This window comes from Cherax quadricarinatus, chromosome 11 (assembly GCF_038502225.1).
Source record: "Cherax quadricarinatus isolate ZL_2023a chromosome 11, ASM3850222v1, whole genome shotgun sequence".
Lineage (NCBI taxonomy): Eukaryota > Metazoa > Arthropoda > Malacostraca > Decapoda > Parastacidae > Cherax > Cherax quadricarinatus.
Window position 1 is genome coordinate 2,343,920 of NC_091302.1, and position 144,179 is coordinate 2,488,098.

At 41.9% G+C, this 144,179-nt stretch overlaps 2 protein-coding genes across 5 annotated transcripts in view; both read left to right on the top strand.

Moving 5' to 3' along the window:
- Window positions 1-7,440, top strand: part of LOC128687674 (T-cell activation inhibitor, mitochondrial) — an 82,993-nt gene extending 75,553 nt beyond the window's left edge. For 2 of the 3 annotated variants that reach the window (XM_053775260.2, XM_053775265.2), the window contains exons 10-11: window positions 5,289-5,362; window positions 7,255-7,440. In XM_053775260.2, the coding sequence (XP_053631235.2) occupies window positions 5,289-5,362; window positions 7,255-7,312 (132 nt within the window). In that variant the 3' untranslated portion in view covers window positions 7,313-7,440. The remainder of the gene's footprint in view (window positions 1-5,288; window positions 5,363-7,254) is intronic. The other variant, XM_053775263.2, reaches the window with a different exon arrangement.
- A 36,223-nt stretch (window positions 7,441-43,663) lies between these two features.
- On the top strand, window positions 43,664-89,328 carry LOC128687673 (NADH:(hydroxy)cinnamate reductase subunit CrdA). Of its 2 annotated transcripts, XM_053775258.2 has the most exons (5): window positions 43,664-43,754; window positions 43,898-44,044; window positions 68,475-68,714; window positions 81,012-81,106; window positions 88,964-89,328. In XM_053775258.2, exons 2-5 carry the CDS (start codon window positions 43,924-43,926, stop codon window positions 89,099-89,101), a joined length of 594 nt encoding a protein of 197 aa, XP_053631233.1. In that variant the 5' UTR covers window positions 43,664-43,754; window positions 43,898-43,923; the 3' UTR covers window positions 89,102-89,328. The 2 variants fall into 2 exon arrangements, with proteins under 2 accessions (XP_053631233.1, XP_053631234.1); XM_053775259.2 differs by lacking the exon at window positions 43,898-44,044 and having other exon boundaries at window positions 43,706-43,754.
- Window positions 89,329-144,179: the final 54,851 nt, after the last annotated feature.

A 144,179-nucleotide genomic window follows, 5' to 3' on the forward strand; every position in this document is an offset into this window, starting at 1 on the left:
GGAGAGAGAGAGATTTTGGGAGATGTTAAGTGAATGTATAGGAGCCTTTGAACCAAGTGAGAGAGTAATTGTGGTAGGGGACTTGAATGCTAAAGTAGGAGAAACTTGTAGAGAGGGTGTGGTAGGTAAGTTTGGGGTGCCAGGTGTAAATGATAATGGGAGCCCTTTGATTGAACTTTGTATAGAAAGGGGTTTAGTTATAGGTAATACATATTTTAAGAAAAAGAGGATAAATAAGTATACACGATATGATGTAGGGCGAAATGACAGTAGTTTGTTGGATTATGTATTGGTAGATAAAAGACTGTTGAGTAGACTTCAGGATGTACATGTTTATAGAGGGGCCACAGATATATCAGATCACTTTCTAGTTGTAGCTACACTGAGAGTAAAAGGTAGATGGGATACAAGGAGAATAGAAGCATCAGGGAAGAGAGAGGTGAAGGTTTATAAACTAAAAGAGGAGGCAGTTAGGGTAAGATATAAACAGCTATTGGAGGATAGATGGGCTAATGAGAGCATAGGCAATGGGGTCGAAGAGGTATGGGGTAGGTTTAAAAATGTAGTGTTAGAGTGTTCAGCAGAAGTTTGTGGTTACAGGAAAGTGGGTGCAGGAGGGAAGAGGAGCGATTGGTGGAATGATGATGTAAAGAGAGTAGTAAGGGAGAAAAAGTTAGCATATGAGAAGTTTTTACAAAGTAGAAGTGATGCAAGGAGGGAAGAGTATATGGAGAAAAAGAGAGAGGTTAAGAGAGTGGTGAAGCAATGTAAAAAGAGAGCAAATGAGAGAGTGGGTGAGATGTTATCAACAAATTTTGTTGAAAATAAGAAAAAGTTTTGGAGTGAGATTAACAAGTTAAGAAAGCCTAGAGAACAAATGGATTTGTCAGTTAAAAATAGGAGAGGAGAGTTATTAAATGGAGAGTTAGAGGTATTGGGAAGATGGAAGGAATATTTTGAGGAATTGTTAAATGTTGATGAAGATAGGGAAGCTGTGATTTCGTGTATAGGGCAAGGAGGAATAACATCTTGTAGGAGTGAGGAAGAGCCAGTTGTGAGTGTGGGGGAAGTTCGTGAGGCAGTAGGTAAAATGAAAGGGGGTAAGGCAGCTGGGATTGATGGGATAAAGATAGAAATGTTAAAAGCAGGTGGGGATATAGTTTTGGAGTGGTTGGTGCAATTGTTTAATAAATGTATGGAAGAGGGTAAGGTACCTAGGGATTGGCAGAGAGCAGGCATAGTTCCTTTGTATAAAGGCAAAGGGGATAAAAGAGAGTGCAAAAATTATAGGGGGATAAGTCTGTTGAGTGTACCTGGTAAAGTGTATGGTAGAGTTATAATTGAAAGAATTAAGAGTAAGACGGAGAATAGGATAGCAGATGAACAAGGAGGCTTTAGGAAAGGTAGGGGGTGTGTGGACCAGGTGTTTACAGTGAAACATATAAGTGAACAGTATTTAGATAAGGCTAAAGAGGTCTTTGTGGCATTTATGGATTTGGAAAAGGCGTATGACAGGGTGGATAGGGGGGCAATGTGGCAGATGTTGCAAGTGTATGGTGTAGGAGGTAGGTTACTGAAAGCAGTGAAGAGTTTTTACGAGGATAGTGAGGCTCAAGTTAGAGTATGTAGGAAAGAGGGAAATTTTTTCCCAGTAAAAGTAGGCCTTAGACAAGGATGTGTGATGTCACCGTGGTTGTTTAATATATTTATAGATGGGGTTGTAAGAGAAGTAAATGCGAGGGTCTTGGCAAAAGGCGTGGAGTTAAAAGATAAAGAATCACACACAAAGTGGGAGTTGTCACAGCTGCTCTTTGCTGATGACACTGTGCTCTTGGGAGATTCTGAAGAGAAGTTGCAGAGATTGGTGGATGAATTTGGTAGGGTGTGCAAAAGAAGAAAATTAAAGGTGAATACAGGAAAGAGTAAGGTTATGAGGATAACAAAAAGATTAGGTGATGAAAGATTGAATATCAGATTGGAGGGAGAGAGTATGGAGGAGGTGAACGTATTCAGATATTTGGGAGTGGACGTGTCAGCGGATGGGTCTATGAAAGATGAGGTGAATCATAGAATTGATGAGGGAAAAAGAGTGAGTGGTGCACTTAGGAGTCTGTGGAGACAAAGAACTTTGTCCTTGGAGGCAAAGAGGGGAATGTATGAGAGTATAGTTTTACCAACGCTCTTATATGGGTGTGAAGCGTGGGTGATGAATGTTGCAGCGAGGAGAAGGCTGGAGGCAGTGGAGATGTCATGTCTGAGGGCAATGTGTGGTGTGAATATAATGCAGAGAATTCGTAGTTTGGAAGTTAGGAGGAGGTGCGGGATTACCAAAACTGTTGTCCAGAGGGCTGAGGAAGGGTTGTTGAGGTGGTTCGGACATGTAGAGAGAATGGAGCGAAACAGAATGACTTCAAGAGTGTATCAGTCTGTAGTGGAAGGAAGGCGGGGTAGGGGTCGGCCTAGGAAGGGTTGGAGGGAGGGGGTAAAGGAGGTTTTGTGTGCGAGGGGCTTGGACTTCCAGCAGGCATGCTTGAGCGTGTTTGATAGGAGTGAATGGAGACAAATGGTTTTTAATACTTGACGTGCTGTTGGAGTGTGAGCAAAGTAACATTTATGAAGGGATTCAGGGAAACCGGCAGGCCGGACTTGAGTCCTGGAGATGGGAAGTACAGTGCCTGCACTCTGAAGGAGGGGTGTTAATGTTGCAGTTTAAAAACTGTAGTGTAAAGCACCCTTCTGGCAAGACAGTGATGGAGTGAATGATGGTGAAAGTTTTTCTTTTTCGGGCCACCCTGCCTTGGTGGGAATCGGCCGGTGTGATAATAAAAAATAATAAGTTGAGCAATATATTGTACTATAAAAAGTAAAAAAAATAATATGAGGTAGTTGGTACTAGTTATCAAAAGATAGTTAAGGGCCTTGAACAATGATATAATTGAAATATACACTAATTGCACACACAATATAGTCACTAAGATATGAAAATTATCCTAGAATAGGATTTGCCTTATAGCATAAAGTTTGAGCAGTTAATATCACTATAGGAATATTTTTTGAGGTAGTTGGTACTAGCTAGTGAGGGATGGTAAAGGAATTGCACTGTAGTGTAGTAGGAACATACACTAGTTAGTTATTTGTAGCTAGGGAGAAAAGGGGAAAATTTGGTAAGATTATTAGAGAAATTAAACAGAGCTTAAGTAGGAAAGAAAAAGGTAATACAGATATTAATAAAGAGTAGGTATCCTATTAACAAATAATAATTTGTGGATAGGGAATCTGGGAAAATAACACAAAAGGGGTCACACAAAGAACTGTGTGGGACACATAGGATAATGAGGTAGTAAAATACTATCTTGGAGGTGATAGTACAGGGATTAGTTCAATAATTACATAGTAACATACACTAACGTAGTAAGAAGTTGGTCACTAATATCAGTCAGACTCTGTAATGTTTGCATCATGAAGGAAGTTTGCTAGTTCATTTTCATTTGTAATGTAGTAAACACGGCCTACATTTGTTTTTCTTACTAGAATTTGTCCATCACTTACAAAGCACTGGTGAATTTTATCATTATTCTCACGTTTCATAAAGCAAAACACCGTAAAACAGGGCCCTACTGTGTTGTTAAGGACAAAAGAAAGCCACTAGCATGTGGTGTATTTCTGGCAGACTAACCTAATGCTTATAGACTACTGAAGAACTGGACATAGGTTATTGAGGGGGATTTTTTTTAATGTACAAAAAATGAGAATAAAAGCAAAGGGAGGCAGCTGAAGAAAAATTGTACAGTTTTAAGTATGTGTTAATACTTTAAATTGATTCAATGATCTTAAATTAATTGGGATTTCTTAAGCAGTTTCAGTCTGGCCCTGTCTCTCTGTGCTATGGAATGATTATAAAAAATGAAGAAACAAGAAGTCTATTAGGTTACATATATCATCTTACTTTCCTTGTGAAGGAGTTAGGGCTAACTGATTGATTACTTTAGGATGACAGTGAGCTCCCCTATGGTTAGAGGAAATTTTAGCTGTCCAGTGTGGGCTCTGGCACCTTGCCAGATGTGGGCCCCAAATGGGAGCCTCTATACCTAGTTCTGGTTGTGTAAATTATATTCATGGGGAATTGGGTAGCCTTGAAGGAGTATCTCTAAGTGATTGCCTAATTTTCTATTATATACAAAAGGGCCCCACTTATACAGCAGGTTAGGTTTCAGGCTACTGTAGGGCCCCACTTATACAGCAGGTTAGGTTCCAGGTTACTGTAGGGCCCCACTTATACAGCAGGTTAGGTTCCAGGCTACTGTAGGGCCCCACTTATACAGCAGGTTAGGTTCCAGGTTACTGAAGGGCCCCACTTATACAGCAGGTTAGGTTCCTGGCTACTGTAGGGCCCTGCTTATATAGGTTAGGTTCTGGGCTACTGCTGTAAAATGAAACATAGCCAGCCAGCCAGGAACCCCCCTCCCCCTTTTTTTTTTTTCTCTCTCAGATGCATATAAAAGCTGATGACATCTTTACACTATCATTTAGTAAGTGAGCAATAGAGCTAGGCCTAAAAAATGCATACATAGTACACACATTACTTACCTTAAATTATTTTCATCCTTTGCTATTTTCACTCTTGGAACTCTCTCCAGGTAAACTCCAGGTTTGCTATTAGTGAGTGGTGAATAAATTTATTGTAGGAAGTCTGAATAAATGAATAATGGGTGCATTAGCAAAATGCCATAAAGTGAAACACTGTAAAGCAGGGCCCTTCTGTCAATGATACCCTCCCCCTCCCCAAACTCCAATTGTCCCACCTATCCTTCAAGTAAGTTAAGAGATAAGATTTTATTTGAATTTTTAACCCCGGAGGGTTAGACACCCAGGATAACTCAAGAAAGGCAGTGTATCATCGAGGGACTGTCCATCTTATTTCCATTGGGGGTCCTCAATCTTGTCACCTAGGACGCAACCCACACCAGTTGACTAACACCCAGGTACCTACATGCACTGTACTTGCAAGGTGAACAGGAACAACAGGTGTAAGGAAACACGCCCAATGTTTCTACCCTTGCCGGGGATTGAACCATAGACACCCAGTGTGGGATGTGAGAACTTTGCCTACCAGGCCACAGGCCTGATACATATGTACACTACTCAGGCTATGACAAATAGAGGTGTACATAGTATCCTCTTATATTTTTGAGAGTGCTGTAAGTACATAGTGTGTTGTATCAAAGATTCATATGTGAAATATAAAGATTTTATAGAAAGCCTCATTTATGTTCCTTGGCTCATTTCAGAAATGCATTTTGCAGCTTATATACTATAGCATTCAAAGGTCCATCACTCGTCTTAAGGAATGGGAGCAAAACATGTAAGTTGAATCTACATAATTTGACATTATTGTAAGCCTGTAGCAATTACTGTAGTTAAGAAACAAGATCACTGTGAGATAATGATAACATGATAATATAAGTTGTAGTTTAAGAAGCATTACCATTGAGAATAATACAATAATAACAAATATTAAACTAAAAAAAGTAGGTTTTATATTTCAAGTACAATATTACTGCAGTTTGAAGCAACATGTAACAATTGGAAAAAAAAAGAGATTATTTTGTAGAACTTAATTTGAACATAAATAATAAACATGTATGTAAATTATTGTGAACTTGGTGATGCACTTCTTTGCTAAATTATTCCAAATTTTTGGCATTATATTAACAAAATTAAAAAAGTTAATAAGTTTTATAGTATTTCAAGTACAATATAATTGTAATTTGAAGCAGCATGTAAAAATTAAAAAAAAAAATAAAAAGACTGATACAGTATTTTGTAGAACTTAAGTTGAGCATTATTATTATTATTATTACATGTATTATTATTATTATTATCAGAACTAAACACTAAATTCACCAGGGTCATTTAGCACTGCTTAAGTTGAGCAGAGATAATAAACATGGAATTATTTATCAGAAGAAATGAACACATTTGCATTTCTTCTGCTGAATTATTCCAAAATTTTGGCTTTTATTTTTTTTTTCAGTTTTTTTTATAGAGATGAATAAAATGCCTCTTTTGTTCATAGTATAAGTAAGTTTATTCAGGTATAGGTACACACAAATAGTTACATAAATTATCATACAAAGCAGCATATATGTAGATTACCCACCAGGATAACTTAAAAAAGTCAAAGTGACTTATTTCCATTGGGTGTGATGTCTGTGCTCTGCTGGAGCTCTCAAGACAGTCGTATGTGTGTGTCAGTATGATGTCAGTGTCCTCCACTAGAGCTCTCAAGGCATTCATGTGTGTGTGCCAATATGATGTCTGTGTGCTCTGCTAGAGCTCTCAAGACAGTCATATGTGTGTGCCAGTATGATGTCTGTGTGCTCTGCTAAAGCTCTCAAGGTAGTCATATGAGTGTACCAGTATATCTTTGTTCACCACAGAAATTAGTTCTCTGGGTCTGTGTTCTGTTAAAACCCTCAGCAGGTCAGCAGTTCAGTTCAGGTTAAAGATAGAGTAAACAGTAGAATGTGTGAATTAATTAAGTTTACATTTATTAAAGCTTAAATTTAAGTAAGGGTGTTGTGATATGTCTGTAGCATGTATATAAAATTGTTGTCATAGGAATTGATTTAAGGTAGTTTTCTAATGTACTGTTGTACATCCATAGGCACAATGTCTCTTATGTGAGATTGTGAGATATATAGTTAGATGAGTGAAATATAGAGTGAACACTGGATTATGGTGCACAGAGTAATGAGTAATAATAATAATAATCTTTATTTCTACAAGTACATGATATGTGTACGAATGGTATATAATACCGACAAGATGAGAGTAAGACACATGTGCAACATCTGCATGATGTTGCACATGTGTCTTACTCTCAAGTACATGATATGACATATACAGACCTAGCTGACATCAGTAACGTACTATATAGGAAGACCCTGATTATGCAGAGCATTTCGGGCAACCTAAGTTAATTTTATCCCTGGGATGTGACCCACACCAGTCGGCTAACACATGGGTACTCACTAACTGCTAGGTGTCTTAAGGAAACACGCCCATTGTTTCCATCCATACCAGGGATCAAACCATGGACACTGTGTGTGAGCTGAGTGTGCTACCAGCTTAGCTACAGGACACACATTGTCTTTGAGGCCTTCTTTGATTTGTGCTGGATGTGGGTATTGTATTAAATTGCAAACTACTGTCCAAGTGTAGGTCTAGAATTTGTTTATCTTTCTGTTTCAGTCCCAGATGGTATGTGCTCAGCCACGTTCCAGGACCCCACCTCTTCCTTACTATGTGAGGAATTCACATTCTCCCTCTCCTACCTTGAAGCCACATTTCCCTTCTTCCCAGAGGGTAAGGTCTCAGTCTTGCTCTCTGAAACCACGTTCTTCCCCATGTTGGTGGAGGGTACAATCTCCATCTCGAATTCAGAAGGTACATTCTTCCTGGAGGGCACGATCTCCTTCCTGGATTACACGATCTCCTTCCTGGATTACACGATCTCCTTCCTGGAGGGAATGATCTCCTTCCTGGAGAGAGCGTTCTTCCTGGAGGGAGCATTCTCCTTCCAGGAGGGAGCATGGTGCCAGATAAGTGGAAAATGGCAAATGTGATACCTATTTTCAAAACAGGTGACAGGTCCTTAGCTTCGAACTATAGACCAATAAGCCTAACCTCCATAGTGGGAAAATTTATGGAATCAATAATTGCCGAGGCAGTTCGTAGCCATCTTGAAAAGCATAAATTAATCAACGAATCTCAGCATGGTTTTACAAAGGGGCGTTCCTGCCTTACGAATTTATTAACTTTTTTCACTAAGGTATTTGAGGAGGTAGATCATGGTAATGAATATGATATTGTGTATATGGACTTCAGTAAGGCTTTTGACAGGGTCCCACATCAGAGACTATTGAGGAAAATTAAAGCACATGGAATAGGAGGAGAAATTTTTTCCTGGATAGAGGCATGGTTGACAAATAGGCAGCAGAGAGTTTGCATAAATGGGGAGAAATCAGAGAGGGGAAGCGTCACGAGCGGTGTTCCACAGGGGTCAGTGTTGGGCCCCCTGCTGTTCACAATCTACATAAACGACATAGATGAGGGCATAAAGAGCGACATCGGCAAGTTTGCCGATGACACCAAAATAGGCCGTCGAATTCATTCTGACGAGGACATTCGAGCACTCCAGGAAGATTTGAATAGACTGATGCAGTGGTCGGAGAAGTGACAGATGCAGTTTAATATAGACAAATGCAAAGTTCTAAATGTTGGACAGGACAATAACCATGCCACATATAAACTAAATAATGTAGATCTTAATATTACGGATTGCGAAAAAGATTTAGGAGTTCTGGTTAGCAGTAATCTGAAACCAAGACAACAGTGCATAAGTGTTCGCAATAAAGCTAATAGAATCCTTGGCTTCATATCAAGAAGCATAAATAATAGGAGTCCTCAGGTTGTTCTTCAACTCTATACATCCTTGGTTAGGCCTCATTTAGATTATGCTGCACAGTTTTGGTCACCGTATTACAGAATGGATATAAATTCTCTGGAAAATGTACAAAGGAGGATGACAAAGATGATCCCATGTATCAGAAACCTTCCCTATGAGGATAGACTAAGGGCCCTGAAACTGCACTCTCTAGAAAGACGTAGAATTAGGGGGGATATGATTGAGGTGTATAAATGGAAGACAGGAATAAATAAAGGGGATGTAAATAGTGTGCTGAAAATATCTAGCCTAGACAGGACTCGCAGCAATGGTTTTAAGTTGGAAAAATTCAGATTCAGGAAGGATATAGGAAAGTACTGGTTTGGTAATAGAGTTGTGGATGAGTGGAACAAACTCCCAAGTACCGTTATAGAGGCCAGAACGTTGTGTAGCTTTAAAAATAGGTTGGATAAATACATGAGTAGATGTGGGTGGGTGTGAGTTAGACCTGATAGCTTGTGCTAACAGGTCGGTTGCCGTGTTCCTCCCTTAAGTCAATGTGACCTGACCTGACTAGGTTGGGTGCATTGGCTTAAGCCGGTAGGAGACTTGGACCTGCCTCGCATGGGCCAGTAGGCCTTCTGCAGTGTTCCTTCGTTCTTATGTTCTTATGTTCTTCCCGGAGGGAGCGTTCTCCTTCATGGAGGGAGTGTTCTCCTTCCCGGAGAGAGCGTTCTCCTTCCCGGAGAGAGCGTTCTCCTTCCTGGAGGGAGCGTTCTCCTTCCTGGAGGGAGCGTTCTCCTTCCTGGAGGGAGCGTTCTCCTTCCTGGAGGGAGCGTTCTCCTTCCCAGAGGGAGCGTTCTCCTTCCCGGAGGGAGTGTTCTCCTTCCCGGAGGGAGCGTTCTCCTTCCCAGAGGGCACATTTGCCTCACCAGAGGGCATATTCTTCTCCCTCAAGGGTACTTTCTCCAAACTGTAGGGTACACTGTTCATGCTCTCCAAGAGTGACTGTTTCTAATTCTTCCACCAGAAAACTTCATCCCAGAACTGCTTCAACTAGCAAGTCAGGATGGCTCTCGAAGAGTAATTTTACCAAGAGTGAAAGATATCAGCATGTTGAGAGCCATCCCAGATCTCAGTCCAGTGCAGAATGCAGACCTCAAACAGCTGGTAAAGCAGGACACTTGTATGACTGCAAACCAAGCTCAAATTCCAGTTCAGAGTTGCGTTATAGGAAAAAGAGGTTAATGAGATATACAGTGGACCCCCGCATAGCGACTTTAATCCGTGCAAGAGGGCTCATTGTTATGCGAAATGATCGGTATGCGAATGAATTTTCCCCATAAGAAATAATGGAAATCAAATTAATCCGTGCAAGACACCCAAAAGTATGAAAAAAAAAATTTTACCACATGAAATATACATTTTCCTACACACAAAGAGAAGGATACATGCACAATAGTAGAGTAGTACATGCACAATATATATTGTGCATGTACTACTCTACTAAATGAAGAATAAATGACACTTACCTTTATTGAAGATGCAGCAATGACTGATGAGACACTGTGTCCTGGGAGTGCCTTTTCCTCCTGAGTACTGTAGGTCCTGTTTGGCATTTTCTTCCAGAACAGGCCTTATCACACTGTGTATGCCACTACGATTCTTAAATCTCTCAAACCAACCTTTGCTGGCTTTAAATTCACCAATATGAGCACTAGTTCCAGGCATTTTTCCCTGTTCACCTGGGTGTTAGTCGACTGGTGTGGGTTGCATCCTGGGAGACAAGATTAAGGACCCCAATGGAAATAAGTTAGACAGTCTTCGATGACACTGACTTTTTTGGGTTATCCTGGGTGGCAAATCCTCTGGGGTTAATTGTTTCTTGGTATTCTCAATAAGCCACACCAACAACGGTGCTACAGCAGCAGCAGCAGCAGCTGACAGTGCTACAGCAGCAGCAGCAGCTGACAGTGCTACAGCAGCAGCAGACGATGCTACAGCAGCAGCAGACGGTACTACAGCAGCAGCTGACGGTGGTACAGCAGCAGCAGCAGCTGACAGTGCTACAGCAGCAGCAGACGATGCTACAGCAGCAGCAGACGGTACTACAGCAGCAGCAGACGGTACTACAGCAGCAGCAGCAGCAGCTGACGGTGGTACAACAGCAGCAGCAGCTGACGGTGCTACAGCAGCAGCAGCAGCTGACAGTGCAGCAGCAGCAGCAGCAGCTGACGGTGGTACAGCAGCAGCAGCAGCTGTACCACCAATAGTAGCGATGGTTGATTGGGGTTTATTATACAACCTGGCCAGCTCGGAGACACGCACTCCACTTTCATACTTATCAATGATCTTTTTCTTCATCTCTATAGTAATTCTCACCATTATTGCTGTAGGGTTGGCACTAGAAGCTTTCTTGGGGCCCATGGTCACTTATTTTGCAGATAAAATCACCAAAAACACTGTAATAATACGAAATGTTCCGATTGTATGCTTGGATGTTACCGCGGCGGCTGGCTGGTAAACAATGCCACCGGCGGCACATGTGAGGCTGGCTAAGGGCGCACATTGGACGCATCTCGGACGAACAGCGGTGAGCGGGTTTTTGAGCGGTATGCGAGGCAAAATTTTTGCGATAAAAGCGAGCGGTATGCGGATTAAACGTTATGTGATGCCGACGGTATGCGGGGGTCCACTGTATGTCAGGGAGTGGCAGTGATCAAAGTCAACCAGCACTAAATATTTGTGATGAAGAATATGTAGCAGAGAAAAGACACAAAGGTTGGAAACGCAAAAGTGAACATATAACGATGGAACTTGAGGAAATGTGGGTGCCAGTAAGCAGTACCTCAGCAGCAGCAAATACACCAGGAAGGCCCAAGCAAAATGGCCGAAAAGGGCATCGGCACAAACACCACCAGAAACACAGTTCTAGAGCCACAAGAAATAATCATTCATTACCAGGACACACAAGTGAATCTGTGAGTAAAATGATGCACAGAGAGCAAACAAGCCATGCCTCTCCAAGTACTCACGTAGAGCGAGAATCATCACCAGACTCTGCAGACCTCTACACTTGTGCAATTCCACCCATTAATGAAAGAAAAGAGAAAAATGAAAACTCAGAACAAAATCCCATGCTTAAATCTGTTGCCTCGGTCATAGAAACTGATAGTGAAACTGAGAGTTTTGGTAATCCATCTGTTTCTGGAGGACAGAAGGTTGACCCCATTTCTGCTAGCATTACTTCTCAAAAATTTAGCAATCTGTCACTTTCATCTCATATAGAGAATAACTTTAAGTCCAGTAACGTTTCTGCCACTTCACATGATAAACCTAGTTTGGCTAATTCACAAAATTCACTGAATTTGGAAATAGGAAATCCTACAGTGCAGAATTATAGTTCAGAAGAAAATGAAGACATAAATTCTGATAGATTTTATAAAAAGAAAGAATTTGCCATTATTATGTTACATAAGGTAAATAAAGTTCCAACTGATCACTCAAACAGAAATTATACCACCACAAAAACTTCTTGTAGCAAAGACAATATTGAAAAATCTGCTGGTGAAGTTGGTCCCCAAAACCCTCTCTAGGTATCTACATGAAGAACTTATCTATTGATAAACTAGAAAATAGTGAAGAATCTGTTGACAAGGTCGTAAATCCATCTACTAGCGAGCTAGTAAATAATAAGGAACCTGAGAGTGCAATATCAGACAGCACCCAAGAAACAGAGGCTGAGAAATATAATATAATTAATATAAATAATAAGAAAGTAAATATGAATATAAATAATAACATTAGTTATCACGGTGATGTGCATTCTACTCATGAAAGCTCTTCCTCTACACACAGTTACACAGGGAATTCCCAGAGTTTGTGCGAATCAAATTCAAAATACAGGAGTCCCCAAAACCCTCTCTAGGTATCCATGAAGAAAATCTGTTAGACTGAATATAAATAATAACATTAGTTATCACGGTGATGTGCATTCTACTCATGAAAGCTCTTCCTCTACACACAGTTACACAGGGAATTCCCAGAGTTTGTTAATACAGGAAAATCTGTTAGACTCTTCCACACTCTTTGAAATAGCCGAAATATCAACAGATGGGCAAAATGCTAACCATGGCCAAAATTTATCCCATTCATCAAGTACTGTTCCTGAACCACAGCCTAGTGAGTCAGTCATTGCATCCTCAGGATCCAAAAATATAACACCTTGTAACATTCCACACAGTCTTTCCCATTTCCATCAAACTGACTTTCCCACAAGCTCTGCTTCACATTTGGAGCATAAATCTGCTCTGCAGTCATCAATAGAGAAAAGAAATCTTGCATACAAGCCCTTGCCAAAATCATGTAAGCCAGCACCAGAAGCATCTCCAACACTGCAACTAACAGAGAGTTTAGGTATAACCACCATAAATTATACAACAAATACATGTCTCAAGTGCAACAAGTATCTTGTACTAGACCAGTTCACAACCATCAATCTTTCTACAGGAACACTGAGAATGAAATGTAGACATTGCTCTCAGTATGTGATTATGTTCGATGTATTATATATTGGATTCCAAAAATGAGATAAAATGCTTCTAGTTTTCACATATACCATCAATAATTGTTGATACTTAAAAAGGTGAGACTATTTGAGAATATACCAGTTTTATAAATTAAGCACTGTATAACTTTTTTTTTTTCAACAAGTCGGCCGTCTCCCACTGAGGCAGGGTGACCCAAAAAAGAAAGAAAATCCCCAAAAAGAAAATACTTTAATCATTATTCAACACTTTCACCACACTCACACATAATCACTGTCTCTGCAGAGGCATCCAGATACAACAGTTTACAAGCACATATGAAGATATACATATAACATACCCCTCCAAACTGCCAATATTCCAAACCCCTCCTTTAAAGTGCAGGCATTCTACTTCCCATTTCCAGTACTCAAGTCCAGCTATATAAAAATAACCAGTTTCCCTGAATCCCTTCACTAAATATTACCCTGCTCACACTCCAACAGCTCGTCAGGTCCCGAAAACCATTCGTCTCCATACACTCCTATCTAACTTGCTCACTCATGCTTGCTAGACGTCCAAGCCCCTTACCCACAAAACCTCCTTAACCCCCTCCCTCCAACCTTTTCTAGAATGACCCCTACCCCACCTTCCTTCCCCTACAGATTTATACGCTCTCCAAATCATTTGACTTTGATCCATTCTCTCTAAATGACCAAGCCACCTAAACAACCCCTCTTCAGCCCTCTGACTAAATACTTTTAGCAACTCCACATCTCCTAATTTACACAATCCGAATTCTCTGCATAATATTTACACCACACATTGCCCTTAGACAGGACATCTCCACTGCCTCTAGCCACCTCCTTGCTGCAGCATTTGCAACCCAGGCTTCACACCCATGTAAGAGTGTTGGTACCATTATACTTTCGTACATTCCATTCTTTGCCTTCATGGATAACATTTTTTTGTCTCCATAGATACCTCAATGCACCACTCACCTTTTTTCCTTTATGAATTCTGTGGTTAACCTCATCCTTCATAAACCCATCTGCTGACAGGTCAACTCCCAAATATCTGAAAACATTCCCTTCTTCCATATACCCACTTTCCAAGGTGATATCCAATTTTTTGTTATCTAAATCATTTGATACCCTCACCACCTTACTCTTATCTATGTTCACTTTCAACTTTCTACCTTTACACACCCTCCCAAACTCGTCCACTAACCATTGCAATTTTTCTTTAGAATCTCCCATAAGCACAGTATCATCAGCAAAAAGTAACTATATCAACTCCTATTTTGTATTTGATTCCCCATGATTTAATCCCACCCCTCTCCCCAACACCCTAGCATTTACTTCTTTTACAACCCCATCTGTGAATATATTAAACAACCATGGTGACATTACACATCCCTGTCTAAGATGTGTAATGTCACCATGGTTGTTTAATATATTCATAGGAAGTAGTCTCCCTCTCTTCTACACACCCTAACCTGAGCCTCAATCTCCTCATAAAAACTCTTTACAGCATTTATTAACTACTACCTATTCCATATACTTGCAACATCTGCCACATTGCTCCCCTATCCACTGTATCATATGCCTTTTCTAAATCTATAAATGCAATGAAAACTTCCCTACCTTTTTTAAATGCTGTTCACATATATGCTTCAATGTAAACACTCGATCTACACATCCCCTACCCACTCTAAAGCCTCCTTGCTCATCTGCAAACTTACTCTCTCTCTAAAGCCCCCTTGCTCATCTGCAATCTTACTCTCTGTCTTTAAAAAAAAAATAGTATTTAGCAGAAAAACCCGTAGTATGTATAGCATACCTAGACTAAGTGTAATGCTGATTAACTCTGAAGTCTACTTGGATGAAATGCTTTGAAACAGTACTTAAAACTGCATAGCTAGTAAAATTGATATTGTGTAGTTGATATTGCAAAGTTTAATTTAATGTGTGATAAGGATAGTAACCTTCACAATTTTGGTGATAATAATTATTGAGTCCTGGAGATAAGTGCAGTACCTGCACTCTGAAGGACAGGTAGGAATGTTATAGTTTGGAGGGTCAACTCAACTGTAATGTCAGTAATCTTCTGTCAAGACAGTGATTGAATGAGCCACAGTGAAGGTGTTTTCTTCTTTGTCGGGTCACCCTACTTCAGCAAGAGGCTGCCAAAGTGTTAAAAAAATTACTGGGCATTCGAATGAAGTTACAATGCTGTACTGTATGACCAGAAATGTTGATTGACTTTGGTAAGACACATTACAGTTGTTATGTTAAATATATACAGATAATCTAATAATAATTGGTCATTTCATAACCAATCTTTGTTCTGACACTTATACTATTAGGTACTGAAATTGTACTCAAATTGTCACAAACACACTGACAGGTGGACATTTACACCTGCCTTGGTCATTTACTATTGTCTAGGAATATTATTATTAATTATTATTTTTTATTAACACACTGGCTGATTCCCACCAAGTCAGGGTGGCCCGAAAAAGAAAAACTTTCACCATCATTCACTCCATTACTGTCTTGCCAGAAGGGTGCTTTACACTACAGTTTTTAAACTGCAACGTTAACACCCCTCCTTCAGAGAGCAGACACAGTACTTCCCATCTCCAGGACTCAAGTCCGGCCTGCCGGTTCCCCTGAATCCCTTCATAAATGTTACTTTGCTCGCACCCCAACAGCACGTCAAGTATTAAAAACCATTTGTCTCCATTCACTCCTATCAAACACGCTCACGCATGCCCGCTGGAAGTCCAAGCCCCTTGCACACAAAACCTCCTCTACCCCATCCCTCCAACCTTTCCTAGGCCGACCCCTACCCCGCCTTCCTTCCACTACAGAGTGATACACTCTTGAAGTCATTCTGTTTCGCTCCATTCTCTCTACATGTCCGAACCACCTCAACAACCCTTCCTCAGCCCTCTGGACAACAGTTTTGGCAATCCCGCACCTCCTCCTAACTTCCAAACTACGAATTCTCTGCATTATATTCACACCACACATTGCCCTCAGACATGACATCTCCACTGCCTCCAGCCTTCTCTTCACTGCAACATTCATCACCCATGCTTCACACCCATACAGGAGCATTGGTAAAACTATACTCTCATACATTCCTCTCTTTGCTTCCAAGGACAAAGTTCTTTGTCTCCACAGACTCCTAAGTGCACCACTCACCCTTTTCCCCTCATCAATTCTATGATTCACCTCATCTTTCATAGACCCATCCGCTGACACATCCACTCCCAAATATCTGAATACATTCACCTCCTCCATACTCTCTCCCTCCAATCTGATATCCAATCTTTCATCACCTAATCTCTTTGTTATCCTCATAACCTTACTCTTTCCTGTATTCACTTTCAATTTTCTTCTTTTACATACCCTACTAAATTCATCCACCAACCTCTGCAACTTCTCTTCAGAATCTCCCAAGAGCACAGTGTCATCAGCAAAGAACAACTGTGACAACTCCCACTTTATGTGTGATTCTTTATCTTTTAACTCCACACCTCTTGCCAAGACCCTCGCATTTACTTCTCTTACAACCCCGTCTATAAATTTATTGAATAACCACGGTGACATCACACATCCTTGTCTAAGGCCTACTTTTACTGGGAAATAATCTCCCTCTTCCCCACATATTCTAACTTGAGCCTCACTATCCTTATAAAAACTCTTCACTGCTTTCAGTAACCTACCTCCTATACCATACATCTGCCACATTGCCCCCCTATCCACCCTGTCATATGCCTTTTCCAAATCCATAAATGCCACAAAAACCTCTTTAGCCTTATCTAAATACTGTTCACTTGTATGTTTCACTGTAAACACCTGGTCCACACACCCCCTACCTTTCCTCAAGCCTCCTTGTTCATCTGCTATCCTATTCTCCGTCTTACTCTTAATTCTTTCAATAATAACTCTACCATACACTTTACCAGGTATACTCAACAGACTTATCCCCCTATAATTTTTGCACTCTCTTTTGTCCCCTTTGCCTTTATACAAAGGAACTATGCATGCTCTCTGCCAATCCCTAGGTACCTTACCCTCTTCCATACATTTATTAATAATAGCACCAACCACTCCAAAACTATATCCCCACCTGCTTTTAACATTTCTATCTTTATCCCATCAGTCCCAGCTGCCTTACCCCCTTTCATTTTACCTACTGCCTCACAAACTTCCCCCACATTCACAACTGGCTCTTCCTCACTCCTACAAGATGTTATTCCTCCTTGCCCTATACACGAAATCACAGCTTCCCTATCTTCATCAACATTTAACAATTCCTCAAAATATTCCCTCCATTTTCCCAATACCTCTAACTCTCCATTTAATAACTCTCCTCTCCTATTTTTAACTGACAAATCCATTTGTTCTCTAGGTTTCCTTAAATTGTTAATCTCACTCCAAAACTTTTTCTTATTTTCAACAAAATTTGTTGATAACATCTCACCCACTCTCTCATTTGCTCTCTTTTTACATTACTTCACCACTCTCTTAGCCTCTCTCTTTTTCTCCATATACTCTTCCCTCCTTGCATCACTTCTACTTTGTAAAAACTTCTCATATGTTAACTTTTTCTCCCTTACTACTCTCTTTACATCATCATTCCACCAATCGCTCCTCTTCCCTCCTGCACCCACTTTCGTGTAACTACAAACTTCTGCTGAACACTCTAACACTACATTTTTAAACATACCCCATACCTCTTCGACCCCATTGCCTATGCTCTCATTAGCCCATCTATCTTCCAGTAGTTATTTATATCTTACCCTAACTGCCTCCTCTTTTAGTTTATAAACGTTCACCTCTCTCTTACCTGATGCTTCTATTCTCCTTGTATCCCATCTACCTTTTACTCTCAGTGTAGCTACAACTAAAAAGTGATCTGATATATTTGTGGCCCCTCTATAAACATGTACATTCTGAAGTCTAGTATAGAAATATATACAAAGTATTTATAGGCCCCAGCAATGTTTTGGATACACGGGAGTATAGAAGAAGAAGAAGGAAGAAGTTCCCTTGAAGCAATGTGTAAGACAAGTGTTGGTGACAAGCATCCGGGAGGGCAGTGATAAGATGAGATAAGTGATGACATTTGATAAGCGCCAGCGAGGGTGCAGAGATAAGATGAGATAGTGCAGAGATAAGATGAGCTAAAGGATGACATTTGGTGGATGCCAGCAAGGATGCATAGATAAGGAGTGACATTTGATGAGCTGGTATCTCTGTCTCTGATTATCTGTCTCTGTCTTGTCTCTTTCTGTCTCTCTGCTTTTCTCTTTCTGTCTCTCTGCTTTTCTCTTTCTGTCTCTCTGCTTTTCTCTTTCTGTCTCTCTGCTTTTCTCTTTCTGTCTCTCTGCTTTTCTCTTTCTGTCTCTCTGCTTTTCTCTTTCTGTCTCTCTGCTTTTCTCTTTCTGTCTCTCTGCTTTTCTCTTTCTGTCTCTCTTCTTTTCTCTTTCTGTCTCTCTGCTTTTCTCTTTCTGTCTCTCTGCTTTTCTCTCTCTCTCTGCTTTTCTCTCTCTCTCTGCTTTTCTCTCTCTCTCTGCTTTTCTCTCTCTCTCTCTCTGCTTTTCTCTCTCTCTCTCTCTGCTTTTCTCTCTCTCTCTCTCTGCTTTTCTCTCTCTCTCTCTCTGTTTTTCTCTCTCTCTCTCTCTCTGCTTTTCTCTCTCTCTCTCTGCTTTTTCTCTCTCTCTCTCTCTGCTTTTCTCTCTCTCTCTCTCTGCTTTTCTCTCTCTCTCTCTCTGCTTTTCTCTCTCTCTCTCTCTGCTTTTCTCTCTCTCTCTCTGCTCTCTCTCTCTTCTCTGCTTTTCTCTCTCTCTCTCTGCTTTTCTCTCTCTCTCTCTCTGCTTTTCTCTCTCTCTCTCTCTGCTTTTTCTCTCTCTCTCTCTCTGCTTTCTCTTCTCTCTCTGCTTTTCTCTCTCTCTCTCTCTGCTTTTCTCTCTCTCTCTCTCTGCTTTTCTCTCTCTCTCTCTCTCTGCTTTTCTCTCTCTCTCTCTCTCTGCTTTTCTCTCTCTCTCTCTCTGCTTTTCTCTCTCTCTCTCTCTGCTTTTCTCTCTCTCTCTCTCTGCTTTTCTCTCTCTCTCTCTCTGCTTTTCTCTCTCTCTCTCTCTGCTTTTCTCTCTCTCTCTCTCTCTGCTTCTCTCTCTCTCTCTCTCTCTCTCTCTCTCTCTCTCTCTCTCTCTCTCTTTCTCTCTCTCTCTCTCTCTCTCTCTCTCTCTCTCTCTCTCTCTCTCTCTCTCTCTATCTCTCTCTATGTTTTTGTGTTTTTTTTTTTTTTTTTTTTTTTTTTTTTTTTACACATGGTTTGACAAGGTTAAGGATCCCTAGCTTTATTGACAAGCTATTTACAGGTTAAGGATTCCTAACTTTATTGACAAGCTAAGAGCTGTTACCTACATCAGCTCATTTGAAAGCATTTTTATTGTTATGAGACATACAAGTAGGGAACAGGATGAAGTTGGAGCCATCTGTGGGCCAGCATTTTCATTTGATCAACTGACGTTATCTCGTTGACATCATTATGCTGTACGAATGTGTTCCATACTCGAGTCATCCTGGGTATGTATGATCTCAGATGGAGTGATGTTCTGGAGAAGGGTACAGCCAGAGTGAAGTTGCTGCTTTCTGCCCGTCTTGTGGCATAAAAGCTTGTTTCGCGCTGTCCTCGAAGTGGATCCAAGTGTGGTATTTTGACAATATTGGCCTTGTACATAACAGTAAGGCCACCCACATCCCTCCTATGTTGAAGGCTCTGCTGAAATGACAGATCCATCCAGGATGGGTCCAGGCGAGAGATGAGACGTCTTGCTCTGTTCTCTACTCTGTCAAGCAGTCGCAGATGAGAGGGGGGACAGGCAAACCAAGAAAGTGGAGCATACTCAAGGTGTGAGCGTACTTGTGCCTCGTACAGGATCTTGCAACCCCTACTGTCAAGCAGATGCGAGATACGGCGAAGTGCTGTAAGCTTCCTGGCTGCCTTGTTTGCAAGATTTACAACATGGTTCTTCATGGTTAGTTTGGAGTCAAATTTCACCCCAAGGATATCAACTTCTTCTCCAGGTGCCAACATCCTCCCATTCATCCTTACTACTGCACCAGCATTACCATCATGGTGCCTAGAGACGATCATCATTTGCGTTTTCTCAGGTGCAAATGTTACTTGCCATCTATTTCCCCAAGCTGATATAGCTCTCAGCTGGTGATTGATGTAGCTTAGAGCAGCTGGCATTTCTTCTCTTGGATAAGTGAATGTCAGTGTACAGTTTACCTGGAGTTTACCTGGAGAGAGTTTCGGGGGTCAACGCCCCCGCGGCCCGGTCTGTGACCAGGCCTCCTGGTGGATCAGCGCCTGATCAACCAGGCTGTTGCTGCTGGCTGCACGCAAACCAACGTACGAGCCACAGCCCGGCTGATCAGGAACTGACTTTAGGTGCTTGTCCAGTGCCAGCTTGAAGACTGCCAGGGGTCTGTTGGTAATCCCCCTTATGTGTGCTGGGAGGCAGTTGAACAGTCTCGGTCCCCTGACACTTATTGTATGGTCTCTTAACGTGCTAGTGACACCCCTGCTTTTCATTGGGGGGATGGTGCATCGTCTGCCAAGTCTTTTGCTTTCGTAGTGAGTGATTTTCGTGTGCAAGTTCGGTACTAGTCCCTCTAGGATTTTCCAGGTGTATATAATCATGTATCTCTCCCTCCTGCGTTCCAGGAATACAGGTTTAGAAACCTCAAGCGCTCCCAGTAATTGAGGTGTTTTATCTCCGTTATGCGCGCCGTGAAAGTTCTCTGTACATTTTCTAGGTCGGCAATTTCACCTGCCTTGAAAGGTGCTGTTAGAGTGCAGCAATATTCCAGCCTAGATAGAACAAGTGACCTGAAGAGTGTCATCATGGGCTTGGCCTCCCTAGTTTTGAAGGTTCTCATTATCCATCCTGTCATTTTTCTAGCAGATGCGATTGATACAATGTTATGGTCCTTGAAGGTGAGATCCTCCGACATAATCACTCCCAGGTCTTTGACGTTGGTGTTTCGCTCTATTTTGTGGCCAGAATTTGTTTTGTACTCTGATGAAGATTTAATTTCCTCATGTTTACCATATCTGAGTAATTGAAATTTCTCATCGTTGAACTTCATATTGTTTTCTGCAGCCCACTGAAAGATTTGGTTGATGTCCGCCTGGAGCCTTGCAGTGTCTGCAATGGAAGACACTGTCATGCAGATTCGGGTGTCATCTGCAAAGGAAGACACGGTGCTGTGGCTGACATCCTTGTCTATGTCGGATATGAGGATGAGGAACAAGATGGGAGCTAGTACTGTGCCTTGTGGAACAGAGCTTTTCACCGTAGCTGCCTCGGACTTTACTCTGTTGACGACTACTCTCTGTGTTCTGTTAGTGAGGAAATTATAGATCCATCGACCGACTTTTCCTGTTATTCCTTTAGCGCGCATTTTGTGCGCTATTACGCCATGGTCACACTTGTCGAAGGCTTTTGCAAAGTCTGTATATATTACATCTGCATTCTTTTTGTCTTCTAGTGCATTTAGGACCTTGTCGTAGTGATCCAGTAGTTGAGACAGACAGGAGCGACCTGTTCTAAACCCATGTTGCCCTGGGTTGTGTAACTGATGGGTTTCTAGATGGGTGGTGATCTTGCTTCTTAGGACCCTTTCAAAGATTTTTATGATATGGGATGTTAGTGCTATTGGTCTGTAGTTCTTTGCTGTTGCTTTACTGCCCCCTTTGTGGAGTGGGGCTATGTCTGTTGTTTTTAGTAACTGAGGGACGACCCCCGTGTCCATGCTCCCTCTCCATAGGATGGAAAAGGCTCGTGATAGGGGCTTCTTGCAGTTCTTGATGAACACAGAGTTCCATGAGTCTGGCCCTGGGGCAGAGTGCATGGGCATGTCATTTATCGCCTGTTCGAAGTCATTTGGCGTCAGGATAACATCGGATAGGCTTGTGTTAATCAAATTTTGTGGCTCTCTCATAAAAAATTCATTTTGATCTTCGACTCTCAGTCTGGTTAGCGGCTTGCTAAAAACTGAGTCATATTGGGACTTGAGTAGCTCACTCATTTCCTTGCTGTCATCTGTGTAGGACCCATCTTGTTTAAGTAGGGGCCCAATACTGGACGTTGTTCTCGATTTTGATTTGGCATAGGAGAAGAAATACTTTGGGTTTCTTTCGATTTCATTTATGGCTTTTAGTTCTTCCCGCGATTCCTGACTCCTAAAGGATTCTTTTAGCTTAAGTTCGATGCTTGCTATTTCTCTGACCAGTGTCTCCCTGCGCATTTCAGATATATTGACCTCTTTTAGCCGCTCTGTTATTCTTTTCCGTCGCCTGTAAAGGGAGCGCCTGTCTCTTTCTATTTTACATCTACTCCTCCTTTTTCTTAGAGGAATAAGCCTTGTGCATACATCGAGTGCCACCGAGTTAATCTGTTCTAGGCATAAGTTGGGGTCTGTGTTGCTTAGTATATCTTCCCAGCTTATATCGGTTAGGACTTGGTTTACTTGGTCCCACTTTATGTTTTTGTTATTGAAGTTGAATTTGGTGAATGCTCCCTCGTGACTAGTCTCATTTTGTCGGTCTGGGGCTCCACGCATACATGTCTGAACCTCAATTATGTTGTGATCTGAGTATATTGTTTTTGATATGGTGACATTTCTTATCAGATCATCATTGTTAGTGAAGATGAGGTCTAGTGTATTCTCCAGTCTAGTAGGCTCTATTATTTGCTGGTTTAAATTGAATTTTGTGCAGAGATTTAAAAGCTCGTGTGAGTGTGAGTTTTCATCAGAGCTGCCTCCTGGTGTTATTACTGCAACAATATTATTTGCTATATTCCTCCATTTTAGGTGCCTTAAGTTGAAATCCCCCAGGAGCAAGATGTTGGGTGCAGGAGCTGGAAGATTTTCCAGACAGTGGTCAATTTTTAACAGCTGTTCCTGGAATTGCTGGGATGTTGCATCCGGAGGCTTGTAGACTACCACAATGACTAGGTTTTGGTTCTCGACCTTTACTGCTAAAACTTCCACTACGTCATTTGAGGCATTAAGCAGTTCTGTGCAAACAAGTGACTCTGCAATGTACAGGCCAACCCCCCTTTGCCTGTTCACTCTGTCACATCTGTATAGGTTGTAACCTGGGATCCATATTTCGTTGTCCAAGTGATCCTTTATGTGGGTCTCAGTGAAAGCCGCGAACATTGCCTTTGCCTGCATATGCATGTGATTCTGGGATGAGATGAAGAAGGTCGTTGAAGTAGACATTCCATAACAGTGGACCCAGCTTTTACTTCCTTGTGGGCGCTTAGCCCCCCAATAGGATGTCTTGCTGATTCCGTTCCATTGAGGACTACACTTAGAGATCTACCATGAAGGTAATCACTGAGGAGACATAAGCGTAGAGCCTGCAATTCCCAGTGCTTGAAGTTTTGCTAAGAGGCCCTGGTGCCACACACCGGTCGAAAGCGCCAGCAATGTCCAGTGCTACCACACAGCTGACTTTGGATTCATCCAGTGACTGGTGCCACTTAGTGGAGAGGTTTAACAACAGATCAGCAGCAGAGTAACCTTTCCTGAAGCCATATTGACGATCACAAAGTAGTGAGTGGTAGTCAAAAAAATCTGTCATTTGTCTTGAGATTATTGTCTCAAGGATTTTACCAGTGATTGACAGGAGGGTGACACTGGTCTGTAGTTGCTGATTTCTGCTCTGCTCTTCTTTTTGTGAACAGGGACTACATTTGCCTCTTTCCATGGAGAGGGCCATTTGCACTGTACTAGGCAGTGCTGAAAGATGCGAGTTAGAGGTGCTGCTAGCTGGTCTGCACATCTTCTCCAACAATCTTGGGCTCAACTTGTCTGGGCCCTACAGCCTTTTCTTGGTCAAGTGATTTAAGAAGGAAATGCACCTCCTCCTGCCTTATTGTCACCCCCTGACAGTTTTGACACAGTTCTTGCAGCTAGCCAAGGAGGGTCCCTTGCTGGATCAGGAACTTGCATTTTGGTAGCAAAGTGTTCAGCAAAGAGGTCCGCTTTCTCTTGACTACTAGTAGAGGTGGTCCCATCCTGTCGATTTAGAGGTGGAATAAGTTCATCAGGCAGATAACCTTGTCTGTCCTTGACCAGGGACCACCAGGTTTTGGAGCCTACCCTACCTGATGCTAACTTTCTTTTAGTGTCCAACTCCCATTTAGCAAGTGGCCCACTTTTGAACATCACCATATGCCTCAACAGGCTTGCATGTGCAAGTTCCTGTTATAGGTGGTAGGATGTCTCTTATACCTTCGCCATGCTTTGTACTTAGCAGTAGCAGCCTCTCTACAACGAAAGCCAAACCAAGGCTGATCTGTAGGCTTTGTCACATATTGCCGGTGAGGAATGTGTTCTTGTTGCAGATTAAGGATGTGTCCAGTGAGGGCTTTCACTTGGTTGTCAACATCCCCCTGGAGAAGAGCATTCCAGTCGGTGGTGGCGAGCTCAGAGCAAAGGGCTGGCCAGTACCTTTTTCCCATAGCCAGGTTGTGCGTGTGGACTCCTCACCTCGTTCTGTTGGGATCTTAAGTGTGGTAAAAACAGCCTTGTGGTCAGGCGATCCAAGCGTGCGAGGGGTTGACAAGTGACTATGCCTTCTGCCAGATCACTCACTACTGGGTCAAGGGAGGAGCCAGAGATATGAATAGGGAAATCAACAAAGTTTCTCATGTCAAACACTGCAAGAAGGTCATCAAAGTCCCTCTGTATAAGGTGCTGGTTGAGGTCACCAACAATTATAATATGTTGACAGTTGTGTTGTAGCAGAAGGGAGTCAATATTTTCCATTAGGAAGTTGATAGGGTCTGCATGTTGCCACTGAGGTCTGTACATTGCACATGCTAGTACAGAGGTACTAGTGTTTATACAGAGCTTGAAGAACATCATTTCAAGATGTGTAGGGGTGGCAACATCTATGTGCTGGGCATGAACACTTTTAGAGAAGCACACAGCAACACCACCTCCTTGCCCTTGCCTGTCTCTTCTCATCCATGAGGTGAAGCCAGCAATTCTTGCAAAATTTTCTGGAGTCCTGTCATCCAAAAATGTTTCAACAACAGCTATCATGTCGGGACGTCGAGTGTTCACAAAGCTATGTGTGAGCTCTCCAACATTAGTAATGAAACCTCTAATGTTGGCCGACAGGATGCTGATAGACTCTCTCTCTCTCTCTCTCTCTTTCTCTGTCTCTCTCTATCTCTCTCTCTCTCTCTCTCTCTCTCTCTCTCTCTCTCTCTCTCTCTCTCTCTCTCTCTCTCTCTCTCTCTCTCTCTCTCTCTCTCTCTCTCTCTCTCTCTCTCTCTCTCTCTCTCTCTCTCTCTCTCTCTCTCTCTCTCTCTCTCTCTCTCTCTCTCTCTCTCTCTCTCTCTCTCTCTCTCTCTCTCTCTCTCTCTCTCTCTCTCTCTCTCTCTCTCTCTCTCTCTCTCTCTCTCTCTCTCTCTCTCTCTCTCTCTCTCTCTCTCTCTCTCTCTCTCTCTCTCTCTCTCTCTCTCTCTCTCTCTCTCTCTCTCTCTCTCTCTCTCTCTCTCTCTCTCTCTCTCTCTCTCTCTCTCTCTCTCTCTCTCTCTCTCTCTCTCTCTCTCTCTCTCTCTCTCTCTCTCTCTCTCTCTCTCTCTCTCTCTCTCTCTCTCTCTCTCTCTCTCTCTCTCTCTCTCTCAGAGAGAGCCACTGTGAACCAACAGGTATTCTTATGCATTATATCTACAAGCACAGTATAGCACTTTGGATTTTTTTTAGGTTATCCTAGGTAATTTACACTATGTATAATTGTATTTGTGTGTACCTGTGAGACAGATAAAAAGAGATAGAGACAGAGAGACAGGCCCTAAACTTGGGGTTAACATCACTTTCCTCTTAAAAGGGAAGTATTAATATGACATTACATCAGTGAATCCTTTGTGTTTGCTGCACTGTTTGCTCTAGCTGGCGCTCAATTTAACTGGCACTCCCACAAGGTACTAAGTGGTTCCAGATTTTTTTAATATGGTGCACACTGAGTGATAAGACCCATTCTGTGCTGACCAGGCATCTCAGGCCAATCATGCCAAATTTGGAGGCAGGAAAAATAAAACATACATACTTTTGGGGCGCTAGCAGTAAGAACGTATATATACGTTTGGACCATTTAGGGGTTAAGTTTGTTTAATGATGACACCGAAGAGCAAAAGTAGTGATGGTGACAGTTCTTTAAAGCCTAAGAGAAGCCATGAAGCACTTCCCATCAGTGAAAAAGTGCTAATTTTTTACTTACTGTGTGCAATTCATCAATTAAGCTTTATCATAGGTATGTATGTAAACAGAAAATTACTTAAATACAGGGTATGATACTATCTGTGGCTTTGGGGCTCTGTGGTAGGTCTTGGAACGTATCCACCGCAGATATGGGGGCCCTACTGTATTTGTAATCAGCTTTCCATACACCTACTGCCCTTGTTCACTTGACTGTAAAATTGATAACATGGAAATTAGTTGGCTTTTGTGGGGTACATAATATCCTAGGGCAGAGGACCTAAGGATCTCAGTGGAAATAAGCCACACTGTTTGGTTCCCTTGGGTTATTTTAGGTTATTAATCGCTTGCATTTAAAAGTCAAATAGTCTTCTACCTAACACACTCATGATGCATGATATTTTTTCTAATGACTTGCTACTTTTTATTTGCCAGTGAGTATGTGTGGTGCTTGACTGGATCTTAGGGCTACCCCTAGTTAACTACTGTACATTTAATGTGTCATTAATCATCGTACAACTGGTAAGTATTAAACTTTTTAATTGCTTTATAAGGTCATATTACAAAAATTTTAAAACCAACGAGACCTGGTCACAGACTGGGCCATGGGGGCATTGACCCCTCTCCAAGTATTTAAAATTTTGGTGAATTAAAAAGCATTATGAGGTTTAAGGTAAGTACTACTTCTGCTTATATAACAGCCAAAACAGTACAGTACTAATAAAATTTTTAAATAAAAAAATCTTTAATCATACTTTACAATTCTTTCCTTAATAAAAATTTGGAGGAGTTTAAAATTGTCCTCATGAAGATAATGACATTATACGATTTCACTAAACAGTTCATTGTAATATTTTGAATATTTGTGCAATAACTTATTGGTCATTTAGAGAAATTATCTTAGTGGAGACTTTCGAATTTACATTTGGTACTGGCACTGGACCATTGTGAAGACCTTAGTCAGGTTATTAACCCCCAGAGGATTCACAATCCAAGAAAGCCAAATAGTGTGGCTTCTTTCTATTGGAATCATTATACATATATCTACCCTAGGATGTAACTCAAAACAGCTGACTAACTTGTAAATACATACATGTACAGTAGAACCTCGGTTTTTGTGTGCCCTAGTTTTTATGTAAAACTAGTATAGTTATTCTCTATAAAATGTATTTTTTGTTAATATTTTTGGGTGTCTGGAATGAAACCAATTAATCTGTTCCAGACACCCAAAAATATTAACGAAAAAATACAGTTTATAGAGAATAACGAGAGTTTTACATACACACTAGGGCATACCAAAACCGAGGTTCCACTGTATATGCGAACAAGGGTAACAGATGTTCAAATAGGTGCCCATGTGTTGCCTTGCCCAGGATTTAATTTTGATCCTTTAATTATAGGGTGGCTGCTACCACTGAGTTATATTTTAAATGAGGTTATGTGAAGTATGTAATCATAAACATTTATGAAATACTTAAGAAATAATTGAATACTGAGAGACTTACATACACTACTGTGCTATTTAGATGGTAAAGGGTAAAAAAAATTAATTTTCTGTACTCTACTCATTATATCTTTTTAATTGTTATTATTTTTTAATACACTGGTCATCTCCCACCGAGGCAGGGTGACTTGTAAGAGAAGAAAACCATATAAAAGGCTTCCTTTTTTTCACATTTAGTAATTTATACAGGAGAAGGGGGTTACTAGCACCTTTCTCCCATTATTATTATTAGTTACAAGAGGTTGTGTCATACGACATTTGGAGGAATGAGAGGCATGCAAAGGTTGAATCCAATGATACAAATAATGCAAAATTCAACAAAAACAGTACAATTTGTTGATAAGCCCATAGTCTGTACAGAATATTGAGCATACTTAGACTAGGTTCAATGCTAGTTAATACTTCAAGTTCACAAGGATTAGTTGCTTTGAAATAGTTAATGTTCCATAGTTAAGAAAGTTGATATTGTGTAATTAATGATTCAACTTTTTGAATGCAAATTTTAATGTGATAAGCATATATAGCAGTTCTAATTTTGGTGATAATATTAGGTTGCCAAATGAGGTGATAACAATAATGTAGGAGCAAAAATACTGTATTAGACTGACTTCAGATCAAGGTGTGTTTTACTGAATGATAGACCATAATTGGTGATTATAATGCCTGGAGTATATCTAGAGAGAGTTCCGGGGGTTAACGCACCTGCGGCCCAGTCTGTGACTAGACCACATTGTGGATCAGAGCCTGATCAACCAAGCTGTTACTACATGAACTTTTGCAAAGGAAAGCTCCATTTCAAATCTTTGTATCAAGAGCTACTTACTGGGATTAAGGAGTCTCCCTTGAGAAGTGTGTTTGTGGAAAATAATGGATTTTTTTTCGTACTACTGGATTGAAAAGAGCACCGTGTGTAGCAGGCAAACTACATGTGTGCATATATATGGCTGTATTTTGTGCCTGTGTAAGTCAATTAAATATTTTATTTTTTATTATTATTATCACACCGGCCGATTCCCACCAAGGCAGGGTGGCCCGAAAAAGAAAAACTTTCACCATCATTCACTCCATCACTGTCTTGCCAGAAGGGTGCTTTACACTACAGTTTTTAAACTGCAACATTAACACACCTCCTTCAGAGTGCAGGCACTGTACTTCCCATCTCCAGGACTCAAGTCCGGCCTGCCGGTTTCCCTGAATCCCTTCATAAATGTTACTTTGCTCACACTCCAACAGCACGTCAAGTATTAAAAACCATTTGTCTCCATTCACTCCTATCAAACACGCTCACGCATGCCTGCTGGAAGTCCACGCCCCTCGCACACAAAACCTCCTTTACCCCCTCCCTCCAACCCTTCCTAGGCCGACCCCTACCCCGCCTTCCTTCCACTACAGACTGATACACTCTTGAAGTCATTCTGTTTCGCTCCATTCTCTCTACATGTCCGAACCACCTCAACAACCCTTCCTCAGCCCTCTGGACAACAGTTTTGGTAATCCCGCACCTCCTCCTAACTTCCAAACTACGAATTCTCTGCATTATATTCACACCACACATTGCCCTCAGACATGACATCTCCACTGCCTCCAGCCTTCTCCTCGCTGCAACATTCATCACCCACGCTTCACACCCATATAAGAGCGTTGGTAAAACTATACTCTCATACATTCCCCTCTTTGCCTCCAAGGACAAAGTTCTTTGTCTCCACAGACTCCTAAGTGCACCACTCACTCTTTTTCCCTCATCAATTCTATGATTCACCTCATCTTTCATAGACCCATCCGCTGACACGTCCACTCCCAAATATCTGAATACGTTCACCTCCTCCATACTCTCTCCCTCCAATCTGATATTCAATCTTTCATCACCTCATCTTTTTGTTATCCTCATAACCTTACTCTTTCCTGTATTCACCTTTAATTTTCTTCTTTTGCACACCCTACCAAATTCATCCACCAATCTCTGCAACTTCTCTTCAGAATCTCCCAAGAGCACAGTGTCATCAGCAAAGAGCAGCTGTGACAACTCCCACTTTGTGTGTGATTCTTTATCTTTTAACTCCACGCCTCTTGCCAAGACCCTCGCATTTACTTCTCTTACAACCCCATCTATAAATATATTAAACAACCACGGTGACATCACACATCCTTGTCTAAGGCCTACTTTTACTGGGAAAAAATTTCCCTCTTTCCTACATACTCTAACTTGAGCCTCACTATCCTCGTAAAAACTCTTCACTGCTTTCAGTAACCTACCTCCTACACCATACACTTGCAACATCTGCCACATTGCCCCCCTATCCACCCTGTCATACGCCTTTTCCAAATCCATAAATGCCACAAAGACCTCTTTAGCCTTATCTAAATACTGTTCACTTATATGTTTCACTGTAAACACCTGGTCCACACACCCCCTACCTTTCCTAAAGCCTCCTTGTTCATCTGCTATCCTATTCTCCGTCTTACTCTTAATTCTTTCAATTATAACTCTACCATACACTTTACCAGGTACACTCAACAGACTTATCCCCCTATAATTTTTGCACTCTCTTTTATCCCCTTTGCCTTTATACAAAGGAACTATGCATGCTCTCTGCCAATCCCTAGGTACCTTACCCTCTTCCATACATTTATTAAATAATTGCACCAACCACTCCAAAACTATATCCCCACCTGCTTTTAACATTTCTATCTTTATCCCATCAATCCCGGCTGCCTTACCCCCTTTCATTTTACCTACTGCCTCACGAACTTCCCCCACACTCACAACTGGCTCTTCCTCACTCCTACAAGATGTTATTCCTCCTTGCCCTATACACGAAATCACAGCTTCCCTATCTTCATCAACATTTAACAATTCCTCAAAATATTCCTTCCATCTTCCCAATACCTCTAACTCTCCATTTAATAACTCTCCTCTCCTATTTTTAACTGACAAATCCATTTGTTCTCTAGGCTTTCTTAACTTGTTAATCTCACTCCAAAACTTTTTCTTATTTTCAACAAAATTTGTTGATAACATCTCACCCACTCTCTCATTTGCTCTCTTTTTACATTGCTTCACCACTCTCTTAACTTCTCTCTTTTTCTCCATATACTCTTCCCTCCTTGCATCACTTCTACTTTGTAAAAACTTCTCATATGCTAACTTTTTCTCCCTTACTACTCTCTTTACATCATCATTCCACCAATCGCTCCTCTTCCCTCCTGCACCCACTTTCCTGTAACCACAAACTTCTGCTGAACACTCTAACACTACATTTTTAAACCTACCCCATAAATCTTCGACCCCATTGCCTATGCTCTCATTAGCCCATCTATCCTCCAATAGCTGTTTATATCTTACCCTAACTGCCTCCTCTTTTAGTTTATAAACCTTCACCTCTCTTCCCTGATGCTTCTATTCTCCTTGTATCCCATCTACCTTTTACTCTCAGTGTAGCTAACCCAGTTTTATAAAGTTTTTCTTCTTCTCTTTTTTAGTAATTGTATACAGGAGAAGGGGTTACTAGCCCATTGCTCCCGGCATTTTAGTCGCCTCATATGACACGCATGGCTTACGGAGGAAAGATTCTTTTCCACTTCCCCATGGACAATAGAAGAAATAAAATATTTTATTTGCCTTTTGTATTTTTATAAACTAGCAATAGCAATGGTGCAATTGAAATATTATGTATGAAATAAATTTTTTTTAAAAACTCAAGCTTCCTTCAACTCCCACTTATCAGTAGAGTACTACAAATATGTCCAGATTTTTCTAAATTTCATTCTAGATACTTTGAAGGATTTAGAAAGGTAAAAAAAAGTGCATTGACAGTATTATTATTACAGTGAACCCTAAGTTAACGACGTCATCGGATAACGTAAAAATCGGATAACGACACGTTTTAGTGCCAAAATATTGGCTCAGTTAACGACAAAGAACTCAATTAAAGTCATTTGTCCGGAACGTGTCCGTGCGCCGTGAGCAGTCCAGCCACTCCATGTACAGCCAGTGTGCCATTGTTTACAAGCCAGTGAGGACAATTCCACGCTTACATGCTGTACATTTTGTATTATTCCATTGTTTTTAGTGCTTGTAACTGCTAAATAAGCCGCCATGGGCCCGAAGAAAGCTTCTAGTGCCAGCTCTTTAGTAAAGAGGGTGAGAAATACTATAGAATTCAAGAAAAAGTTGGTAGAAAGATATGAAAGTGGTGATGGTGGTGTAGATGAATGGTTCAGAGAACCAACAAGTTGATAAATTAAACACATGTGCAACACTTGGGTATCTTTATTGAGGAAACATTTCGCCACACAGTGGCTTCATCAGTGCATACAAAGGAGAACACTGAAGAAGAGGAGGAGTTTGAGGTAATCCGTCCCTCAGCCTTGAGTCGATGTGGTCAGTCCATCAAACTTTTCAAGTTTGATGGACTGACCCAAAAGGGTACTTTCAGGTATACAGAAGTAAGATTAGGGACAAGATAGGCCCACTTAAGAGTAACTCAGGTCAGATCACTGACAGTGATAAGGAAATGTGTGAAATTTTCAATACTTACTTCCTCTCAGTTTTTACTCAGGAAGATAGCGAAATTCCAGAAATAATAAATTATATATAACAGGAGGATAATAAACTATGCACGATTGGGGTAACAAGTGACATAGTCCTCAGACAAATAGAGTAATTAAAACCTAATAAATCCACAGGCCCTGATGAATTGTTTGCAAGGGTTTTAAAGGAATGTAAAGAGGAACTCAGCAAACCTTTGGCTAATCTTTTCAATGTATCACTACAAACGCATAGTGCCAGATAAGTGGAAAATGGCAAATGTAATACAGTGGACCCTTGAATTTCGTGATTAATCTGTTCCAGAGAGTGCTGAAATTCAAAATGCACGATTTTCAAAACCATTTTCCCCATAAGAAATAATGTAAATAAAATTAATCCGTTCCAGACACCCAAAAGTATTAAAAAAAATTTTTTTTACTTTAAATGTACATTTATCTACACCAAAAACAATGAGACATTAAGAATAAAACAGTAATAACTTGACACTTACCTTTATTGAAGAGTTGCTGATGTGTGGAAGATGGGAGGAGGGGAGAGGATGGAAGAGTTAATATTGTTTGGAAGGGGAATCCCCTTCCATAAAGACTTAATGTACCAAGTCCTTTTCCATGGTTACTTCCCTTCTTTGCTTTTTAATGCCACTAGGACCAGCTTGAGAGTCACTGGACCCCTGTTGGTCAAAAAAATGTTCCAGAAAGGTCTGTTTCTGGCGTTTCTTTAAAATTTGCCTGAAATAAGACAAGACATTGTCATTGAACATGTCACATACACAGCCTGCAACAACTTTGTCAGGGTGATGTTCCTCCATAAATCTTTCCATCCTAGTCCAGATTGCACACATCTCATTAATCTCTGAAGAAAGTAACTTCTTCCCTCTCTCTTCCTCCTCCTCTGAAGCAATTTCCTAAGCTGTGGTCTGTTGCTGTTGCAGATTAAGGTCTAGCAGCTCTTCAGTGGTCAGCTCTTCATTGTGGTCCTCCACCAACTTTTCCACATCCTCACCACTAACCTCTAACCCCAATGACTTCCTCAATAAGAACATAAGAAAGAAGGAACACTACAACAGGCCTACTGACCCATGCAGAGCAGGTCCATGTCCCCCCTCCCCAGATTAGACCAATGAATCCCCCTCCAAATAGCCCAATGACCCACCCAGTCTGGTCACCTCCACTCAAGGGTGGAGCACTACACCAGACCCAGCAGTACAAGCTAGTCAGGTTCAACTCACACCCACTCATGTATTTATCTAACCTATTTTTAAAACACACAACGTTTTAGCCTGAATAACTGTACTCGGGAGTTTGTTCCACTCATCCACAACTCTATTACCAAACCAGTGCTTTCCTATATCCTTCCTGAATCTGAATTTTTCCAACTTGAAACCATTGCTGCGACTCCTGTCTTGGCTGGAAATTTTCAGCACGCTATTTACATCCCCTTTATTTATTCCTGTTTTCCATTTATACACCTCGATCATATCCCCCCCTAATTCTACGCCTTTCGAGAGAGTGCAGATTCAGGGCTGTCAGTCTATCCTCATAGGGAAGATTTCTGATACGTGGGATCATCTTTGTCATACTCCTCTGTACGTTTTCCAGAGCATTTATGTCCATTCTGTAATACGGTGACCAGAATTGAGCAGCATAGTCTAAATGAGGCCTAACCAAGGATATATAGAGTTGAAGAACAACATGAGGACTTCTATTATTTATATTTCTAGATATGAAGCCAAGAATTTTGTTAGCTTTATTGCGAACACTAATGCACTGTTGTCTTGGTTTTAGATTACTGCTAACCAGAACTCCTAAATCCTTTTCACAATCAGTAGTATTAAGATCTACATTATTTAGTTTATATGTGGCATGGTTATTTAACTGTCCAACATTTAGAACTTTGCATTTGTCAATTTTAAACTGCATCTGCCACTTCTCCGACCATTGCATCATTCTATTCGAATCATCCTGGAGTGCTCTAGTGTCCTCATTAGAATGAATTGGACAGCCTATTTTGGTGTCATCAGCAAATTTGTTTATGTCGCTATTTATTCCCTCATCTATGTCGTTTATGTAAATTGTGAACAACAACTGGCCCAACACTGACCCCTGAGGAACACCGCTTGTGACGTGCCCCCATTCTGATTTCTCCCCATTTATGCGAACTCTCTGCTGCCTATTTGTCAGCCATGTCTCTACCCAGGAAAAAATTTCTCCTATTCCATGTGCCTTAAGTTTCCTCAGTAGCCTCTGATGTGGAACTCTATCGAAAGCCTTACTGAAGTCCATATACACAATATCATATTCGTTACCATGATCTACCTCCTCAAACACCTTAGTGAAAAAAGTTAGTAAATTCGTAAGACAGGAACACCCCTTTGTAAAACCGAGTTGAGGTTCATTAATCAATCTGTGCCTGTCAAGATGGCTACGAATTACTTCGGCAATTATTGATTCCATAAATTTTCCCACTATGGAGGTAAGGCTTATTGGTCCATAGTTTGAAGCCAAGGACCTGTCACCTGCCTTGTGAATAGGTATTACATTTGCCATTTTCCACTTATCAGACACTATGCCAGTTTGTAGTGATATGTTAAAAAGATTAGCCAAAGGTATGCTAAGTTCCTCTTTACATTCCTTTAACACCCTTGCAAACAGTTCATCAGGGCCTGGAGATTTGTTAGGTTTTAGTTTCTCTATTTGTCTGAGGACCATGTCACTAGTTACTGCAATCGTACATAGTTTATCATCATCCTGTTCTACATAATCTATTATTTCAGGAATATTGCTAGTATTTTCCTGGGCAAAAACTGAGAGGAAGTAGGTATTGAGAATTTCACACACATCCTTATCACTGTCAGTGATCTGACCAGAGTTACTCTTAAGTGGGGCAATCTTGTCCCTAATCTTACTTCTATATACCTGAAAGAACCCTTTTGGGTTAGTCTTTGAATCCCTTGCGACCTTAGCCTCATAATCCCTTTTTGCTTTTCTTATTCCTTTCTTTATTTATCTCTTTAATTGAATATATTGATTTCTTAACTGCCCATCCTCTCTTTTGATACACCTATATATGCCTCTCTTTTGACCAATGAGATGTTTTAATCTATTGTTCATCCATTTGGGATCATTTTTGTTAGATCTAATTTCCCTACTCGGAACAAAAGTTGTCTGGGCAGCTAGAACTGTGCTCTGAAAAACATCGTATTGGCAACCAAGATCACCTACCTGACCCATAGTCAGGACATCCCAATTTAGCTCACCCAGGTAATTTTTCAGTCCCATGAAGTCGGCCAAGCGAAAATCTGGGACAGAGATTTGATTGCAGTTATCTGGGTAATTCCATGATACTGTATATTGAAACTAAGTGATTTGTGATCACTCTCCCCAATTATTATTATTATAATCAAAAAGAAGTGCTAAGCCACAAGGGCTATACAGCAATCACTCTCCCCAAGCTCATCATTAACCTCAAGATTATTAATTAGTGAATCTTTGTTCGCAAGAACCAAGTCAAGCAGATTGTTTCCTCTAATTGGTTCTGTCACAACCTGTTCTAAAAAGCAATCCTGAACCGTATCAAGAAAGTCACTAGACTCAAGATTTCCTGTCATATTGTTCCAATCAATTTGTCTAAAGTTAAAATCTCACATTTTCATATCTAGATGCCTTATGAATTTCGTCCCATAACTTCCCCAATGCCACAATAGATTCCACAACTGGCATAGGGTTGTCAGGGTCAGCCTCAAACCCTTCAAAATCTTTGTTGAGGACACATTCTTGCCACAATTTTCTCCAAGCAGAGTTCATCGTCCTGGAAGTCACTCCCTGTCAAGCCTTACTATAAGGTTTATGCAGTGAAGGATACTGAAGTGATCTTTCCAGAACTCTCTTAGGGTCAATTCTGAGTCCGAGGTTATGTTAAAGCACCTTTGAAACATTGTTTTGGTGTAGAGTTTTTGAAGTTTGAAATGATTTGCTGGTCCATGAGCTGGAGGAGTTGTATTAGGGGGAAAGAACTTCACTGTGATGAAGTTAAACTCCTTCACCAATTGCTCTTCCAAGTCTGGAGGATGAGCATTGTCCATTACCAGGAGGTGTTTCATACGACCACCGATTTCTAAGCCAAATCACGAAAATCAAGCCAACATTTTGATGAAAAAAGTTGCCAATTCACAAAATTCACGATATTCAAGGGGGACGAAATTCAAGGGTCCACTCTTCCTATTTATAAGGCAGGTGACAGGTCCTTAGCTTTGAACTATAGACCAATAAGCCTTACCTCCAGAGTGGGAAAATTTATGGACTCAATAATTGCTGAGGCAATTCGTAGCCATCTTGAACGGCATAAATTGATTACTGAATCTCAACATGGTTTTACGAAGGGGCATTCCTGTCTTATGAATTTACTAACTTTTTTCACTAAGGTATTTGAGGAGGTAAATCATGGTATTGAATATGATATTGTGTATATGGACTTCAGTAAGGCTTTTGATAGAGTTCCACATCAGAGGCTATTGAGGAAACTTAAGGCACACGGAATAGGAGGAGAATTTTTTTCCTGGGCAGAGGTATGGTTGACAAATAGGCAGCAGAGAGTTTGCATAAATTGGGAGAAATCAGAATGGGGGCATGTCACAAGTGGTGTTCCACAGGGGTCAGTGTTGGGCCCCTTGTTCACAATTTACATAAATGACATAGATGAGGGAATAAATAGCGACAATCAAATTTTCTGACACCAAAATAGGCCGTCCAATTCATTCTAATGAGGACATTAGAGCACTCCAGGATGATTTTAATAGACTGATGCAATGGTCGGAGAAGTAGCAGATGCAGTTTAATATAGACAGATGCAAAGTTCTAAATGTTGCAAAGGATAATAACCATGCCATATATATACTAAATAATGTGGATCTTAATATTACTGATTGCAAAAAGGATTTAGGAATTCTGGTTAGCAGTAACCTGAAACCAAGATAACAGCTCATAAGTGTTTGCAATAAAGCTAACAGAATCCTTGGCTTCATATCAAGAAGTATAAATAATAGAAGTCCTCAGGTTGTTCTTCAACTCTATATATCCTTGGTTAGGCCTCATTTAGACTATGCTGCTCAGTTCTGGTCACCGTATTACAGAATGGATATAAATGCTCTGGAAAACATACAAAGGAGGATGACAAAGTTGGTCCCATGTATCAGAAATCTTCCCTATGAGGATAGGCTGAGGGCCCTAAATCTGCTCTCTCTAGAAATGTGTAGAATTAGGGGGGATATGATTGAGGTATAAATGGAAAACAGGAATTAATAAAGGAGATGTAAATAGCGTGCTAAAAATATCTAGCCTAGACAGGACTCGCAGCAGTGGTTTTAAGCTGGAAAAATTCAGATTCAAGAAGGATATAGGAAATCATTGGTTTGGTAATAGAGTTGTGGATGATTGAAACAAACTCCTGAGTACCTCATAGATGCTAAGATGTTGTGTAGTTTTAAAAATAGTTTAGATAAATACTTGAGTGGCTGTGGGTGGGTGTGAGTTGGACCTGACTAGCTGGTGCTACTGGGTCAGATGCCGAGCTCCTTCCTTAAGTGGTGGTGACCTGACTGGGTGGGCCATTGGTCTAAGCCCGGGGTTGACATGGACCTGCCCTGCATGGGCCAGTAGGCCTGCTGCAATGTTCCTAATTTCTTATGTTCTTATACCTAAACAAACTTACTATTCATATAGGTTACATGATTTTGGGGCAATATTTAATTTTTAAAGTTAAATATTTTCATTGCCACAATCTTCAGGAAGATGTTTCTAGCAGAAAAGAAAAACTTTTGTGTGCACCACATCCTGTCACAGGTATCAGGTGTCCTGGAAGGCAACGTATTAAGTAAGTTTAATTGAGCACAGGTACACATAAGTACAGTTATCATACATTGTGTAAATTACGTAAGATAATCCCCCCAAAATGTCAAAATGACTTATTTTGCCTCATACATAAAAGTGTCCATGGCTCAGTCCCCAACTGGGCTTGTTACCTTACACCTGATTGTCCTTGTTCACCTAGCAGTAAGTGGGTACCTGGGTGTACTCACCTATTTGTGGTTGCAGGGGTCGAGTCCTAGCTCCTGGCTAGGACCTTACACTTGCTTGTTCTTGTTCACCTAGCAGTAAGTGGGTACCTGGGTGTGTCACCTTACACTTGCTTGTCCTTGTTCACCTAGCAGTAAGTGGGTACCTGGGTGTGTCACCTTACACCTGATTGTCCTTGTTCACCTAGCAGTAAGTGGGTACCTGGGTGTGTCACCTTACACCTGATTGTCCTTGTTCACCTAGCAGTAAGTGGATACCTGGGTGTGTCACCTTACACTTGCTTGTCCTTGTTCACCTATTAGAATTAGTATTAGAATGTTGAGAAACAAACCAGACACTGTCACAGTGAATCTTACCAAGTGTCTAGAGGTAAATACACACAGATCTAAATGGATTGTGAAAACGTGCAATTGCATTAAGTTTTATAACCTGCATGAACTGTATCACTGTAGGCAACAAGAGCATTTCACCCCTCCATGGAAGATGTGTTCATTTAATATCACATACCTACAAGTCCCTCCCAAGAAGCTCATTGCTAGTAATCCCTTCCTTAAATCTCTTGTTAGAGCGACTGCTCAAGAAGAAATTTTTCGCCTAGCTGGTAGTAATAAGTTATCACAAGTTATATACACTGATGGATCCAAACAGGAGTCTTCTGGCAGGGCTGCATCTGCTCTTGTTGCCGCCTCCCTAGTTAAGAACGATAATAAATTTGTTGAGTTAGGCATAAGAATTAACAACTGGGCGTCTACATTGCAAACTGAATTGTTTGCAATCCTAATGGCGCTAAAGCTAACCTATGACACTGAGCTTGACTCTATCATCATTACTGATTCTATGTCATCATTGAAGGCTCTTGGCTCATATAATGACTCCAGCAACATGCTCATTGGGGAAGCCAGGTATAGATACTCACAAATTAGGGACAAAGGAATTAATGTACAATTGCTATGGATCCCATCACACATTGGATTACTCCTTCATGATAAAGTTGATATGTTAGCCAAGAAGAGTATCCAGAAGGAGAACGTAGAATATAACTTTGGTATAACTGTGTCTAGCATTAGGAATAATATTAGGAGAGAAGTAAATAATGAAAATGATTGCTATAGGAATGCAGTTAGAAGCCTGAGTAGATCTATAACCCACTATGATAACATGAACGTAGATAAGTATGTTTATGGAGCAACTTGCAATGTGAACAGACTGACTGATGTTGTAGTGGCCAGGTTTAGGCTTGGTTACAAGTACTTCTGGCAGTTTGGGAGACACACAGATGATGATCAAACTAAATGTAAATTATGTGATCAGGCATATGGTCACTCTCTTGAACACTATGTGCTTAATTGTCCACTTATTGAGGAATACAGAGACAGACAGTATAATAACCTATGTGACATGTCAAGACATCTTATTAATGAAAATAAGATACCAGATATACTAAGCAAATTTCCTAAATTTGCTTGTAACAGATAAGTGAACTATAGACATGTAGATATAAATCCATATGTATTCCTGTTAACCCTTTGGGGCCTAGTTCCTAGGCCTTTTGTGTATCCATATGCTCTCGCGCTACTGTCCACAGGATGGATATGGGGTGCACAATAAACTAGCCACTTCGGTGGCAAAATCTAAAAAAAAAAAAAAAATCACCTAGCAGTAAGTGGGTACCTGGGTGTGTCACCTTACACTTGGTTGTCCTTGTTCACCTAGCAGTAAGTGGGTACCTGGTTGTGTCACCTTACACTTGCTTGTTCTTGTTCACCTAGCAGTAAGTGGGTACCTGGGTGTGTCACCTTACACTTTCTTGTTCTTGTTCACCTAGCAGTAAGTGGGTACCTGGTTGTGTCACCTTACACTTTCTTGTTCTTGTTCACCTAGCAGTAAGTGGGTACCTGGTTGTGTCACCTTACACTTGCTTGTCCTTGTTCACCTAGCAGTAAGTGGGTACCTGGGTGTGTCACCTTACACTTTCTTGTTCTTGTTCACCTAGCAGTAAGTGGGTACCTGGTTGTGTCACCTTACACTTGCTTGTCCTTGTTCACCTAGCAGTAAGTGGGTACCTGGGTGTGTCACCTTACACTTTCTTGTTCTTGTTCACCTAGCAGTAAGTGGGTACCTGGGTGTGTCACTTTACACTTTCTTGTTCTTGTTCACCTAGCAGTAAGTGGGTACCTGGTTGTGTCACCTTACACTTGCTTGTCCTTGTTCACCTAGCAGTAAGTGGGTACCTGGGTGTGTCACCTTACACTTGCTTGTTCTTGTTCACCTAGCAGTAAGTGGGTACCAGGGTGTGTCACCTTACACCTGATTGTCCTTGTTCACCTAGCAGTAAGTGGGTACCTGGTTGTGTCACCTTACACTTGCTTGTTCTTGTTCACCTAGCAGTAAGTGGGTACCTGGTTGTGTCACCTTACACTTGCTTGTTCTTGTTCACCTAGCAGTAAGTGGGTACCTGGTTGTGTCACCTTACACTTGCTTGTTCTTGTTCACCTAGCAGTAAGTGGGTACCTGGTTGTCACCTTACACTTGCTTGTTCTTGTTCACTTAGCAGTAAGTGGGTACCTGGTTGTGTCACCTTACATTTGCTTGTTCTTGTTCACCTAGCAGTAAGTGGGTACCTGGTTGTGTCACCTTACACTTGCTTGTTCTTGTTTACCTAGCAGTAAGTGGGTACCTGGGTGTGTCACCTTACACTTGCTTGTTCTTGTTCACCTAGCAGTAAGTAGGTACCTGGGTGTGTCACCTTACACTTGCTTGTTCTTGTTCACCTAGCAGTAAGTGGGTACCTGGTTGTGTCACCTTACACTTGCTTGTTCTTGTTCACCTAGCAGTAAGTGGGTACCTGGGTGTGTCACCTTACACTTGCTTGTTCTTGTTCACCTAGCAGTAAGTGGGTACCTGGTTGTGTCACCTTACACTTGCTTGTTCTTGTTCACCTAGCAGTAAGTGGGTACCTGGTTGTGTCACCTTACACTTGCTTGTTCTTGTTCACCTAGCAGTAAGTAGGTACCTGGGTGTGTCACCTTACACTTGCTTGTTCTTGTTCACCTAGCAGTAAGTGGGTACCTGGTTGTCACCTTACACTTGCTTGTTCTTGTTCACCTAGCAGTAAGTGGGTACCTGGGTGTGTCACCTTACACTTGCTTGTTCTTGTTCACCTAGCAGTAAGTAGGTACCTGGGTGTGTCACCTTACACTTGCTTGTTCTTGTTCACCTAGCAGTAAGTGGGTACCTGGTTGTGTCACCTTACACTTGCTTGTTCTTGTTCACCTAGCAGTAAGTAGGTACCTGGGTGTGTCACCTTACACTTGCTTGTTCTTGTTCACCTAGCAGTAAGTAGGTACCTGGTTGTGTCACCTTACACTTGCTTGTTCTTGTTCACCTAGCAGTAAGTAGGTACCTGGGTGTGTCACCTTACACTTGCTTGTTCTTGTTCACCTAGCAGTAAGTAGGTACCTGGTTGTGTCACCTTACACTTGCTTGTTCTTGTTCACCTAGCAGTAAGTGGGTACCTGGGTGTGTCACCTTACACTTGCTTGTTCTTGTTCACCTAGCAGTAAGTAGGTACCTGGTTGTGTCACCTTACACTTGCTTGTTCTTGTTCACCTAGCAGTAAGTGGGTACCTGGGTGTGTCACCTTACACTTGCTTGTTCTTGTTCACCTAGCAGTAAGTAGGTACCTGGTTGTGTCACCTTACACTTGCTTGTTCTTGTTCACCTAGCAGTAAGTGGGTACCTGGGTGTGTCACCTTACACTTGCTTGTTCTTGTTCACCTAGCAGTAAGTAGGTACCTGGTTGTGTCACCTTACACTTGCTTGTTCTTGTTCACCTAGCAGTAAGTGGGTACCTGGGTGTGTCACCTTACACTTGCTTGTCCTTGTTCACCTAGCAGTGGGTACCTGGGTGTTAGTCATCTTACACTTGCACTGTTCACCTATCAGTAAGTAGGTGGGTGTTAATAGACTGGTGTGGGTGGCATCCTGGGGAACAAGATTTAAGGATCACAGCGGAAATAAGACAGACAATCCTCATTGACGCACTGACTTTCTTGAGTTATCCTGGGTGACCCTCAAGGGTTAAAAAAAATCCAAACAAAATCTTATCTTTTTCAGCTAGAATTGTTTTTTTTAGCTCAGTCATGGTTAAGAATGGAAATAAGTCACTTTGTCCGGGTTATCCTAGGTAATCTACACATATGCTATGTATGATAATTTATGTAACTCAACCATACCCCCGGCCGGGATTGAACCCGCGGTCATAGAATCTCAAAACTCCAGCCCGTCGCGCTAGCCACTAGACCAGCTAGCCACAATAAGATTCATCCAACTAGGTATATTTCTACACCATAGGAAAGTTAGCACAGGCACCTCTGTGACCACAAATGCAAGTTTTTACAGACGAATCTCCAGCTAGCGTGGCCGTGACGAACTCTAGCTCAAGTCCCTTCACTGCCGTGTCATTACGATTTCTTAAGTCAAGTCAATTTATGTAACTGTATGTCAGACTCTCACTATGTAAGAACGTTATGCACATAAGTAAGTTTATTCAGGTATACACAAATACAGTTACATAGAATTATCGTACATAGCAGCATATGTGTAGAGAACCTGGGATAATCCAAAAAAGTCAGACAGAGTGACTTATTAAAAGGCCCGAAGATCTGGAAGTCACTACCGGAACAAGTCAAGGATCCCCAGACAGCTTATAAATTTAGGACTTTGCTAAAAAATCATCTTATCTCACAATATTAACTAAATCAACCAAACATCTGCTAACTAGTTTTATTATGTGACCTCTAGGCTCTTAATTCTGCCAATTCATAAAACATCTTGTTTCTCAATATTAACCAAATATGCCAAAAACATCCGCTAATTAGTCTTATCTGGTTTTAATTAGTTACTATATATTAGGATTAGTTTGGCCGAAATGCCTTGGCATGATAGTGGTTATCTTGGTACTTAGCAAATCAAAATTGTAATTACACATTGTAACCTTTACAAAGAAATAAACTTTATTTATTTATTTAGTTACCTGAATAAACTTAATTATATACTTTAACTCTTACCCATCAAAACCTTTTAACCCAACAATAACAAAAATGCCAAGAGTCAATTATAATTGATTTAATCTCAAACTGGTCATAGCGTTATTAGAATGTACGCATAAAAAACTGCATATTTGCATATACGCAAGATTATATACATTAGTCATAAACGAGGACAATCTGTCAACATGAGTAAAAATTTGATATTAAATAAGAGTCGACGGTAATGTTGCAGATGATGATAAGTAGAGTGGACATACATGCTGCCTCAGTTCTTGTTGTTCACTTCTTCAGGTAAGTTTATCTAAGGTTTATTATATTCACTACATAAGTTTATTGTTATAATTCTTACATAGTAGCTTATGCGTATATTAACATTTTAGACTTCATACGTAATTTTAAACTTTTTCAACGGGGTTTTTATGTGGAATGTGCAGGACTTGTACACTGAAGAAGACATACAATGGCTTCTCTTCGTTTTGTGGTGATCCTGGGATCCACCAGAGAGGGAAGACTCGGGGAGAACGTCGCCAAGAATATTATCAAGTGTATTAAAGAGAGGAACCATCATGTCGAGTTTATTGGTAAGCATATTTACCTCACCAAGGTTAGGGGAGGGGGTGTCCTTGATGCTAGTGAAGGGCTCTTGTTTCAAGAAACTAGAGCTAGCCCTTCCTTGGATTAAACATGATTACCTCCCATTTTTCGCGCTGTATTATACTTACGAGTTTAGTGTTGTCCCATAAATATAACAATAACCATCAGTGTGTCACTGGTTGCAACTAGTATATCATTGATCTATTCTCATTTTTTCAAAGATAAAATAGTTTTTGTTTAGGTTCAAGGTAAGTGTATATATTTTTCAATATTCTCTTAGAGTAACTCGTATATTAACGTAGAATGAGCCTATATTTATTATAATATTAAGTTAAGAGACGGGAACTTAACGAAGGTTTCAGTCTGACCTGAACCAGCCAACTTTTACATTACTGATTTTTCTTAAGCGTTTAACTTGATAGTTATTTTGCCGATTATAATTGATCATGTTGCATATTTAATTGTTTCTGAAAATAATTTTTTTTCTAATGTGTATTACAACATTACAGTAATATGAAGTTCCGATATTAACTTCACACCCTCCGAACGATGGTTTTCTCCCTTACACTCTCCCTCATATCCCCTCCCTGTCTTATCTCCCTCACATCCCCTCCCTGTCTTATACTGACCCTCACATCCCCTCCTTGTCTTATACTGACCCTCACATCCCCTCCCTGTCTTATACTCTCCCTCACATCCCCTCCCTGTCTTATACTCTCCCTCACATCCCCTCCCTGTCTTATACTGACCCTCACATCCCCTCCCTGTCTTATACTGACCCTCACATCCCTTCCCTGCCTTATACTGACCCTCACATCCCCTCCCTGTCTTATACTGACCCTCACATCCCCTCCCTGTCTTATACTCTCCCTCACATCCTCTCCCTGTCTTATACTCTCCCTCACATCCTCTCCCTGTCTTATACTGACCCTCACATCCCCTCCCTGTCTTATACTCTCCCTCATCCTCTCCCTGTCTTATACTCTCCCTCACATCATCTCCCTGTCTTATACTCTCCCTCACATCGTCTCCCTGTCTTATACTCTCCCTCACATCATCTCCCTGTCTTATACTCTCCCTCACATCATCTCCCTGTCTTATACTCTCCCTCACATCCTCTCCCTGTCTTATACTCTCCCTCACATCTCCCTGTCTTATACTCTCCCTCACATCTCTCCCTGTCTTATACTCTCCCTCACATCCTCTCCCTGTCTTATACTGACCCTCACATCTTCTCCCTGTATTATACTCTCCCTCACATCCTCTCCCTGTCTCCCTCACATCATCTCCCTGTCTTATACTCTCCCTCACACTTATACTCTCCCTCACATCATCTCCCTGTCTTATACTCTCCCTCACATCCTCTCCCTGTCTTATACTGACCCTCACATCTTCTCCCTGTCTTATACTCTCCCTCACATCATCTCCCTGTCTTATACTCTCCCTCACATCGTCTCCCTGTCTTATACTCTCCCTCACATCATCTCCCTGTCTTATACTCTCCCTCACATCATCTCCCTGTCTTATACTCTCCCTCACATCCTCTCCCTGTCTTATACTCTCCCTCACATCTCCCTGTCTTATACTCTCCCTCACATCATCTCCCTGTCTTATACTCTCCCTCACATCCTCTCCCTGTCTTATACTGACCCTCACATCTTCTCCCTGTCTTATACTCTCCCTCACATCCTCTCCCTGTCTTATACTCTCCCTCACATCATCTCCCTGTCTTATACTCTCCCTCACATCCTCTCCCTGTCTTATACTCTCCCTCACATCATCTCCCTGTCTTATACTCTCCCTCACATCCTCTCCCTGTCTTATACTGACCCTCACATCTTCTCCCTGTCTTATACTCTCCCTCACATCCTCTCCCTGTCTTATACTCTCCCTCACATCATCTCCCTGTCTTATACTCTCCCTCACATCGTCTCCCTGTCTTATACTCTCCCTCACATCATCTCCCTGTCTTATACTCTCCCTCACATCGTCTCCCTGTCTTATACTCTCCCTCACATCGTCTCCCTGTCTTATACTCTCCCTCACATCCTCTCCCTGTCTTATACTCTCCCTCACATCCTCTCCCTGTCTTATACTCTCCCTCACATCCTCTCCCTGTCTTATACTCTCCCTCACATCGTCTCCCTGTCTTATACTCTCCCTCACATCCTCTCCCTGTCTTATACTGACCCTCACATCTTCTCCCTGTCTTATACTCTCCCTCACATCCTCTCCCTGTCTTATACTCTCCCTCACATCATCTCCCTGTCTTATACTCTCCCTCACATCGTCTCCCTGTCTTATACTATCCCTCACATCATCTCCCTGTCTTATACTCTCCCTCACATCCTCTCCCTGTCTTATACTGACCCTCACATCTTCTCCCTGTCTTATACTCTCCCTCACATCCTCTCCCTGTCTTATACTCTCCCTCACATCATCTCCCTGTCTTATACTCTCCCTCACATCGTCTCCCTGTCTTATACTCTCCCTCACATCATCTCCCTGTCTTATACTCTCCCTCACATCGTCTCCCTGTCTTATACTCTCCCTCACATCGTCTCCCTGTCTTATACTCTCCCTCACATCCTCTCCCTGTCTTATACTCTCCCTCACCTGGAGTTTACCTGGAGAGAGTTCCGGGGGTCAACGCCCCCGCAGCCCGGTCTGAGACCAGGCCTCCTGGTGGATCAGAGCCTGATCAACCAGGCTGTTGCTGCTGGCTGCACGCAAACCAACATACGAGCCACAGCCCGGCTGATCCGGAACTGACTTTAGGTGCTTGTCCAGTGCCAGCTTGAAGACTGCCAGGGGTCTGTTGGTAATCCCCCTTATGTGTGCTGGGAGGCAGTTGAACAGTCTCGGGCCCCTGACACTTATTGTATGGTCTCTTAACGTGCTAGTGACACCCCTGCTTTACATTGGGGGGATGGTGCATCGTCTGCCAAGTCTTTTGCTTTCGTAGTGGGTGATTTTCGTGTGCAAGTTCGGTACTAGTCCCTCTAGGATTTTCCAGGTGTATATAATCATGTATCTCTCCCTCCTGCGTTCCAGGGAATACAGGTTTAGGAACCTCAAGCGCTCCCAATAATTGAGGTGTTTTATCTCCGTTATGCGCGCCGTGAAAGTTCTCTGTACATTTTCTAGGTCGGCAATTTCACCTGCCTTGAAAGGTGCTGTTAGTGTGCAGCAATATTCCAGCCTAGATAGAACAAGTGACCTGAAGAGTGTCATCATGGGCTTGGCCTCCCTAGTTTTGAAGGTTCTCATTATCCATCCTGTCATTTTTCTAGCAGATGCGATTGATACAGTGTTATGGTCCTTGAAGGTGAGATCCTCCGACATGATCACTCCCAGGTCTTTGACGTTGGTGTTTCGCTCTATTTTGTGGCCAGAATTTGTTTTGTACTCTGATGAAGATTTAATTTCCTCATGTTTACCATATCTGAGTAATTGAAATTTCTCATCGTCTCCCTGTCTTATACTCTCCCTCACATCCTCTCCCTGTCTTATACTCTCCCTCACATCGTCTCCCTGTCTTATACTCTCCCTCACATCGTCTCCCTGTCTTATACTCTCCCTCACATCCTCTCCCTGTCTTATACTCTCCCTCACATCGTCTCCCTGTTATACTCTCCCTCACATCCTCTCCCTGTCTTATACTCTCCCTCACATCCTCTCCCTGTCTTATACTCTCCCTCACATCGTCTCCCTGTCTTATACTCTCCCTCACATCGTCTCCCTGTCTTATACTGTCCCTCACATCGTCTCCCTGTCTTATACTCTCCCTCACATCGTCTCCCTGTCTTATACTCTCCCTCACATCCTCTCCCTGTCTTATACTCTCCCTCACATCCTCTCCCTGTCTTATACTCTCCCTCACATCCTCTCCCTGTCTTATACTCTCCCTCACATCGTCTCCCTGTCTTATACTGTCCCTCACATCGTCTCCCTGTCTTATACTCTCCCTCACCGTCTCCCTGTCTTATACTCTCCCTCACATCCTCTCCCTGTCTTATACTCTCCCTCACATCCTCTCCCTGTCTTATACTCTCCCTCACATCCTCTCCCTGTCTTATACTCTCCCTCACATCCTCTCCCTGTCTTATACTCTCCCTCACATCCTCTCCCTGTCTTATACTCTCCCTCACATCCTCTCCCTGTCTTATACTCTCCCTCACATCCTCTCCCTGTCTTATACTATCCCTCACATCCTCTCCCTGTCTTATACTCTCCCTCACGTCCTCTCCCTGTCTTATACTCTCCCTCACATCCTCTCCCTGTCTTATACTCTCCCTCACATCCTCTCCCTGTCTTATACTCTCCCTCACATCCTCTCCCTGTCTTATACTCTCCCTCACATCCTCTCCCTGTCTTATACTCTCCCTCACATCTTCCTGTCTTATACTCTCCCTCACATCCTCTCCCTGTCTTATACTCTCCCTCACATCCTCTCCCTGTCTTATACTCTCCCTCACATCCTCTCCCTGTCTTATACTCTCCCTTACATCCTCTCCCTGCTTTACACTCTCCCTCACATCTTCCTCTCCCTGCCTTCACTCTCCACCCTACCTTATAACCCTTACTACAATATTTGACGATACCCTCGTCACCGTACTTTTTTAAGTCTCCCAGCTCAGGCTGACAGATCAACACTACGAGCTACATTCTGAGTGTTGGGATATGGTAGGGGAAACCGCTGTTGTTACCACTGTGCAACTATAATAATAATCATCATCATCTTTATTTACTACATGTACAAGGTATACAGACCATAGCTGACATTAGTGACACTACTGCATGAAAGCCCATTGTTATGCAGAGCATTTCGGGCAAATTAGGTCAGTTTGTCCAAGAATGCGACCCAAACCAGTCCACTAACACCCAGGTACCCATTTTATACTGATGGGTGAACAGGGACAGCAGGTGGTGTCTTATGGAAACACGTCCCAATGTTTTCCAGCCGTACCGATTTTTTTTAGATTTTGCCACCGAAGTGGCTAGTTTATTGTGCACCCCATATCCATCCTGTGGACGGTAGCGCGAGAGCATGTGGATACACAAAAGGCCTAGGAACTAGGCCCCAAAGGGTTAACAGGAACACATATGGATTTATATCTACATATCTATAGTTCACTTATCTGTTACAAGCAAATTTAGGAAATTTGCTTAGTATATCTGGTATCTTATTTTCATTAATAAGATATCTTGACATGTCACATAGGTTATTATACTGTCTGTCTCTGTATTCCTCAATAAGTGGACAATTAAGCACATAGTGTTCAAGAGAGTGACCATATGCCTGATCACATAATTTACATTTAGTTTGATCATCATCTGTGTGTCTCCCAAACTGCCAGAAGTACTTATAACCAAGCCTAAGCCTGGCCACTACAACATCAGTCAGTCTGTTCACATTGCAAGTTGCTCCATAAACATACTTATCTACGTTCATGTTATCATAGTGGGTTATAGATCTACTCAGGCTTCTAACTGCATTCCTATAACAATCATCTTCATTATTTACTTCTCTCCTAATATTATTCCTAATGCTAGACACAGTTATACCAAAGTTATATTCTACGTTCTCCTTATGGATACTCTTCTTGGCTAACATATCAACTTTATCATGAAGGAGTAATCCAATGTGTGATGGGGATTCGATAAGATAAGATTTTGTTCGGATTTTTAACCCAGGAGGGTTAGCCACCCAGGATAACCCAAGAAAGTCAGTGCGTCATCGAGGACTGTCTAACTTATTTCCATTGGGGTCCTTAATCTTGTCCCCCAGGATGCGACCCACACCAGTCGACTAACACCCAGGTACCTATTTGCTGCTAGGTGAACAGGACAACAGGTGTAAGGAAACGTGTCGAAATGTTTCCACCCGCCGGGAATCGAACCCGGGGCCTCCGTGTGTGAAGCAGGAGCTTTAGCCACCAGGCCACCGGTCCCCCCCCCACCACACTCCGGTCCTCAGTGTGTGAGCTGTGTGCTAGTGATCGAGAATAGTTGCAGCACACTGCTGATGTATCCAGCTTTGTTACAGACTTAACAAGGACTTCCTTTCCACCAGTAACCTCATCCCTTCCATTGACCTCCCCATTTTTCCCATCAACCTCCCTAGCCTTCTCATTACCCTCCCCACCTTATCAATCTCCCCAGCCTTCTCATCACCCTCCCCAGCCTTCTCAGCAACCTCCCCACCCTTCTCATCACCCTCCCCACCCTTCTCATCACCCTCCCCAGCCTTCTCATCAACCTCCCCAGCCTTCTCATCACCCTCCCCAGCCTTCTCATCACCCTCCCCAGCCTTCTCATCACCCTCCCCAGCCTTCTCATAACCCTCCCCAGCCTTCTCATCACCCTCCCCAGCCTTCTCATCAACCTCCCCATCATTCTCATCAACCTCCCCAGCCTTCTCATCAACCTCCCCAGCCTTCTCATCACCCTCCCCAGCCTTCTCATCACCCTCCCTAGCCTTCTCATCAACCTCCCCAGCCTTCTCATCAACCTCCCCAGCCTTCTCATCACTCTCCCCAGCCTTATCATCAACCTCCCCAGCCTTCTCATCAACCTCCCCAGCCTTCTCATCAACCTCCCCAGCCTTTTCATCAACCTCCCCAGCCTTCTCATCAACCTCCCCAGCCTTCTCATCAACCTCCCTAGCCTTCTCATCAACCTCCCCAGCCTTCTCATCAACCTCCCCAGCCTTCTCATCAACCTCCCCAGCCTTCTCATCACCCTCCCCAGCCTTCTCATCAACCTCCCCAGCATTCTCATCAACCTCCCCAGCTTTCTAATCACCCTCCCCAGCCTTCTCATCACCCTCCCCCGCCTGCTCATCAACCTCCCCAGCCTTCTCATCACCCTCCCAGCCTTCTCATCACCCTCCCCAGCCTTCTCATCACCCTCCCCAGCCTTCTCATCAACCTCCCCAGCCTTCTCATCAACCTCCCCACCCTTCTCATCAACCTCCCTAGCCTTCTCATCGACCTCCCCATCCTTCTCGTCAACCTCCCCAGCCTTCTCATTACCCTCCCCAGTCTTCTCATTACCCTCCCCAGCCTTCTCATTACCCTCCCCAGCCTTCTCATCAACCTCCCCAGCCTTCTCCTCACCCTCCCCAGCCTTCTCATCAACCTCCCCAGCATTCTCATCAACCTCCCCAGCTTTCTAATCACCCTCCCCAGCCTTCTCATCACCCTCCCCAGCCTTCTCATCACCCTCCCCAGCCTACTCATCACCCTCCCAGCCTTCTCATCACCCTCCCCAGCCTTCTCATCACCCTCCCCAGCCTTCTCATCAACCTCCCCAGCCTTCTCATCAACCTCCCCACCCTTCTCATCAACCTCCCCAGCCTTCTCATCAACCTCCCCAGCCTTCTCATCAACCTCCCCAGCCTTCTCATCACCCTCCCCAGCCTTCTCATCACCCTCCCCAGCCTTCTCATTACCCTCCCCAGACTTCTCATTACCCTCCCCAGCCTTCTCATTACTCTCCCCAGCCTTCTCATCAACCTCCCCAGCATTCTCATCAACCTCCCCAGCCTTCTCATCAACCTCCCCAGCCTTCTCATCACCCTCCCCAGCCTTCTCATCACCCTCCCTAGCCTTCTCATCAACCTCCCCAGCCTTCTCATCAACCTCTCCAGCCTTCTCATCACTCTCCCCAGCCTTATCATCAACCTCCCCAGCCTTATCATCAACCTCCCCAGCCTTCTCATCAACCTCCCCAGCCTTCTCATCACCCTCCCCAGCCTTCTCATCACCCTCCCCAGCCTTCTCATCACCCTCCCCAGCCTTCTCATCACCCTCCCCAGCCTTCTCATCACCCTCCCCAGCCTTCTCATCAACCTCCCCAGCATTCTCATCAACCTCCCCAGCCTTCTCATCAACCTCCCCAGCCTTCTCATCACCCTCCCCAGCCTTCTCATCACCCTCCCTAGCCTTCTCATCAACCTCCCCATCCTTCTCATCAACCTCTCCAGCCTTCTCATCACTCTCCCCAGCCTTATCATCAACCTCCCCAGCCTTCTCATCAACCTCCCCAGCCTTCTCATCAACCTCCCCAGCCTTTTCATCAACCTCCCCAGCCTTCTCATCAACCTCCCCACCCTTCTCATCAACCTCCCCAGCCTTCTCATCACCCTCCCCAGCCTTCTCATCAACCTCCCCAGCATTCTCATCAACCTCCCCAGCTTTCTAATCACCCTCCCCAGCCTTCTCATCACCCTCCCCAGCCTTCTCATCACCCTCCCCAGCCTTCTCATCACCCTCCCAGCCTTCTCATCACCCTCCCCAGCCTTCTCATCACCCTCCCCAGCCTTCTCATCAACCTCCCCAGCCTTCTCATCAACCTCCCCACCCTTCTCATCAACCTCCCCAGCCTTCTCATCAATCTCCCCAGCCTTCTCATCAACCTCCCCAGCCTTCTCATCACCCTCCCCAGCCTTCTCATCAACCTCCCCAGCCTTCTCATCAACCTCCCCAGCCTTCTCATCAACCTCCCCAGCCTTCTCATCAACCTCCCCAGCCTTCTCATCACCCTCCCCAGCCTTCTCATCAACCTCCCCAGCCTTCTCATCACCCTCCCCAGCCTTCTCATCAACCTCCCCAGCCTTCTCATCAATCTCCCCAGCCTTCTCATCAACCTCCCCAGCCTTCTCATCAACCTCCCCAGCCTTCTCATCAACCTCTCCAGCCTTCTCATCACTCTCCCCAGCCTTATCATCAACCTCCCCAGCCTTATCATCAACCTCCCCAGCCTTCTCATCAACCTCCCCAGCCTTCTCATCACCCTCCCCAGCCTTCTCATCACCCTCCCCAGCCTTCTCATCAACCACCCCAGCCATCTCATCACCCTCCCCAGCCTTCTCATCACCCTCCCCAGCCTTCTCATCAACCTCCCCAGCATTCTCATCAACCTCCCCCGCCATCTCATCAACCTCCCCAGCCTTCTCATCAACCTCCCCAGCCTTCTCATCACCCTCCCCAGCCTTCTCATCAACCTCCCCATCCTTCTCATCACCCTCTCCAGCCTTCTCATCACTCTCCCCAGCCTTATCATCAACCTCCCCAGCCTTCTCATCAACCTCCCCATCCTTCTCATCAACCTCCCCAGCCTTTTCATCAACCTCCCCAGCCTTCTCATCAACCTCCCCACCCTTCTCATCAACCTCCCCAGCCTTCTCATCACCCTCCCCAGCCTTCTCATCAACCTCCCCAGCATTCTCATCAACCTCCCCAGCCTTCTAATCACACTCCCCAGCCTTCTCATCAAACTCCCCAGCCTTCTCATCACCCTCCCCAGCCTTCTCATCACCCTCCCAGCCTTCTCATCACCCTCCCCAGCCTTCTCATCACCCTCCCCAGCCTTCTCATCAACCTCCCCAGCCTTCTCATCAACCTCCCCCCCCTTCGCATCAACCTCCCCAGCCTTCTCATCAATCTCCCCAGCCTTCTCATCAACCTCCCCAGCCTTCTCATCACCCTCCCCAGCCTTCTCATCAACCTCCCCAGCCTTCTCATCAACCTCCCCAGCCTTCTCATCAATCTCCCCAGCCTTCTCATCAACCTCCCCAGCCTTCTCATCACCCTCCCCAGCCTTCTCATCAACCTCCCCAGCCTTCTCATCACCCTCCCCAGCCTTCTCATCAACCTCCCCAGCCTTCTCATCAACCTCCCCAGCCTTCTCATCAATCTCCCCAGCCTTCTCATCAACCTCCCCAGCCTTCTCATCAACCTCCCCAGCCTTCTCATAGACCTCTCCCTGACTTCATGAGAGGGAAGCACAAATATATAATCATCACGGAGAACATGGCAGCGGCACACTACTGATGTATCCAGTTTTACTAAATAAAAACAACGTTAGTGCCACCTTTGAGGTGTTGATATGTGACGCTCATACTAACACCATTGAACATGCAGCTGCCTCTCAATATCTGTGTTCATCACGAGCGTTAAACTAAGTTTAATAAAAGAGAATATAACGTTGGCGACAGTAGTAGTAGTGAGGTGATCAGTCCCTCAGTCTTGGTAGGACTGAATATATCGTCACACAACTAAAGTATTTCCGGTTAGAACATGAGGCATCATGCTGGAGAGATCAGCTGCGCCCACCCTATAATTCTGCTAGTCATCCTGAGATGCAAAATGCTTCTTCCCTCCTCCCCCCCCCATCCTCTCTCTTCTCTCCTGCTAATATATACGGGTAAAACCACAAGGTCGCAAACCGAGAGGTATGTATATCAGTGGTAAAATATATCGACTATTATGGCCTGGTGGCTAAAGCTCCCGCTTCACACACGGAGGGCCCAGGTTCGATTCCCGGCGGGTGGAAACATTTCACGCTTTTCCTTACATATGTTGTCCTGTTCACCTAGCAGCAAGTAGGTACCTGGGTGTGGGTCGCATCCTGGGGGACAAGATTAAGGACCCCAATAGAAATAAGTTGACAGTCCTGGATGACGCGCTGACTTTCTTGGGTTATTCTGTGGCTAACCCTCCGGGGTTAAAAATCCGAACGAAATCTTATCTTATAGCATTTTATTGAGAATAAACAGGCACAATACTTTGACTGGAACAATACACAAATAACTCGTGGATTATTATTTGTGTATTTCGTTAAAAAGACGTTTCCACCGATTCACCCTAGTAGACGAAACGTCTCGATAAAGTGTCATAAACCGTATATTGTCTTTCTAAACCAATTTGTCGGTATCTATTATAAAACGCTGTGTTAACTTTAGTCCCTCATTTTTTAGGTATTAAAATATTTTTGAATGGCAGTGGGCAGGGGATATGTAACTTTTTAATGATTACGTTTTAAAGATAGGCTTAACCCTGATGGAAATAACAAGGTCCCCAGTGGAAATAAGTCACTCTGACCTTTTTTGGGGGGGTTACCCTAGGTATTTTATACTGTATGATGATTGTATTTAAGTATACCTGTGCCTAAATAAACTTGTTTAAGCAACCAATCACAAGGTCAACTCTGTGCCAGCCAGTCCAACCAGGTGCCCGTAGTTCTGCAAGTCATGTTGGCTGTCTCCTGTGTTCAGACAGCAAACCATTGTCATATACGCGCCTGGTAGGCTCTTGATTCAAGGAACTGGACCAATCCTTCCCTTCCTTGGATCGAACCTGGTCGCCTCCCGTTCCCTAGGAGCTGTTTATGCCTTTCCCTCAAGAGAAGCACCTTAACGACTGTGAGGGCATAAGTAAGTTTATTTAGGTACAAGTGCACATACAACAGTTATTATACATACAGGAGAGTTTCAATTTGAGAAAGACCTACCTGGTGCAGTGTTCCTCCCTTATGTGTATATTACCCAGGATAACTAAAAAAACTCAGTGATTTATTTTCATTAATAATATAATAATTATTATTTCTACAAATACATATACAAGGTATACAGACCATAGCTGGTATACTACTATATAGAAAGCCGCTTATGCAGAGCATTTCGGGCAAATTAGGTTAGTTTTGTCCCAGGATGCGACCCAGACCAGTCGATTAACACCCAGGTACCCATTTTACTGCTGGGGAACACACACAACCGGTGTACAGTAAGACGCCCAATGTTTCTACCCTCGCTGGGAATCGAACCCGGACATCGCCCTGTGACGCGAGAGCTTTAGCCACCAGGCCACGGGGGCACTGCCATTGGAATCCTTTTACTTATTTCCTTTGGGCTCTTGATCATAGGAGCTGGGCTTGTATTGAGCTTAAATGGAATACATTCCCAAGGGGTTACATGGTCCCTTCGGGTTCAGCGCTTCTCCCAAACTAAAATAATATCACATAAAAAAGTAATCGCCTCACAACGGAAAAAGTTGTGACGAAACCATCCTGTGATGGGTGGCCTGGTCGCCAAAGCTCTCGCTTCGCACGGTGATTCCGGGTTCGATTCCCGGCAAGGTTGCAAACATTGGACGAGTTTCCTTACCCCGTGCAATTACACTGTTTTATAATCTGCATGAACTGTATCACTGTAGACAACAAGAGCATTTCACCCCTCCATGGAATATGTGTTCATTTTATATCACATACCTGCAAGTCCCTCCCAATCACTTGTTAAAGCAACTGCTCAAGAAGAAATTTCTCGCCTAGCTGGTAGTAATAAGTTACCACAAGTTATGTACAGTGATGGATATAAACAGGAGTCTTCTGGCAGGGCTGCATCTGCTCTCGTTGCCGCCTCCATAGTTAAGAACGATAATAAATTTGTTAAGTTAGGCATAAGAATTAACAACTGGGCGTCTACACTGCAAACTGAATTGTTTGCTATCCTAATGGCGCTAAAGCTAACTTATGACACTGAGCTTGACTCCATCATCATTATTGATTCTATGTCATCACTAAGAAGCAAGATCACCACCCATCTAGAAACCCATCAGTTACACAACCCAGGGCAACATGGGTTTAGAACAGGTCGCTCCTGTCTGTCTCAACTACTGGATCACTACGACAAGGTCCTAAATGCACTAGAAGACAAAAAGAATGCAGATGTAATATATACAGACTTTGCAAAAGCCTTCGACAAGTGTGACCATGGCGTAATAGCGCACAAAATGCGCGCTAAAGGAATAACAGGAAAAGTCGGTCGATGGATCTATAATTTCCTCACTAACAGAACACAGAGAGTAGTCGTCAACAGAGTAAAGTCCGAGGCAGCTACGGTGAAAAGCTCTGTCCCACAAGGCACAGTACTAGCTCCCATCTTGTTCCTCATCCTCATATCCGACATAGACAAGGATGTCAGCCACAGCACCGTGTCTTCCTTTGCAGATGACACCCGAATCTGCATGACAGTGTCTTCCATTGCAGACACTGAAAGGCTCCAGGCGGACATCAACCAAATCTTTCAGTGGGCTGCAGAAAACAATATGAAGTTCAACGATGAGAAATTTCAATTACTCAGATATGGTAAACATGAGGAAATTAAATCTTCATCAGAGTACAAAACAAATTCTGGCCACAAAATAGAGCGAAACACCAACGTCAAAGACCTAGGAGTGATTATGTCGGAGGATCTCACCTTCAAGGACCATAACATTGTATCAATCGCATCTGCTAGAAAAATGACAGGATGGATAATGAGAACCTTCAAAACTAGGGAGGCCAAGCCCATGATGACACTCTTCAGGTCACTTGTTCTATCTAGGCTGGAATATTGCTGCACTCTAACAGCACCTTTCAAGGCAGGTGAAATTGCCGACCTAGAAAATGTACAGAGAACTTTCACGGCGCGCATAACGGAGATAAAACACCTCAATTACTGGGAGCGCTTGAGGTTTCTAAACCTGTATTCCCTGGAACGCAGGAGGGAGAGATACATGATTATATACACCTGGAAAATCCTAGAGGGACTAGTACCAAACTTGCACACGAAAATCACTCACTACGAAAGCAAAAGACTTGGCAGACGATGCACCATCCCCCCAATGAAAAGCAGGGGTGTCACTAGCACGTTAAGAGACCATACAATAAGTGTCAGGGGCCCGAGACTGTTCAACTGCCTCCCAGCACACATAAGGGGGATTACCAACAGACCCCTGGCAGTCTTCAAGCTGGCACTGGACAAGCAACTAAAGTCAGTTCCTGATCAGCCGGGCTGTGGCTCGTACGTTGGTTTGCGTGCAGCCAGCAGCAACAGCCTGGTTGATCAGGCGCTGATCCACCAGGAGGCCTGGTCACAGACCGGGCCGCGGGGGCGTTGACCCCCGAAACTCTCTCCAGGTAAACTCCAGGTAAACTGAAGGCTCTTGACTCGTATAATGACTCCAACAACATGCTCATTGGAGAAGCCAGGTATAGATACTCAAAAATCCGGGACAAAGGAATTAATGTACAATCGCTATGGATCCCATCACACATTGGATTACTCCTTCATGATAAAGTTGATATGTTAGCCAAGAAGAGTACCTAGAAGGAGAATGTAGAATATAACTTTAGTATATCTGTGTCTAGCATTAGAAATAATATTAGGAGAGAAGTAAATAATGAAAAGAATGTTATAGGAATGCAGTTAGAAGCCTGAGTAGATCTATAACCCACTATGATAACATGAACGTAGATAAGTATGTTTATGGAGCAACTTGCAATGTGAACACTGACTGATGTTGTAGTGGCCAGGCTTAGGCTTGGTTACAAGTAGTGACTGATGTTGTAGTGGCCAGACTTAGGCTTGGTTACAAGTACTGACTGATGTTGTAGTGGCCAGACTTAGGCTTGGTTATAAGTACTGACTGATGTTGTAGTGGCCAGACTTAGGCTTGGTTACAAGTACTGACTGATGTTGTAGTGGCCAGACTTGGGCTTGGTTATAAGTACTGACTGATGTTGTAGTGGCCAGACTTAGGCTTGGTTACAAGTACTGACTGATGTTGTAGTGGCCAGACTTAGGGAGCGCTCAGGTGTAACATATCGACTTCTTTATTTTTCAACCGATTACGTTCATTTTTGGTGTACTATTAGAAGCTTATATCAAATATCCTGTGCTGAAGTTTCAATCATATCGGCCAAAAAGGAAATGAAATATGCAAAATTTACGAAAAATTGCATTTGGCAGGGGAGTCCTTCTCAGTGGTACTTGGAAAAGTGGTTTTGACACTTGCTGCTGATAGAACACCTCTAATTCCATCACTGTAAGTGTACCTATTCTAAAATAAACCTTATCTTCATGCTAAAAAAAAAATAAGTTTCATAACTTTTTTGACATATTGGAAGATGTCGGTCTTGTTGCCCACATAAATCTAAAAATATTTGGGATAGTTCAGAAAGGTACACTCCACCTTGTAAAGCAATCATTCTCCTATGTTTGTTGTGAAAATCAAGTCAATTCAATCATAAATAAAGATGGATTGCCCCTAAATAGGTAAATAAGTTACTTTCGAGATATAGGCCGAAGCGCGCGGCACCCCAGCTGCCCGGGAAAGAATTTTTTTCCCCGAAAAATTCGCTTTATTTTACACTTTTTGCGTGACCTACGAGTGTTTATTACAGTTAACCATTGTAAATTCGTTTTCTCTCATCACTTGTAAGAGATAACGAAACTTCAGGGGATACACCGATAGAAATTTTTCCCTCTTGGGCATCATATTATGCTATATATTATTTTTTACGGTGTGCTTTTTATGTTTATATGCTATTATTATATTGCATTATGTCATAATAGATCAATTGTGATAGATAAATAAGCCTTATAATTGATATTAGCGTGGGTATGGAATATTTATGGAATATTTTGTTGGCTGGAGGTGTCGGCCATTTTGGGTACTATATCCAGGGTACCTGACTGGTTACTTGACCATATTAGCTCCGCCCGCTCGGGCATGATCTCGGACAGTGAATTTGTATTATATTAGACATAAAGATATAAGAAAACGATAAAAATAACAAGGGGAAAAACGTAAACAAAGCCGCGTCAGCGCTGTCACCATGCCTGTTATAAATGGCTGTAATTCCTTTTAGAAACATCGTACAAGGATAATAATTATACCAGAGTGTAGCCAGAAAGTTCAGCTATTTTTTGGTAACAATAACTCCATTTTCATATTTTTTCGAATTGTTTTTTGCTCCGCGCGCGTGAACCTGAGCGCTCCCTTTTTAATAAGGCTTGGTTATAAGTACTGACTGATGTTGTAGTGGCCAGACTTAGGCTTGGTTACAAGTACTGACTGATGTTGTAGTGGCCAGACTTAGGCTTGGCCACAAAATAGAGCGAAACACCAACGTCAAAGACCTGGGAGTGATCATGTCGGAGGATCTCACCTTCAAGGACCATAACATTGTATCAATCGCATATGCTAGAAAAATGACAGGATGGATAATGAGAACCTTCAAAACTAGGAAGGCCAAGCCCATGATGACACTCTTCAGGTCACTTGTTCTATCTAGGCTGGAATATTGCTGCACACTAACAGCACCTTTCAAGGCAGGTGAAATTGCTGACCTAGAAAATGTACAGAGAACCTTCACGGCGCGCATAACGGAGATAAAACACCTCAATTACTGGGAGCGCTTGAGGTTTCTGAACCTGTATTCCCTGGAACGCAGGCGGGAGAGATACATGATTATATACACCTGGAAAATCCTAGAGGGACTAGTACCGAACTTGCACACGAAAATCACTCACTACGAAAGCAAAAGACTTGGCAGACGATGCAACATCCCCCCAATGAAAAGCAGGGGTGTCACTAGCACGTTAAGAGACCATACAATAAGTGTCAGGGGCCCGAGACTGTTCAACTGCCTGTGGCTTAGCACTTCTTTTTGATAATAATAATAATAATAATAATAATAATAATAATAATAATAATAATAATAATAATAATAATAATGTTCAACTGCCTCCCAGCATACATAAGGGGGATAACCAACAGACCCCTGGCAGTCTTCAAGCTGGCACTGGACAAGCACCTAAAGTCGGTTCCTGACCAGCCGGGCTGTGGCTCGTACGTTGGTTTGCGTGCAGCCAGCAGCAACAGCCTGGTTGATCAGGCTCTGATCCACCAGGAGGCCTGGTCACAGACTGGGCCACAGGGGCGTTGACCCCCGGAACTCTCTCCAGGTAAACTCCAGGTTGGTTACAAGTACTGACATGTTGTAGTGGCCAGACTTAGGCTTGGTTATAAGTACTGACTGATGTTGTAGTGGCCAGACTTAGGCTTGGTTATAAGTACTGACTGATGTTGTAGTGGCCAGACTAAGGCTTGGTTAAAAGTACTGACTGATGTTGTAGTGGCCAGACTTAGGCTTGGTTACAAGTACTGACTGATGTTGTAGTGGCCAGACTTAGGCTTGGTTACAAGTACTGACTGATGTTGTAGTGGCCAGACTTAGGCTTGGTTACAAGTTACAAGTGCTTCTGGCAATTTGGGAGACACATGATTATCAACTAAATGCAAATTATGTGATCAGCCGTATGGTCACTGTCTTGAACACTATGTGCTTAATTGTCCACTTATTGAGGAATACAGAGATAGTATAATAACCCATGTGACACGTCAAGATATCTTATTAATGAAAATAAGTTACCAGATATACTAAGCGAATTTCCTAAATTTGCTTGTAACAGATAAGTTTACTGTAGATATGTAGATATAAATCCATATGTATACCTGTTAACCCTTTTGGGGCCTAGTTTCTAGGTCTTTTGTGTATCCATATGTTCTTGCGCTACCATCCACAGGATGGATATGGAGAGCACAATAAACTAGCCACTTCAATGGCAAAATCTAATTCTTACACCGGTTATGTTCACCCATCAGTAATAATGGGTACCTGGGTGTTAGTCGACTGGTGTGGGTCGCATCCTGGGACAAAATTGACCGAAATGCTCAGTTTAACTCGCGACTTTTTAAGTCTATGTCATTGTTTTCAGCTACTGTCTGTAAACCTTGTACATGTACTTGTAGAAATAAAGGTATATTATTATTATTATTTGTGGTTGCAGGGGTCGAGTCATAGCTCCTGGCCCTTTCTCTTCGCTGGTTGCTACTAGGTTCACTCCCGCTCCAAGAGCTTTATCAAACCTCTTCCTAAAACTGTGTGGATCCTACCTCCAGTACTTCACTCTCCAGATTGTTCCACTTCCTGACAACTCCAATCCAATAACTGAAGAATTACTTCCTAACATCCCTGTGACTCGATTGAGTTTTCAACTTTCAGTTGTGTGCCCATGTTGCTGTGTCACATCTCTGAAACATTCAGTTCCTATCCACCTTGTCAATTCCTCTCAGTATTTTATATGTAGTTATCATGTCCCCCCCCCCCCGCATCCCTTCTGTCGTCCAATGTCAGGTCGAGTTCCCTTAATCTCTCCTCGTAGGACATACCCCTTAGTTCCGGGACTAGTCTTGTTGCAAACCTTTGTACGTTCTCCAATTTCTTGACGTGCTTACCTGGAGTATACCTGGAGAGTGTTCCGGGGGTCAATGCCCCCACGGCCCGGTCTGTGACCAGGCCTCATGGTGGATCAGGGCCTGATCAACCAGGCTGTTACTGCTGGCCGCACGCAGTCCAACGTACGAACCACAGCCCGGCTGGTCAAGTGCTGACTCTAAGTGTCTGTCCAGTGCCTGCTTGAAGACAACCAGGGATCTATTGGTAATTCTTATGTATGCTGGGAGGAAGTTGAACAGTCTTGGGCCCCTGACACTTGTGTTGTCTCTTGTGACCGGTGTGGGTTCCATACTGGTGCTGCATACTTCAACATGGGCCTGACGCACACTGTGTTAAGTGAACATAGTTCTTGTTAGTTAACCATAGTTCTTGTTAACCATAGTTCTTGTTAGTTAACCATAGTTCTTGTTAACCATAGTTCTTGTTAGTTTACCTGGAGTTTACCTGGAGAGAGTTCCGGGGGTCAACGCCCCCGCGGCCCGGTCTGTGACCAGGCCTCCTGGTGGATCAGAGCCTGATCAACCAGGCTGTTGCTGCTGGCTGCACGCAAACCAACGTACGAGCCAGATTACCACTCCAGCCACAGCCCGGCTGGTCAGGAACCGACTTTAGGTGCTTGTCCAGTGCCAGCTTGAAGACTGCCAGGGGTCTGTTGGTAATCACCCTTATGTATGCTGGGAGGCAGTTGAATAGTCTCGGGTCCCTGACACTTATTGTATGGTCTCTTAACGTGCTAGTGACACCCCTGCTTTTCATTGGGGGGATGTTGCATCGTCTGCCAAGTCTTTTGCTTTTGTAGCGAGTGATTTTCGTGTGCAAGTTCGGTACTAGTCCCTCTAGAATTTTCCAGGTGTATATAATCATGTATCTCTCCCGCCTGCGTTCCAGGGAATACAGGTTCAGGAACCTCAAGCGCTCCCAGTAATTTAGGTGTTTTATCTCCGTTATGCGGACCGTGAAGGTTCTCTGTACATTTTCTAGATCAGCAATTTCAACTGCCTTGAAAGGTGCTGTTAGTGTGCAGCAATATTCCAGCCTAGATAGAACAAGTGACCTGAAGAGTGTCATCATGTTAACTATAGTTCTTGCTAGTTAACCATAGTTCTTGCTAGTTAACCATAGTTCTTGCTAGTTAACCATAGTTCTTGCTAGTTAACCATAGTTCTTGCTAGTTGAAGATAGTTCATGCTAAACAGTTCTTGCTAATTAACCATAGTTCTTGCTAAACATAGTTCTAGCTAGTTGACCATAGTTCTTATGAAACATAGTTCTTGCTAGTTAACCATAGTTCTTGCTAGTTAACCATAGTTCTTATGAAACATAGTTCTTGCTAGTTAACCATAGTTCATGCTAAACATAGTTCTTGCTAGCTAACCATAGTTCTTGCTAGTTAACCATAGTTCTTGCTAGTTAACCACCGGTGGCCTGGTGGCTAAAGCTCCCGCTTCACACATGGAGGGCCCGGGTTCGATTCCCGGCGGGTGGAAACATTTCGACACGTTTCCTTACACCTGTTGTCCTGTTCACCTAGCAGCAAATAGGTACCTGGGTGTTAGTCGACTGGTGTGGGTCGCATCCTGGGGGACAAGATTAAGGACCCCAATGGAAATAAGTTAGACAGTCCTCGATGACGCACTGACTTTCTTGGGTTATCCTGGGTGGCTAACCCTCCGGGGTTAAAAATCCGAACGAAATCTTATCTTATCTTATAGTTCTTGTGAAACATAGTTTTTGCTAGTTAACCATAGTTCTTATGAAACATAGTTCTTGCTAGTTAACCATAGTTCATGCTAAACATAGTTCTTGCTAGTTGACCATAGTTGTGCTAAATATAATTCTTGCAAGTTTAGTTCTTGCTAGTTAACCATAGTTCTTGTTCAACATAGTTCTTGCTAGTTAACCATAGTTCTTGCTAGCTAACCATAGTTCTTGCTAGTTGACCATAGTTCTCATATTAGGAAAAAATTTAGAGAGTACTTCTGAAGAAATGTTGAAACTGATTAATTTTATGAGCCAAAATATTGATGAGAGTGATTGCCTCTTTACCGAGTATGAATTAGATAATGCATTAACCAAAGGTCGATCAACTGCTCCTGGAGAGGATGGTATAACCTATGATATTCTCAGAACTCTAAGGCACGTGCCTGATAACCCTTTGTTGGCACTGTATAATCTCAGTTACATTGAGGGCGTTCTTCCTACTTCCTGGACCAATAGTCTCATTGTGCCTATCCCTAAGCCCCAACAGCCTGATACATTTAGGCCGATCTCCTTAACTAGTTGTCTTTGTAAAACTTTTGAAAGAATGATGCTTAACAGACTGTACTACAGAATCAGACATCAACTTTCCCCCTACCTCTATGGGTTCATGAAAGGTAAAAGTGTGCAGAACTGTATTTCCACCTTTCTCACTGCACACACCTCTACTAGTTTTACCACTTTTCTTGATCTAAAATCTGCATTTGATATTGCGAACAGAACCGTTATACTACATGAACTAGCCAAAATGAATATTGGTGGTAGCTTACTCTGCTGGATAATAGGATACCTGTCAAATAGAGTATCCTCTGTCCTTTACCAAGGCTTCAGAAGTGATTCTAAAGAAATGTCTTTAGGTACACCGCAGGGAGGAGTTCTTAGTCCCATGCTATTTAATATTCTGATTAATGCTCTCCTAAATGCTCTACCTGCCTCACCTAAACATATAGCTATAAGCTATGCTGATGATATCATGATCCATACAACAGGGCATAAGAAGATGAATACCATTCTTAATGAAGTTCAAGCAATTTGTAATCGACTAGGCCTCATAATATCTTCCTCTAAAACTAAGATATTAACAAGCAAACGACATCCCCCACCCATCTATTTGCAGGGTGAAATCATTAGCTACGTTAAAACTTACAGATATCTTGGTGTAGATGTACCCTTTAACAAATCCACTATACCACAACTAAACAAGAAATGTAAAGCTAGGCTAAATGCTCTCAAAGCTGTTGCTGGCTACAATCCCAACTATGGTGCAAATGTGAGAATCGTGAGAATGATGTACATAGCCTATGTTAGGTCCTTAATTGATTATGCTGCTCCCATGTTGATATTAGCTAGAGAAAGTTCTCTCCGACCCTTGGAGTTAATGCAAAATGAAGCTCTCAGGATTATTCTTGGCTGTCCCAGATCTACAAAAGTTCTTAACATGAGGAAGGAGCTTGGTATTTCTAGTATCAGTGATAGGATTGTTGAAATTAACACTGTACTCGGTATTAGAATGTTGAGAAACGAACCAGACACTGTCACAGTGAATCTTACCAAGTGTCTAGAGGTAAATACACACAGATCTAAATGGATTGTGAAAACGTGCAATTGCATTAAGTTTTATAACCTGCATGAACTGTATCACTGTAGGCAACAAGAGCATTTCACCCCTCCATGGAAGATGTGTTCATTTAATATCACATACCTACAAGTTCCTCCCAAGAAGCTCATTGCTAGTAATCCCTTCCTTAAATCTCTTGTTAGAGCAACTGCTCAAGAAGAAATTTCTCACCTAGCTGGTAGTAACAAGTTATCACAAGTTATATACACTGATGGATCTAAACAGGAGTCTTCTGGCAGGGCTGCATCTGCTCTTGTTGCCACCTCCCTAGTTAAGAACGATAATAAATTTGTTGAGTTAGGCATAAGAATTAACAACTGGGCGTCTACACTGCAAACTGAATTGTTTGCAATCCTAATGGCGCTAAAGCTAACCTATGACACTGAGCTTGACTCTATCATCATTACTGATTCTATGTCATCATTGAAGGCTCTTGGCTCATATAATGACTCCAACAACATGCTCATTGGGGAAGGCAGGTATAGATACTCAAAAATTAGGGAAAAAGGAATTAATGTACAATTGCTATGGATCCCATCACACATTGGGTTACTCCTTCATGATAAAGTTGATATGTTAGCCAAGAAGAGTATGGAGAAGGAGAATGTAGAATATAACTTTGGTATAACTGTGTCTAGCATTAGGAATAATATTAGGAGAGAAGTAAATAATGAAAATGATTGTTATAGGAATGCAGTTAGAAGCCTGAGTAGATCTATAACCCACTATGATAACATGAACGTAGATAAGTATGTTTATGGAGCAACTTGCAATGTGAACAGACTGACTGATGTTGTAGTGGCCAGGCTTAGGCTTGGTTATAAGTACTTCTGGCAGTTTGGGAGACACACAGATGATGATCAAACTAAATGTAAATTATGTGATCAGGCATATGGTCATTCTCTTGAACACTATGTGCTTAATTGTCCACTTATTGAGGAATACAGAGACAGACAGTATAATAACCTATGTGACATGTCAAGATATCTTATTAATGAAAATAAGATACCAGATATACTAAGCAAATTTCCTAAATTTGCTTGTAACAGATAAGTGAACTATAGATATGTAGATATAAATCCATATGTATTCTTGTTAACCCTTTGGGGCCTAGTTCCTAGGCCTTTTGTGTATCCATATGCTCTCGCGCTACCGTCCACAGGATGGATATGGGGTGCACAATAAACTAGCCACTTCGGTGGCAAAATCTAATCTTCTGCTAAACATAATTCTTGCAAGTTAGCCATAATTCTTGCTAAACATAGTTCTTGCTAGTTAACCATAGTTCTTGTGAAACGTGGTTCTTGCTAGTTAACCATAGTTCATGCTAAACATAGTACTTGCTAGTTAGCCATAGGTCTTGCTGGTTAACCATAGTTCTTGCTAGTTAACCATAGTTCTTGTTTAACATAATTCTTGCTAGTTAAGCATAGTTCTTGCTAAACATAGTTCTTGCTAGTTGACCATAGTTCTTGCTAGTTGACCATAGTTCTTGTTAGTTAACCATAGTTCTTGCTAGTTAACCATAGTTCTTGCTAAACATAGTTCTTGCTAGTTAACCATAGTTCTTTCTAAACGTAGTTCTTGCTAGTTAACCATAGTTCTTGCTAAACATAATTCTTGCTAGTTAACCATAATTCTTGCTAAACATAATTCTTGCTAGTTAACCATAGTAATTGTTAAACATAATTCTTGCTAATTAACCATAGTTCTTGCTAGTTAACCATAGTTCTTGTTAAACATAGTTCTTACTAGTTAACCAGTTATTGCTAAACATAATTCTTGCTGAACATGGTTCTTGCTAGTTAACCATAGTTATTACTAAATATAGTACACAAATAACCCGCACATAAAAGAGAGAAGCTTACGACGACGTTTCGGTCCGACTTGGACCATTGACAAAGTCACACTAACAGAGGTGGAGCAGGACGGCTATATATATAGGCAGGAAGAGGTGGAGGTAGTAGTAGTAGTAGTACAAGAATTGTATATAATACCGACAGGATGAAATGACACATGCACAACACCCGGGCATCCCCACCGTAGACGTTTCGCCATCCAGCCAGCCACTGGATGGCGAAACGTCCACAACAAAGACAACCAGACGCCGCACATGTGTCTTAATTTCATCAGTAGTTGTAGTAGAAGAAGAAGAGGTAGTGGTAGTGGTAGAAGTGGGAAATAAGGAAGACGAGCCAGTCAAATACAAAGGAAGGGGAGCACTGTGTATCGTTCCAGTCACGGTATTGTGCCTTTTTGTTATTTACGAAATATAGTTCTTGCTAGTTAACCATAGTTATTGATAAACATAGTTCTTGCTAGTTAACCATAGTTATTGATAAACATAGTTCTTGCTAGTTAACCATAGTTATTGATAAACATAGTTCTTGCTAGTTAACCATAGTTATTGCTAAACATAGTTCTTGATATTCATAGTTCTTGTTAGTTAACCATAGTTCTTGTTAGTTAACCATAGTTCTTGCTAGTTAACCATAATTCTTGCTAGTTCACCATAGTTCTTGCTAGTTAACCATAGTTCTTACTAAACATAGTTCTTGCTAGTTAACCATAGTTCTTGCTAGTTAACTATAGTTCTTGCTAAACATAGTTCTTGCTAGTTAACCATAGTTCTTGCTAATTAACTATAGTTCTTGCTAGTTAACCATAGTTCTTGCTAGTTGAACATAATTCTTGCTTCAGAGTTTTTATGTAAGCTTTGAAGAAAAAATATTTTTGACAATGATTTTGAAGGTGGATGGATGGTATGGATACATAAAAGATACATTACTGCCAGTACTTTATTAGGTACTGTGTAGATTTAACCTAGGATAGCCCAGTAAATTCGAGTAATGTGGCACTTAAGTCAGGGTAGCTATATAATATGGATTTTCTAATTTTAATACATGTTGCTTTGCAGAAAGTAAGCTTATTTAGTCATAGATACACCTGTACAGTTATCATATAGTGTAAATTATCTACCATAACCCAGAAAATAGGTCAAACAAAATGGTTTATACCTGCCTGAAATTCTTTGCATTACAAGGGACTTTTTATAATGTAGTTATGTATACTGTATATAATATACATACTGTACTCGTTCAATTTTGATAAACATAATTCTCCTCCTACAGATCCTCTGAAGTTGGGTTCAAATGGTCACATCGAACAACCTCTACATTTCCGCAAGGATCCAAGTCAAGCACCCGAGTGGATGATCAGTACTAATGCTAAGATTCAACAGGCCAATGCCTTCATCATTGTGACACCGGAGTATAACTGTGCACTGCCTCCTGCACTCACAAGTATCATGGATCAGTTCCCACCAGCATCTTACAGACACAAGCCATGTGCCATAGTAGCTTATTCCTTAGGTAAGCCCTTTAGTCTTAGGATAATATACTGTCTTACCTCTTTGGTGCTTAGTAGTAGTATTTTAACACACCAGCAGTCTCCCACCGAGGTATGGTGACCCAAACACTTTCACCATCATTAATTATCACTGTCTTGTCAGAAGCATATGGATACTACAGTTCAGATACCCTGCCAAATTGCAATATCCTCACCTATCCTTCAGAGTGCAGGCACTATACATTCCCACCTCTAGGACTCAGATTCAGCCAACCGGTTTATCTGAATCCCTTCACAAGATGTTACCTTCCTCACACTCTGAAGTCCCAAAAACCATTTGCCTCCACTCCGAACATGCTCACACACACCTGCTGGATGTCAAAGCCCCTCGCTCACATAACTTCCTTTACTCTTTCCCCCTCCAACTCGCCTTCCCTCCACTACAGATTTATACACTCTTCAAGTCATCCTATTTTGCTCCATCCTTTCCAAGTGTTCAAACCACCAACAGCCCCTCCTCAGCCCTCTGCATAATACATTTAGCAAATCCACACCTCCTAATTTCCAAGCTAAGAATTCTCTACATTACGTATATTCACACCACACATTGCCCTCAGACATATCTCCACTGCCTTCAGCCTTCTTGTTGCAACATTCACAACCTATGCTTTGCACTATGCTCTCACTCATTTCCCATTTTGCCTCTATGGATAATATTCTGTCTTCACAGATCTCTCAGCTCACCACTCACCTTTTTACCCCCTCATCAACTCTGCAGTTCACCTCGTCTTTCATAGACCCATCTGCTGACATGTCCACTCTCAACTGTCTGAACACATTCACTTCCTCCATACTCCCACCTTCCAATCTTTTATTACCTAAATCATTTGTTACCCTCATCATCATGTTCTTTACTGTATTCACTATTAATTACCTTCTTTTACATACTCTCCCAAATTTGTCCACCAACCTTTGCATCTTCAGAATCTCAAAAGCACAGTGTCATTGGCCAAAAGCAACTGATAACTCCTATTTTGTATTAGATTCTGCATATTTAAATCCCACACTTTTCCCAATACCCTAGCATTCACTTCTTTTACAACCTTTCCTATAAATATGTTAAACAACCATAGTGACATCACACATCCCTGTCTAAGGCCTACTTTTACTAGAAAATAATCTCCTTCTCTCATACATTTCTTAACCTGAGCTTCACTATCCCCATAAAAGCTTAACTACATTCATCTACCCCACCACCTATTCCATACACTTGCAACATCTGCCACACTGATCCTCTATTCACCCTATCATATGCCTCTTCTAAATCCACAAATGCAACAAAAACTTCCTTACAATTATCAAAATATTATTCACTTGTGTGCTTCAATGTAAAACTTGGTTTACATGTTATTCCCATTATATTTCCTACAGCATCCTTCAGACACGAGTTAGGTACTGTTCTCGCTTATTTCTTATGTCAACCCTTAATTTTGTGATGTATGTATTATCATACTTTTTTTGTAATATCTTTTATTCCTGTAATATTTTTTTTACAATTTGAGGCCTATCCAACAACAGACAGTAGGGCCAGTGATCACTGCAATCATTACCAGGTATATCTTCGTATGTAGGACTTTTGAAGTATACATTACAATCAGCATCATCAGATAACATTAGCCCAACATTTGAGTACTTCCACCAGGTCTGAAAACACATTTGCATTTTATACTCAGGATATGATTTTTAGCAGGACAGTGTATAGAAGTCTTTTGGTAGCTTTATAATATGAATTATACCCATCATGAGGGGCTGAAGTCACACCAGACCCATCAGACACACAATGAATCCAGGGACTTATCACCTACAGTCCTCTCAAGGAAGGTTCCTTGATGTTGGTGAGGGGCTCTTGATTTAGGGAATTGGATCTGTGCTCCAGTTCCCCGAATTAAGCCTGAATGCCTTCCACATCCCCCCCCCAGGCGCTGTATAATCCTCCGGGTTTAGCGCTTCCCTTTGATTATAATAATAATAATAATCACCTACAGTGATAAGTGGTACCTCGGGATATAGTAATGTGGGTCATTTATGTTTATGACACTGTAAGTGTTGAGGTTAAGGTTCAAAGAAATACTGCATCATTCGCAAAGGTATTATCAACACTTATGAAGGATAACATGTTAAACTTGATGGAGAGTTGACATCACATACTTTTAAATGTCAGTTCCTACCACCAGGTGCATCATTAAGGCTGCATCCCACTTCCACACTTGTCGAGTAAACCTTGATCCCTAAATAAAGGATTTAAGTCAACTTTATTTAGTGTATATACTTGAGGAGATAACTCAACCTATATTTATCCTGATGATAAATGAGACACTTGTGCAACATTTGGGTGTCTTTATTCTGGAAACATTTTGCCACTCAGTGGCTTCTTCAGTCCATTGCAGAGAAAAGTGGAAGATGATGAATTTGAGGTAATCAGTTCTTCAGCCTGGAGTTGATGTGTTCAGTCCATTAATCTTAACAAAAGTGCAGCATACTCGTGAAAATGGAGCTTACGTACTGATGACAAATGGGGTGGAGCAGTGGTAGCTGGAGTCACCAACGTACAAAACCACTAGTGCATGAGATCTCTTCTCTCAGGTAACCCCCACCTTCACTGCCAGCTCATCCCCATCCTAGTAATATTTTAATCAGAACTAAGCATTAAAGCCACAAGGGTCATACAACACTCCCCAGTAATAAACATGCAGATTTAAACATCTGGTTATGCTTGAAGACTATGTAGCCATACCAAACCTGGTGTTCCTTTAATTTCCTTTTTTGGTTAAACTTATTTATTTATAGGTTTGTGTAACCCATCATGACTTTAGATAAAAAAAATGTGAGTATGGTCTGTGGTGTGACTACTGTTGTCAGTCACTTGTCTACTGGCATGAATAATCTGGCATGTTATCAACTAAGACTCTAGTACTTCTTGTTTCTCAAACTGACTCAGTTGTTAGTACAGTTATAATCATGAAGTGCTTGACCCTTAAGTCATACAGTCCCTGGGAAAAGGGTGATAATCAGGCTTGATACAAGGAAGGGCAGGGTAGCTTCAGTTCCCTGAATCAGGAGCTCTTTAGTATTCTTCTTATATAAATCTGCTGCCCAAATAGATAATAATAATAATAATTTTTATTTGGACATGATACATAGTTGTACAAGGAATTATAGTGGTTGGGTATACATGCCAAAACCCCCTTGTATGCAGAGCATTATGGGCAGGCTTAAAATTAACTTAAGATTAAATATGCAATGATATATTCAGTGGTAAAAATTACAGTAAACAAATTACAACATGAAGTACAGATAGCTAGTAGTTAGTGAAGCTGTAGGTTACATCTTAGAGGATGCAAATACCCCTAATGGGAATTAGCCCCACTGGTTCTTGGATTAACCTGGGTTATTAACCAGTTAGCTGGACTCGAGTCCTGGATGTGAGAAGTACAGCGCCTGCACTCTGAAGAAGTAGAGATATGTTACAGTTTTTGAACTCTAGTACAGTATCTGCATGCCTCTGGCAAGACAGTGATGGAGAGAATGGTGATAAAAGTGTTTATTCTTTTTTGGGTCACCCTACCTCAGTGGGAAATGGCCAATGTATTAAAAAAAATTTAACCCTCCAGAGTGAAGAGTCTGAATAAAAAGTCTTATTTAACATTGTATATGAGAGGGCCCTGCTTATACAGTAGGTTAGGTTCTGGGATACTGCTGTAAAGCAAAAATTGCTGTAAAGTGAAACATAGCTTTGTTTCACTTTCAAATACATATAAAAGTCTGATAACATGTTTAAGATAAGATTTTGTTTGGATTTTTAAACCCGGAGGGTTAGCCACCTAGGATAACCCAAGAAAGGCAGTGCGTCATTGATGGACTGTCTGTCTTATTTCCATTGAGGTCCTCAATCTTGTCCCCCAGGATGTGACCCACACCAGTCGACTGACATCCAGGTACGTACTTGCTAGGTGAACAGGACAACAGGTGAAAGGAAACATGTCAGATGTTTACACCCTGCCAGGAATCGAACCTGGACCCTCAGCATGTGAAGAGAGAACTTTTCCTACCAGGCCACCTGAGCTTATATTTATTGTAGGAAGTCTGAATTAATGAAGAATGGGTATAATTGAAAAACCACTGCATTAGCAAGGTGTTGTAAAGTGAAGCACTGTAAAGCAAGGCCCTCCTGTACTGCAATGAGTATTTCCACCAGTATTGAAGCTTTCTTGCACTGATATTTTGCTAGGAATGTAACTTCCAGCACAGTTAATTTTCTTACACTTTAACATTACGAACCACAGCCTGGCTGGTCAGGTGCAGTACTGACTTTAGGTGCCTGTCCAGTGCCTTCTTGAAGACAGCCAAGGGTCTATTGGTAATTCCCCTTATGTATGCTGGGAGGCAGTTGAACAGTCTTGGGCCCCTGACACTTGTTATGTTGTCTCTCATTGTGCTCATGGTGCCCCTGCTTTTCATTGGGGGAATGTTCCATCTCCTGCCCAGTTTTTGCTTTTGTAGGGAGTGATTTTCGTGTGCAATTTTAGGACTATTCCCTCCAGGATTTTCCAAGTGTATATTATCATGTATCGTACTTGCTTGCATTCCAGGGAATACAGATCTAGGGACTTCAACCGTTCCCAGTAATTTAGGTGCCTTATCATACTTGTGTGCCATGAAAGTTCTTCGTACACTCTCCAGGTCAGCAATTTTGCTTGCCTTGAAGGAGGCAGTTAGTGTACAGTAGGAAAGGGGGACAAAAGAGATTGTAAAAATTATAGGGGAATAAGTTTACTGAGTATACCAGCTAAAGTGTATAGTAGGGTTATTATTGAAAGTATTAGAGGTAAGACAGAGAGCAGGATTGCAGATGAGCAAGGATGAGCAAGGGTAAGGGATGTGTAGATCAGGTGTTTACATTGGAGCATATATGTGAACAGTATTTAGATAGGTGGGGAAGTTTTCATTGCATTTACGGATTTAGAAGAGGCATATGATAAGAGTGGATAGGGGAGCAATGTGGCAGATGTTGCAAGTGTATGGAATAGGTAGTAAGTTACTAAATGCTGTAAAGAGTTTTTATGAGAATAGTGAGGCTTAAAGTACATCAGTAAAAGTACATCTTAGACAGGGGTATGTAATGTCACCATGGTTGTTTAACATATTTACAGATGGGGCTGTAAAAGAAGTAAATGCTAGGGTGTTGGGGAGAGGGGTGGGATTAAATTATGGAGAGTCAAATACAACATGGGAGTTGACAGTTACTTTTTGCTGATGATACTGTGCTTTTGGGGGATTCTAAAGAAAAGTTGCAAAGGTTAGTGAACGAGTTTGGAAGGGTGTGTAAAGGTAGAAAGTTGAAAGTGAATATAGATAAGAGTAAGGTGACGAAGGTATCAAATGATTTAGATAAAGAAAAATTGGATATCACTTTGGAGGGAGGGAGTATGGAAGAAGTGAATGTTTTCAGATATTTGGGAGTTGACTTGTCAGCAGATGGGTTCATAAAGAATGAAGTAAACCATGGAATTGATGAGAGAGAAAAGGTGAGTAGTGTGTTGAGGTATCTGTGGAGACAAAGAATGTTGTCCATGGAGGCAAAGAGGGGAATGTACGAGAGTATAGTGGTACGAACACTCATTTATATGGGTGTGAAGCGTGGGATGTAAATGCTGCAGTGGGAAGGTGGCCGGAGGCAGTGGAGATATCATGTCTGGGAGCAGTGTGTGGTGCGAATATTATGCAGAGAATTCATAGTGTGGAAATTAGGAGGAGGTGTGGAGTTACTAAAAGTATTAGTCAGAGGGCTGAAGAGGGGTTTTTAAGGTGGTTTGGTCATTTAGAGAGAATGGAACAAAGTAGAATAACTTGGAGAACATATAAATCTACTGGGAAAGGAAGGCAGGGTAGGGGTTGTCCCCAAAAAGGTTGGAGGGAGGGGGTAATGGTTTTGTGAGCAAGGGGCTTGGACTTTCAGCAAGCGTGTGTGTGAATGGAGACGAATGGCTTTTGGGACTTGACGAGCTGTTGGAGTGTGAGCAGGTTAATATTTTGTGAAGGAATTCAGGGAAAACGGTTAGCCAGACTTGAATCCTGGAAATGGGAAGTACAATGCCTGCACTTTAAAGGAGGGGTTTAGGATATTGGCAGTTTGGAGGGACTTCTAAACTGTCATATCTGAGTGCCTCTGCAAAAACAGTGATTATGTGTGAGTGATGGTGAAAGTGTTGAATGATGATGAAAGATTTTTCTTTCTTTTTGTTTTTTTTTCTTTTTGGGTCACCCTGCCTCGGTGGGAAATGGCCGACATGATAAAAAAAATACTGAAAGTATACACTGAATCCATAATGGGTAAGTTTGTTAGGATAAATCTATATAATTTATAACACCAATAAATATATATAATTTATCACCAAGATTTTCTGTAAAATACAGTGGAACCTGTACTTACAAGTTTAATCTGTTTTGTGACCTTGCTCGTATCCAGATTTTCTTGAATGCTGAGTCAATTTTCCTCATTTAAATTAACTGAAATGCAATTAATCCTTTCCAGTTCTCAGGAGGCACAACAAAATACTTCAATATTTCACTAATGTCAACTCTGTGGTTTATTTATCTATCAAAATTCATCTAATATGACATAATAAACAATATAAATGTCATAGAAACCTTAACTCTGATATTAACCCTCCCCTTAAACATCTCCTTGCCAACCTCAACAGAACACATGACCATAACACAAGGCACAGATCACTCTTTGATGTTCCTCGTGTCCATCTCACGCTATGCAAAAACTCAATGCACATAAAAGGCCCTAAAATCTGGAATTCATTACCTGTAAATATAAAAGAAACACTACCTGTTTATAAATTCAAGTCTCTTCTCAAAGATCACTTACTCACTCAAAACCAAATAAATACTGAATAACTGAACCTTATAAATTGTATATCCTATATGTTACTCACAATTATCACACAAATGTTAAACCTAGGACCCAATGTGACTTGAGCTAGAGTTCGTCACGGCCACGCTAGCTGGAGATTCGTCTGTAAAAACTTGCATTTGTGGTCACAGAGGTGCCTGTGCTAACTTTCCTATGGTGTAGAAATATACCTAGTTGGATGAATCTTATTGTGGCTAGCTGGTCTAGTGGCTAGCGCGACGGGCTGGAGTTTTGAGACTCTATGACCGCGGGTTCAATCCCGGCCGGGGGTATGGTTTTTTTTCTAGGACCCAATCTAACTTTATTATTTTTTTAAATACACTACCTAACAGAATACTCCATTCGACTGAATGTACAGCAATGCAAGCAACCATATGACCTGTCTTTGTAATACTCATTTGTGCTTTATAGTTATCTGTTTACAATAATGTTTTATCACTGATTTCATCATTGCTTAGTTAATCTTAAGTTAATTTTAAGCCAGCCCGTAATGCTATGCATATAAGTGGCTTTGGCATGCTGCTCTTACCTGTATTTTTTGTACCTCTGTATGTATGCTTAAATTACTAAATAAATAAATAAATAAATAAATATACTCTAGAATGAATAAATTATGTCATTACCTTTGTGACTACGTAGTGGTGCCGACGGCAGACGTGAGTTTATTTGGAGACAGGACAAAATACTCCTTCAGTATTTTGCTATCAACTCTATGGCTTATTTATCTATCAAAATTCATCTAATATAACATAATAAACAATATAAATAACATAGAAACCTGATATATACTCTTAAATGAATAAAATATGTCTTGTGACAGGTGGAGGAGGCCATAACTGCTCCTGCATTGTTGTGGTATTCACTGCCATCTGGTGATTATTATTTATTAGTAGATTTGTATTCTTATAATAATTTATATTATCACATTACATATATTATATAATTATTATATTTTACATATGATTTATTATTGTTATTATTATGATTATTATTATTATTATTATTATTAATATTAATATGTACCTATTCTTATAATACAGTGGACCCCCGGCATACGATGTTAATCCATTCCTGAGAGCTCATCGTATGCCGAAATTATCGTAAGGCGAATTAATTTTCCCCATAAGAAATAACAGAAATCAAATTAATCCGTGCAAGACACCCAAAAGTATGAAAAAAAAAAAATTTACCACATGAAATATTAATTTTAATACACACAAACTGAAGAAGACATCCACATGTACTAAGCTACTAAGAATAGAATACATGACACTTACCTTTAATGAAGATCTGGTGATGATTGATGGGATGGGAGGAGGGGAGAGTGTGGAAGTTGTTATTGTTTAGAAGGGGAATCCCCTTCCATTAGGCCTTGAGGTAGCAACTCCTTTTCCAGGGTTACTTCCCTTCTTCTTTTAATGCCACTATGACCAGCTTGAGAGTCACTGGACCTCTGTTGCACAACATATCTGTCCAAAGTGGCCTGTACCTCCCATTCCTTTAAAACTTTACTAAAATGGGCCATAACATTGTCATTGTACAGTGTTATGGCCCATGTGTGCAAAGCTACTGCAAGCCAACATGGCTTGCAGTAGCTTTGCACACATTTCCTTAATCTTTGAAGTAGGCAACTTCCTCAATTTCTCTCTCCCCTCCTCTGGAGCAGTTTCCTCAGGTCTGGCCTCTTGCTGTTAAAGATGATCTTGCAGCTCTTCAGTGGTTAGTTCTTCATTGTCCTCCTCCACCAACTCTTCCACATCCTCCCCACTAACCTCCAGCCCCAAGGACTTTCCCAATGCCACAATAGATTCCACAACTAGCATAGGCTCCTGAGGGTTAGCCCCAAACACTACAAAATCCCTTCCTTCTACACATTGTGGCCACAGTTTCTTCCAAGCAGAGTTCAAGGTCCTCTTAGTCACTCCCTCCCAAGCCTTACATATAAGGTTTACACAATTGAGGATATGAAAGTGATCTTTCCAAAACTCTTTTAGAGTCAATCGAGTGTCTGAGGTCACCTCAAAGCACTTTTGAAACATAGCTTTTGTGTAGAGTTTTTGAAGTTTGAAATGACCTGCTGGTCCATGGGCTGCAGGAGAGGAGTGGTATTAGGAGGCAAAAACTTGACCTTAATGAAGCTCATGCCCCCACAAAGTCGCTCTGCCAAGTCTGAAGGATGACTAGGAGCATTGTCTAATACCAGGAGGCACTTAAGGTCCAATTTCTTTTCCATTAGGTAATTTTTCACAGTGGGGGCAAATGCATGGTGTAACCAGTCATAGAAAAGGTCCCTAGTGACCCATGCCTTACTGTTTGCCCTCCACAGCACACACAAATTAGCCTTGACAACATTGTTTTGCCTGAACGCACTGAGAGTTTCAGATTGATACACCAATAAAGACTTCACTTTGCAATCACCACTAGCATTAGCACACATCAGAAGAGTAAGCCTGTCTTTCATAGGCTTATGTCCTGGGAGTGCCTTTTCCTCCTGAATAATGTAGGTCCTGCTTGGCATTTTCTTCCAAAACAGGCCTGTTTTGTCACAATTAAACACTCGTTCAGGTTTCAATTCTTCACTGTCTATGTAATCCTTGAATTCCTTCACATATTTTTCAGCTGCTTTTGGGTCCAAACTGGCAGCCTCATCATGCCTTATCACACTATGTATGCCACTACAATTCTTAAATCTTTCAAACCAATCTTTGCTGGCCTTAAATTCACTCACATTACCACTAGTTGCAGGCATTTTTTCAATTAAATCTTCATGCAACTTCCTAGCCTTTTCACATATGATCACTTGAGAGATGCTATCTCCTGCTATCTATTTTTCATTTATTTTTTTATTATTATTAACACACTGGCCGATTTCCACCAAGGCAGGGTGGCCTGAAAAAGAAAAACTTTCACCATCATTCACTCCATCACTGTCTTGCCAGAAGGGTGCTTTACACTACAGTTTTTAAACTGCAACATTAATACCCCTCCTTCAGAGTGCAGGCACTGTACTTCCCATCTCCGGGACTCAAGTCCGGCCTGCCGGTTTCCCTGAATCCCTTCATAAATGTTACTTTGCTCACACTCCAACAGCACGTCAAGTATTAAAAGCCATTTGTCTCCATTCATTCCTATCAAACACGCTCACGCATGCCCGCTGGAAATCCAAGCCCCTCACACACAAAACCTCCTTTGCCCTCTCCCTCCAACCTTTCCTAGGCCGACCCCTACCCCACCTTCCTTCCACTACAGACTGATACACTTTTGAAGTCATTCTGTTTCGCTCCATTCTCTCTACATGTCCGAACCACCTCAACAACCCTTCCTCAGCCCTCTGGACAACAGTTTTGGCAATCCCGCACCTCCTCCTAACTTCCAAACTACGAATTCTCTGCATTATATTCACACCACACATTGCCCTCAGACATGACATCTCCACTGCCTCCAGCCTACTCCTCGCTGCAACATTCATCACCCATGCTTCACACCCATACAGGAGCATTGGTAAAACTATACTCTCATACATTCTCTCAAACATTTTTCATTTATCCACACCAATAAGTCTCTCAACATCTTCTAACACTTGCAATCTCTTTCGAAAACAGACATGCACCTTTTGCAAGAACAGCTTCCTTGATTGCCGTTTTGTTGGCCACTATAGTAGTGATGGTTGATTGGGGTTTGGTATACAACCTGGCCAGCTCCTACACATGCACTCCACTTTCGTACTTTGCAATTATCTCTTTCTTCATTCCATAGTAATTAGCACCCTTTTTCCTGCAGGGTTGGCACAAGAAGCTTTCTTGGGGCCCATGGTGACTTATTTTGCAGAAATAAGCACCAAAAACACTGTGATAATATGGAATGTACTGAATGCATGCTTAGATGCGACCTCACTCGCTGGCTTGTAAACACTGGCATGCACGGGGCAGCTGAGGACACACGTGGGACGCGTCCCGGACGAATCGTGTGTGGCGGGTTTTTTACCGTGTGGCGAGGCAAAATTTTTGCGTTAAAATGTATCGTATGCCGGATTTAACGTATGCCAATGCCATCGTATGCCGGGTGTCCACTGTAATACTCTTGCTTACCATTTGGAATTTTTATTCACTCAAAAGATAGAAGATTTACTGTTATGCAGACTACTACATTATTGTAATAATTGTATAAATAACATCAACCCATTCATGACTGCGTATTGGAATGGCCAGTTGGACAGGTATTGGATGGTGACGTCATTTGTTTACTCTTGAACATCGCCAAAGAATCAAATGTTTCTGCTACTTTGAGCTCAATTTCAAGGTACTTTTGGTTGTGAAACCAATCAAAATCATATCTATTTCTGTAATATATCTTCCATTCTATCAAATGTGACCAAAATAACGAGAATACAACCATAAAAACCACATGAAAATATGCCACTAAGAGGTGTCTAATGGCCGAGAAGTGAACTCCGTTATTTATGGTCCGATTTCTTTCAGTTTTGGTGTACATTAAGAAGCATCTTTCCATCATACAATGCCCAAGTTTCAATAAGATAGTCCAACAAACAACTGAGATCCAATTCCCTAGATCAAGTGCAAGAGCCCCACACCAGAGTCAAGGAACCTCCCTTGAGGCCCGCTTGCATGTTGAAATTGCACTTGCATCTGGAAGCAAAAAATCGACCAAGCAACTGCTCGTATCTTGAAAAACTCGCACATTGGGGCACTAGTAAGCCAAGGTTCCACTGTAATTCTTGAAGAATTCTGCCTGAAGTGCCTCCCAGCACCTTTCACCAACTACTACCATACATGCTGCAGTATATGAACATATGAACATGAGATTGGACGAGCACTGTAGCAAGCCTACTGCCCCATCTCCTTCTAACTCACATTTGTCCATTCTATTTTTAAAGCTAGTTAAAGTGTTAGCATCAGTGACCCCTACTTGGCAGTTGTTCCACTCATCGACAACTCATCAAACCAATGCTTTTCTGTCATGTCTATATTTAAAGCTTATCTCTATGAAATAAAAATAGTTAAAGTAATAAGAAAGGGAAACACAATAAGATATAAAGAATTTTTCCTCTGTGAGTCATGCGTGTCATAAGAGGTGACTAAAATGCTGGGAGCGAGATGCTAGTAACACCTTCTCTTGTATAAATTACTAAATTTGAAAAGAAAGACTTTCATTTTTGTTTTTAGGTCACCCTGCCTCGTTGGGATATGGCTGGTGTGTTAAAAAATAAGATATAAAAAATAAGTAATTGTTGAACAATGTGATATTTTAGCATGTAGTATTAAATAACGATTACTATGGTATCGTATTCCAGTGTAACTAAACTATCTCTGCTTTTCAGGTACGTTTGGTGGAATCCGAGCTGCTGCCTTTGCTCGCCCTTTCCTTAGTGAGCTTGGAATGATTAGCACACCTTATGCTTGTGTTATACCTCAGGTAAATATTGAGTACTGTAGTATTATAAGCTCTTTATTTCTCTCATACAGACTTGAGTCCTGGAGGTAGGAAGTACAGTGCCTGCACTCTGAATGATGGGTGGAGATATGTTGCAGTTTTTGAACTGTAGTACTGTATCAGAATGCCTTTGGCAAGACAGTGATGGAGTGAGTGATGATGAAAGTGTTTCTTCTTTTTTGAATCACCCTGCCTCGGTGGTAAAGGGCCAATTTGTTAAAAAAAAAAATTTGATACATCATGGTACCATATATCGTGACAGGCGGCCAAACAAGTTTTTATAATTTGTACTTAAATTGAATCACTGCACCTTACATTGTTACTTCTTAAAATTTCATCTTGAAGACTGAAGTAGTGGGTTGCTGCCTGTAAAACTCAAATTCAATACTTTGTGTAGCATAGCCATGTGCCACTATCTTGTAAAATTCTTAACTGATTTACAAAAATACAGAAAAGATGATGTCTACTGTATATTTTTTTCAACAAACAGGCCATATCCCACCTAGTAACCTCTTCTCCTGTATACATTACTAATTTTAAAAAGAGAAACTCACCCCCTCATACACCCCCATCATACTCCCCCCATCATACATCCCATCTCTTGATGGGGTGTATGATGGGGGTGTATGAGGTGACCTCATCTTCTGATTTACTGCTAAATGTTTCTCTTGATGGGGTGTATGATGGGGGTGAGTTCCTCTTTTTAAAATTAGTAATGTATACAGGAGAAGAGGTTACTAACCCCTTTCTCCCAGCATTTTAGTCGCCTCTTACGATACTCGTGGCTTATGGAGGAAGAATTCTGTTCCATTTTCCCATGGAGATAACAAGAACTAGCAAGAAAATGGAAGAAAACCCAGAGAGGTGTGTGTAAATATATGCCTGTACATGCATGTGTAGAGTGACCTAAGTGTAAATAGAAGTAGCAGGACATACCTGAAATCTTGCATGTTTATGAGATGGAAAAAAGACACCAGCAATCCTACCATCATGTAAAACAGTTACAGGCTTCCATTTTACACTCACTTGGCAGGATGGTAGTGCCTCCCTGGGCAGTTGCGGTCTACCAGCTTACTACCTAGTTAAGGTATCTTTCTTTCAACACACTGGCCGTATCCCACTGAGGCTGGGTGGCCCAAAAGGAAAAACGAAAGTTTCTCCTTTTACATTTAGTAATATATAAACAGGAGAAGGGGTTACTAGCCCCTTCCTCTTGGCATTTTAGTCGCCTCTTATGACACGTATGGGTTAGGGAGGAAAAATTCTGTTCCACTTCCCCATGGAGATAAGTGGAAATAAACAAGAACAAGAGCTAGTAAGAAAAATAGAAGAAAACTCAGAAGGGTGTGTATATATATGCTTGTACATGTATGTGTAGTGTGACCTAAGTGTAAGTAGAAGTAGCAAGACATACCTGAAATCTTGCATTTTTTTTTTTCCAACAAACTGGCCATATCCCACCAAGACTGGGTTTACCTGGAGAGAGTTCCGGGGTCAACGCCCCCGCGGCCCGGTCTGTGACCAGGCCTCCTGGTGGATCAGAGCCTGATCAACCAGGCTGTTACTGCTGGCTGCACGCAAACCAACGTACGAGCCACAGCCCGGCTGGTCAGGAACCGACTTTAGGTGCTTGTCCAGTGCCAGCTTGAAGACTGCCAGGGGTCTGTTGGTAATCCCCCTTATGTATGCTGGGAGGCAGTTGAATAGTCTCGGGTCCCTGACACTTATTGTATGGTCTCTTAACGTGCTAGTGACACCCCTGCTTTTCATTGGGGGGATGTTGCATCGTCTGCCAAGTCTTTTGCTTTTGTAGCGAGTGATTTTCGTGTGCAAGTTCGGTACTAGTCCCTCTAGGATTTTCCAGGTGTATATAATCATGTATCTCTCCCGCCTGCGTTCCAGGGAATACAGGTTCAGGAACCTCAAGCGCTCCCAGTAATTTAGGTGTTTTATCTCCGTTATGCGCACCGTGAAGGTTCTCTGTACATTTTCTAGATCAGCAATTTCACCTGCCTTGAAAGGTGCTGTTAGTGTGCAGCAATATTCCAGCCTAGATAAAATAAGTGACCTGAAGAGTGTCATCATGGGCTTGGCATCCCTAGTTTTGAAGGTTCTCATTATCCATCCTGTCATTTTTCTAGCAGATGCGATTGATACTGGGTGGCCCAAAAAGAAAAACGAAAGTTTCTCCTTTTACATTTAGTAATATATACAGGAGAAGGGGTTACTAGCCCCTTGCTCCCGGCATTTTTGTTGCCTCGTACAACACGCATGGCTTACGGAGGAAGAATTCTGTGCCACTTCCCCATGGAGATAAGAGGAAAGAAACAAGAACAAGAACTAGAAAGAAAATAGCAGAAAACCCAGAGGGGTGTGTATATATATGCTTGTACATGTATGTGTAGTGTGACGTAAGTGTAAGTAGAAGTAGCAAGATGTACGTGAAATCTTGCATGTTTGAGATAGAAAACAGGACACCAGCAATCTTACCATCATGTAAAACAATTACAAGCTTTCGTTTTACACTCACTTGGCAGGACGGTAGTACCTCCATGGGTGCTTGTGGTCTACCAACTTACTACCTAGTTGAGGTTATATATATTTCTTTCTTTCTTTCTTTCAACACACTGGCCGTATCCCACCGAGGCGGGGTGGCCCAAAAGATAAAACGAAAGTTTCTCCTTTTACATTAAGTAATATATAGAGGAGAAGGGGTTACTAGCCCTTTGCTCCTGGCATTTTAGTTGTCTCTTACAACACGCATGACTTATGGAGGAAGAATTCTGTTCCACTTCCCCATGGAGATAAGAGGAAATAAAAAAGAACAAGAACTAGGAAGAAAACAGAAGAAAATTCAGAAGGGTGTGTATATACCTATATGCTTGTACATGTATGTGTAGTGTGACCTAAGTGTAAGTAGAAGTAGCAAGACGTACCTGAAATCTTGCATGCTTGAGACAGAAAAGACACCAGCAATCCTACCATCATGTAAAACAATTACAGGTTTCCGTTTTACACTCACTTGGCAGGACGGTTGCTGTCTACCAACCTACTACCTACAATATATCAATATATACAATATATTGTATGGTGTGTGTATATGCTGAGAGTACCTTCATCCCTACTTTAGAGATAGAAATAAATTCATCATGTATACACAGATACACTCTTAACTCTTTGAGGGTCGACAGGTCCTCTCAGAAACTCGTTCTCAGGGTCGGCCAAATTTAAAAAAAAAAAATTTATTTTTTCTTATGAAAAAAATAGTTTTTTTTTTCTAAACATTATAGGCTAAACAAAAAATTTTTACCGTCAATACTTACCGAGATATGGAGGTGTGAAGTTTGCCAAAATTGAACATCTGGTAACATCGCCAACTGCCGTCACCCGGTATTTTTCTATTTACTTTTTTATGTACTATTTTCAATTATTTTTCAATTTTTCTTTTTCTGAGTAACTTTTATGGCCTCTGAGGCCAACATGATCAGTATTTTGTAAGTTATTTCTTTTTCAATACTACACAAGGGTGTAAATACTGTTGTCATTATTTTGTTTATAGAAAATATTTACACAAACAAACGATATGAAATGTTGTTTATTACTATTTTTCTATATTTTATATACACATATACAGTCACAGGGAATGTTTCTAGAAGTTCTGCAGCCTGTGGAACTCTTTGAAACGTGGTGTCATGCACAGTGGTGTTTTACATTCCTCACACATAAAACGAGTGTCTCTGCGTTGTTATGGGCGTTTTTTTGTATGTACACAGACGTAACACCTCTTCTGAGCCTTTTTCTTGAAAGCAGTAGCAGGCAGTTTTACCAGGAAGTGATCACCATGCTTCAGACGAGCAGGTAGTTGTTGATAATTTGGTGGGCGGTCAATTGCAGGTGCTGTTCCTTGGTACTTGAATACTATTTGTCTGATGACAGACAAACAGAATTCGCCATACTGTGGTTTGTTTCTGGTCCTCATCTTATACATATTATAAGCATTGAGCATGGAAATGTCCAGAAGATGGAAAAACAGTTTGATGTACCACTTATAACTCTTGCGAACACAATCAGTGAACCCAATCTGCATGTCACATTTGTCCACTGAACGCATGTTGAAGGTGTAATCAATCACAGCTGCAGGTTTTAGAATGGGTTCATTGCTCTCTCTATGCTGCCTGCCACTGTCTGCCATTTCATTAGGGTGAACTGATGACAACAGTGTGACATCTCGTTTGTCATGCCACCGAAATGCCATGATGTCATTGGCAACAAACGCCTGCACCTCGCCTCTACGAGTGCCAGCATCAAACCTGGGCATATGTTTCCGATTTCCACACACTGTGCCACACGCATCTGTCATGTTCACTCGCAAAAAATCACTGAGTGAGGGGCTTGTGTACCAGTTATCTGTATAATATATGCCCCTTACCAAGGTATGGTTCTATCATTGTTCTAACCACATCACCTGAGATGCCCAATAACTTCCTGGTATTTTGCAATGTATAACTTCCAGTGCACACAATAATATCCAATACCAGACCACTGTAACAATCACAAAGCACAAACAACTTTATACCAAAGCGTTTCCTCTTGCTTGGTATGTACTGCTTGAAAGAGCCTTCCTTTGAACAGAATCAAAGACTCGTCAATTACAAGCTTCCTGAAGGGATAAAAATGCGTACTGAATTTCTCTTTCAGATACACAAACACATTCCTAATCTTATATAACCTGTCAGTTCCGTCAGGCCTGGTTTTGTCTGAGAAGTGAAGCATACGTAACATTAGTACAAATCGATTCACTGGCATTATATCACTGAAACCTGGGGTTGCAATCAGGCGGTCTGTTGACCAGTATGATTTCACTTTGTGCTTATACACATGTGGCATAACCATTATTGTGGCAAAGAAAAGATACATCTCAGCCACAGTTGCCTCCTTCCACTGGTGTAGACGTGATTTTGGTGAAAGTAATGTGTTTGCCATGGTGTACTCATAGTATGTGTTGCTTTCCATGACAATACTTTCCATCAGGGGTTTGTCAAAGAATAACTCGAAACATTCCAGTTCAGTGGCATTGTTCCCAAGTGTACAAGATGGCCGTATTCCACTTTGGCTGTCATCAAACTGGTGGGGATTTGGAACAAAATTGACAGCTTCCTGCCAGTCCCAGGTGCGGTCTGCTGGTGGGTACTGGACAATGACAGGTGGTTGTGGTTGTGGAGGTTGTGGTTGTGGAGGCTGGTGTGGTGGGTAGGTGGGGGATGGTGGCCTTTGTTGTAGATCAGCTGAGGCAGCAGCGTGGGTGGCAGCGTGGGTGGCAGCATGGCCTACTGCTGGTGCCTCACCGCCAGCACCACTACCACCACGCACATTTTCCATCCCAATTGCAACAGTATCATCGTCATTTTCACTGTCTGTTCCTGTTGTACAGCCACGGGATGTACTCCGAGATGCACTCCTTTCCCTTGGAATAGTATATGGCACACTACCAGAGCGCATATATCGTCGTATATACTGACGCTTCACTGGGGAATATTGCACTTCACTATCATGACTGGAACTAGTTTGAAGAGCTTGTAGCTCATATTCACTATCACTATCATCACACATGCTCTCATCTGAGTCTGGGATTTGGGAAAATAGAAGTTTCCTCTTGGATTCTGGTACAACTGAACGTGAACAAGATGGCCCAGCACCAGAGGTGGAAGGCTGAGGGTCGTCTGGGTTTTCCTCACTATTACCGATATTACGATCATTAGTTTCGGTCAAAACCTCACCAAAACCTTGAAACTCATCTTCACTGGCACTTCCTTCTGTATTAGAACTGTCACTGGGGAACAAAAGTGTCCCAATTCGCCGAGGAGTGAGGAGCTTCTTACCGCGAAGCATGGTGGACATTGTTTACTAAGATGGCATTCCCACAATGCACCACTGGGTCCCAGATTTTTTTTCTACTGCGCACACCGACCACACAGACCCATTCTCTCACATCTAGGCCTACCAGCCTTTTCCCGCGAGATTTGACGGCGCTAGAATTTATGCGTACTAGTACGTCAAAAAACCCTGCTCGTAAGCCGTACTAGTACGTCCGAAACCCTCAAAGGGTTAAGAGAATACTTGATACTGATAAAGGGCTCTTGATTCAAGGAATTAGGTTTCATCCCTTTCCTTTGATCAGACCTCAGTACCCTCCATTCCACAATCTTTTAATACCCCTGATAATAATAATAATAATGTCTTTATTTCTGCAAGTACATGTACAAGGTATACAGGCCTAGCTGACGTCAGTGACATACTACTACAGCCTCTCCTCACTTAACGATGGGGTTCCATTCCTAAGAGTAGGTCAGTAAGTGAATTGGTCATTAAGGAAGAATGTTATACTGGTAGTGGGTTTGTGTGAACCATCTTTAGATATTGTTTTAATGTCACCATTCTACCACTTATAACATTTCTAGTATATTTTTAAATGTTTATTCAGTAGTGTACTGTATAGTACTGTAATAAACAGAATAGAGGAAATCAGCTCTAATATACATTACTTAAGTTTGCATACTGGTTGAAGAGCTCGTCTTTAGTCAGAGCAGTCAGTAAACAAGTACGTTGCTGAAATTAAGACACATGTGCAACATCTGGGTATCTTTATTGTATATGTTTCGCCATCCAGTGGCTTTATCAATACAAATTCTAGGACATAACTTGAAGACAGTAGGACTATATACAGAAGATGAGGTAATCAGTCCCTCATTCTAGGAGTAGGTGCGAAGAGCACCGTCTGCTACACCTGACGTTTCTATAGTATAAGCGCCAGGCTCCTTCCTTCTGCTTCAGAATCTCCAAGACTACTAGAATGAGGGACTGATTACCTCATCTTCTGTATATAGTCCTACTGTCTTCAAGTTATGTCCTAGAATTTGTATTGATAAAGCCACTGGATGGCGAAACGTATACAATAAAGATACCCAGATGTTGCACATGTGTCTTAATTTCATCTTGTCGGTATTATATACTATTCTTGCACAAGTACGTTGCTAATTGAGGAGAGGCTGTATTTAGAAAGCAGAACATTTCGGGCAGATTACGTCAGTTTTGTCCAAGGATGCGACCCACACCAGTCGCAGGTAAAGGATGCGACTCACACCAGTGAGTGAACAGGGACGGTGAGGGTGAGCAGGGATAACAGGTGTAAGGAAACATGCCCAGTGTATCCACCCTTGCCGGGAATCAAACCATGGACCCTCAGCATGCGAAGCGAGAGCTTTGCCTACCAGGCGACAGGCCACCCTAAAGGCTTAGCTTCCCTGTGAATCTAATAACAGCTTGTGTTACATTTCACTAGCCTAGAGAAGTTCACTTTTTTAAACCATAATCTGTATCTTTCTCCATAGGGAATTGGAGAAGAATCCTTCTTCCATAAGCCATGGGTTACCCTAAGTAATCTACACATATGCTGCTATGTTTAATAATTATGTAACTTTATGTGTACCTATACCTGAACAAACTTCCTAAGAGATGACCGAAATACTGGGAGCAAGGGGCTATTAACCCCTTCTGTATAAATTACTAAATGTAAAAAGAAGAAAAACTTACATTTCTTTTGTTTCAGGTCAGTATGCCTTGGTGGGAAATGTCACTTGTGATAAAAACAAAAAGGCTGCAATTTGATTAAATGTGCTCAGTAATAACCCACATGGAGGGAGAAACATGCGAGTTATTATTGAGCATTGATAGGTGTTCATTATACTTTAGATATTCATTGATTAAATTTCTTTAGTTTCTTTATATCTTTAATCCTTTATCACATTATATTTCCCCTTTTAAAGCAAAATGTTTCCATAGGTACAAGGGAAGTTTAATGATGATGGAGAGTGCACAGATGACAGAATAAAGAAGAATGTGGAAAAACTCATGGATGAAATTCAGTGGTATGGATTAGCCATATCTGACAAGATTAAGGCTGATGGTGTCCCTTCATAATGCATATTATGCTGGAACATTTTAGTACTTGTTGATCTTTCAGTTACTTATTGTAGAATTATACTGCACAATTCAATCTTTCTGAAGTGTATTTGTAGTGAGAAATAATAAAGAAGTATATAGGACATAGGTAAATAAAAGCTGTGAACCAGTCTTATCTATTCAAAATGTAAAAAGAAGCATTTGTGCCTTGCACTTTATTCCAAAATAATTTTATCTCTAATTTTTGTTTAAAATTCTTGAGGGAATAAAGGCACATATAACAGTATAAGTCAGCATTATAATAATGTATCCGTTACGGGCAATTTTATTAAGTTAAACTGAAAATTTGTAAGCTATTCCTTGTATGAAGTGTCTGGTCAGGTGAATGCACAAGGCATGGAAGCGGTGTTATATACAAAAAAAGCAGTGAGGTGGAGATGTGAACAAATGATAGGGATGGGGTCGGGTCTGTGCAATTCCAGTTCTGGTGGAGTAAGTAATGTGCCAGACGTATAGCTTTTTGAAAGTTGGCCTGGTTTGGGAAATAGTGTTAGAGGCAGCAATCAGGATGAATCCTAGGCACTTTTTATCTGTAATGATTACCACCTCTGACACTATTTCCATAAACCAAGACCAATGCAGCTTTTAGTTACTAAACCTATAGAACATTACCTGTTACCCCAAAAATAAAATTGCAGAGCCCTGACGTAATGGCCTTACCCCCTTCCTTTGTTCTAATTATCTTCACCTTACTGCTTTTAGCATATACAGTATATGCTTTGTTTCTGTACCTCTTCAAGGGGGGCTCCTTGGCGTGGTGAAGAGGCTCTTGGTCTGAGGAATTAGCCCTGTCGGTCTTCTTCCTCAGACCGAACCTAATTACCCCCCATTCTCCCCTCCCCTATCCCATCCTCCCCATCCTCCCCTTTTTCCATTCCTCCTCCTCCTCCTCACCCCTCCCTTTTGCCCTTCCTCTTTTTAGCCTTCGTGATTTCTCCCACAGGCGCGCTAGTTCCTAGGTAGGGGAAAGGACACCGGGGTCCATCCCATTCCGTTGAGGTTTCTTGGCGGTGGCGTAGTTTGCCGTGGAATCTGGATTGCCTAGGGATGTCCCGATCCCTCTCCGGTATCCCGGAGTAGCTTTGGGTGTCTTTTGGGCGACGGGTGTATCTCTGGAAGCCACCTTTCGGATTCCGGGGGTGGTGGCTGAAGGAGGTATGCTTTGTGGCGGATATCCGGCCGCCCTCTCTTTTGTCCACCGAGGTAGCTCGGCAGATGTGAGGTTGCTATCCCGGATTGCTGGTTTACTGGCATGAAGGGTAGGGTATGGCACGGGTTCCATGCTGCATCTGCGCTACTAGCGGTGTCGAGTCCTCTTGGGCGCGGAGGGAGATTTCCGGCCCTTTCATTCCTCCTGGGAACTATTCCTCCCCGCTCCCCCCTTTTTTTATTCTTTTTTTTGTTTTTATTTTCTTTTCTTCTTTCTTTTTTTTTCTTAAAAACAAAAAGCAAAGGAGTAACCTAACCATGGCAGCCCTAGTCCATGAAACCACTACCCCCGGGCCTCTTCTTGATACCGCACCCCATTCTGACCCTGCCTTGTGTTTAGACCACTCTTCGGACACTCCTGATGCCCCTGTACCTCTTGCTGGTGCTGTTTCCTCACCCGCTTCAGGTACCGGGGCTTCGACTGACTCCTTCGATTTGTCTGAACTCCGCTCTCCTTTGACTATGCTTCCGGCTTCTCCCTCTACGGTACGGCAATTTTCGAATCGCCCACCCATTTCATGCCGGACCAACTCCGGTCCTACTCCTAAACGCCAACGTCAATCTCCTGATGATGCTCCGTCGTTACCTTCCCATTCTACTCGGAAACGACCGACACGTCAAGCACTCCCTCTCCACGCTCAGTTTCGGACCACACAATGGACTAAATTCTTTACTTTAAGACCAACTTCTTCTTCTGCCTACCTTTCTGACCATAGTATTGCCAAAGCGCTCCTGCGTCATGTTGGCAGAGATATTTCATTTCACGCTCTCAAGAGCGGTACGCGCATCGTCACTGTCCAGAATGCTACCCAAGCTCATGATCTTTCTCTCCTTTCGAATATCGATACTACTCCTATCACTATTGAAAAACATCTTTCTCTCAATTCTTGTAGTGGTACTGTCATTCTGCCCCATACCATAGTCCAACAGAATTTCCAGTCATGTGGCAATGACATTTTTGAACAGCTGGAACTCCAGGATCTCCCAATCCTCAAAGTAGACACTTATGTCCTTCCTGCCCGGGGGCGGAGACGTTACCCTTGCAATGTGGCTCGTTTAACTTTTGACAGCCGAGAACTCCCGTCCTCTGTATATGTCGCGGGACATCGGTTACAAGTTCGAAAGGTGATACCTACACCGCAACAATGTAGAAATTGCTGGCGTTTTGGTCACCCAGCGAAATATTGCAGATCTATGGCCGAATGCCCAGTCTGTGGTACCGACGACCATTCTAATACATCTTGCAGTCAACCTCCATCTTGCCTTAATTGTAATGAAGCTCACCCTTCGTACTCCCGCCGTTGCCAGGTCTACTTAAATGAACGTGAAATCCGTTGCCTCAAAGAGGCAGAAGGTCTCCCTTATGCTATGGCAGTTACTCATCTCCGCCTCCAAGGGAGACTACCCCGTGTTTCTTATTCTCGTGTTTCCAAACGTCCCCCCACTTCTGGGGTCCCATCTTCTGCAGCCTCCTCTGTTGTTACCCCTCCCATAGCCACTACGGCATCTAATCCTTTTGCTGTCCTTGGCTCTGACGTCCCGACTACAACTCAGTCTGTTCTCACATCTTCGCGTCCTTCCTCACAAGCCCCAGTATCGACAAGACCTCGTACGACACCTAATACCAATCGCCCCTCTACTCAGAAGTCCAAAAAATCCACATTGCTCAAATCTTCTTTGCCCCTTCCTTCCCTTCTTCCGCCTCCACACTTTACCTTTCCAGTCTCTGTACCTAGTTCTTCCCCTCTCTCTGGCTCTATTACAAGTGTGGAGATTCACCCTCCTCCTCGTACTATGCCTTCCACCCCCGTCCCCTCCCAAGTTTCTCCCTCGTCTGTCACCTCCCAGGTTTCTGCCTCTTCTGTCCCCCCCCACACTTCATCTCCAGTCCCTTACACTTTTCCCTCCCCCTCTACTTTGGTACAGTCCATTACTGTCCCAATCTTTACTCACCCTCCTCCTCCTATCTCCAATATGGTCTCCCATACATCTTTGAATTCAGAAACACTTGAAGCCATTTCAGAATATATTGCAGAGACTAAACCTTCAATGGACACTGATTCACTTCCTGTTCCTTCTCTTCCCTCTCCTCCATCTTCACAACCCCATTCTTCGCAACGCTCCGTTCCTTCGCTACTTGAACATCTTCCAATGCCACCACACGTTGACTTTTCTAACCCCTCTAGTCCGTAGGTGCCTTTACCTACAGATTCCTGATATTTTCTTCATCGCCAATCATGGCCTATTTACAGTGGAATATCCGCGGCCTCAGGGGTAATCGGGGTGAGCTTCAGATGTTGCTTTCCAGGTTTTCCCCTGTTGGTGCTTGCTTACAAGAACCAAAATTACACTCGGCTGTTTTCCAACCTATCTCAGGCTATAATTTATTGTATTCTTCGGATCCTTTCTCAGATGGGACCTTTAATGAAAGTGCCCTTCTTCTACGCAATGATATTCCGTACTGTCAACTATTTGTCCATACATCGCTGCATTACACTGCAGCCCGTATCCACTTGAATAAGTGGTTTACAATATGTTCTTTATATCTCTCTCCTTCTCGAGCATTTTCTATCCCAGACTTTGCCTTTCTTGTTTCATCCTTACCACCACCACTTCTGTTACTTGGTGATTTTAATGCCCACCATTTCCTCTGGGGGGGGTCTCATTGTGACTCACGTGGCATTCAGTTGGAGGCTTTTCTTGCCTCTCACCCCCTCCATGTTTTAAATACGGGTACTCCCACCCATTTTGATCCTCGTACTCATACTCTCTCTTGCATCGATCTATCAGTCTGCTCTTCCTCCACTGCACTAGACTTCACCTGGTCTGTTCTACCAGACTTACATGACAGCGATCATTTTCCGATCATTCTTACTTCTCCTTCCTATTCACCACCTTTCCGTAGCCCTCGCTGGCAGTTTGATCGGGCAAATTGGGATCTTTACTCACACCTCACTGCTTTTAGTGAGGTTCCTTCTTCATCCTCCATTGATGAGCTCCTACACATCTTCTCGACATCAGTTTATACCACAGCTTCTCATTCTATACCCCAAACCTCAGGCAGGCATTCTCAGAAGTGCGTGCCTTGGTGGTCTCCTGCTTGTGCTCGTGCAGTACGTTTGAAACGTGCTGCATGGGGCAGGTACCGGTACAATAGAACCGCTGAGAGACTTGTTGATTTTAAGCAGAAGCGTGCGATCGCTCGCCGTGTCATCCGTGAAGCTAAACGCACTTGTTGGCGAGACTATGTTTCCACCATCACCTCTACTTCTTCTATGAGTGCAGTGTGGAAAAAAGTGAGGAAATTGAGTGGTAAATACTCTCCTGACCCGGCTCCTGTTCTACGGGTCACTGGTGTTGATATAGCAAACCCTCTCGACGTTGCCATTGAACTTGGCACACATCTGGTCCTTATTTCCCGAGGGCTCCATCTATGCCCCTCGTTTCTTTCCTCAAAGTCTGCCAGAGAGTTAGTACCCTTGGACTTTTCTTCTCTCGGAGAAGAACAGTATAATGTGCCTTTTACACTTCAAGAACTGGAGGCAACGCTCTCAGCTTGCCGATCATCGGCAGCTGGGCCTGATGACATTCATATTCGTATGTTACAACATTTACATCGGTCAGCCCTTGTAGTCCTCTTACACCTCTTCAATCTTATTTGGGCACAAGGAGTTCTTCCCCAGCTGTGGAAATCTGCCATTGTTCTCCCTTTCCACAAACCGGGTACTACAGGACATGATGCCTCCCACTATCGCCCCATCGCTCTTACAAGTGCAGTTTGCAAAGTGATGGAACGCCTCGTAAATCGACGTTTAATGTGGTATTTAGAGACTCACAACAGTCTCTCCGCTAGTCAATATGGCTTTCGTAAGGGTCGTTCTACCATAGACCCCTTACTACGCTTGGATACGTATGTTCGTAATGCCTTTGCGAATAATCACTCAGTTATTGCCATATTTTTTGACCTTGAGAAGGCATATGACACAACTTGGAGGTATAATATTTTGGCCCAGGCCCATTCCTTAGGCCTCCGAGGCAATCTACCATCCTTCCTTAAGAACTTTTTAACTGACAGACATTTCCGTGTTCGAGTCAATAATGTTCTTTCCCCAGACTTCGTCCAAGCTGAAGGTGTCCCTCAGGGATGTGTTCTAAGCACAACACTTTTTCTCCTTGCTATAAATGATTTGGCCTCTGTTCTTCCACCCAATATTTGGTCATCACTCTATGTTGATGACTTCGCTATTGCTTGTGCAGGCGCTGACTGTCACCTTATTGCAGTTTCTCTCCAGCATGCGGTCGACCGTGTTTCCACTTGGGCCACCACACATGGGTTTAAATTTTCAAGTACCAAAACTCACCAAATTACTTTCACCAGACGCTCTGTTATCTCCGATCATCCTTTGTATCTCTATGGCTCCCGTATCCCCGAACGTGATACAGTCAGGTTTCTAGGCCTTCTCTTTGACCGTCGGTTAACCTGGAAACCTCACATTACCTCTCTGAAGGCAACTTGTCACAGCCGGCTAAACCTTCTTAAAACCCTTGCTCATCTTTCCTGGGGAGCTGATCGTCGAACTCTGCTTCGCCTACATTCAGCCCTCGTTTTATCGAAACTCGATTATGGTGACCAGATTTATTCCGCGGCCTCTCCTGCTACTCTCTCTAGCCTTAACTCTATCCATCACCAAGGATTACGTTTGTGCCTTGGTGCTTTTCGCTCTTCCCCTGTTGAGAGCCTCTATACAGAAGCAAATGTTCCATCCTTGTCTGATCGCCGTGATGCCCATTGCCTTCGTTACTATGTACGCTCTCACGATCTACACAATCCTTCCATTTATAGAATGGTCACCGATATTAGTAGACATTCTTTATTCGTTCGCCGCCCCTGTTTGCTCCGTCCCTTTTCTCTTCGCCTACATTCACTCTTGTCTTCCCTTCAGTTACCACCTTTATATGTTCATGTAGCATCTCACTTTTCCCTGCCCCCCTGGGAAGTTCCAGCTGTTCGGGTCTGTTCTTTCTCACTCCCTTGCTCGAAAGCTCAACTGCCTACGGTGGCTTCCCGCTCTCTTTTTCTTGATCACTTCCACTCCCATTCTCATGCCACCGCTGTGTACACAGATGGCTCTAAGTCTTCAGACGGCGTCGGATTCGCAGCAGTGTTTCCGGACAGCGTCGTACGAGGGCATTTACTATCTTCAGCTAGCATTTTTACTGCTGAACTGTATGCCATTCTTGCAGCACTTATTCGTATCGCATCTATGCCTGTGTCATCATTTGTAGTAGTCTCAGACTCCCTTAGTGCTCTACAGGCTATACGAAAATTTGATACATCTCATCCCCTAGTTCTCCGTATCCAACTTTGGCTACGCCGTATCTCTACCAAACATAAAGATATTGTTTTTTGTTGGGTCCCTGGTCATGTCGACGTACAGGGCAATGAACAGGCAGACACTGCTGCGCGGTCAGCAGTATATGACCTACCAATTTCCTATCGAGGTGTTCCATTTCTGGACTATTTTGCTGCAATAGCTACCCACCTTCGCACCCGTTGGCAACAACGTTGGTCAACTCTGCTCGGTAACAAACTTCATTCTATTAAACCGAGCATAGGTTACTGGCCGTCTTCTTGTCATCAGTGCCGAAGTTGGGAGACCACTCTCTCCCGCCTTCGCATTGGCCACACTCGTCTTACTCATGGGTATCTCATGGAGAGGCACCCTGTTCCTCTCTGTGAGCAGTGTCAAGTTCCAGTATCGATTAGCCACATTCTGTTAGACTGCCCTCTCTATCAACGAGCACGCAGAATTTACCTCCAACGTCGTCTTCGTTCTACTACTCTTTCTTTACCTTCCCTTCTTGCTGATGGACCCTCCTTTAATCCTGACTCTCTCATTGACTTCTTGACAACGACTGATTTACTCCACAAACTCTGATGATACTTTTCGCACTCCCCTCAGCCCTTTCTGGTTCAGTCTCTTGCTGCCCTTTACCCTTTCACCATCCACTGCCCCGCTGTTATCCGTAACCTGTTGCTCATCCATCTCCCTTTTGCCACCTGATGCCCTCACTTCCTTCCTGCCCTGCAGCGCTGTATAGTCCTTGTGGCTTAGCGCTTCTTTTTGATTATAATAATAATAATTTGTTTCTGTATTCTTTATTAGCTTGATAAAGCTTATGTGTCAGAAAAACATTATTACATGTATTGGTAATTAATCAAGGTTCCATAGTGCTTCGATGTCAGTTCTTTGTAACTCTAAACTGGTCAGATGAAGAATGAGGAGAGGACCTGGGTTATGTGACTTATGCTGCTGCATGGATGAGGTCACATGCTGCCAGGTGAGAGGAGAATTTGGTAAAGAGGTTTTGCTCTATAGTACTTGAAGTCAATGAAAGCAGCCTCCATAAACTTTATCCTGAGCCTGTTATCTTCATGTAGTATGAGTGTGTGGTTGTGTGTCTACATTGCAAACATGGTACTATGGGTTCTACATGCATATTTATGTTGTAGGAGTAGTGTCTTGAGATTACTGACTGTTTACCCCATATGTAGAATAGAATTTATGGTATCTGGGACAGAGAATGGTGCAGCCTTCAACTGTATTGTAGATGCACTGCAAATACAGGGCCTAGTGATGTCCTTAAAGCTTTTTGATGAAACCACAGCTATGTTAATTTTAACTTAATGGAGGATGGTTGCAACATGGCTGTTGAATTTAGATTTCTTTTTTAGGGGTTTTCCAGGATAGGATGTACCTTTCACCCACAGTCCATAATAATTGGGGAAGTTTATTTCTCCCTGAAGTCAACATGTGTAGATTTTCCTGCTGGTAGTATTGCCATTGTAGTTGTAACTACAATGGAAGTGGCTGTAGTTTCATCAAAAATCATTAAGGACACCACTAGACACTGCATCTGTGATACATCCAGAATCTGCCATCCCTTGTGCTAGATGCAGTAAATTCTTCATAAGGGAAAATATTTGATGATCTCAAGACACAATTAGAACATAAATATAGACACAGAACACACCATACCAATGCATGCGTGACACACACAGAGGAGTCCACACATCTTTTGGTTTGGGACAACCTAGCTCATACCACTTGATGATGACAGGCTCAAGATTAGAGTATTATAGACTTAAAATATTATAGAGGAAAACCAAGGCACATTCACACTCATAAAATCTCACTCAGCTTCTCCTACATCAGCTGCCAGCATGTGATCTCACCCAGGTGACAGCAGCAGCAGGGCAAGTCACATAATCCAGATCCTCACTTCACTCATCTGACTGAATGGTCTGTATAAGTAGTTTACAAGGTCTCTGTTTAACTTGATAATGCTTATCTCTAGTGAACCATTACAATACAGGCCTGTGCTCTTTTATGTGTCTTTATCCACTTGTCAAGTCAACCAAAGACATTTCAAATTGTAGATATTATCCATTAATTAAAAATAACTACGAAAATTCTAATGGAAATTGGTTATCGCCAATCAGCCCATGGAGACATGCAATAAGAGCACTGTATATTTTAGCCTACCACTGAGGCTTTGCTCCAGTTTTAGCCTATTTTATTACCTCTTCAGGCTTGTTAAATAATATTATTTGGATATTTATACCAAGGCATATTTTTTTTTAGTTTGATCTTTAAAAGTGGAGAGTGATGTGGCAAACATTCTCATACGGTGAGAGGAACACCGCACACAGTGATGCTAAATATATGAGGTCCATTAGTTCTGTTGATGCATGTGTGTGATTTAATTTTTAGTATATTGGGTGCACATGTTTATTGAAGTTTTAAAATTTTACATATACTCAATTGAGCAATAATAAATTATATAACACAGTACAGTGGACCCCCGGTATTCGATATTAATCCATTCCTGAGAGCTCATCGAATACCGATAATATCGAAAACCGAATCAATTTTCCTCATAAGAAATAATGAAAATCAAATTAATCCGTGCAAGACACCCAAAAGTATGAAAAAAAAAATTTTACTACACGAAATATTAAGTTTAATGCAATAGAATAATTACAATAAAAATAAAATAATTGACACTTACCTTTAATGAAGATCTGGTGATGATTGATGGGATGGGAGGAGGGGAGAGGTGTTAGTGTTTAGAAGGGGAATCCCCTTCCATTAGGACTTGAGGTAGCAAGTCCTTTTCTGGGGTTACTTCCCTTCTTCTTTTGATGCCACTAGGACCAGCTTGAGAGTCACTGGACCTCTGTCGCACAACAAATCTGTCCATAGAGCTCTGTACCTCCCATTCCTTTACGATTTGTCTAAAATGGGCCACAACATTGTCATTGTAATAGTCACCAGCACGGCTTGCAATAGCTGTGTTAGGGTGATTTTCATCCTTAAAGGTTTGCACTTCAACCCACTGTGCACACATTTCCTTAATTTTTGAAGTAGGCACAATGGATTCCACAACTGGCATAGGCTTCTCAGGGTTAGCCCCAAACCCTTCAAAATCTTTCTTAATTTCCATACTAATTCTCATCCTTTTTACCACAGGGTTGGCACTAGAAGCTTTCTTGGGGCCCTTGGTGACTTACTTTGCAGAAACAAGCACCAAACACAGTGATAATATGGATAATATGGAATGTACCGAATGTATCCTTAGATGCGCGCATACTGGCTGGCTTGTAAACACTGGCACACATGGGGCAGTTCAGGCCACACGTGGACAGGTCTCGTACGAATCGTATCGAATACCGGGTTTTCGATCGAATACTGAGGAAAATTTTTTGCGATATAATGCATCGAATACCGGATTTATCGAATACCGATGCCATCGAATACCGGGGGTCCACTGTATATAAAAGTTTAAATTTATAAGAGATTTAATAAATCTATAAAAAAAATTTATCCTGTACTTTATTCATGTGACTAAAATAGTAAAGTTAAAATAATATATACAGCTGTAACAGTGTTCATGTAGTGATGGGGGTACACATTGACAGGTATGCTGCATATCTTTGTGTAAGTACACAGATCAATTATATCTTTTTGTATATACACCAATTAATCCCTTCATCAGGCAGTGAAGCATTCTCGACTGGTAGTGCACAAGTGCATCAGTGACCCTCATGTTGTAGACAGGCTTGAAATCTAACAGTAAAATAATTACATATGTTACTTCTGCTTTGCTGCAATAACAACTTCCTGTGACAAAAGAATTTTTCTTTTATTCACTGTAATATATCTTACTGATTGTCCCACTTTCTATATGTCATGTACAAGAGTTTTCCCTTCAACTTTTATGTTTGTCCTCCAGGAGAAACCTGCACACTTGATTTATTTTCAGTGCCAATCTGCATTCTTCCATCTCCCATAGCTTACAGTACTTAAGAGAAGTGAATCCTGGCATGTAATGGGGTGCTAGACAATACCTCAGGTACTGTCTGGCACCCCATTACATGCAGAGACTACCTCTGAAAATTAATCAGGCATGACAACATTCTTATACATGTCATAATTCACACTGGTGACACATCCTAGGAAGGCCCATATTAACAATCGATTCCTCAAATTATGTACGTATTATTATGGGAAAAATATTATCACAAAGCATAAAATGTGACTTCTGCAATTTCTCTCCCAAATACTTTGTGGGAATAATCAAATCCAAATGAGAATGTAAACTCATGCTGTCTCTGTACTAGCCCCACAAGGGCTAGCATGGGGTTCCTAATATAAGAAATTGGACTTTGCTTTCCCTTCTTTGGATTGAACTTTATTAATTCCCATTCCCAGGCAGTGTATGACCCCTACGACCCCTCCTGGCATAGTGCTTCCTCCTAAATATGATAATGCTACATTGGCTACACTCTGAAGGAGAGGTGGAGATATATTGCAGTTTTTTAACTAGTATTGGCACTCCTCTGGCAAGATAGTATGGAGCAAGTGATGATAAAAGCATTTCTTTTTGGGTCACCCTGCCTTGGTGGAAAATGGCTGATGTGTTAAAAAAAAAAATAACTACTATGAATTTAGTAAGTAGAAGCCTCTCGTAGCTAGAGTTTTTAACAGTTCTGTGACCCAGTTGTAATATCTGTGGACTAGCAATTCTAAATTTAAGGAGGCCACTCTGATTAACCATATTGAGTTATCCTGTGGGTTAATAAATCAAATAGTATCTTCTGCTGATATAAAATGATATCCAGGAGTTCTTGGCAAATGTATATAGTTTATATACGTGTGGTAAGACAAATAGCCTGATTTGCGTCTTTTAAATTTTGGGTTTAGCTCTTAGTTTTGATATACAACAAAGTTAATTTCTTGGATTTTTCTTTTATTCCTTTTCTTTACACAAGATGCAGGAAATAAATAAAAAATAGTTTAAAACTCCAAACTTCCTGAAAGCCTGGTATTGACATTATTAAAGAGACAGCTTTTAATCCAAGGAACAGGAGCTATCCTCCCCTTGGCTGTTCGAATGCTGATACTGAACGAATTTGTTCCTGTAAGGAATAATGTAAATTAGATTAATCCGTTTCAGACCCCCAAATATACTTACATAAGCACTTACATAAATACACTTATATAATTGTTCGCGTTTTGTACTGTTCGTATCCTGAGGTACCACTGTATCTCTCATTCCCAAGGTAATGTATGACCTCTAGATTTAGTTCTGCCTCATGATTCAAATAAACCTTGATTCAAGGAATTAGAGTTGCTCTCCCTTTTTTTAGATTGAAGCTGAATCTTTCCCATTTCTCCAGCAGTGCTGTGACCCTTATGATTATAATAATAATATGATTGTAATAATAATTTTAATCCTCCAGGTGCTGCGATCCCTACTAGTTTAGTGCTTCCCTTTGAATGTAATACACTCTTGACCCCTCAAGAATGATTTTTTGATCTGTGGTCCAGCTCCCCAAATTCAGCCTGAATACCTTCCACATCCCTCCCCCCTCCCCCAAAGGTGCTGTATAATCCTACCCCTCAAGGAAGGTTCCTTAATGCTGGTGAGAGGCTCTTGATCTAGGGAATTGGATCTGTGCTCCAGTTCCCTGAATTAAGCCTGAATACCTTCCACATCCCCTCCACAGGCGCTGCATAATCCTACGGGTTTAGTGCTTCCCACTTGATTATAATAATAAACTATCATGTGACGTCATTCCACAGATAAGATAAGATAAGATTTCGTTCGGATTTTTAACCCCGGAGGGTTAGCCACCCAGGATAACCCAAGAAAGTCAGTGCGTCATCGAGGACTGTCTAACTTATTTCCATTGGGGTCCTCAATCTTGTCCCCCAGGATGCGACCCACACCAGTCGACTAACACCCAGGTACCTATTTACTGCTAGGTGAACAGGACAACAGGTGTAAGGAAACGTGTCGAAATGTTTCCACCTGCCAGGAATCGAACCCGGGCCCTCCGTGTGTGAAGCGGGAGCTTTAGCCACCAGGCCACTGGGCCACCCCAGGCCACCGGGCCACAGCTCACATTTCATTGGTAGAAACTTTGTTTACATCCAGCAGAACAGCCAATCACTGAGGATGAGGTATTACAGCATGAATACCTGAAGAGTTTGTAACGTGAACTCGAATTGGTTGTTTTAGAGAATGTAAACATTAGAAGGAGCCAATGACGTACATTCGCAAGGAAAAATTATCCCAACAGCTACAGTATAATTTATTGTTGAAGTTCTGCTTTTACAGAGGAGTCTCATTAAATTATTTTGTCTTTTCACCATCACTCATCAGCTAAATATATTTAATCTAATGAATATGAGTGTAAGCTCTAACTTACCTAATTAAAAACACAATAAAAGGTAAGATACACACAGAGTACACTTATTACTTACCTTAAAATATTAATATTAATGTGTGAGAGGTGAGTAGCAGGGTGTTTTTTGAATAAAATCAGAATGGCACACCATCATCCTCTAACTTGGCACTTAAAATGTAATGAAATTGTTAGTTTTATATATAATACCTGCAGTTTACCTGGAGAGAGTTCCGGGGGTCAACGCCCCCGCGGCCCGGTCTGTGACCAGGCCTCCTGGTGGATCAGAGCCTGATCAACCAGGCTGTTGCTGCTGGCTGCACGCAAACCAACGTACGAGCCACAGCCCGGCTAATCAGGAACTGACTTTAGGTGCTTGTCCAGTGCCAGCTTGAAGACTGCCAGGGGTCTGTTGGTAATCCCCCTTATGTGTGCTGGGAGGCAGTTGAACAGTCTTGGGCCCCTGACACTTATTGTATGGTCTCTTAATGTGCTAGTGACACCCCTGCTTTTCATTGGGGGGATGGTGCATCGTCTGCCAAGTCTTTTGCTTTCGTAGTGAGTGATTTTCGTGTGCAAGTTCGGTACTAGTCCCTCTAGGATTTTCCAGGTGTATATAATCATGTATCTCTCCCTCCTGCGTTCCAGGGAATACAGGTTTAGGAACCTCAAGCGCTCCCAGTAATTGAGGTGTTTTATCTCCGTTATGCGCGCCGTGAAAGTTCTCTGTACATTTTCTAGGTCGGCAATTTCACCTGCCTTGAAAGGTGCTGTTAGTGTGCAGCAATATTCCAGCCTAGATAGAACAAGTGACCTGAAGAGTGTCATAATGGGCTTGGCCTCCCTAGTTTTGAAGGTTCTCATTATCCATCCTGTCATTTTTCTAGCAGATGCGATTGATACAATGTTATGGTCCTTGAAGGTGAGATCCTCCGACATAATCACTCCCAGGTCTTTGACGTTGGTGTTTCGCTCTATTTTGTGGCCAGAATTTGTTTTGTACTCTGATGAAGATTTAATTTCCTCATGTTTACCATATCTGAGTAGTAATTGAAATTTCTCATCGTTGAACTTCATATTGTTTTCTGCAGCCCACTGAAAGATTTGGTTGATGTCCGCCTGGAGCCTTACAGTGTCTGCAATGGAAGACACTGTCATGCAGATTCGGGTGTCATCTGCAAAGGAAGACACGGTGCTGTGGCTGACATCCTTGTCTATGTCGGATATGAGGATGAGGAACAAGATGGGAGCGAGTACTGTGCCTTGTGGAACCGAGTTTTTCACCGTAGCTGCCTCGGACTTTACTCTGTTGACTACTACTCTTTGTGTTCTGTTTGTGAGGAAATTATAGATCCATCTACCAACTTTTCCTGTTATTCCTTTAGCACGCATTTTGTGCGCTATTATGCCATGGTCACACTTGTTGAAGGCTTTTGCAAAGCCTGTATATATTACATCTGCATTCTTTTTGTCTTCTAGTGCATCTAGGACCTTGTCGTAGTGATCCAATAGTTGAGACAGACAGGAGCGACCTGTTCTAAACCCATGTTGCCCTGGGTTTTGCAATTGGTGGGTTTCTAGATGGGTGGTGGTCTTGCTTCTTAGGACCCTTTCAAAGATTTTTATGATATGGGATGTTAGTGCTATTGGTCTGTAGTTCTTTGCTGTTGCTTTACTGCCCGCTTTGTGGAGTGGGGCTATGTCTGTTGTTTTTAGTAACTGTGGGACGACCCCCGTGCCCAGGGCCGGATTACCGCATAGGCAAACGAGGCATTTGCCTAGGGCCCCACGGTCCAAGGGGTTCAGGGGCTTATCCAAGACTGCGCACATGGTGCAAGTGCAAAGGGGTCCCTACCTAAAAAGTTCAAGTGTTTGGAGAGTAAAATTGATTTTTAAAAATTAAAACAAAAATAAGTAATGAAATAAAATAAAATAAAAATAAATAAACCTAACCATAGATGGTAACACTCAACACGCCTTTGTTTACATCAGAACAGCTGTGTTTTTCCACTAATGGGTGAGTATGGGAGATTCCTCTCCAATTTTCTGTAGTAATTACACGTTATCTAGACTTGTACTGTGACAGATTAACTGAAGTGTTGTTGATAGACATTGATGTGCATGGATTAATGTTTGTTTTTGCCTCTAAATGTTAAGGGAGGTACCTGATAGGGTTACTTGACCAGTAAAGACGCATGGACCATTAAAGACGCATTTTTGGTAAAAATACTATAAAGAAAAACCTAAAAACGCAAACTGACTTCCGTTTGTAGGTTTTAAAAGCACTTTGTCCTGTCTTTAAGTCTTTATCATTTCAATAACAGATCTCAATTGATTGATATTGTACATCACTTCCGTCGCAAATGCTTAGTTTTCAAGTTGCGACGGAAGTGATGTAGAACATCAATTAATTTACTACATATTTCCCCAGAAACACATAAGCCACATCAGAAAATCGTTGGTTGGGTGAAACTGAAAATTATCCCTGCATTCTCTAATTCTCATGTCCTTATCTATGGTGGTAGGCCATATATCATGCAAAACATAATGATTAGTTTAGTTATGAAAATGGTAATATAAATACCACTGCATTGTTCTTGGACTCAGTATGATTTCTGTTTAAGTAAATTGGAGATCAAGGAGGATGAATTAGTAAAATATTCGTAGCCCAAATCACTAACCTAATCTATGGTAAAAGTTCTGTATATGACTCCTTTCTGGTAACGTTTTGAATTTTTAGATGCACAGCCAGAGGAAAGGGGGCTACATGGGCCATATCCCCCCAATTTATAGAAAAAAAAATTAATAATTAAAAAATTAATAATAATTGATAATGAAAAATTTGCATTTGCATGATTACAGACAGTGATACATCCTCATTATGGCATCTCGTGAACGTGATGTTGGACGTTCTTATGCGAGTGGGTCACAGAAAAGAAAGAAGAAAATTCAAGAAGAAGAACAGAAAAAGAAAGATGTAGGAAGCTGCTGAAAGATCACAGACATGCTCACGAAAACAGTTTCTGATGTTACCAGTACAGATGAATCTGCAGATACGTCAGATCATACAGGAAGCCCTCCCTCCATTATTTCTCAGCCAGCATCTACTTCTTTTGTGTCTCCTCTCAATGTCTCAACGGACATTTCATCCACAGGATTTGTCTTAAAAGATCCTGCCTCATGGCCAAATGTAATCCCAGATTCTCTACGTAATGCTTTCATTGCAGAAAACTTCAGTCAAACTCTGAACATTGACTTGAGGAAATCAGCAAGGATTTGTGATGATGGAAGTCGTCGTTGTTTCAAGTCATCTATGTTTTATAGGAAGCTTGCAAATTCAGAAACTGTGAAAAGATCATGGATGGTATACTCTGAAAGCTCAGGAAAAGTGTACTGTTCAGCATGCAAGCTATTTTCTACCAAAGAAAATACCTTCACACAGGGGTTCAATGACTGGAAAAATTCCAAGCGTTTCGAGGAACATGAAAACAGCACCACTCACAGGAGCTGCATTTTAGCCAGTGTATTTCGTGCACAGAAAAAAGGCTTATTGGATTCTCATTTGGAAAATCAAACTGAAAAAGAGCGCACTTATTGGAGAAAAGTTCTAGAAAGAGTTGTTGCTGTTGTAAAATTCTTAGCTCTAAGAGGACTTGCTTTCCGTGGAGAAAATGAGGTTTTTGGTTCGGAAAACAATGGCAATTTCCTAGGGATCATAGAACTGTTAGCACAATTCGATCCATTCTTAGCAAATCATGTGTCACGCCTTGGGAATGCAGGAAGAGGCACTGTATCTTACATGTCATTACTATATGCAATGAATTTATTGAACTGATAACTAAGAAGGTCCTCAATAACATCATAGCAGCTGTGAAAACTGCAAAATACTTTGCAATAAGTGTAGATTCAACACCAGATATTTCACATACAGATCAATTGACATTCATTGTTCGCTTTGTCGACTCCAGTGATAAGCCTGTAGAGCGCTTTATAAAATTCATTCCTCTTTCAGGCCATGATGGAGAAACAATGATGAATGTAGTACTGGATACTCTGCTTGAACATGATCTCTCTATTATGGATTGCCGTGGCCAGAGCTACGACAATGCAAGTAACATGTCGGGTAAATATAATGGATTGCAAGCCCGTATCAAGCAAATCAACCCACTTGCTGAATATGTGCCCTGCTCAGCACATTCTCTTAATCTTGTTGGGTCATGTGCTGTGGAGTGTTGTGTCGCTGCAGTTTCATTTTTTGGACTTTTACAAGCACTCTTTAATTTTTTTTTCTGCTTCAACGCATCGGTGGAGTATACTCAAGTCAACCATTCATGGAGATGTCATCAAATCATTATCAACAATAAGGTGGTCAGCGCAGCATGATGCAACACATGCTTTGAAAGACAGCTTTGCTGGAATACGTTCTGCTTTGATCCAAATAGCAGAGGATGAAGACCAGACAGCAACTACAAGAAGCGAAGCAGCTAGCTTAGCATAAAAATTGGAAGATTTTGAATTGGCCTTACTCTGTGTGCTTTGGGACTGTATACTGGAACGGTTAAATGCCACGAACAAGACACTTCAGAAAATTGAAATTGAAATGGCTACTTGTGCTAACCTCTATGCAGGCTTAGTGGAATTTGTAAGCTCACTTCGCAATGATGAAGCTTTTGAAATGTTTGAAGAGAAAGCTAAACTGCTGGTGAAAGACTACAGTTACCGGGCTGATCATCAGCGGTCAAGGAAGAGGAAACGCAATTTTGAAGAGCCAGACAATGAAATTGTGTTGCTACCAAGGCAGAAATGTAAGACAGCTACATACTTCGTCATTCTGGATTCACTGATTACAGAATTGGTGAAAAGAAAAGAAATCTACCAGAATCTCAATGACAAGTTTGGATTTCTGTTCAAAATTACTACTATGCCAGATGCAGAATTGAGAGAAGCTGCATTAAAGTTGCAACAACACCTTTCAGAAATGTTCAGGACACATTTGTTGACGAAATAGTTCATTTTTCTGGGTATATGAATCAGATTAAAGCTCCACCTGAAAAATGTGCGCCCTCAGCTGCTTTGAAACATTTAAGAAATGCAGGTATCTCATTAACCTTCCCTAATGTTGACATAGTGTATCGCCTTTACCTAACACTTCCAGCTACTAACTGTGAAGGAGAACGTTCATTTTCTGTTTTGAAAAGAGTGAAAAACCAGCTCCGTTCAACAATGAGCCAAGACAAATTGTGTAACCTAGCCTTGTTGACCACTGAGTCTGATCTAACAAGAAATATTGATTTTCAGAATATAATTGATGATTTTGCCAATATGAAATCCAGAAAAAAGTTTATTTAAGAAGTGCCTGTGAATATAAACAATTCTTTACTTTCTTGAGTTTATATGATTTGATAGTCTTATGCATGATGCAATGATAACAATAATGGTCAGTGATTTATAAAGGGAATAATAGTGCTGTAGTGGTTATGCTGAATATAATAGGTACATGATGTCACTACTTTAATAGCCTAATTTAGTAATACTATGCTGTCTTGAGTTTATTCTCTTTAAAAATGATTTAACAAGATAGTTATAATGGCTGTTGGTAAATGGTTTTGGTTGTCTTGATGTACTTTCCCTATTAAATTTAATCTAAATAGCCAGAATGTATTTAATTAGACCTTAAACAGGCTCACACCGACCCCCCCCCACCCCCAAGCTGGAAGGGGTCGCTTCGCTTACCCGTAACTCAAAGGGGCCCCGCCAGTCTGAATAGCCAAGGGCCCGGAGAATTCTTAATCCGGCCCTGCCCGTGCCCATGCTCCCTCTCCATAGGATGGTAAAAGCTCGTGATAAGGGCTTCTTGCAGTTCTTGATGAACACGGAGTTCCATGAGTCTGGCCCTGGGGCAAAGTGCATGGGCATGTCATTTATCGCCTGTTCGAAGTCATTTGGCGTCAGGATAACATCAGATAGGCTTGTGTTAACCAAATTCTATGGCTCTCTCATAAAAAATTCATTTTGATCTTCGACTCTCAGTCTGGTTAGCGGCTTGCTAAAAACAGTCATATTGGGACTTGAGTCCCCTCAAGGAAGGTTCCTTGATGTTGGTGAGGGGCTCTTGATTTAGGGAATTGGATCTGTGCTCCAGTTCCCCGAATTAAGCCTGAATGCCTTCCACATCCCCCCCCAGGCGCTGTATAATCCTCCGGGTTTAGCGCTTCCCCCTTGATTATAATAATAATAATAATAATAATAATAATGGGACTTGAGTAGCTCACTCATTTCCTTGCTGTCCTCTGTGTAGGACCCATCTTGTTTAAGTAAGGGCCCAATACTGGACGTTGTTCTCGACTTTGATTTGGCATAGGAAAAGAAATACTTTGGGTTTCTTTCGATTTCATTTATGGCTTTTAGTTCTTCCCGCGATTCCTGACTCCTATAAGATTCCTTTAGCTTACCTGGAGTTTACCTGGAGAGAGTTTCGGGGGTCAACGCCCCCGCGGCCCGGTCTGTGACCAGGCCTCCTGGTGGATCAGCGCCTGATCAACCAGGCTGTTGCTGCTGGCTGCACGCAAACCAACGTACGAGCCACAGCCCGGCTGATCCGGAACTGCCTTTAGGTGCTTGTCCAGTGCCAGCTTGAAGACTGCCAGGGGTCTGTTGGTAATCCCCCTTATGTGTGCTGGGAGGCAGTTGAACAGTCTCGGTCCCCTGACACTTATTGTATGGTCTCTTAACGTGCTAGTGACACCCCTGCTTTTCATTGGGGGGATGGTGCATCGTCTGCCAAGTCTTTTGCTTTCGTAGTGAGTGATTTTCGTGTGCAAGTTCGGTACTAGTCCCTCTAGGATTTTCCAGGTGTATATAATCATGTATCTCTCCCTCCTGCGTTCCAGGGAATACAGGTTTAGAAACCTCAAGCGCTCCCAGTAATTGAGGTGTTTTATCTCCGTTATGCGCGCCGTGAAAGTTCTCTGTACATTTTCTAGGTCGGCAATTTCACCTGCCTTGAAAGGTGCTGTTAGAGTGCAGCAATATTCCAGCCTAGATAGAACAAGTGACCTGAAGAGTGTCATCATGGGCTTGGCCTCCCTAGTTTTGAAGGTTCTCATTATCCATCCTGTCATTTTTCTAGCAGATGCGATTGATACAATGTTATGGTCCTTGAAGGTGAGATCCTCCGACATAATCACTCCCAGGTCTTTGACGTTGGTGTTTCGCTCTATTTTGTGGCCAGAATTTGTTTTGTACTCTGATGAAGATTTAATTTCCTCATGTTTACCATATCTGAGTAATTGAAATTTCTCATCGTTGAACTTCATATTGTTTTCTGCAGCCCACTGAAAGATTTGGTTGATGTCCGCCTGGAGCCTTGCAGTGTCTGCAATGGAAGACACTGTCATGCAGATTCGGGTGTCATCTGCAAAGGAAGACACGGTGCTGTGGCTGACATCCTTGTCTATGTCGGATATGAGGATGAGGAACAAGATGGGAGCTAGTACTGTGCCTTGTGGAACAGAGCTTTTCACCGTAGCTGCCTCGGACTTTACTCTGTTGACGACTACTCTCTGTGTTCTGTTAGTGAGGAAATTATAGATCCATCGACCAACTTTTCCTGTTATTCCTTTAGCGCGCATTTTGTGCGCTATTACGCCATGGTCACACTTGTCGAAGGCTTTTGCAAAGTCTGTATATATTACATCTGCATTCTTTTTGTCTTCTAGTGCATTTAGGACCTTGTCGTAGTGATCCAGTAGTTGAGACAGACAGGAGCGACCTGTTCTAAACCCATGTTGCCCTGGGTTGTGTAACTGATGGGTTTCTAGATGGGTGGTGATCTTGCTTCTTAGGACCCTTTCAAAGATTTTTATGATATGGGATGTTAGTGCTATTGGTCTGTAGTTCTTTGCTGTTGCTTTACTGCCCCCTTTGTGGAGTGGGGCTATGTCTGTTGTTTTTAGTAACTGAGGGACGACCCCCGTGTCCATGCTCCCTCTCCATAGGATGGAAAAGGCTCGTGATAGGGGCTTCTTGCAGTTCTTGATGAACACAGAGTTCCATGAGTCTGGCCCTGGGGCAGAGTGCATGGGCATGTCATTTATCGCCTGTTCGAAGTCATTTGGCGTCAGGATAACATCGGATAGGCTTGTGTTAATCAAATTTTGTGGCTCTCTCATAAAAAATTCATTTTGATCTTCGACTCTCAGTCTGGTTAGCGGCTTGCTAAAAACTGAGTCATATTGGGACTTGAGTAGCTCACTCATTTCCTTGCTGTCATCTGTGTAGGACCCATCTTGTTTAAGTAGGGGCCCAATACTGGACGTTGTTCTCGATTTTGATTTGGCATAGGAGAAGAAATACTTTGGGTTTCTTTCGATTTCATTTATGGCTTTTAGTTCTTCCCGCGATTCCTGACTCCTAAAGGATTCTTTTAGCTTAAGTTCGATGCTTGCTATTTCTCTGACCAGTGTCTCCCTGCGCATTTCTGATATATTGACCTCTTTTAGCCGCTCTGTTATTCTTTTCCGTCGCCTGTAAAGGGAGCGCCTGTCTCTTTCTATTTTACATCTACTCCTCCTTTTTCTTAGAGGAATAAGCCTTGTGCATACATCGAGTGCCACCGAGTTAATCTGTTCTAGGCATAAGTTTGGGTCTGTGTTGCTTAGTATATCTTCCCAGCTTATATCGGTTAGGACTTGGTTTACTTGGTCCCACTTTATGTTTTTGTTATTGAAGTTGAATTTGGTGAATGCTCCCTCGTGACTAGTCTCATTTTGTCGGTCTGAGGCTCCACGCATACATGTCTGAACCTCAATTATGTTGTGATCTGAGTATATTGTTTTTGATATGGTGACATTTCTTATCAGATCATCATTGTTAGTGAAGATGAGGTCTAGTGTATTCTCCAGTCTAGTAGGCTCTATTATTTGCTGGTTTAAATTGAATTTTGTGCAGAGATTTAAAAGCTCGTGTGAGTGTGAGTTTTCATCAGAGCTGCCTCCTGGTGTTATTACTGCAACAATATTATTTGCTATATTCCTCCATTTTAGGTGCCTTAAGTTGAAATCCCCCAGGAGCAAGATGTTGGGTGCAGGAGCTGGAAGATTTTCCAGACAGTGGTCAATTTTTAACAGCTGTTCCTGGAATTGCTGGGATGTTGCATCCGGAGGCTTGTAGACTACCACAATGACTAGGTTTTGGTTCTCGACCTTTACTGCTAAAACTTCCACTACGTCATTTGAGGCATTAAGCAGTTCTGTGCAAACAAGTGACTCTGCAATGTACAGGCCAACCCCCCCCTTTTGCCTGTTCACTCTGTCACATCTGTATAGGTTGTAACCTGGGATCCATATTTCGTTGTCCAAGTGATCCTTTATGTGGGTCTCAGTGAAAGCCGCGAACATTGCCTTTGCCTCTGCAAGCAGTCCACGGATGAAAGGTATTTTGTTGTTTATTGCTGGCTTTAGACCCTGTATATTTGCAAAGAAGAATGTTATCGGACTGGTGGTATTGTTGGTACTGGGGGGGGATTTTTTTTCCGGCATTAGTATCTGTATCTGTTGGTTTGGAGTGGAGGCCATCGACTGTGGTTCCACTCCAGGAATGACTGGATTTGGTGTACGATTTCTGCCATTTCCTGCCAGTTTTTTTTCCTTCCTGGCACTAAAAAACCTCTCCCTCTTGAGTGGCTGTGGCTACCCAGGTTTTCCCATGGCCTGGATGTTTTGTATCTTTTTGTCCCCTTTAGATGGTATGCCTGGCAATTTAAGTTATAGCACAGTCTTTCCTGTACTGAAGAGGTACACATTTCAGGGTGAAAAAGCTTACAGGAAGGGAGTTTGCATTTTCCTGTTGTCATATGGGCATGACATTTTCTAGGGTGGTCATAGTTGCATGTCCCATCTGTTTTTCCAGATTTCCCATGCCAGCAGATACCAAGTGCATAGTATGTGCACAGGCTTGGTTTCCGTTTGCCTTGGGTTTCTGTGACTGTATTCCCTGTTGGTGCATGTTTCCCTGTCTTATTCCTATCCTCCTTAGCACCAACAATGGAGCTCCCACCAGTTGTTTTTGGTAATTTATCCTCACTATTGCTATTGGAGTCCTCTTGTTTGCTATTTCCTGCGGTATTTCTGGTTTGCAATATTGGTTTTATCTTATCTTTGACTACACTTGTTTCCCTACTATGGCTCCTGTCCTCTATGAGGTCATTTATATGTATTCCTTCCTGCGTATAATTCCCGACTACCTGGACAAAATCTCCAGCTTCACCATTACTGTCTACCAGGACAGTATCTCCAGCTTCACCATTTCTGTCTCCCAGGACAGCACCTCCAGCTTCACCATTACTGTCTCCCAGGACAGTATCTCCAGCTTCACCATTACTGTCTCCCAGGACAGCACCTCCAGCTTCACCATTACTGTCTCCCAGGACAGCACTATCAGCCCTACATTTACTGACTACCAGGACATCACCTCCAGCCTTACAGTTTGTGACTACATGGCCAGTATCAAGGGCAGTACCATTCAGCCCGGACTTTTTATGTTCCCATCTGTTGTAGAAAGCTTCCAGGTTTTCTATGAAAGCAGCTTTGATGTTATCCTCTTTTAATACCCTTGTGATTTTAGTCCACAGATTTTCCTCATTTGGGCATACCCAAAAACACTTCTCTGTTTTAATACTGCTTGTAGCTAGTTCTGGGATATCTGCACAAGGAGCGTGACACCAATTTCCACAAAAATGACAATTTATCCATGTGGTAGCCCGTTTGTTTGACTGACCACAGACTACACACAGCTTCATAATGATTTGAATGGTTGATTTACTGCAGGTCTACTAGCAACCTCTTGAATATTATATTAATAACCTTAAATGAAGCTCTAGCTATTTGTATTTCTGTTTCTAACTCTTTTTGTATATTGGACAGCTTACCGTCACGTTCCTGATTTTTAATGTTTGTGTTTATAAGGGCGCCTACAAACCCATCCGTTTACAGTCTGCTTTATTGTCCAACGAAACTGTTTGAAACCAGTCCCGGGTTCGGACCAGTCAAGGGTTCGGACCAGTCAAGGTTCGGACCAGTCGATCTGCTCTGATCAGTGGGTCACTTATTTAAAACATACTGGTCGGTGATTTGAGCTAACACATGAAGGATCTACTGGAAATTATCTACCCGAGTAATATGTGATTTGACTGATACAAAAGTATAACTTGCGTGTTGAAGAGCCGGTGATATCTGGCAGCTCCTACAATGACGTACAGTCGACCTCTTTGTTTATCAATCGCTGTATCTGGCTTTTCTATTTTTGTTTTTCCGTCTCCACCACAATAAATGCTATATTATCACTATAGTTGACTGGTGCAAATTTTGGAGGAAGGACGCTTTTTCTGTAGTAATAATTGCTTCTCGTTGTGTATATTGCGACCGCTGGTAACTACAGGTTATATGAAATTCACAGTAACGTCTCGTATTTCAAGAAAATGAAACTAATGAAAGTCACTCCACTCCACTAAGTACCATTATAATACTGGTTAGTTGCTACTACAACACTGTATTCTGCTATTCACTGGTATCACTAGATTATATGCGAGTACACTAGCAGGCCAGGAAGATTATTAAAAACAGCTGACCTGTGGTAAGTTTCTGGCGACTTCTGGCACCTGCCTCTATAGGCTTATCACTTCATTTACAAATTCACCTGTTTTCAAATGACACTTTAGCCTTTATCATCAATATACTAGGGAGCCACTGTAGTATACACTATACACTATGTATACTCAATGCTTTCAGGGAGACTTTCTTTCCTCTGACACAACGTTCAATTATTATTATTTTTTTCACACGGGAAACAGGCCTATGATTCCCCTCTGGCAGTAAACTCTGCTAGGTAATGCACACTAATTCTCCTTTTTTGACTCAGTATATAATGTTTTCCGCCCAAGATTGGTTCCAGGCGCTAGAGGGATGTATCGTATAGGATTGATGACACAAATTAAAGTTCGATGTTTGCTATTTCTCTGACCAGTGACTCCCTATGCATTTCAGACAGATTGTAATAAAGTTGGTAGAATTACCGACAATATGTAAAGTAAAAGGACACAAGTGCAACTAATGTGACATTTTGTTGTGGCAACGTTTCGCTCTCTAGGAGCTTGATAAAGCTCCTGGAGAGCGAAACGTTGCCACAATAAAATGTCACATCAGTTGCACTTGTGTCCTTTTACTTTACCTATGCATTTCAGATATATTGACCTCTTTTAGCCGCTCTGTTATTCTTTTCCATCGCCTGTAAAGGGAGCGCCTGTCTCTCTATTTTACATCTACTCCTCCTTTTTCTTGGAGGAATAGCTGTATAGCCCTTGTGGCTTAGCGCTTCTTTTTGATTATAATAATAATAATAATAATCTTGGAGGAATAAGCCTTGTGCATACATCGAGTGCCACCAAGTTAATCTGTTCTAGGCATAAGTTGGGGTCTGTGTTGCTTAGTATATCTTCCCAGCTTATATCGGTTAGGACTTGGTTTACTTGGTCCCACTTTATGTTTTTGTTATTGAAGTTGAATTTGGTGAATGCTCCCTCGTGACTAGTCTCATTTTGTCGGTCTGGGGCTCCACGCATACATGTCTGAACCTCAATTATGTTGTGATCTGAGTATATTGTTTTTGATATGGTGACATTTCTTATCAGATCATCATTGTTAGTGAAGATGAGGTCTAGTGTATTCTCCAGTCTAGTAGGCTCTATTATTTGCTGGTTTAAATTGAATTTTGTGCAGAGATTTAAAAGCTCGTGTGAGTGTGAGTTTTCATCAGAGCTGCCTCCTGGTGTTATTACTGCAACAATATTATTTGCTATATTCCTCCATTTTAGGTGCCTTAAGTTGAAATCCCCCAGGAGCAAGATGTTGGGTGCAGGAGCTGGAAGATTTTCCAGACAGTGGTCAATTTTTAACAGCTGTTCCTGGAATTGCTGGGATGTTGCATCCGGAGGCTTGTAGACTACCACAATGACTAGGTTTTGGTTCTCGACCTTTACTGCTAAAACTTCCACTACATCATTTGCACATTTTTTTTTAATTTATGTCAATAGAAAAATAAAATATATCAGATTTTCTACTTATTTTTTTCCTTACAAAATAAATGTGAGGTTCCTCTCTCCATCTTACGTAAGAAAAAAAAATTGCTAACTCAAACAAAAAATTAAATATTTTATAAAATTCAAACAGTGAGAGTTCCAAGAAAAACTGAGCTATGTGGGTTTAGCGCTTTTTGATAGTTTTGAAAGTTAGCTTTAAAATATTAACAAGTTTTCAAGAGCAACCCATAAGAAAATTTGCTGTTAAATTTATTTAATAAATTTAACGCCATCTATTGTCATCATATAAGACTAACAGCATCAACAGCAAGACGCAAGTGAAGGTTGATCAACTCTCATGTGACGTCACTCCAAAACTTACAGTTCATTGGTAGAAACTATGTTATTAACAACCAATCACCGTGAAGATAAAAATCACAGCTCCACTGCAGCATGAAGACCTGCAGGGCTTGTAACATGAACGCTCATTGGCTGTTCTCCTGGAAGTAAATAGTTTCTACTAATGAACTGCGAGTTTTGGAGTGACGTCACATGAGAGTTGATCAACCTGCACTTATGACTTGCTGTTGATGCTATTACTCTTATATGGTGACAATAAATAACAAAAAAAAAATAAGGCACAATACCGTGACTGGAACGATACACAAATAACCCGCACATAGAAGAGAGGAGCTTACGACGACGTTTCGGTCCAACTTGGACCATTTATTATTATTATTATTATTATTATTATTATTATTATTATTATTATTATTATTATTATTATTATTATTATTATTATTATTATTATTCCCCTCAAAGAACGTTCCTTGATGTTGGTGAGGGGCTCTTGATTTAGGAAATTGGATCTGTGCTCCAGTTCCCCGAATTAATCCTGAATGCCTTCCACATCCCCCCCCAGGCGCTGTATAATCCTCCGGGTTTAGCGCTTCCCCCTTGATTATAATAATAATATTATTATAATTATTAACAATAATCCTACCTCCACACCCCACTCTACACCTCCACACCCCACTCTACACCTCCACACCCCACTCTACACCTCCACACCCCACTCTACACCTCCACACCCCACTCTACACCTCCACACTCCACTCTACACCTCCACACCCCACTCTACACCTCCACACCCCACTCTACACCTCCACACCCCACTCTACACCTCCACACCCCACTCTACACCTCCACACTCAACTCTACACCTCCACACCCCACTCTACACCTCCACACCCCACTCTACACCTCCACACCCCACTCAACACCTCCACACCCCACTCTACACCTCCACACCCCACTCTACACCTCCACACCCCACTCTACACCTCCACACCCCACTCTACACCTCCACACCCCACTCTACACCTCCACACCCCACTCTACACCTCCACACCCCACTCTACACCTCCACACCCCACTCTACACCTCCACACCCCACTCTACACCTCCACACCCCACTCAACACCTCCACACCCCACTCTACACCTCCACACCCCACTCTACACCTCCACACCCCACTCTACACCTCCACACCCCACTCTACACCTCCACACCCCACCCTACACCTCCACACTCCACTCAACCACTCCACACCCCACTCAACCCCTGAACACCCCACTCAACCCCTCCACATCCTACTCAACCCTCCACACCCCACTCAACACCTCCACACCCCACTCAACACCTCCACACCAAACTAAACACCTCCACACCCCCACTCAACGCCTCCTCAGCCCACTTTACACCTCCACACCCCACTCAACCTATCCACACCAGACTCAACCCCTCCACACCCCGCTCAGCACCTCCACACCCCACTCAACACATCCACACCCCACTCAACCCTCCACATCCCACTCTACACCCCACTGAACCCCTCAACACCCCACTCAGCCCCTCCACACCCCACTCAACCCCTCCACACCCCACTCAACATCTCCACACCCCACTCAACCCCTCCACACCAAACTCAACGCCTCTACACCCCACTCTACACCTCCACACCGCACTCAACCCATCCACACTCCACTCAACCCCTCCACACCCCACTCAACCCCTCCACACCACACTCTACACCCCTCTCAACCCCTCAATATCCCACTCAGCCCCTCCACACCCCACTCAACATCTCCACACCTCATTCAACCACTCCACACCCCACTCAACCCCTTCACATCCCCAACCCCTCCACGCATCACTCAACACACAAAACTAAACCCCTCCATACCTGACTCAACACCTCCTCACCCCAATCTACATCTCCACACCCCATTCAACCTCCCACACCCTACTCTACACCTCCACACCCCACTCAACCCCTCCACATCCCACAAAACCCCTCCACACCCCACTCAACACCTTTACACCCTGATAAATTAGACACAAGTGCAACTCTTGGGTATCTTTATTGAGGAAACGTTTCGCCACACAGTGGCTTCATCAGTCCATACAGAGGAGAATGCCGTATTCTATTCAAGATTGATGGACTGACCACATCGACTCAAGGTTGAGGGACTGATTACCTCATTCTCCTCCTGTTCTTCAAGATTCTCCTTTGTATGGACTGATGAAGCCACTGTGTGGCGAAACGTTTCCTCAATAAAGATACCCAAGAGTTGCACATGTGTCTAATTTATCAACATGTCGGTTCTCTGAACCATTCATCTACAAACCTCTACACCCTACTCAACCCCTCCACATCCGACTCAACCCCTCCACACCCCACTTAACCTTCCACACCCTACTCTACACCTCCACACCGCACTCAACACCTCCTCAGCCCACTTTACACCCCCACACCCCACTCAACTCCTCCACACCCCACTCAACACCTCCACACCCCACTCTACACCTCCACACCCCACTCAACCCATCCACACCAGACTCAACCCCTCCACACCCCGCTCAACACCTCCACACCCCACCCAACACCTCCACACCCCACTCAACACCTCCTCAGCCCACTTTACACCTCCACACCCCACTCAACTCCTCCACACCCCACTCTACACCTCCACACCCCACTCAACCTATCCACACCAGACTCAGCCCCTCCACACCCCGCTCAACACCTCCACACCCCACTCAACACATCCACACCCCACTCAACCCTCCACACCAAACTCTACACCCCACTCAACCCCTCAACACCCCAATCAGCCCCTCCACACCCCACTCAACCCCTCCACACCCCACTCAACATCTCCACACCACACTCTACACCTCCACACCCCACTCAACATCTCCTCACCCCACTCAACCCCTCCACACCCCACTCAACATCTCCACATCCCACTCAACCCCTTCACACCCCACTCAACATCTCCACATCCCACTCAACCCCTCCACACCCCACTCAACACCTCCACACCCCACTCTACACCTCCACACCCCACTCAACATCTCCACACCCCACTCAACACCTCCACACCTTACTCTACACCTCCACACCGCACTCAACCCCTCCACACTCCACTCAACCCCTCCACACCACACTCTACACCTCTAAACCCCTCTCATCCCCTCAATAGCCCACTCAGCCCCTCCACACCCCACTCAACCCCTCCACACCACACTCTACACCTCTACACCCCTCTCAACCCCTCAATATCCCACTCATCCCTCCACACCCCACTCAACCACTCCACACCCCACTCAACATCTCTACACCCCACTCAACCCCTCCACACCCCCACTCAACACCTCTACACCCAACATTACACCTCTACACCCCACTCAACCCCTACACACCCCACTCAACCCCACCACACCCCACTCAACATCTCTACACCCCACTCAACACCTCCACACACAGACACTCAACACCTCCACACACAGACAGTCAACACCTCCACACACAGACAGTCAACACCTCCACACCCCCACTCAACACCTCTACACCCAACTTTACACCTCTACACCCCACTCAACCCCTACACACCCCACTCAACACCTCCACACAGCATTCAGCACGTCAACACAGGATTCAACCCCTCCACACCCCACTCAACACCTCCACACACCCCACTCAGCCCCTACCACCGACTCAAGACTCCGTAGCTAGCATTGTGAGACTATTATTCGCTTCTGTGTAAATTTACTACCGATGATTACAGGTAATATCTGCTATTTTATTGTCAAAGCAGAATAAATCAGAGGTGTTTATTCCCTGACTGCTGTTGAGGCTGGTTACTGCTGGCAACAGTGTCATGTTGCCTGGGTGTTGTACTATTTGGTTTATAATCGAAGAGTCATGGGTTCGAGTTCCTGGCGAGGCGGATGTGTGTCTAGGTCTGCTGGTGTTGTTTAGCTGGATGTACCTGGCTATTAGTTGCGGATTGTGGGTGCCAACTTGGGCAGGGTCAGACGTATACCTGGAGGGTGTTACTGGGGTCAACGCCCCCGAGGCCCAGTCTATGACCAAGGCCTCGTGGTGGATCAGGACATAATCAACAAGGCTGTTACTGCTGGCCGCACGCGAACCAACGAATGAACCACAGCCCGGCTGGTCAGGTACTGACTTTAGGTGCCTGTCCAGCGCCTTCCGGAAGACAGCCAGGGGTCTATTGGTAATCCCCCTTATGTATGCTGGGAAGCAGTTGAACAGTCTTGGGCCCCTGACACTTACTGTGCTGTCTTTAGCTTACTCGGAGTTCCTGCTTTTCACTGGGGATGGGGATGTCTCCTTACACCTACCGTCCCTGTTCACCTAGCAGTAAATAGGTACCTGGATGCTAGTTGTGGGTGGCATCCTGGGGTCTTGTATAATATAGATACTGCCAGGTTTTGAAATCAGCTGAAAGAGTACAAACTACGTAAAAAAATAATACAGCAGTCTTAAAGTGGGCATAAAAAAGTATAATATACCAAGAAGTGTCAACGAACAGCAGCAAACTGAAGAATATTTACTCTTAATATAGTGTGTAATGCGCTTTGTGTGTGTTGCAGCTGCAGACATGATGGTTGTAAGTGGCACTCCAGCAGTGCTTTATACCTGAATTGGCACTCCTCTCTCGTAAGGTTTATGTGACAAAATTATTAGCTTGCAAGTAGGAGAAAAAAAGGTTTAGCTTTTGTGTAGTCCACTCGGAGAGTATTTTAATGTAAGTGATTACTCACGCAGCAAGCACAATGTCCTGAATATTTCAGTGGGTCCAAGACTCCTCCTCCTGCCCTCAGGAATCACGATTAACTGGGTAATTTTTTCACCACTGGTCGCCATTTATGATTCAAGATGAGCAAGGTCTTCCGTGACACACACTCATCTACACGGATTTCCACCATAATTCATCCACTACGAGTGAGGAAGGTCTACCAGTGTTAGACCAAGAGGGAGGAGCATACTCTCTCCATCACATCATTTACATCACGTGGTCACACATACCAAGTCACCATCTAATTTTTTCAAACATTTTTTCTATACGATCCACTACAAGAATAAGTCTCTACCTACGTATATATATATATATATATATATATATATATATATCTATATATATATATATATATATATATATATATATATATATATATATATATATATATATATATATAGGTTGAGACTCAGCTCCTGGCCCCGTCTCTTCACTGATCGCTACTAGGTCCTCTCTCTACTTCCTGACCTTTATCATATCTCCTCTTAAAACTATGTATGGTTCCCGCCTCCACTACTTCACTTTCTAGGCTATTCCACTTCCTGACAACTCTATGACTGAAGAAATACTTCCTAACATCCCTGTGACTCATCTGAGTCTTCAACTTCCAATTGTGACCCCTTGTTTCTGTGTCCCATCTCTGGAACATCCTGTCTCTGTCCACCTCATCTATTCCACGCAGTATTTTGTATGTCGTTATCATGTCTTCCCTGACCCTCCTGTCCTGTGTGTGTGTGTGTGTGTGTGTGTGTGCGCGCGCGCGCGTCGTACCGAATAGGGAAAAATTGGTCAGTTAGCAAGAACTCGTTTAAAATTAAGTCCTTTCTAAAATTTTATCTTATACGTTTAAAGATATATTTTTTCATTTATGTTAATGTAAAAATTAATAATTTTGTACCAAAAGAACTTTAGAAAACTTACCTGACCTTATTATAACAAGCGCAATTTAATTTAGCCTAATCCAACAAAAAATATTTTAAATAAATTTACAATAATTTAATAATAAACAAACAATGAAATGTATTAATTTCGTTAGGTTCAGAATGATTTTTGCGTAATTATTGCATACACAAATTTTTGCTTTCCTTATCTGGCAAGAAGAGCGTTGCTATTTAAGCCAAAATCACAAGTTCTACCTATTCGGCACCACACACACACACACACACACACACACACACACACACACACACACACACACACACACACACACACACACACACACATATATATATATATATATATATATATATATATATATATATATATATATATATATATATATATATATATCCCAATGAGAGACCGTCACACAACTCCTGGACCAATGAGAGACCCTGACACATCTCCTGGACCAATGAGAGAGCGTGACACAACTCTTGAACCAATGAGAGACCCTGACACAACTCCTGGACCAATGAGAGAGCGTGACACAACTCCTGGACCAATGAGAGAGCGTGACACAACTTCTGGACCACTGAGAGGAAGCGGTGGAGGGGTGGGGGGCGTGGCCAGCGGCAGGTTAGGTCGGTTGTACTACGTTACCAAGTAACAATGTAAACACAACCTTCACTGATTATTCATAATTATTCACCCAGATTGTGACGCCACCAACAATCTTGACTTGTAGTAGCTCGTGGCACCACTAAGGCGGAATTCCCCTCCACTAACCACAGGTTATTGCACCTTAGTGCTGTTCAATTATCGTGCTTACGATAGCAGGTTGCACGATAGAAGGAATGGCCTCAACATTAGGTTTTTAAAGAGGGTTTAAGACTGGGGTTTATATGAATAGAAGGGTGGGACAATAGACGGTAAACAGTGTAATGGCCAGCCAGGGTTAAGCTAGAGTTATGGAGGCACTACCAACAATATTGACCTCCATTACCACTCATTTATTATCATATTATCCCTTTTTGATCTTGTTTAGCTTCATACCCGCCGGTACAATTAGCTTCAGCTACAGAAATAATTTTTAGAATATATTTCTATTAGCCCAGCTATTCTAAGTTGTAGAAATAAATCTTTTCCTCTAAGAACCATTTTTTTAATTCAAGTCGCGAAATTTATTTCGTAAAAATGGTATTTAATGTACATATATAAAAAAGGGGAATTTTGTTTATCAGGTTTCAAGGAAGAATGGATGAAAGTTCCTAGTGAATGAAAGCTGGCAATAAAATGCCATGAACAACAAGAAGGCACAATACCCTGACTCCAATAATATTAACACAAATAAACCGCACATAAAAGACAGGAGCTTAAGACTATGTTTCACTCCCACTTGTGACTAGTTAATAATAATAATAATAATAATAATAATAATAATAATAATAATAATAATAATAATGACAATAATAATCTTTATTTGTACAAGTACCTGTACAAGGTATAGACCACAGGTGACCTGACATACTACTATATACAAAGCCACTTGTTATGCAGAACATTTCCCACAAATTAGGTCAATTTTGTCCCAGGATGCGACCCACACCAGTCCATTAACACCCAGGTACCTATTTTACTGCTAGATGAACAGTGACATTAGGTGTCTTAAGGAAACACGTCTTAATGTTTCCACCCTTACCAGGGATCGAACCACGGACCACAGTGTGTGAGGCGAGTGCGCTACCAATCGAACTACGGGACATTAAACGTCATCAGTTTCACTCTCCTGTGTGCGGATTGTGTACAGTAACATAAACTGAATATTGTTTCTTTTTAAAAGAGTCAAATCAAAACTTCTCAGTGACTAACAACCTGCGTGTTTCACTCCTACACTTCATAAAATATACACTTGAAAAGTTGTCTATACAGTTCATATATATATATATATATATATATATATATATATATATATATATATATATATATATATATATATATATATATATATATATATATATATATATATATATATATATATAATCTGACAAATAACTTGACACGTGACCCAGCAGGCTGAGCGTGGGGATGTGGTGGAGAATTGGTCAGTAAAATTTACGACTGACGTAACAGGCATAGCGTAAATTCCTCACAAATTCTATTAATTATATATATTATTGAATTTAGTTTATATAACCATGAACCATCATCACTACAACTACTAACACAACACTGTACCATCACTACAACTACTAACACAACACTGTACCATCACTACAACTACTAACAACGCTGTACCATCACTACAACTACTAACACAACACTGTACCATCACTACAACTACTAACAACGCTGTACCATCACTACAACTACTAACACAACACTGTACCATCACTACAACTACTAACACAACACTGTACCATCACTACAACTACTAACAACGCTGTACCATCACTACAACTACTAACACAACACTGTACCATCACTACAACTACTAACACAACACTACCATCACTACAACTACTAACACAACACTGTACCATCACTACAACTACTAACACAACACTATACCATCACTACAACTACTAACACAACACTGTACCATCACTACAACTACTAACACAACACTACCATCACTACAACTACTAACACAGCACTGTACCATCACTACAACTACTAACACAACACTGTACCATCACTACAACTACTAACACAACACTGTACCATCACTACAACTACTAACACAGCACTGTACCATCACTACAACTACTAACACAACACTGTACCAACACTACAACTACTAACACAGCACTGTACCATCACTACAACTACTAACACAGCACTGTACCATCACTACAACTACTAACACAGCACTGTACCATCACTACAACTACTAACACAGCACTGTACCATCACTACAACTACTAACACAACACTGTACCATCACTACAACTACTAACACAACACTAGCATCACTACAACTAGCTTGAGATGTTACCCAAGACTGAAGCAGTCATAGCAGGAACTCGTTAAAGCCTCTCCCTCCACCCATGATAAATTCTTATAGTATTTTTCTAATCTTGTCCGGAAGTGAGAGCAATTCTGAGACAGTGATGTTGGGTGACTTCAATATCTGTTTTCAACATAAAATAATGGGCTATGTAACAGGTATAAGCAAATTCTGGGATTAAATAGTTACACTCAAGTAATTAATGCACCAACCCGGATCACTCAGTTTTCTGCCACTATAATACACCACATCATTGGTAATCACACTGACAACATTAGCTAGTCAGGCGTCATTACCACAGGTCTTAGTGATCATCTCATCATTAGGGATCGCACAGGCCTACACAGGATAAATAAACTGAGGTCAGTTAGAAACTACAGCAAAGAAATACTGGTAAATAGGCTACAAAATTATGACCTGACAGTGACGACCAGTTGCACGGACATAAATGATGCCTGGGAAAAATTCAGAACTACGTTCACTACCATCCTTGACAATATTGCACCAGTTAAAGAGGTTGGGACTAAACGAAGAACTGAACCCTGGATGACTACTGAGATATTAGATAATATGAAATTAAGAAACAACTTGCTAAAAATATTTAAGATAAACTGACATGATATTGCAGCGCTAAATGAATTCCAGAGAGTTAGGAACATAGTGCAGAGGCTTATAAAATAAACAAAGGCAAAGAACTATTGCTCAAAAAATGGAAGAGTACAAGAATAACCCCAGAAAGCTCTGGCAACAAATAGAACAGTTGGGGTATAGCCATAAACAGCAGTTAGATCTAACACATGGCTAAATATTTATTTATTTATTTATTTATTTATTTGAACATGATACAGAGAAGTACAAAGGAATACAGTTATTAAAGTGCAACATGCCAAAGCCCCTTGTATGCAGAGCATTATGGGCAGCTTAAAATTAACTTAAGATTAACTAAGCAATGACATATTCAGTGGTAAAAACATTATTGTAAACAGATAACAATTTAGCACAAATGAGTATTACAAAGACAGGTCATATGGTCATTTACTGTGTTGCTGAACATTCAGTAGAATGGAGTATTCTGTTAGGTAATGTAATTAAAAAATAACAAAGTTTGATTGGGTCACAGGTTGACATTTATGAGATACAATAATGAGAAACATTTATGAGACAAAATTTATAAGATACAATTATTCAGTATTTATTTAGTTGTGGGTGAGTAAGTGATTTTTGAGAAGAGACTTGAATTTATAAACAGTGTTTCTTTTATATTCACAAGTAATGAATTTCAGATTTTAGGGCCTTTTATGTGCATTGAGTTTTTGCATAGCGTGAGATGGACACGAGGAACATCAAAGAGTGATCTGTGCCTTGTGTTATGGTCATGTGTTCTGTTGAGGTTGGTAAGGAGACGTTGGAGGGGAGGGTTAATATCAGAGTTAAGTGTTCTATGTATGTAGTAAGTTCAGTAATAAGTATGGATGTTTTGTATGGTGAGTAGATTTAGTTTTGAATATTGGTGGAGTGTGCTGCCTGTAGTGGGAATTTGTTATCATTCTGACTGCAGCCTTTTGTTGGGTAATTAGTGGTCTAAGATGGTTTATTGTTGTTGAGCCCCATGCACAAATTCCATAGGTGAGATAGGGGTAAATAAGTGAGTGATATAGGGCCAGGAGGGCTGACTGTGGAACATAGTACCGTATCTTCGATAGTATGCCTACGGTCTTGGAATTTTTTTTTTGGGGGGGGGGAAATTTGTTTTATATGTGCTTGAAATTCGAGTCTGTTATCAAGGTGGATTCCTAAGAATTTTCCCTCTGTTAGCTTTGTGATAGGTGATCTGTTTATCGTTATGTTAAGAGGGACATCTGTAGCTCTGTTACCAAACTGAATGAAGTAGGTTTTGTCAATGTTTAGAGTAAGTTTGTTAGTCCTCATCCAGGTTGATATTTTCTGTAATTCGGTATTTACAGTATTGGCTAGCGTGACTGGGCTCGGGTGAGAGAAGACGTATGTAGTGTCATCTGCAAATAATGTGGGTTTGAGTAGTTGCGATGCATTTGGTAGGTCATTTATGTATATGAGAAAGAGAAGAGGGCCTAGGACACTTCCCTGTGGGACACCAACTGTAATTGGTTGTGCAGAAGAGTTTGCCCCATTTGTGTACACATATTGGCTTCTGTTGCTGAGGTATGACTTGAGGTAGTTGAGGGAGTGCTTAACACTAGAGTAAACTGCCAGCTGCATCAAATTCTTTTAACACAGCCTTTGATAAATTTAAAACATATTGACGAAAATTAGACACATGTGCAACCTCTAGGTATCTTAATAAGGACGTCACCCCCAACACTTGCCAACTAGTAGGTGTAGCTTATGAATTCGTACGAAATGAACTAATTAAATTAAACCCAACTAAGAGCACCGGTCTCGAAAACATTCAGCATAAGTTCCTAAAAGATGGCGATTCTGAATTACCAATTCTCATGCGCACATAATAAATTTATCCATAGCCACAAATACTACTACAACTACTAACACAACACTGTACCATCATCACTACAACTACTAACACAACACTTTACCATCATCACTACAACTACTAACACAACACTGTACCATCATCACTACAACTACTAACACAACACTTTACCATCATCACTACAACTACTAACACAACACTTTACCATCATCACAACAACTACTAACACAACACTTTACCATCATCACTACAACTACTAACACAACACTGTACCAACATAACAACTACTAACACAACACTGTACCATCATCACTACAACTACTAACACAACACTGTACCATCATCACTACAACTACTAACACAACACTTTACCATCATCACTACAACTACTAACACAACAATGTACCATCATCACAACAACTACTAACACAACACTGTACCATCATCACTACAACTACTAACACAACACTGTACCAACATAACAACTACTAACACAACATTGTACCATCATCACTACAACTACTAACACAACACTGTACCAACATAACAACTACTAACACAACACTGTACCATCATCACTACAACTACTAACACAACATTGTACCATCATCACTACAACTACTAACACAACACTGTACCATCATCACTACAACTACTAACACAACACTGTACCAACATAACTACTAACACAACACTGTACCATCACTACAACTACTAACACAACACTGTACCATCATCACTACAACTACTAACACAACACTGTACCAACATAACAACTACTAACACAACACTGTACCATCATCACAACAACTACAAACACAACACTGTACCATCATCACAACAACTACTAACACAACACTGTACTATCATCACTACAACTACTAACACAACACTGTACCATCATCACTACAACTACTAACACAACACTGTACCAACATAACAACTACTAACACAACACTGTACCATCATCACAACAACTACTAACACAACACTGTACCATCATCACAACAACTACTAACACAACACTGTACCATCATCACTACAACTACTAACACAACACTGTACCATCATCACAACAACTACTAACACAACACTGTACCATCATCACAACAACTACTAACACAACACTGTACCATCATCACAACAACTACTAACACAACACTGTACCATCATCACTACAACTACTAACACAACACTGTACTATCATCACTACAACTACTAACACAACACTGTACCATAATCACTACAACTACTAACACAACACTGTACCATCATCACTACAACTACTAACACAACACTGTACCATCATCACTACAACTACTAACACAACACTGTACCATCATCACAACAACTACTAACACAACACTGTACCATCATCACTACAACTACTAACACAACACTGTACCATCATCACTACAACTACTAACACAACACTGTACTATCATCACAACAACTACTAACACAACACTGTACTATCATCACTACAACTACTAACACAACACTGTACCAACATAACAACTACTAACACAACACTGTACCATCACTACAACTACTAACACAACACTGTACCAACATAACAACTACTAACACAACACTGTACCAACATAACAACTACTAACACAACACTGTACCATCATCACTACAACTACTAACACAACACTGTACCATCATCTCTACAACTACTAACACAACACTGTACCAACATAACAACTACTAACACAATACTGTACCATCATCACAACAACTACTAACAACACTGTACCATCATCACTACAACTACTAACACAATACTGTACTATCATCACAACAACTACTAACACAACACTGTACTATCATCACTACAACTACTAACACAACACTGTACCAACATAACAACTACTAACACAACACTGTACCATCATCACTACAACTACTAACACAACACTGTACCATCATCTCTACAACTACTAACACAACACTGTACCAACATAACAACTACTAACACAATACTGTACCATCATCACAACAACTACTAACAACACTGTACCATCATCACAACAACTACTAACAACACTGTACCATCATCACAACAACTACTAACACAACACTGTACCATCATCACTACAACTACTAACACAACACTGTACCATCATCACTACAACTACTAACACAACACTGTACCATCATCACAACAAGTACTAACACAACACTGTACTATCATCACAACAACTACTAACACAACACTGTACCATCATCACTACAACTACTAACACAACACTGTACCATCATCACAACAACTACTAACACAACACTGTACCATCATCACTACAACTACTAACACAACACTGTACCATCATCACTACAACTACTAACACAACACTGTACCATCATCACAACAACTACTAACACAACACTGTACCATCATCACAACAACTACTAACACAACACTGTACTATCATCACAACAACTACTAACACAACACTGTACCATCATCACTACAACTACTAGCACAACCCTGTACCATCATCACTACAACTGCTAGCACAACACTGTACCATCATCGCTACAACTACCAACACCGCATCATCACTACAACTACTAACACAACACTGTACCATTGTGGAAAATTACATTTATCTGAATGTAACTAATTATGTACATAACAGTAAATGATAACAAAGATAATTAGTATTTATCAATGTTACATAGACAAGTAGGAATTTGAGACACCTAGGTCGCAAAAAATGTGCCCCTTCGATACCTACCACTGTCATAACCACAAGTTGCTCTGGACCTATTAATTAAATGAAATATACATACACCAGGAATACTGGTAAATATATAAATTTGTGGACTGTATATTAAAAATAATAAATGGTTATATATATATATATATATATATATATATATATATATATATATATATATATATATATATATATATATATATATACACACACACAATTACATAACAGGAGGAAAATATATCTTAATATCAGTCACCATTTTGACTGGAGATTAATGTGTATCATACTCAGAAAACCTCACTCTAACTAAATCTATGAAAATAATGCTGGCCAGAATTACACACAAATCTAGAGAGCTTATCTGAGGTTCCTGGAGCTGTCTTGTCCAGTCGTCTGATATCTCAAGTTATGCAGGAATGCACATCCACCAATTTCGCCTCCTATTTGAGAGGTGTCAACACAATTTTAACCTCTTGAGCACGAAAAATTCTTCCCATTACACCAACGTTTGTACAAAATTCAAAACCAAGATGGCGAGTCTCGTATACGCAGACGCAGGCTTTCCGTTTTCTATGACATAAATATTATTAAATACAGTATGGCCATCTATTTACATATAAATACTGAATTTCTGGAAAATATATGCAGTATTTTCCACAACCATCATCACTACAACTACTAACACAACACTGTACTATCATCACTACAACTACTAACACAACACTGTACCATCATCACTACAACTACTAAAACAACACTGTACCATCATCACTACAACTACTAACACAATACTGTACCATCATCACAACAACTACTAACACAATACTGTAACATCACCACAACAACTACTAACACAACACTGTACCATCATCACTACAACTATTAACACAATACTGTACCATCATCACAACAACTACTAACACAATACTGTACCATCATCACAACAACTACTAACACAACAACTGTACCATCATCACAACAACTACTAACACAACACTGTACCATCATCACTACAACTACTAACACAACACTGTATCATCACTACAACTACTAACACAACACTGTACCATCATCACTACAACTACTAACACAATACTGTACCATCATCACAACAACTACTAACAACGCTGTACCATCATCACAACAACTACTAACACACCACTGTACCATCATCACTACAACTACTAACACAACACTGTATCATCACTACAACTACTAACACAATACTGTACCATCATCACTACAACTACTAACACAATACTGTACTATCATCACAACAACTACTAACACAACACTGTACCATCATCACTACAACTACTAACACAACACTGTACTATCATCACAACAACTACTAACACACCACTGTACCATCATCACTACAACTACTAACACAATACTGTACCATCATCACAACAACTACTAACACAACACTGTACCATCATCACTACAACTACTAACACAACACTGTATCATCACTACAACTACTAACACAATACTGTACCATCATCACTACAACTACTAACACAATACTGTACTATCATCACAACCACTACTAACACAATACTGTACCATCATCACAACAACTACTAACACAATACTGTACCATCATCACTACAACTACTAACACAATACTGTACCATCATCACTACAACTACTAACACAACACTGTACCATCATCACTACAACTACTAACACAATACTGTACCATCATCACTACAACTACTAACACAACACTGTACCATCATCACTACAACTACTAACACAACACTGTACTATCATCACTACAACTACTAACACAATACTGTACCATCATCACAACAACTACTAACACAATACTGTACCATCATCACTACAACTACTAACACAATACTGTACCATCATCACTACAACTACTAACACAACACTGTACCATCATCACTACAACTATTAAAAACACTGTAAACACTCTACCATCACTACTACTACTAACAACACTGTACCATCATCACAACAACTACTGACAACACTGTGCAATCACTACAACCATCACTTTTACCATCACTACCACCCTTACACCTTCCATCACTACCACCATTACCGCCACCATCACTACCACCATCGCTACCACCATCACTACCATTACAACCGCCATTATTTTTATCGCCATAATTATCATTACCTTCAAACTTACCATCATCATTACCACTATCATCATCACAACCATCTTGACAACTACCACCCCACTACCAAAATTGCATACTGTTCTCAATACCAATATAACTACCATCCCTGCACTACCACCACAATTAGAACCCTCAAAACTACAACTATCATTAAATCACCTCAACTACTACCCCTCACCACCACTACCACAACTACAACTACACAACCACAACCATTATCACCGTCATGACCTACACAACCACCTCTACCACCACTAGTACTACTATCACCATCACTATCACAACTATCACCACCACCAGAACTACAACCACCTCTACGACCACTACCATAACCTTCTCAGCTGCATCATACAGTAATATTACTACCTCACTAGTATTTACTACTCCCTTATTTAATAATAATCATATACGTTTTTTGGTTGTTCCAAACCGTATTTATATAATTGTGATAAAGTGAGTATTTAATGTCACTATCACAGTAAATCTCATAGATTATTGTTCCTCTTGGAACTGTAAGTTAACTATAATAGAGTACTTCACATCACTATCACAGTAAAACTCATAGAGTATCGTTCTTGTTGGATCTAAGTTAACTATATTTATAGTGACTGTGATAGAATACTTAACATCACTATCACAGTAAAACTCAAAATACCGTTAGTTACTTGTTTTTATTGTACCTCTGATTTAAGTTATTAACATAAAAAATGACTGACGAGTGCGCTCAGGAAGGCAGCCAATGTCAGTTCATTACCTGGGATGAACTTTTTGACTTGTGTGAGTTGGAAAACAGAAGAAGATTGGGAAGTGGAGTGTCTGGGACAGCGTATAAAGTGATCTTTGAGGATAGATACGCTTGTCTCAAGCTAGGAAAATGTTTGGAGGATCAAAAAGCATTTGATGCTGAGGCTAACATATTAGCAGAGTTGAAAGGTGCCGGTGGAGCTCCACTGTTGTATTGCGTTTGTAACAACTTCCCCGCTCTTGTTATATCCTTCAGAGGCGGTATTACCTTGTATAATTATTGCAAGAAGAATGAAGACTTAGAATTGGAAACTTTGTTGTCCATATTTGTCGAGGTAGCCAGGAACTTGTCAGAGATCCACTTACATAGATACGTCCATAACGATCTTAAGTCAGACAATATTCTCATTAATCAAAAAGATGACACCATAGAAGTAAATATAATTGACTTAGGTCACAGTACCGAGGTGGGAGGACATATTAATTGGCATCATACCCCCGACCAACACAAGGAATACCCTCATTATGCACCTGAGGTGTTTTTTGGTGGTCCATGTACCCCAAAAGGGGATGTGTATTCCCTGGGACACATGATGTATACACTTCTGGACTCATACTTTCACAGAAAGGAAATTCCTGCTCCCATGTTCTTTGTTGAACTGATAGATAATATGATGGAGTACGATAGATTTAGACGGCCATCAATGCTTCAAGTGGTCAAAATACTGGAGGAAATAATCAGTCACCTGGGGACCAATGCCACATCAAGAGACGACGCCCCATCCAAGGACGACGCCTCATCAAAGGACGATGCCCCATTAAAATCCGATACCTTGCCACGGACCTATACAGTGCCACGGGACGACAGTGCATCACAGACCGACGCCCCATCAGAGAATTTTCCACCTGTGACCGAAGTCCCACCAGCTACCAACGCCCCACCAGCTACCAACGTCCCACCAACTACCGACGTCCTACCAGCTACCGACGTCCCACCTGTGACCAACGTCCCACCAGCTACCGTCCCACCAGCAACCGACGTCCCACCAGCTACCAACGTCCCACCAACTACCGACTTGCCACCAGCTACCGACATCCCACCAGCTACCAACGACCCACCAGCGACCGACGTCCCACCAGCTACCAACGTCCCACCAACTACCGGCTTGTCACCAGTTACCGGCATTCCACCAGCTACCGACGTCCCACCAGCTACCGACATCCCACCAGCTACCAACGACCCACCAGCGACCGACGTCCCACCAGCTACCAACGTCCCACCAACTACCGACTTGTCACCAGCTACCGGCATCCCACCAGCTACCAACGTCCCACGAGCTACCGACTTGTCACCAGCTACCGGCATTCCACCAGCGACCGACGTCCCACCAGCTACCAACGTCCCACCAGCTACCGACGTCCCACCAGCTACCGACATCTCACCAGCTACCAACGTCCCTCCAGCTACCAACGACCCACCAGCTACCGGCATCCCACCAGCTACCAACGCCCCACCAGCGACCGACGACCCACAACGGGGTGACGCATTAACTGGGTCGTATTCGATAATAAAGAGAATAAAGCGTCTAACTTTGCACTTTGCCTTGTACACCGCATTGTCTTGTATGTACGGTAACATATATGAACCATGGTATGATAACGTAGAGTGAGACCCTCACAATGTACTTGTTGTATGTACGGTAACATATATGAACCATGGTATGATAACGTAGAGTGAGACCCTCACAATGTACTGCTCTAATGTTACATGTGTCTTGGTATTTCTCTGCTCGTTATTTCATCTTCTAGTGAACCATGCTTTGTTTTTATTATTTTTATTTAAATACAAGGAAATCTATTTTGTTTTCATTTAGAAAATTTATTTTGATATATAAAAAAAAAATACTTAAAAATAAAGAACGCTATTTATTTATTATATAAAAAAAGGAACTCGAGGAGCAGCCACCTCCACGTGGTGAGTTCTGGGTATTTTGTGACTTATAAAAACCTCTTACAGAATACCCGAGAGCTGCTCATACTTTGTGTATGAGCTTGAATGTGCGTGGATGTAGTGCGGATGACAAGAAACAGATGATTGCTGATGTTATGAATGAAAAGAAGTTGGATGTTCTGGCCCTAAGTGAAACAAAGCTGAAGGGGGTAGGGGAGTTTCGGTGGGGGGAAATAAATGGGATTAAATCTGGAGTATCTGAGAGAGTTAGAGCTACGGAAGGGGTAGCAATAATGTTGAAGGATCAGTTTTGGAAGGAGAAAAGAGAATATGAATGTATAAATTCAAGGATTATGTGGATTAAAGTAAAGGTTGGATGCGAGAAGTGGGTCATAATAAGCGTGTATGCACCTGGAGAAGAGAGGAATGCAGAGGAGAGAGAGAGATTTTGGGAGATGTTAAGTGAATGTATAGGAGCCTTTGAACCAAGTGAGAGAGTAATTGTGGTAGGGGACCTGAATGCTAAAGTAGGAGAAACTTTTAGAGAGGGTGTGGTAGGTAAGTTTGGGGTGCCAGGTGTAAATGATAATGGGAGCCCTTTGATTGAACTTTGTATAGAAAGGGGTTTAGTTATAGGTAATACATATTTTAAGAAAAAGAGGACAAATAAGTATACAGGATATGATGTAGGGCGAAATGACAGTAGTTTGTTGGATTATGTATTGGTAGATAAAAGACTGTTGAGTAGACTTCAGGATGTACATGTTTATAGAGGGGCCACATATATATCAGATCACTTTCTAGTTGTAGCTACAATGAGAGTAAAAGGTAGATGGGATACAAGGAGAATAGAAGCATCAGGGAAGAGAGAGGTGAAGGTTTATAAACTAAAAGAGGAGGCCGTTAGGGTAAGATATAAACAGCTATTGGAGGATAGATGGGCTAGTGAGAGTATAGGCAATGGGGTCGAAGAGGCATGGGGTACGTTTAAAAATGTAGTGTTAGAGTGTTCAGCAGAAGTTTGTGGTTACAGGAAAGTGGGTGCGGGAGGGAAGAGGAGTGATTGGTGGAATGATGATGTAAAGAGAGTAGTAAGGGAGAAAAAGTTAGCATATGAGAAGTTTTTACAAAGTAGAAGTGATGCAAGGAGGGAAGAGTATATGGAGAAAAAGAGAGAGGTTAAGAGAATGGTGAATCAATGTAAAAAGAGAGCAAATGAGAGAGTGGGTGAGATGTTATCAACAAATTTTGTTGAAAATAAGAAAAAGTTTTGGAGTGAGATTAACAAGTTAAGGAAGCCTAGAGAACAAATGGATTTGTCAATTAAAAATAGGAGAGGAGAGTTATTAAATGGAGAGTTAGAGGTATTGGGAAGATGGAGGGAATATTTTGAGGAATTGTTAAATGCTAATGAAGATAGGGAAGCTGTGATTTCGTGTATAGGGGAAGGAGGAATAACATCTTGTAGGAGTGAGGAAGAGCCAGTTGTGAGTGTGGGGGAAGTTCGTGAGGCAGTAGGTAAAATGAAAGGGGGTAAGACAGCTGGGATTGATGGGATAAAGATAGAAATGTTAAAAGCAGGTGGGGATATAGTTTTGGAGTGGTTGGTGCTATTATTTAATAAATGTATGGAAGAGGGTAAGGTACCTAGGGATTGGCAGAGAGTATGCATAGTTCCTTTGTATAAAGGCAAAGGGGACAAAAGAGAGTGCAGAAATTATAGGGGGATAAGTCTGTTGAGTATACCTGGTAAAGTGTATGGTAGAGTTATTATTGAAAGAATTAAGAGTAAGACGGAGAATAGGATAGCAGATGAACAAGGAGGCTTTAGGAAAGGTAGGGGGTGTGTAGACCAGGTGTTTACAGTGAAACATGTAAGTGAACAGTATTTAGATAAGGCTAAAGAGGTTTTTGTGGCATTTATGGATTTGGAAAAGGCGTATGACAGGGTGGATAGGGGGGCAATGTGGCAGATGTTGCAGATGTATGGTATAGGAGGAAGGTTACTGAAAGCAGTGAAGAGTTTTTACGAGGATAGTGAGGCTCAAGTTAGAGTATGTAGGAAAGAGGGAGATTATTTCCTAGTAAAAGTAGGCCTTAGACAAGGATGTGTGATGTCACCATAGTTGTTTAATATATTTATAGATGGGGTTGTAAGAGAAGTAAATGCGAGGGTCTTGGCAAGAGACGTGGAGTTAAAAGATAAAGAATCACACATAAAGTGGGAGTTGTCACAGTTGCTCTTTGCTGATGACACTGTGCTCTTGGGAGATTCTGAAGAGAAGTTGCAGAGATTAGTGGATGAATTTGGTAGGGTATGTAAAAGAAGAAAATTAAAAGTGAATACAAGAAAGAGCAAGGTTATGATGATAACAAAAAGATTAGGTGATGAAAGATTGGATATCAGGGAGAGAGTATGGAGGAGGTGAATGCATTCAGATATTTAGGAGTGGACGTGTCAGCGGATGGGTCTATGAAAGATGAGGTGAATCATAGAATTGATGAGGGGAAAAGGGTGAGCGGTGCACTTAGGAGTCTGTGGAGACGAAGAACTTTGTCCTTGGAGGCAAAGAGGGGAATGTATGAGAGTATAGTTTTACCAACGCTCTTATATGGGTGTGAAGCATGGGTGATGAATGTTGCAGCGAGAAGAAGGCTGGAGGCAGTGGAGATGTCATGTCTGAGGGCAATGTGTGGTGTGAATATAATGCAGAGAATTCGTAGTTTGGAAGTTAGGAGGAGGTGCGGGATTGCCAAAACTGTCGTCCAGAGGGCTGAGGAAGGGTTGTTGATGTGGTTCGGACATGTAGAGAGAATGGAGCAAAACAGAATGACTTCAAGAGTGTATCAGCCTGTAGTGGAAGGAAGGCGGGGTAGGGGTCGGCCTAGGAAAGGTTGGAGGGAGGGGGTAAAGGAGGTTTTGTGTGCGAGGAGCTTGGACTTCCAGCAGGCATGCGTGAGCGTGTTTGACAGGAGTGAATGGAGACAAATGGTTTTTAATACTTGACGTGTTGTTGGAGTGTGAGCAAAGTAACATTTATGAAGGGGTTTAGGGAAACCGGCAGGCCGGACTTGAGTCCTGGAGATGGGAAGTACAGTGCCTGCACTCTGAAGGAGGTGTGTTAATGTTGCAGTTTAAAAACTGTAGTGTAAAGCACCCTTCTGGCAAGACAGTAATGGAGTGAATGATGGTGAAAGTTTTTTCTTTTTCGGGCCACCCTGCCTTGGTGGGAATCAGCCAGCGTGATAATAATAAAAAAATTAAGGCAGCCAGCTTTCAGGGAGAAGGCTGGTAAAGCACTGCGTACCTTGTCCTAAGGTTAGTAGGTTCGAGTCTCCTTCAGCCAGAGATCAGTGTTTGTGTATATTTCGCCTGCTCTCGCGAATTCCTTGCATTGTTAAAATCTCTAGTAAGGCTGATGCATGCAGGGGATGAGATGAAAAGCTGTATGCCTTCTCCCTGAAAGCTGGCTGCCTTGGATTAAACGTGTAGCGCAAGCTACACGCCAGGGTATTGTCCAGTGTGGGTAGATTGGTGAAGCACTGCGTACCTTGTCCTAAGGTTCGTAGGTTCGAGTCTCCTTCAGCCAGAGATCAGTGTTTATATATATATATATATATTTATATATATATATATATATATATATATATATATATATATATATATATGTGTGTGTGTGTGTGTGTGTGTGTGTGTGTGTGTGTGTGTGTGTATATATAGGTATTAGGTTGGTAGACAGCAACCACCCCAGGCAGGGGTCTTGAAAGACAGCCAGTGGTACTGAAGACAGCCAGGGGTCTTTAAAGACAGCCAGGAGTACTGAAGGCAGCCAGGGGTACTGAAGACAGCCAGGGGTACTGAAGACAGCCAGGGGTACTGAAGACAGTCAGGGGTACTGAAAACAACCAGGGGTCTTTAAAGACAGCCAGGGGTACTGAATACAGCCAGGGGTACTGAAGACAGCCAGGGGGTCTTGAAAGACAGCCATGGGTACTGAAGACAGCCAGGGGTACTGAAGACAGCCAGGGGTACTGAAGACAGCCAGGGGTCTTGAAAGACAGCCAGGGGTACTGAAGACAGCCAGGGGTACTGAAGACAGCCAGGGGTCTTGAAAGACAGCCAGGGGTACTTAAGACAGCCAGGGGTACTGAAGACAGCCAGGGGTCTTGAAAGACAGCCAGGGGTACTGAAGACAGCCAGGGGTACTGAAGACAGCCAGGGGTCTTGAAAGACAGCCAGGGGTACTTAAGACAGCCAGGGGTACTGAAGACAGCCAGGGGTCTTGAAAGACAGCCAGGGGTACTGAAGACAGCCAGGGGTCTTGAAAGACAGCCAGGGGTACTGAAGACAGCCAGGGGTCTTGAAAGACAGCCAGGGGTACTGAAGATAGCCAGGGGTACTGAAAACAGCCAGGGGTCTTGAAAGACAGCCAGGGGTACTGAAGACAGCCAGGGGTACTGAAGACAGCCAGGGGTCTTGAAAGACAGCCAGGGGTACTTAAGACAGCCAGGGGTACTGAAGACAGCCAGGGGTCTTGAAAGACAGCCAGGGGTACTGAAGACAGCCAGGGGTCTTGAAAGACAGCCAGGGGTACTGAAGACAGCCAGGGGTCTTGAAAGACAGCCAGGGGTACTGAAGATAGCCAGGGGTACTGAAAACAGCCAGGGGTCTTTAAAGACAGCCAGGGGTACTGAATACAGCCAGGGGTCTTGAAGAGACTTGGACCTGCCTAGCATGGGCCAGAAGGCCTTCTGTAGTGTTCCTTCTTTATGTTGTTATTACAACGTTTTGGTACCATTTGTACCATTAACACTTTACTGGGAACGTCCAGGATTATGACAAATTAGAAATTTGTTAGTAGAGTTGACAAGACATGTGTAACTGTTAGGTATCTTTACTCCGAAACGTTTCGCCTACACAGCAGGCTTCTTCAGTGGAGTACAGAAGAGCTAGCAGAAGCAGTAGAGATGTGAAGATGATGTAATCAGTCCATCACCCCTGAAGACGTAAGTTTGAGGTAATCAGTCCCTTATCCTGGACTGAGTGACATTACCTCAAATTCCTCCTCTCTTTACACCGTTTTTCTTTGTACAGGACTGATGAAGCCAGTGTGTGGGGAAGCTCCTTCACCTTACTGGTGTACTGTTCCAGTCACGACACTTGTGCCTTTTCTCTGGTAATAAAAAGATCAACAACAGAACCACTTGCCGCTAAACCTCAGTAATTGATCCACTCTGAGGCAAGTCGAATATACTGAACCTGACACAATGAGAAAGGGGTAAGCAAGCCTAGTATGAGCCAATTATGTCATTAACGAAACGCGTTACTTGAATAATGGGCCACGCAATTACAGGGTCAATTATTGTATATTACCCCGGGATGGGTCATCCATACGCCCTGGGAGGCACAGTAGCCAAGTATGTGAGATAAAAACTGTTAATTTACCAGTTCGTAGTCAAATATTATTTTAATCTTCAACGTTAAAACAAGACCTTAAATGATGACTTCTGATATTTATTGTTTTTGTTAAATAATAATCATAATAGTAAGTATCTAAAGAAGGTAATATTAAGACAGTGTGGGGACAAATTAGAGTGGGTAACACTGGCAATGGGTCACCTGTTTGATCACCCTATAATTGCGCGCCAAATATCGACCCAAAGGTAGCTTTGTCACACTCATATAACACAATGGGCTTTTCACATGGCTCCACGGTGGGCATTAACCACTAAAACACATGAAAAAAAACACGCAAATACACGGCTGTCTAGCCTGCAAAATAAAGCAGAGAGGGGATAAAGGAGTAAGTTTGTGTTGTGGCGGCGTAATATTCCAGCTGTGCATGGTAACGGAGAGTAACCGCTCGCGCGCCACCCGCCATTCTCACCTGTGTCCCGCACGCACGTTCCCACGCTCGGCGCATCCCACCAATTTGACATGAAATCGTAATGATGAAATAACGGGGACAGCACGATCGCATGGCCCCACGGGTCAGGTGTGGATGGCAGGTGTTTGGGAGGAGTGGCGAGGGACTAGGGAAGAGGATAGGTGAAGAGTGACCTTATATTATGTAAGATTGTGAAGATTATAGGTGTGTGTGAGCGTGTGTGTGTGTGTCGTTATCATGTGTGTGTACTCACCTAATTGTGGTTGCAGGGGTTGAGACTCAGCTCCTGGCCCCGCCACCCGCCACTCACTAACACGTGTGGGTGTGTACTTACCTATATGTGGTTGCAGGGGTCGATTCTTAGCTCCTGGCCCCGCCTCGTGTGTATGTGTGAATGTGTTTGTATGTGAGTATATATGTGTCTGAGAGGGAAAGTGTATGTGTGTGTATTTAATGTTTTAAAACATGCATTCATTTAAATGTTTACATATGGTTGATCTTACATGACACACGAGGGTATTACTAGCAGTATAAAAGGTAGCGTGTATACCTTGTATGACAGGTGCTGTGGGTGAACGTATGACCGTGTTTACATAAGTGCGAGCCAGAGTGATTTACAGCAGCTGCACGCGCGTGTCAGCAGTAAAAACCACGTTAACCAAATCTCACTCTGCTCGTAAGTACAGAGTTCCCATTAATATCCGTGTGAACTCTCGTATAGAATGGCAACTGTGTATATATGGAGCCTAATAGACTCTGTCACTCAAAGAAGCTTATTTACAGAACTTTCGTATATGGGAACTGAGTACCCGTATATAAGGAGCTTAATATGATCTATCTTTCAAAAAAGCCCAGTAACAATATACTTTTTTTTTTGAGAATATATTCTAATGTTTTGATTAGATATGTTGAGGAATACAGAGATAGTATAATAACCTATGTGACATGTCAAGATATCTTATTAATGAAAATAAGATATCAGATATACTTAGCAAATTTAATAAATTTGCTTGTAACAGATAAGTGAGCTGTAGATATGTAGATATAAATCCATATGTACACCTGTTAACCCTTTTGGGGCCCAGTTCCTAGGCCTTTTGTGTATCCATATGCTCTTGCGCTACCATCCACAGGATGGATATGGGGTGCACAATAAACTGGCCACTTCGGTGGCAAAATCTAAATCTCCCTACATCACTTCTACTTTGTAAAAACCTCTCATATGCTATCTTTTTCTCTCTTACTAATCTCTTTACATCATCATTCCACCAATCACTCCTCTTCCCTCCCGCACCCACTTTCCTGTAACCACAAACTTCTGCTGAACACTCTAACACTACATTCTTAAACATATCCCATACATCTTCAACACTATTGCCTATACTCTCACTAGCCCATCTATCCTTCAGTAGAACTCTAACTGCCTCCTCCTTTAGTTTATAAACCTTCACCTCTTTCTTACTTGCTGCTTCCATTTTCCTTGTATCCTATCTACCTTTTACTCTCACTGTAGCTACAATTAAAAAATGATCTGATATATCTGTGGCCTTTCTATAAACATGAACATCCTGAAGTCTACCCATCAGTCTTTTATCTACCAATACATAGTCCAACAAACTACTGTCATTATGCCCTATATCATTTACACCTGACACTCCAAACTTACCTACCACACCCTCTCTAAATGTTTCTCCTACTTTAGCATTTAGGTCCCCTACCACAATTACTCTCTCACTTGGTTTAAAAGTTCCTACATACTCGTTTAACATCTCCCAAAATCTCTCTCCTCTACACTTCTCTCTTCTCCAGGTTCCTACACACTCGTTATGACTCACTTTTTTGCATCCGACCCTTATTTTAATCCACATAATCCTTGAATTTACATTTATATTTCCATTTCTCCTTCCATAACTGATCCTTCAACATTCCTTAGCTCTAGCTCTCCCGGATACTCCTGACTTAATCCCATTTATTTCTCCCCACTGAAACCCCTCTACCCACTTCAGCTTTGTTTCGCTTAGACCTAGGACATCCAACATCTTTTCATTCATAACATTATCAATCATTTCTGTCTTATCATCCACGCTACATCCATGCACATTCAAACATCCCAGTTTTATGAAGTTTTTCTTCTTCTCTTTTCAAGTAGTTTATACAGGAGAAGGGGTTACCATCTCCTTGCTCCAGGCATTTTAATCGCTTCCTACAACATGCATGGCTTATTAGAGGAAAGATTCTTATCCACTTCCCCATGGGCATGGAGAATAGAAGAAATAAAGAAGAGCAAGAACTAAGAAAAAAGAAAAACCTAGGTGTGTGTGTGTGTGTGTGCATATAATATATATATATATATATATATATATATATATATATATATATATATATATATATATATATATATATATATATATATATATACATACATACATATATATATATATATATATATATATATATATATATATATATATATATATATATATATATATATATATACATATATATACATATATATATATATATATATATATATATATATATATATATATATATATATATATATATATATATATATATATACATGTATATAATGGGGTCCACCTCTGGTGTAAATTGTGGGACCCATAGCCTCGGAGAAGTGGATAAAAAGGCTTCAAGGAAAAATATTTGGATTTCTTCCTGAAGCCGTTTGAATATTCCACTTCCCCTACCACCCCATCTTTTCATATTTATTTTTTTTACTAATAGGAATATTTTATTACATAATATGGTACAGAAGATTTAAGAGATACATTATTGATATAAAGATGGCATATACGGTACATGTTGTTACGTGTGTATCACCGATTATAAGGCGAAAATCTCATCCAGCTCCTCAGAGCTGGGGCGTGTGCCCAAAATACAGCAGGCATTACCCCTTTGAACAGCCGCACTGAGCCGCTGGAACAGAAAACTAGCTGCCCTGGTCAATTAGCAAAAGCTCATTTAAAATTAAGTCCTTTCTAAAATTTTCTCATGTACGTTTAAAGATATATTTTTTTCATTAATGTTAATTTAAAAAATTTTAATTTTGCACCAAAAGAATCTTAGAAAACTTACCTAACCTTCTTATAACAAGAACAATTTATTTTAGCCTAATCCAACTAAATATATTTTAGATTTGTTTACAGTAATTTAATACTAAGCAAACACAGTGAAATATATTTTTTTCATTAGGTTCAGAATGATTTTGGCGAAATTATTGCATACACAAATTTTCACTTGTCCTATATGGCAATATGAGCGTTGCTATTTAAGCCAAGATCGCAAGTTCTGCCTATTCGGCACTACATATATATATATATATATATATATATATATATATATATATATATATATATATATATATATATATATATATATATATATATATATGCAAGACAAGCCACAGGGGGTGGAAATCTTTAGCTCAAGTACTTTCACACTTCTCAGTGCATCATCAGGAGCTATGCATTGTTGCAAGGTTGCAAATGAAGGAATGAGGGGAAGTTTTTTTTTTCTCAGAATAGTGCAGTGCTGGTGTATTCCCTGCTGCTGACTCTCTTAGTGTGGGCCAGCGGTTAATGTTACACCCGGCACAACCACCATCCCCCATCCAGCCAGCAATAAAGTGTAGCATTAACAGTGTAGCAAGTAAGTTAAGCAGTTAATCGAAAGAAAAAGGACGGCACGAAACTTAATTCTTTTAACGTTATTGGAGGTACATAGGGCCATTGATAATGCCGCCACCTCCACCACCACCACTAATATGTATGGCTTATGCTGTCAGTGGCCCTTATAAACTCAACAACAACAACCACCACCACCACCACCACTCCTAAAATACGTAATGACATATTTTATTCATTCTAGAGTATATGTCATGTTTCTATTTTATTAATAGTGTTTATTAATTCATAATAGATGGACGGTAGTACCTCCCTGGGTGGTTGCTGTCTATCAACCTACAACCACTGGACG

What these genes read in the sequence shown, in the direction of transcription:
- LOC128687673 (XM_053775258.2), top strand. Translation starts at nt 43,924, where the DNA reads ATGGCTTCTCTTCGTTTTGTGGTGATCCTGGGATCCACCAGAGAGGGA. An exon ending in CCATCATGTCGAGTTTATTG is followed by an intron (nt 44,045 to 68,474) that starts GTAAGCATATTT and finishes CTCCTCCTACAG; the next exon opens with ATCCTCTGAAGTTGGGTTCA. An exon ending in CATAGTAGCTTATTCCTTAG is followed by an intron (nt 68,715 to 81,011) that starts GTAAGCCCTTTA and finishes TCTGCTTTTCAG; the next exon opens with GTACGTTTGGTGGAATCCGA.